General features: G+C 40.3%; 3 protein-coding genes across 7 annotated transcripts in view; all 3 read right to left on the bottom strand.

The window, feature by feature from the left end:
• LOC103141750 (voltage-gated potassium channel subunit beta-2) overlaps positions 1-11,916 on the bottom strand; it is a 25,832-nt gene extending 13,916 nt beyond the window's left edge. Inside the window, exon 1 of one of the 2 annotated variants that reach the window (XM_016674367.1) lies at positions 11,321-11,916. In XM_016674367.1, the coding sequence (XP_016529853.1) occupies positions 11,321-11,616 (296 nt within the window). In that variant the 5' untranslated portion in view covers positions 11,617-11,916. Of the gene's footprint in view, positions 1-6,029; positions 7,684-11,320 lie in introns of those variants that run through there. The other variant, XM_016674365.1, reaches the window with a different exon arrangement.
• A 16,442-nt stretch (positions 11,917-28,358) lies between these two features.
• On the bottom strand, positions 28,359-91,411 carry ephb4a (eph receptor B4a). The gene is made up of 17 exons (XM_007557484.2): positions 90,493-91,411; positions 50,309-50,379; positions 47,527-47,814; positions 45,076-45,466; positions 42,091-42,243; positions 38,677-39,012; positions 38,437-38,561; positions 37,436-37,601; positions 37,032-37,131; positions 34,510-34,574; positions 34,259-34,372; positions 33,639-33,886; positions 33,332-33,547; positions 33,062-33,211; positions 31,907-32,100; positions 29,675-29,833; positions 28,359-29,561 (listed from the first exon to the last, which is right to left on the bottom strand). The coding sequence occupies exons 1-17, from the start codon at positions 90,578-90,580 to the stop codon at positions 29,453-29,455; spliced, it is 2,973 nt and encodes a 990-aa protein (XP_007557546.1). The 5' UTR covers positions 90,581-91,411; the 3' UTR covers positions 28,359-29,452.
• Positions 91,412-103,265: 11,854 nt separating this feature from the next.
• The window catches only part of dlg4a (discs, large homolog 4a (Drosophila)), a 79,189-nt gene continuing 74,203 nt past the window's right edge, over positions 103,266-108,251 (bottom strand). For all 4 annotated transcript variants that reach the window (XM_016674324.1, XM_016674323.1, XM_016674331.1 and 1 more), the window contains 3 exons: positions 107,514-107,626; positions 107,332-107,423; positions 103,266-106,674 (listed from right to left, as the gene is read on the bottom strand). In XM_016674324.1, coding sequence (XP_016529810.1) covers positions 106,568-106,674; positions 107,332-107,423; positions 107,514-107,626 — 312 coding nt within the window. In that variant the 3' untranslated portion in view covers positions 103,266-106,567. The remainder of the gene's footprint in view (positions 106,675-107,331; positions 107,424-107,513; positions 107,627-108,251) is intronic.

Raw genomic sequence — 108,251 nt, 5'->3', positions numbered from 1 at the left:
TTAATGTAGGTTGTACAGTAACATTACAAGAAGATTTAATGAAATATAGACCAAAGGAAGTACAAATAAATGATGTATCACTGCAGTATTTACTACATTTTAAATATCTGGCAGCCATATTGGATTCTGAGGTGAGAATAATGACTCTCTAACCTGGAGTTATGACTTCAGGAGTCCTTCCTGTTTACTTTTCCAACCTTGAACGATTAAATTTTCATCCTTCAGCTTAAGAAGCAGATGTGAACTTTTTAAAACATCTTTATGAAACAGACAGCAGTCACCTACAACATGTTCAAGGTTAAGCTGATAAATAAAACGTTAATCTTCATTCCTACATCTATGAGCCCATCCGGACTCAGAGGAACACATCCATGTCTGACTTTGACAAAAACGCTAATTCAGTGGAAGTGATGAGTATATTCTGGCTCTGATTATGATGGTGGCGGTCCAGAGCAGCCCTGCTGACGACTGCAGCCATCAGCAGTTAATTATTGACGAATCCATCCCTCGTCAAACAACGCTGACCCAGAGGTCGCCTCGCATTTTGAGGGGATTAAGTTATCTGCTTTTATGTACTTCTTCAAGTACACAAGCTGTTAAGCACAAGTAATTAAACTACAGTTCAGGTAAATGATTTAAAATTAGAAATTTCAGGATTGAGATTAGGATTTAACTGCAGGTGACAAAATAAGTGGGCAGAAAAAAAAAAAAAGAAGAAAAAACCGTCTCATAAGTCGGGTCCTTTTTTGATCACGTGCCAGGCTGAAATGAAGCAAGTGAAGATACAGTGGGGGCTTCGCCTGAGACATGCTGGCCCTCATGGTGAGTCACTAATCTGTTCATCCAACTGGAAACTCGGCTACAAAAACCCAGAGACTGGAAGAGAGAGGAGAGCTGAAGGTCAGAGCTCCAGCAGCTGCACTCTGTGATCTGTGAGCCACACGAAGCATTTGTTTCCCTCTGATTATTAATCACTGGAACAATGCAAGGCCAGATTGCTTAATTACAATTTAATTTATAATGATGATGATGACGTCTACTATATGAAATGAATGTTTTTTTTTTTTTGGTTGTTTTTTTTTAAACAAGTGCTTGGGATTTATTAGGTTACAATCAGGGCTTGTAAGTAAATGTAAGTAAATGAGTCTTGCTTGAACTGTGTGTACAATCACTTAAAAAAAAACACTTTTACTTATATGTGTTGCCATATATATTGTAACGGTTCATATTATGACTAATACTAACAGTTCACATGTACTTTATGCAATGCAAGCGACATTTCAGTAGACACTTCTAATGAAAATTGATCAAATTTTACTTTAGTGGTGATCTACTGCCAGATGACACTGAATATATAAAGGTGAAATAGATGAGATATTGTAACCTTTGTAAAATTTAACTATCATGCAGTAAACACAAACTTCTATTGTTTTCAACATTTAACTTTTCAAATAAAAATGTGGTGTGTGTGCATGTATTCAACCCTAAATTTAAAAAAATGACTTCAGAAATGACCTAAATTCAGAAGCTTATACATTTCACCAGTGGATAATTTGATCTCAGCACCTGCAGCTTTTCTGTGTAGACTTCAGAGGTTTGTAAGACTCCATTACCGTCATGAAACCCAAGTAATAAAGTTATGGCCTAATTAGTTGTGCATTTCCACAGACACTGGAGACATGTAATTGAAGGTGCTCCAGTCAGATATGACATGATAATTCAACTTTTTTTTTACCTACATCCGATATGCTTTGTGGTAGGAAAGTAGCATTGCACTTCACCCACCTCATTGTGACACACGGCGGTGGTAGAATCATGCTGTGGAGATGGATCTCCTCAAATTTGATGAGAAATACCTGGCAGAAACTTGGCAGAGGTTTTTAGAGACTTTGTAGTAAGATTTGAAGCTGGATGTGTTTGTGAGTGAAGCTAGTAGAAGTCTATCACTTCCTTTAAATGTCACGTTTTTATGAACAGAACCTCTCATTTTAACCCAAAAGACTTGGAGCTGTGATAACACCACAACGTGGTGAATGAAAATACGCAGCGACATTTTAATCCACTGCTTAGTGTTTGTTTGGTCTGATCATAAAAAGTTCAAGTAAAAACCGCTGAGGCCATAACCTGATAAAATGTGAAAAGTTCCAGGGTTATGAAGAAGCCTTTTCCCAAGGAACCGGAGGTTAAAATGTCAGAACGTGTTACATTGTGATAGACCACTTGGAGGCAGATTATTCAAAAATACTAAAATATTCATTTGAGAAACTGTGAGCAAATGTTGCTGGACGGAAGGCAAAGACCTCACACTTCAACGCAGCAGGAGGATGTCCGTCTGTCTGCCTGCCTTTAATCTTTCCTGATGTTCTGAAGTTCTTTCAAACATTATTTACGCTTGAATTGTGTTTGACTTTTGCTTTTTCTTTGCGTGGTGCAATGTTGAATGCTTCGCTACTCACATAAACTCTGTGTTTTTCTCCTGCAGTAATGTAAAGGCATGCAGATGACTGCTGCTGTGACGATTTGCCCGGCAGCCATGAACTCACCAACATCTGTTTGGAACCGCGGCACAACAGGCTATTCTGCATATCGGCAATTTACAGACAGAGGAAAAAAAACGTTAAAACAGGTATTACTAGCAGAAGTGAGCAACAAACGTTTTTTTCCCAAAAAATTTAAATTAAAGGTTTTGCAAAAAATGCTGGAAAGAGTTGATATCTTACTGGATATCTAAAATCTAGAGATTAAAGCTGATGCCATATCAAAACCAACTCGAATCTGTATACCATAGACATTAACAGTTTGTACTACCTTACAAACCTTTAAAAAACATGTCATGGAAATGGAAATAATCTCCAAAAAGCCCAAAACCTTTGTGGTTGTAACGAGGTAAAATGTGAAAAAGTTTAAGAGTTATGAACATGTCTTCAAACCACTGCTGTATGTGAAAAAAAATAAGGTCTACATAGCCCAGTTTCCCTGTGAGGAATCTGACTCAAGAACATCACAAGAAGACTTGAGCACACAGAAACACCAGAATGCCGGATTTCTCAGTAAGAAAGCTGGAGTCAAGGGCTTCAGGGAGTCATGGGAGTTACGGCCAGACAGCAGGGCCCGTCGTCTGTCACCTGCCGGTGAGTGACGAGTAGCGAGTTTAATCAGATGTAGGAAGTGGCTTAGAAAACATGTAGGCAAACAGGGCGAGTGGAGGCAAAGATGTGAGCCATCTGGAAAATGGGATTAGATCAAAATTCACTACCAACTGTTCACTTCTGCTCTCGTGCAGCACTCATTTGGCTTCAATCAGTGTCATGCTAGGCTGCCCTCCCAGATCAGCTCAGAAATAAACTGTCTCATCTGAGCAGTGCGCGGACATGTTTGGGCGCTCTTTGTCGGGGAGATTTTAATATCCACCTCATCTAGAATACAGCCGGATGATGCCGGAGTTAAGACCGGGCTCAGTAGCACAGAGGGCTGATAAGAACGACAGCCACGCTCACTGATTAGAGAGAATAAGAGAGGGAAAAAAAAAACTAAAGGCAGTGCCTGGGGAGTTGCCAATGGCAACCCTAGCTGTCCATATGCTGTATAGACTTATTGTGCCGCTGCGCTCCCTATTAGTGACACTCCTTTGAAGAAAGCAGAATAATCTGACGACATCAGAAGTGCGAGTGCAGTTCTAAAAAGGACGAGCCGCTAAAGGAGACATCCCGGTTTTGTTTTGAGCCTCATTCCCTTTTTAAGCATCCAATTAAATGAACCAAATTGCCTGAAGAGAATGGCAGGAATTCAATCAACCTGATTACTAGAAAAACAGGTCATTAAAACTCTCCTCCGAGTTCCTGGCTGTTCCAGTCAAACTAAACGAAACACATGAACTGGGTTCTGTATCAAACTGCATGCTTGGGGTTTTTTGGTACGACTGGGTCTCACAGCCCTTTAAGAATCCCCCTGAGCGTCAAAGCTGCATGAGCTGCTGTTCTTATCGCGGCGAAGGCTCAAATCCGTCAAACCGAACCGAATCAGACACCAACAAGGCTTTCCGTGCTGGTTTATCTCGTCAAAATTTTGTTCCTCCTTCGTGACTCAGAGCTGGATTCTGCAACTAAGGTTTTCCGTCGCTCAGTTGAAATGTTGTTTTATGGGAAAGGAATGCTTTCAAAGCTGAGTGACCCGGAGAGATGCTGCAGAAAGCTGTTACTGCTGTAAGGATTTGTATTAATCTGCAGCAAGAGGCCAGGGCGGGATCTGCATTAAGTCAAGAGGGCTGTTTGCTGTGGATTATGCTTTTACGTCCATCAGCATAAGCATTTCTAGGTTTTCATGTCATATTTTAACGCTAAGAGAAAGTGCCCACTCTGAGAGCTGCTTCTCATCCAGCTAATGGATGCATGTAGGTGGCGCTTGCAGGTAATCAGAGGCAAATTGGTTACATTTCACCTCATGCTCACCTGAGCAAAAAGACCGATCGAAATGGAGACAGAAAGGCTTGAGCTTATCACCTGTAAGTGTGATTTGGTTGGAGCAGGGTCTAAAAAATGTCTTAAATGAAAAATAATTTGATTTTTAGACTTTTAAATATCTTAAATATGCTCTGACCTTTTTATGCCATGTTTTATGTTGTCTTTTATTGGGATTTAGACTATTAATCCGATTGGTTTTGGAGTTTCTTTGTTTTGTTTTTGGGAGAAATACTTTGGTAGGATTCTTTCATTGTGTGAGTTTTGTATTTGGACATTATTATGTCGCTTACTAATCTAGGAAACAGTAAATAGCCCTACAGGAAGCAATTTATAATCAGGCAGGCAGCACCAAGACAAAGTGAAAAAAATCTCCTCCTCCTACCAAAACTGATTTATTGTAGTTTATTTTAGGAAATCAAATCAAATTTGTCTTTATGCAAACTGCTTTGTCATGGGAAATTAGTATTTTTGTTCAGGTTTGGTTTAAACAACCATACCCACTTGCAAAAATAGCCAACTGAGTCAGTTTGGAAGTGGAGGACAAGGACAATTTAAACAACATTTATGATTGGTTTGTAGCCAAAAGGTCCCACAATCCATAAACAAGAGTGTGGAGTTATTTGGTCTTTAAATTGTTTTGCGATTATGTGCGTGGACGGATGTTTGCTCTGTGTGTCTCTTTGTTGCCTGGTGATTGACTGGTGACCTTTCCAGGGTGTCCCTCACTTCACAACCTCGAGCTTGGTGTCTGAAAGCTTTTTCGATTTCACAAAATGGCCACATATTTTGATAGAAAAAAGGCAAAGTGACCAAAAATGGTTGCCTTACAGCTTACGAAGCAGAGCAATACAGAATCAACCAGTATAAACAAAGTAAAATAGACGTAACTTGGCTGAGAAAAAACTGGCATCCCTTCCTGTCAACTCTTGTGAAGGTGTCAGTAGTTATTATTCAGATATGAACACCAGTCAAAACACCAAAGATAGTCATACAGTTTCACAACAGTACCATTCTGATGATACTTCTTGGGAAGCAAAGGGTCTGTTGCTCACAATTCTTTTACTGAAAAATGTATACATGATAACTATATATTTAGGCTGCTTTAGCAGACTGGGTTTGGTCAGGAGAGTCGACGTGTAAGAGAAAGTACTGATGGATGGACTCACAGATGGTATTCAAGCATTAAGTGATGTGGCTTCCCCTTGGATAAGTAAATGGTCTGTATGGCACTTTATCAAGCCCAGAGGACTTGAAAGTACTTTAGACGACATTCTGTCATTCACCAATTCACACGCCGATGGTGGCAAGCTACTGGTTAGTAGCCATAGCTACCATCTGACAGAGGTGGAATTGAACCAGTAACCCGCCAATTTAGAGTTGTACTCTTACCACCATTGCCATCATCGTAGTAATCAACGACTGCCCACAGAAGGAAGATATTAAGATATTCTGAGTGGTGGCAATTATAGTTCTTTAAGAAAAATGGGAAGTACTGTCAGGTCAAAGTTAATCTGTAATCGCTTCCTCTGTGTCCAGCCCCCTGCCTCTGCTCCTGTGGCCCGTACTTACCTGTACTTCATGTTGGTGTGCCGCCCGATGGCCTCCTTCATGTGGGCATGGCCCTGTGGAGTCTGCCGGGACCCAGGGCCCTCCCTGTTCTTCACCGAGCCTTGGGAGACGTAGTTACCGTTACCCCCCTGTCCACCACCACCTCCTCCGCTGCTACCTCCTCCCGATCCACTGCCGCCACCTCCTCCTCCTCCACCTCCTCCACCAACTCCTCCGCTGCTTCCTCCTGGAGGTGGGGCGGTGCGAAGGCCACAGAGCCGGTCCTCACTGCGGCTCTTCAGGTTGTGCTCAGTGCATGCGAAGGAGACCTGCATCCTGACCTCTGCTCTGTCCTGCACCGACAGTCAGAGACGTGGAGGGGGGGGCCTTTTTTTGTTGTTGTTGTTTGTTGGAGGAGCGGAGTAAAAGGCCAGTAATATCTACAAACCACTGGTTCTGTTGTGGCAGCGCAGAGATGCTCATACAAAGGGCTCAGACAGGGCAGGTCAGAGATTTTGGCAGGGAGCTGGTGCAAGCAGGCAAGAGTCCAGCCTCTAACATGACACACACCGAGTTACCGTCTGCTCTGTCTCCTTTCTGTTGATGCAGAGCTGGCAAAGGGGGGCTCTGAGAGCTTTCACACGCACAAGATGCATCGGGGCTGCCCTCCAACAACCATCAGGAGGGGGTTGTAATCTCTCAAAAGTCTTCAGACGAATGTGGGGATGTGGCGGCTCCCAGGAAGCCCCTGCGCTGTGCTGTGATGGATGCCCTTCCCCACATACATGCACCGGCTCCTTCGGCTTGTGTTGGGTGATACAGCACTTGCCAGCTTGCTGTTTTTCTCTTCAGCTAAGGCTACTTGAGTCTGTCTTGAGCTGAGGAGCTGCGGCAGCAGGAGAGACACAATCACAGCCACTGGCATCCTCACTCCAAGCGTCAAAAAAAGGCATCTTTGTTTTTTTTTTATTGTTGTCACTGTAATTAACGTGGAGCTGGGGGGGGACAAAAAAAAAGAGACTTTAGTGGCTCCAATTTACATCGCGAAGGAGGAGAGTCCCGTACAGGATTCACACATTCAAAGCCCGCCGATGCAGCATCATCCTCATCCTCACCATCCTCATCATCACCATCGCTTCACGCAGAACCAAATTGATGCAAGGAAAGGAAATCGGCAGCGAAATTCAGCGGCGTTACCTTTAGCGCATCAAGTTGCTCATATACCGGCAGCAGCGGCTGCTGTGGGGGGTTCCTGCGTGGCGGCAGAATCTCACGGCGCACGGATGAGAAAAAAATGCCGGCATACTGGCCTCTCTCTCCCTCCCCACCAACACCTCCTCCAAAATAAAAAATCAGCTGCAGCAGGCGGGTTTTTTTTTTTTAAGGCGTCGATCCCGCCTGTCGACTCTCCTTCAGTTTTCTTCTCAGAATTTTTTTTTTTTTCTCCGTTTGCAGAAGCGCCAAAATGTTCACGACACAGAAGCAGTGTGATGGTGTGGTGGGTAACTCTGTGCGTGCCGTGTGTGTTGCTCTCTCTCAGTCTCTGTCTCTCCTCCCGGGTGGACTCTCTACATTTTTCATCACAGTCTGTGTTGCTACTGCTGTGACAACACTTCTTTCTTCACATCTTGGAGCCAAATTAATGGTTCCCAACCGTGTGCGTCTCCCCACCCCTACAAAATCCGTCACATTCACTCCCAAAGGACCTGACATGGCATTAGTTATTCTGTTTTTACCTCCTTTTTTTTTTTGCTCTCCTCCTGGTTTTTCCACACGTGGCTCCCTGTTTTTAATTTTTCTGCCACACCCATGCTCTAAAGCAAAACAGCAGGAAGATTATTGAATTCAAAGAAATAATCTTGTTATAGTGGAAAAATTAAATGTAAGAAAAAACAAGACCTTGTTTTGATTAGTCGAGTAAAAATTGATCAATTAAAAATGTATTGTTTTTAACAATTTTTTTCCCCCAATTCATTTCATAACTACTGCCACTCCTACAGTTCATATTTTCCGATAACATTTTAAAGGCTTGGAGTAAACTTCTCTACAGATAGAAGATGTCCAAAATGAGGTCTGCAGGCCATTTGTGGTACATGGAATGATTTTTTTTTTTTTGGAGGCAGCTACCACAGTTCGAAAATTACGTAAATTTTTTTCTCTAGGAAGTTATCCTACTGCAGTAGAAGCTAAGTTTTTAAAGGCTCTACACGTCTTTATTTGAAGTGCATTGTCTAAGCTTCACATATCACTTTGTGTTACTGTATGTGTCATCAAATTAATCTCAAACCGAAGGGTTATTAGCTGCCCAGGGAGAGGAAGTAGTCCCTCTGAGGCTGTGTTTAAAGCCTTGGCTGCTAAGTCCTTGGGGGAAAATGTAAATCCTGCATTCATTAGTTCCTACATTCATGTTTTAAATCAGTTTGTAGCCCCAGAGCAGATTGTGAGGCACTGAGCAGTCAGCTGGATGTAGGACGCTGATCGACTCATTTGAGGACGAGTAGAAGCTGGGATGGCCAGGTTTCCAAGTGTGCAGACCTCATATTATGATGGTTTTAGAAAAAGTTGTGTCTGTTCAAAGGTCAAATAATCGCCTGCAACCTTCATCATCACTTTGTTTCTTCCTTCCATCACTTCATGCAGCAATAACAACGTCTCCATTTCCAACAGGGCTGATTTGAGGAGCATCTCACAACAAATTATAATTAATTCACAACGTTTCACCCAAAGTATGAAAAGTGCTCAATAAATAAAGTTTGATTGATTGATCGTTTGAATATCGGGATTTCTTTATGCCCTTTTGGTCCATTTTAAGGTTGTGGATCTGCAGAGAAAATATATTTGACATGCACTAATAGTCTGTGAAAAAACATTTCATACATAGATCTGCATTATCTGTATGCAGAAAAATGCATGGCTTACAGCAGGGGTGTCAACTTCTTTTTCATTTAGAGCCACAGCAAAACGGTGAATGTCCTCAAAGAGTCAGTTGTGGCAAAATGTACAAATAAAACTACCTAAACTGTTAAAATAATGCATATAGTTCACAAAATAGAAATATTATAGCTTTCTATGTATTCAATGAGTACTTAAAATATTTATTAATTGCTGTAATTTGGCAATATACAAGTAAAAACTGATTTGATTTGATTTGACAGATGAAATATTTACCCACACAACTGTTATCTTGAAGTTCTATTTATGTTTTTAAAGGACCATATAAACAGCTGTGGTGGACCAGTTTCGGCCCACGGGCCCTGAGTTTGACACATGCGGTGGTGGAGTGTTTCGTAATGTGGACAAATGTGTGTTATTAATGCATGTATCCAGGCTGTCTCAGCATCAGTGCTCATTACAAAGGTGTCTCTTTTTTAGCTGTTATTCTCCAGGAACTTCAAAGTCTCAACGAGAGATGAAAGGCCGACCTGGAAGGCGAGGCTGTTTCTCATTCGCAGGCGGACACAACCTGCACCAATCAAATGCTCCAGCTCTGTTTTTCATTTAAGGGTTGATGGCCTCTGATTAAAAATAGAAATTGTGTGACATGTGAGACAAATTTCCTGATGAGCGACATTTTGTGCGGCTTTTCTGATCTGCCTCAAAAATAAATCGCAACTTTTAAGCCTCTCTAGTGATCATTAACTGATCCATACAGTCAGAAATGACAGTAAAAAATGCTTTATAGTCATAAAAATGTCCAACTTTCAAAGATGAAATGATGCATTAAGACTTGTTACTGTTGGTTAAAAATGTAGGTTTCCTGAATTGACTCTTACCAGAGAGGATAATAATCAGTATCTGTCTTGCGGTTTTCTTTAAAAACGACTCACCTTTCTGTCAAGTTATGATTCAGTGCAGAAATAAAAACGATTCCATACTATTTGATGCCTCATCCATCCTGAATAACCTGAAAACAAATATGAAAAATATAAGGGATGGTTGCTTATATTAAAGATATAAAATTAATTGTTCCCCTGTGTGTTGTCAACCATGGCTAACACTGCCACCTAGAGGCGACATGAAAGGCTTCCAAGTGTTTCTGCCATATACTGTTAACTCTGAAACTCAAAGGATGGGGACCTTGGAGGCCTCTTCCTCAGATATTTATTTTACTTTAATGGGATTTTCTCCAATTGTCCAACACAAAGCAGTGCATAATTCTGAAACAGAAGGGAACTGATTTACGCAACTAAAAAAAATGTAGTCGGATTTGTGTTCAGTCCTCCTTTATGCTGAAATCCTGAAATTAAATCTCGTGCAACATATTACCTTTGCCCAATTTAAAGCATAGTAGAGGCAGCATCATGCTTTGGGGAGGTTTTTGTTCAAGTGGGGAACAGGGAAGCTAGTCAGAGGCAATAGGAGGAGGATGGAGGTAAATACTGAGAAAGACTTGAGACCTGGAGGTGGAGGTACACCTCCATCCAGAGATTATTAGTCAGAATGGCCCGGTCAAAGTACAGGCTCAAATTTAATTGGAAATTTGGAGCAACATCGATGCTAACAGCTACTCTCCATCTGAGTTAGAATAAAAGAATAAAATAGAAACAGACCTGAGAAATTCAGGTGTAACAACAGAAACAGATTTAAAGTTTCCCACAAAAAGTCCTTAAAGTATTAAAAACAGTATATAAAAAAACAAGATTAACAATAGCAGCGATATGCCGTACAAGACTACACTGTAGAATAGTGTAGAGTTATGAGCAATTCAGTGTCCAAATGTGCAAAATTGTTAGAGACATGCCTCAAAAGACTTGTAGATGTAATTGCACTGACTTGACAAAATGGGGAAACATTTTTGCAGGATGTGAACACTTTTGCAAGGCAATGTAAGCAAAACACACCAGAGAGGTAACATACGCCCTGCTGCCGTGGATCTGTGTCCTCTAATCTTGTTTTTCATTCCAGAGCGACACAGAACTGCAGGCTTTCACATCCCATTTAATCTGAACACTTTAAACGGAAAGAGCCACGTAACGAACTAATCCCCGTCTGCCGCTGTCCAACGCACGCATCATTAACAATGAACTTCTGCACCGATGATATTGACCCCACGAGGCCGTCGTTGGAGGTCAAAATTAGACATTGACTCATGCGCGAGTCCCATTAGTGATCCACAGCAGCCAGAGTCTTCTGTGGTTCCAGCCGCATTTACTCAGCGGCCTCTCTGCTCTTAAGCCACATCAAACATTTCTTTCTAGGTCACCAATGGAGAGAGAGAGAGAGAGAGAGAGAGAGAGAGAGAAATCTGCAAATATAGTTGTTGTTTTTTTCACTCACTACAACATTGATGTCTCAGTACTTGTCCCTCTCACCTGTATGGCATAGCCGAGCGCTCGGCCTCACACTCAGCCAGGGACAGGCCACACTCCCTGAGGAACAGCTCCAGTCGCCGTCGCTCCACCAGCCGGTGGGCTGCCTCCAGGATCTGGGACGCCAAGGCCTCCGACTCGCTCTTCTGCTCTGGGGTCTTGCTGCTCCTGGTTCCGGTCTTGGCGACGATGCTCGTTGAGGAAGCGGACGCCTTGGGCTTCTTGCTGATGCCGTAGAGGTCCTCCACGGAGTATTTCCCCCCTTTGCCTCCTCCGCTGGCACCGCGGCTGGCGAACATCGTTAATCCGGATCCGGGCTTCCTGAGTCGGACTGATTAAAACTGCTCTTCAGCCTCTGCTCTGCTCACTTTTTTACCTGCTTCCATCGTCTACCTCTGAGTTTGAAAAGAAAACAACAAGGCAGTGCTATTTTTGAGAGACTCTCGGAGATCTGAAACGTCCGGCCCGAGGAAGTCTGGCGTCAAAACTGCTAAAAAAACCAAGATCTTAAAGCTCTTGGAATATGTCAAAACGCAATGATTCCTCCTTTGTGGAGTTTATATCCAAAATAAACCAAAGCCAGTCCTGAAAAGTGTCAGGCAGCGGCAAACAGCCACAAAGAACAACTCCTGCTGATTTGAGCTTTTCTGAGTAAAATGAAGGGGGACGTAATCAGGATCTTTCTCTCTTTATCTCTCATAGGAGGGACATTGAAGGGATTTGTGAGCTTACATTTGTTCAGATTAAGAGCGCCTGGGTGTATCTGTTTTTCTGTGGCTACTGTAAAATCAGATGGAGGCTGGGAGGGCCCGGCTCTCTGACCTTTGCTGCGGATATGAAACGCTGAGATTTTTCTCCTCTCTCTCTCTCTTTTTTTTTTTTTTTTGCATACACTATCACTTAATCTGCCAGTGTCATCACAGCCAACGCTTCATGCTGCCAGCAAAGCCTAGTGGACGTGGCATCCTCTCAAATGCCGGGTTATGGGACTTGAGGCCAGTGGAAACCCGCGTGAAACTCAAACCTCACACTGACTTTAAAGGACTGCAGAACGTGAGACGCTTTCACTGCTAGAGGGCAGAGAGGAATTTCAGATTTCAAAGCGTCCTGTTCGGAGGAGAGGATCTGGCTCAGCAAAATTAAAGAGAATAAAAATAATGACAAACAACAGTCAGAAAGAGGGAGGCGTATGGTAACGCACATGCACATCACTTTTTTCACATCGCTTTGAATGCCTTCGCTGAACTTTAGACTCAGTCAAAACAGGCCTTCTTCCAAAGAGGGGAAAAAGATAATGGAAAAGATCTTTTTCATGTTGTTATTGTCCCATATGTTTATATGAAAGCTGCTATGAAATGTGAAAAGCTAGAGAGAAAATTTTATATAGGTAGATGTTCTCAGTTTGCTTAGAAATCCTTCAAGATGATCCACAATGAAGCATAAATATCCATATTGACTATTAATGTGTGAAAGCAGGACATATTTGAAATGGTGCATGATATTTAAATATTTCAAAGGGAAAACGGTTGCAGTCTTCAGAGTTATCATGGTAAAAAAAAAATCTGTTGAAACAATTAAAACCAAGAGGAGTTTCTGTCATCTACCAACAGATGGTTTAAAGAGAGAAGTAGAATCCGTTTATCTCGAGTTGTTTAACGTTTGCCTCTGATTGGCTGATCGTGCCTTCCTGATGACTCCTCTTCCGGATGCGCATCCATCAGAGGAAGTGTCGCTCAGATTCGGACAACACTTCAGAATCAACTCTGCCAGAGTGAGAAATGACAAACCACACCTTCAAGATTCATTTGTGATAAATCTTCTTGGTTTGCATTGTGTGCTAAACAACATCCTTCTATTTTTGTAAAATTACAGCAAGATTATAAGAACAAAAATTTTATAAACTTTAAAACAATCCAGCATGATTCGTCACGGGCGTAGTGGAGGCGATGCAGAGGCCATCGTCTTCGTCACAGTTATCCCGAGTCCGTTTCCCATCCTCGGGACTCTTGGCGCATATTTCTCCACTTCCTGTTAGAATAAATGGGAAAAAGCCACCAGTGGCAGCCAAAAGCAGATTATTATTAAAAAATAACAAAAAAACAAAGATAATAATGTGGCTTAATCGTGCTACACAATTAAACAAACAAAGCATCTCAAAATTGATTCTGCATGTCACAATTTAAATGGCATTTTGAATAATTATAATAGCAGCTCTAGTCCTGCTCACTGTCTTTGTTGGGTATGGCTGGCAGATAATATGGATAATATAGTGTTTTATTCATTACATTTTCCCCCCCATAGAAAAACAAGAAGTCATGCAGAGCAAAAAAGAAATGATGCTATTGCAACTAAAAGTCAAAATAAATGTATATCTCATGTCTAAATTTTTCATTGCCTTTCTTCTACCTCATAAGCATCGCAAAACATAACAATTTTTGTTCAGCTCTAAAAACACCAAGCTGCCATCATCTGCTGTTCTATCAATCATAAACCATTAAGTTACAATCAGGACTTCACGGACGAATAAAAGTGCATCAGTGCACTGATGTTGGGCTCGTCAACAGTCTGATGGTCCAATCATTTCTCTGATTAAATGTCTCTGCTCCTTCATGTTCGACCCATCAGGCTCTGCACTTCAGAGCTGCAGTCATTCATCCTCCCCCCTGCCCCCCCCCAATGCTGCAGTGGCTTTTAGAGACAGAGATCATCTGGGATTAAGCTGCTATAATCACTCTTTCAATTGACCACAGTCCCACAGGCAGCTGGCGGAGGTCAGTCCTGATCTTCCCACTGTAAATTACCGACGCGCGCCGCGTCGCCAGGCTCAGGGTGAACGCGTAGAGGTCTCCGTCCGCTCTGAGTGGTGGATTATTCTGATGAGAGGGGAGAAGGTGGTAAAGAATATGTACGTTTGGATTTCTGTGGGCACTCCCGGTGTCCGCATTGTGTAACTGCTGGATATCTGCGCTGTTTTTAGTCATTTGTTGTGTAACGGCACAAAGATAGACACAGTTAAGTCCGGCAGTATAGTAACTCACAGGTGGAGAACACAGTCCTGTACATACTGTACGGTGATGAGTGGGTGGTGTTCTCCACTGTGTTCGCTGCAGATGCAGAGATTCCCTCCCTCTTTAAATCACAAACGTGCTCACCTTGTTTTCATTGCCACCAACCAAACAGCGAGCTCTCGTCTCTTCAATTACGAAACGTCACTGACAGATCGAGTCCGTCCAAAATAAACCAGTTAATCTGTCTTTTTTATTTACCAGTAGAGTCTTTGAGTTCAAGTTAGAAAACAAGCACAGACATGATTTCATTTAGAATAAAAAAAAAAAAAAACGTGCTTTGTTGTCTGCAAAAGTGAAAAATAAAGAAATAACCTTTCAAATACGGCAAAATGTCTACAAATACCATCAGTGAGGTAAAAGTAACACATTTATGTACATTTTGCACACTAAACAGCACAAATAAAATATAAGCAGTGCAAATATAGCATAGAGAAAATTATTTGTAAATATGTATCAGTTCATGGCCTGTGAAGTGTGATGGCAGTGGGAAAGTAAGAGTTCTTAGTTATTCTGCATATTCCTCTGAAATGCAGACATTTAGTGACATCAGTGGGACTTTTATCGTGATTTTCCCGACCACAACTAATGAGCTCGTTACTTCAGACTGTGTTCAGAACTGAACAAGCCTTTTGGACGAGAGTCTCCAAGAAACAAGAGAACAAGCCCAGTTTTCCTCTTCTTCGGTAATGCTTCCTTTGTCTTTTGCATCTGTTTTAGCAACACAAGTCATCAGCATAGTCTTACTAAATCTTCTCAAATGAAATATATTTTGTAATCTAACACTCCGGTACTTTGGAAGTAATTAGTAGTGCTACAATTTGATGCCTTCCATACATTAAAAATGGTATAACTTTATGTATTATCGTACCAACTCAATAAAATCAGAGGTGAAAACATTGCTGGAGTCTGACACAGTTTGAAAAAGTTTGGATTTTGATAATCAGCACTTTACATGTTTGGATCAGAATGAAAAAATAAAAAATAAAGATGAGAGATGATAGGCTTTCAGGGTCAGAGGAAAAGTACCTTCATAAAGCTATTGTTGAGATATTGACCTTTGACCGCTGGTAATGCAGTCAGGGGCACATTGTTCTTAGATTTCAGCAGTGGTTTATAAAAACCTATCCATCTGTCAGCCTCAGAATAAATAGCAGATCCATGTAATAAGGTTGGGACTTCAATTCAGCGTAGCAGCCCTTTCATCTCAACCTCCTGCACACATGCTGAGTATTAAATGACGTTACAGTGAACATCGTTGCTACAGCAGGCTTTGGTAGTGTTTGGAGAAAAAAAATTTAAAAAATTTCATCTTGAAGTTTTCTTAAAAAAAAAAAAAAAAAGTTGGTCAATTTCTTCAAGAGATCATTAAAAAAAACTCCAGAAATAAAACAAAACAAAACAAACAAAAAAAAACAAAACAGCAAACTTGCTCTTAGAAGGCTGTATCTTTTCAAACTTCAAACTTCACCATCCAAAGATAATGGAACATTTGTATTGAAAAACATTGAGTTCTGCTTCATTGAGCCGCAGCTCAAAGATGGACCCGTGGAAAAACAAAACAGCTCAGCTTAAGTTTGACAAATCAAAAATTTAATTTCCTGTGTCTTGTGCAGTGAAGGACAGAGGGGCCATCTGGCTCGTTACCCATAAACCCTCAGCACCTCTGACAGAGGGGGTATTAGTGCAAATGACACCAGCACCTCCGCACATCTGTGAAGGCTGCATCATTGCTGCATTTTTGTTTTGTTTTCATAGGGAAGGAGTCGACCTTCACTGCCAAACCGTCCTCAGAGCACATATCACTTTTACATGCAGCTCTGTGAAAAAGTAGTGATGCCTCTTGAATTTTCTGCATTTGGTCACATTGCAAAATCATAATTCAGTGTATTTTATTGGGATTTAATTTGACAAAACAACTCAAAGTACATAATTGTGCAGTGGCTACAAAAGGAGACATAGTTTTCTCTTAAAAATAAAAAAAATCGAAAAGAAAAAAAAGCAAAATTCTCTAAATACAATTCTGTGCGACTATTTGCTTCCAGACCTCAGTTCTAAAACAACTTCCCAAGCTTTTAGTATTTCTGTTCAATCCATAATTTATTAAAGGAGTATGGCAATAATGATAATTCTTACTTTTGTTGTTTTCTCCTAGCCGACATATTGCTCGCTTTTTAAGATTCAGATGCAGTGACGCTATTAAACTTTTTCAGGTGTTTATTTTCTTTTCACTGTTGGTGCCACAGTCTGACCACAAGGAGGCGCCAAAAAAAAAAAAAAAAAAAAAAGAACAGGTGAAAAAAAAAAGATCCAAAGTTAGCATGCGGTGTGAAATCCAAGCGTTTAACACAATTTTCTGTTCGGAAATGAACAAAATACACGTAGAAATTAAAATGTTAAACGTGTCAGCCTGAAACTGTGGAGCATAGCGGCTTCGCGTCGTTCATGTCGGCAGAATGGACGGATAGATATCTGCAATGTGTTTGACCTGTTTACAGATGAGAGCTGCGCACCGCCGTGTCACGCTGTCTGTCCGCCCAGACTGTGGCGCAGGCGGCACACGGTAGTTTTTGGAGAGCTCAGTGTGAACAGGCTGTGCTGGAGAAAGACACTCAGCCACCAAAACGGGCTGATTTTTGTAGGCGTGAAACAAGCTGGTTGCTGCAGAGAGATTTTCTGATTGTTATTCGGGCCGATAATGGATCACAAAACGGTCATCAATTCTTGGAACTGCTGATTTTTTTTATTTATTTTTTTTTTCAGTCTCGGTAGCGACAAAAGATATGAGAAGATGTGTTTAATGCGTTATGCTGCCCTCCTCCCCCCCCAACTTTACCAAACCCAAAGGCTGCTCTCAAAATACACGAGTGTTTGCTGATGGACGGGGCACTTTCTGACCGCTAGAGGGAGCTCTTAACCCAGTGGAGTGAGTTTTGTGCCTCTGCGGGTTTGTGTTTGTGTAAATTCTTCAGTTCAGGGTGTAAAATACACCAATTTCACTGTGCCTGCTGGTCAGTGCTGTTTTATCCAGGTACACAGCCACATATTGTGGTGCACATTCAACATTATATTTATTTATATCTCTGATCACGGAGCTGCATTCACCAACTCACACACTTTGTGCTGTTTTTAAGCTTGTTGTATTGTGTCCAGATGCTGTTAAATCATAACCATATGCTCCCTTCCTCAAATTTCCAAGTGGGCAACAATCACTTAAACATGACACACACATACACACACACACGCATACACACGCACTCACATTCAGAAACAAGCCTTCATGCCCTGCAGATTTCCAGAATGTGAGCGTTTTAAAACACGCTTGTTCGCAGGGTCAGCTCTAAACGTGAGCGGTCATGTTTTTACAGTATAAACAACAGCTCTGATGGACTGTCGCTCCAAAAACTGGCTGAAACGTCGTGTGCAGGGCCACATGAGGGGAAAAAATAAAGGAGGTGGAGGGGGTGGATGCTCTTTAATCTTTTGTCCTGCTGTGTGGGGAGATGCATTTATCCAACTTTTCATTTAAGTGCAAAATATGTCCTCTGCACAGTGGGGCCCACATGTGGAGAGTGTTTATTTGGATTTTAGGCCTGTAAACTTCTGTGAAAACAGCACATTAGGGCGACCGGTTGCCAAAACTGTAATTATGATGTAAAGAAAAGCAGAGGCATCCAGTCAAGGTAAATAACGACGACCACAATACAAATATGAAGCACTGTAATCATGGAAAACACAGCAAAGAGGCAGGGAAAAAAATGATGGATTTTATTGCAGTACAACGAAAAAAAAACAAGTCTTTGATGTTGTTTAGCAGCTTCTCTAAATTTCTGAAAGTTCAACAAACTCGAGATCAAACCCTGGTGGTCAGCATGAAAGAGGCTGCTTCCCTAATGACGAGGTGGCTTTTGGTGGACACGCATTTCCATTTTATCCCCCCTCCTCCCCGTCTCCTCTCCAGAGGACGGTAAAGATTTATTCTGGTGCAGCTCGGCAATGTGGAGGAGTGGAGTTAAAAGGTGAGGCCTTCTCTAAGAGGTTGAGCACAACACTGGAGGAATAAACCCATCCATCTCAGCTTGCCTCGACAAGTTCACACAGGCGATCAATCACGCTGATCAGAAACATCTCAGACATGAGACGCTTGCCACTTCTGATCATGGCCTTTGTGTGAACCTTCCTCTCCTTCACACACAAATCCTTCTTCCCCGCACGATGCCTCACCGCCTCCCTCTTTTAGAGCAATCTGATAGTTTCTCCCTACTTTTAATTCCCTGCCAGCGTAGCGGCCTTTGATGCATGTGGATAAAGTTTCAGAATATGGGGTAATTCACATGGAAAGGATATAAAGAGGGAAGATTACTCTTCTTTCATTTCTCGACGCCAGGCTGGGAGCACGGCTTTGCAGAGGGGAAAACAAAAGAGTGCCACAGGCGAGATGGATGGCTGCTGAAAGCTAAGACAGAGCAAGAACCTGTCGGCACCTTCAGACGGGCCATTTGCACGTCCTGGAGGTGTTAATGTCCGCATTCAGATTCTCAGGTTCTCACTGTGACATATCCATCAAACATCTGATCCTTTCAGAGAAGTCTGATGATGGAAACGTACAATGGCTTGTAAAAGTATTCATATTTGAAAAATAACAATAAATAAATAAACTTTTATCACATTGCAACCAAAACAATGTCAGTATAATTTGTTTTTATATTGCAGACTAAAACAAATGCAGTAAATAATAGGTGGATTTCAGAAGTACTTACAAATCCAATATGAAAAGTCTCTCAATTTTGTCAAACTCCCCTTTACTCTGATACCCCCTAAAAGTTCAGTGCATCTAATAGAAGAAGATAAGGTTTTTGTTTTATTTTATTTGATGGAAGTACGGGACAGTCCTGGAAGGCAAACTGTGAAAGACTACAGAAGACTCAGGTAGAGTTTCACCTTCTAACTTTACTGCGCTTCGGGTATTTTTATGGTGAAGAACGAGCCAAAAAAAAATAAAAAAAATATGGTGAGTAGATTTTGAAATCTGGTTTTGAGAAAAGACCTGCAGCTGTAATTGAAGTGAAAGGCGGCTCTCCTAATACATGCTACACTTTTCAGATTTTCATCAAACAAACAGCTTTGTTTCTGTCCATTTCACATTTATGATGAAATGCCATGAGGTTACTGTTACAATGCAATAAAATGGGAAATTGTGCAGATGGCAAATAACAGCTAACATACATACAATTGTTGGCTTTTAGTTTTGTTTACTAATAAACTATTTTACTTTTGCAATAATTAGGAAAAATGGAGAGGAAAAAACTGCAAGCAAATCACATCTGGGTTGCTGAGAATAGTAAATAAGGTGGAAACAAAAACACAAAGCATCAACGCCCCGAATCACGAAGAGACTCAGCTAAAAAAAAAAAGTCACCCTGACGGCATATTAACATGAGAAAGTTCACATGCAGTCACGTTTACCACTTAATTTTTCCCCGTTTTCAGGAACTCAGGACAAACCTCATGGATCATCATAACGGAAACAGTTTTCTGTTTTGTGTTACGTGAAATTCCACCTCATTAACAACACGGGGGTTCGCTTTTAGGTGACGTTGCTGCTAAAAAAAAAATGAGGCAAGGGTGACAGGTCTGGAGTGCAAGCAGGCCAGTTCATCCTGAATGTATCCTTCAGTATTAATGGAGGCTCCATATAGATGTGGAAATTACCCACACCACTAATGCAACCATAAATCAGCTTCAAAACGAGGTCAGCTCCGCAGAGGATGGAGGCCTTCCTGGATCCTTTTGTAGTTCTGAGCTTTAACTTTTTTATTTTTGGACAAACTGTGTTCACTCAGACTGATCTACATAATGTATGTGCTCCTGAGTCCATGCAAAGGTTGTTTTTTTTCCCCCTTAAATACTAAAATGTATGTGATTTTAATGCAAAGCAGCCCTCTGGCCCATGTTAAGGCACATATTGAATTTCATAATTTTCTAGTTCACAGGAAAAAAGTAAGAAAAGCTTCTTGCTTCTTATATTTGAGTAACTTTAATCTTTACAGCATGTTTTTTTTTTTTAAATCTATAACAACACCAGGTTTAGCATAGAGTCAGCCTCTGATGAACAACGTTATGTGGGATTATAACACATTAAACCGAGTCATTAAATCCAAATCTACTGCTTTAAAATCAAATAGATGATGCCCTGCGGCTGCTGATCATTAAATGCTTCTGATGAGCAAACCATTAGCAAGTGCAACCAGCCTTACAGGAGTGGCATTGTCTTGTTTGTTGCTTCGTTGCCACAATTCTAGAAAAACTGCAACTAATAGGCAAGTAATAGGCTATTTCCAAAGAAGCAGAACAAGAAACAAACAACAAAAACTTATTTCTAAAACCTTGCGGACTTCAATGAGCATGATTGCTGTCGAAGTTAAGTTAACACAACTAAGAAGGACTCAATTTTCACTCAGAGATCTGCGTGAACTGAGCAAAGACTTTTGGAATAAAGTCATTTGGATGGAGTCGACTAAATTTGAAACCTTTTAGGAAAGTTTATAATAGAAACTCGGCTCCGCTAAAAATCCAAACACAGCAGCTAAGAGTCAATTTGGCCGTCTGCCTGCACATGTCCCCCATTTACCCACTACTTACAAATTTGTTTCTCTTATCTCGTACTATGTACTTACAGTATTTTAATGAAAGATGGGGTAAAATGTCTTATAATAATCATAATTATAAATGAATCAATAAGTTGTCTACTTTTTCTTAAACATTTCACATTAAACCTTTTTCATTTGATTGTGGTTCTGATCCCGGTTTGAGCGACAGATTATCACCATTCATCAAACTAAAATAACTATGGTGAACCTCTGGCTGGTAGAAATAAACCATAAGATCCATGCAACCACGCTTTCTTACAGTAGATGATAAACGAGCAGCTTCCATGTTTGAAATGTTCCCAAGACGACTTTTCGCAGTTTGTTTCAGAAACTTTTTTCTTATAGATGGTTTCTCTATATATTTTTGAAAAGTGAGGAATGAAACAAGTGAGACTATAGAGGCTTAAAACAGTAAAATAACCAGCAACTTAACAGGAAATACATCCGAAACCCAACATTTATATACTGCATAAAAAGACAGACAACCTCTTTCTTTTTCTCTCAAGTTGAAATTAAATCAGATTTTTATGTTTTAGGTCAGTTAGGCTTACCAAGATCATTTCTGTCTGCTAAATGCCAGAGTCATAAGAAAGATAATTTTTTTTAAGACTCGTGTAAAAATGTTCCTTAAATTCAAGCAGTTCAAATAAAAACTTGATGTCTGTTTTGCAGAGACCACCAGACGCTCCTGAAGCTAAACACCCCCACATCATGCTGCTGCCACCTCTGTGCATCACAGCTTACAGTTTGACCATAAGCTGCTTCAAAAGCTTCTTCCATATTCCTCTAAATGTAACAACGGTCGTCACGGCTAAACAATTTCACCAGACCGCAAGACATTTTTTTTTTTTTTTTTTTTTAAAAAGAAACATTCCCTGGCTTTTCATGTGGCATTCCAGTCCCAAGTCGTACATGTTCTCCTTTGAGATGCAGAATCTGTCTTCCCACTAGTTGTTGTGATGGCTGGAAGTTCCCATGATGAAATTAAACCAAAGGATGAACCAGAAGATACACGTTTTCTTGACATCTTGATTTCTTTTACTTTTTCAGAAATGCCACATAAGGAAGTAATGTTTTTTTAAGGGCTTCCCTAAAATACTTCCACAGGTGTGACGCCAATAAATTCAGATGTTTCGAAGCTTACAAAGCCATGACATCACCAGCCGAGCTTTCCTCGATTGTTTAAAGGTGCCGTATTCACAGTTTATACAAACTTCTGACATTCCTCTCTCAGCACAAAGACTTCACTCCAGCTAAAAAGCACACTGGTTGGCGATGTGAGCCCGCTCTGCAGTCTGTCTCGCAGCCATTTTGAGCGGTCCAGAAACTCCTCTGTGTAAAGAAGTATTCTCAAGTCAAATGTGAGGCCATGTGTGTAAAAAGCTGAAATCAGTAGAACAGAACGGGGTCAAAGTGTAGCTCTGGCCCCAGTCTAAGTCCAGACCTCCAACCAGTTAGTGGTGGGAAGGCAAAAAAACAAACAGGACACAAGTCAGGTCGAAAAAGAAGAGTGGGCCAAAATTCCCCCGCAATCATGTGGTTGTTTCGGAGCATCATGTGGCGAGCTCGGCCTTTTCACACAGCCTTCCTCCACTTTATTTTAATCTTTTTGTTGTTGTTTTAAAAAAAAGACAACACATTGTGACATGTTGCTCTTCCGCTGAAGTTGTATTTACTGGCAAGGATCAGGGAGTTTTAACTGTGGGAATTGGCAACAAAACTTCTTTCCTTATGGCCTCCATATACAACACACCGTTTAAAACTTTTTAGTGGTGTTAATCCAGAAACTTTTTAATTAACTGAGCTTCAATAGACAGATAGAAAGGGAGACAGACTGCAGTATTTGAATACAGCAGTGTTAGGCGCTTGGACAGCCGGGCTTTGTTGACGCTGATTAAGTGAACTGGGTCCATGATGAAAAACTCCAGACTATTTCCACATTTAAGTGCACTGCAGCCTGAAAGGAAGATTAAAGTCCTAACACTTCTATTTGACCAGGTGGGTCAGCTGTGAAACAATTCATATTTACAACTTTGGCCTGGCACAACCTCCTGCAAAGTCAACAGACTTGCGGCGGGAGCAGCTAGGAGTGCAACTTTCTCAGTGATGGGATTTAATATGAAACAGAGCGGGAGCGCTCTGCTGAGCAGTGTGCCTTCCATCTTTCAGCACAATCACGCTGCGTACACAAGTGAAAAATAATCTTAGCGAGGCTGTTTGGTGGATTTGCTCGGAAATACCGGGCCATTCTGATGAAACTGTCTGTGAGTCATCTCTGGGAGAAAAATCTGGAGGAGTCAACGCGGCGCAGGAATCTAAAAACTAAATTTTCCATCTTCAAGCTTGCTGCAGCTGGGAGAATCAAAGCAATGCTGGCAATCATATAAAAAGGGAGAGAGAGAGAGAGACTGGTGGAAGACGAAATTAATCAGAGGTTGGAAGTGACGGCAAGTATTTCATCAGAAATGCTTTTTTGGCCAAAGGGGAGACGGGGGTTTGCTTGAAACTAATTTAGATGACGAACCGTTTGACCAAAGAGGAAAGTCAAAGTTCCTGAATGTTTGGGCTTAACTGTGAAGAATGGGAAGTAGTGATTTCTACGGGGATACAAAATGAACAAAAATGTTTCAGGTCAGCTGGTTAAAATACTCGTAATGTTAAAGAAGCAAAACACTAACAGAGAAGATCTTTAAATACTCAAACAGAGCCTAAAGCATTAATACACTTTGAAAAAGCCTAAAGCAGAGCTGGGTCATAAAACTATATCCAAAGTCTTGAACATTGAGTGAGGACTGTCCAGTCCTTTCTCAGAGTATTGGTGCAACTGCAAACCAAAGAAGACGTCGATGCCCGTCAATTAGAGAAGCAACCAAGTATCCCATGATGACCCAGGAAGGGCTGCAGAGATCCGTGGTTCAGATGGTAGAATCATTCGACAAGGCAACCTTTGACCTCACAGCGCAAAACCCTCAAAGAAACATTTACACTGTTGAATTTTGAAAGAAAATCAAAAGAATACCTGGAGCCACAAGCCATGTACGAAACACGGCGAGGAGAGAGGAGGTCAGATGAGAACAAAACTCAGCTTTTGGAAACACCTCAAAAGACCTCCAGCTGTACCTACAAAGTACTAAATCAGGATGGTAAAAACATAAGCAGGCATACCCTTTCAGATATTTATTTCTAAAACACTTTGAAGACAAAGCATCTTTCTGCCATCGCCAAACCCGCGAGCAAAAAATCCCAGTAAATCACACTGAAGTTTATCACTGTTCCATAATAAAATGTGGAAAGTTGCAGAGGTATTAACAATCTTGCAATGCACTGTTTGTTCCCCTGCTGCTTACCGCTGCAGAGAGTGAAACCATTTCAACTCATCTTCCTTCCATCCACCCCACCGTCTCGCCCTCATGTACCTGTCCCTCTGGTTTACCCCCACCTATCTCAGCCATCTCTCTCACACACAACCTCTCCACACTTGAATGCACAGAGGAATGTGAGGGGAATGACACAATCCACCAAAAAACAGAAAAAAAGAGAGAGAGAAAACGGGGGTGGAGGGAGGCTGGGGAGGTTGCTGGCCTGGTCTGCTCTCTGCCTAAAAGCAGCCCTAATGAATGGCCATTCAGATGTGCACACAAAGCCGATGCTAGGTTTGTACTATACTGAGGTCAGGGGTCACTCAAAGCACCGACAGAAGTAGAAACTACAGATGAATGCAAGTCTGTCTTTAGAGAAAAATAAAAAAAAGAGGGTGAGAGAGATTTATGCACACCAAAGCACTATGCAGTAAAAAAAAAAGAAAAAGTGCTTCCAGGAACAGTTACTCATCATTATTTCTCCATGCTTATGCAGGTCAAATGTTTACAGGGGCATATGAGGGCAACAAAACAGGAGAAATGAGTCAGCAACACAAAAATAATCAAGGGATAATAATCAATGAAGCCCAACATTTTTAGCAGGCCTGTCAGCTTAGCCTGGGTATGGTAGCTTTAAAGATAAAAAAAAAGGGGGAGAAGGGAAACAAAGTGTGTGTGAGAGACAGTTTAAGCTTATTCTGCGCTATAAGCTGCTCTCAGCCCAAGGCACAAGAGAAGAAAAGAACATCTCTCCATGATTAAAAGGGCTGAGGACCAGGAAGGGAAACAGAGGAGAGGACAAGCTTCAGGGCCTCAGGGGTAAAGGTTCGCTGCACAAACAGACAAAACGCTGCGAGAAAGTTAAGCCGGGACATGCAGAGGGAGGGAGACTCAACTCAAGACCTCGCCGTCTCTTGTTTCTCGTTATTAAAAATGGGAACGACAGGATAGACGAAAGACAGGTCTGTTACATGAGCCAGAGAGAAAACAAAAAAGAAGAAAAGAAAAAAGTTTGATTTTTTTTTTTTCCTTCAGTGATCTCAGCTTTATTTAACCGGAGAGAGAGAGAGAGAGAGAGAGAGAGAAAAAATCCCAAAGAGGAACAATTTATTTCTCTTACATCCACTGGCTGTGGAAATAAAAGCACACTGGAGAGTACAGCCGCCCAGACACACTCAGAAAGATGGAGCTCTTTGCTGTGTGCTGATTTTCCTCTGAATTCAGGTCAGAGGTATCATGGGTCACTGGAACAAAAAACAGCCTGTTATCAGACCGGAGACAGGTAAAAATCACGGATTTTCAGTTCAGGTCCACAGGGATCCCCGTGACGTTCACACAATGTCATCCGTGCTCCTGTATGCAGTTTTAAGGCTTCACTAGCTGTGGGGATGACTTCAGAGGCAGCTGAAATGAACAATGAGTATTACAAATACTACAATATGACACTGCCTTACTGCACTCATGGTAAAATGATATTACCTTATCCAGACTTTATTGTCTGCAGAAATATTTCAAGTATCACTGCTTGTAATAGTGATGCAAAAGAGAAAAGGTTCAGCTTTTAGAAACCTTTGTTGAAGTAAAGCTAAGATTTTTCTTTTCTTTTTTTTTTTTTTGCAGAAGCCCATTTTTATGAGGTTCTTGTTTATATTGTGTTTTGGAATGTTTTACAAGATAAATTGAACTTTCAGCTTAATAAAACCCATAAAGTAGATGCAGCAGAAATGACCAGACAGTACAGCTGCACAATATATTGCAACATCTCTAAAACCCAAGATATCAATATTGCAAAGAATTGCTCGAACCGCCATAGCCTAAGCGTTAGATAATGATGTTAGTGCCATGCATTAAGGCTCTGTTTGCCAGAGATATATGTGGAATATTTCTTGTTGACTGCAGTAAAAAATGTTCCTGGAGGTCGTTAAGATGTTCTGGTAAAATCACTAAGAAACTTAAACCAAACAGGGAGAAGAAGTAGAATGAAGTAAATTTTTCTGTAAACCCATGTGGATGAGATAAAAATATTAAACTACATTTTCCCCATGTGCTGATCAGATATGAGGATTGGTACCATTTTAGAACCCAAATACTAGCATATTACAAACAAAAAAAATGCAAAGGAGTAAAATGGCAAAGGGGTAAAAAACTATGTAGGTTTTATAAGCCAACATAAAATTAGCTTAAATATAACATTTGATCATTTTTATGACCACTTGTTTTCATTTTGCCTGAATATAATTAACTGCAATCACAACTAAACTCACATGGCATGACTTAAGTAAATTGGTGCGAAATGGGTTGTTTACAGGACTGAAATGAAAATAGTAAAGGAAAAAATGGAAATAGATGGGTCTTGATGCAAAAAGGGAGAACAAAATGACCAGTAACTAGAAGATAAATGTCAGAAAATATATAATCAAGCTAAACTGTATATGCATTACATGGTTGAATTACACGTTACCCTTCTGAGCAATGAAATGTGACCTTTAATGAAATGGACAAATGTTTCTAAAATACCTACAAAATTCTTAAAAATCTGTCAAACATTTAAACCTCATGTTCTTAGCTGGTTCTTTCCAAATACATCATCAAGTATTGGAATTGAATGTTTAAAGGATTTCTGACTAATTTAAAATTAAACCAAGCTGTCCTCCGTCCTGTTTCTTTCTTTTTTTGTTGTTGCAAACCCTGCTCTCCCCCTAACAATTGGCGAAGTCTTCTCTTTACACAGGGTAAATTATTCACGACTTAAATGTCAAAAGGGTCAGCAAAACCCTTCAAGAGCTGCAGCTAAAGGAAGCCGGGTGGGGTTGGGGGATTAAATGGAGCTGTTAGCATTCCTCCTGCTAACATTGTTCAAATTCCACATGGAAACTTGAAGGTGACAAGCTAGCAGTTAGCCTGCTAGCTAAGTAAAAGAGATACGAAAATAAAATATGGGCATTGCTTAAAATGAACAAATGCTGGTTAGCAACTGTTTACGCAGTCTCTGGGAAAACCAAAGTAAAGAAGGAAAAAAAGGACAAAACCAAAGAAAGAACCAAGGGAAGGATACAAGGCAGGAAGGAAGAGAAGAAAATAGAAGGAAGCAGGGTACGAAGAAAAGGGAACAAGGAAGAACGCAAGGAAAAATAAATAATAAACGAAGGACACCAAGAAGGAAAGTATTTAGGAAGGAAGGAAACTGAGACAGAGAAGGGCAAAGCGTCCTGGAGAAAATTAAAATCTAATTTCATACTTTTCTAGACTTCACAGAAACTCTCGAGTTTATGCTTGCCATTTAAAAACTATCTATGTGGTATAAAGATTAAAAATATTTTACCAGCACCGAGGACAGAAATAACACTATACTTAAATGTGAAGTGAAATTAATTTCTAAATATAAAGCGACACAGTCGTAACGATACCTAAAGCTAACAAGAGTCACAGCAAAGTCATCTTATATTTTTTAGTAATTTTTGTCACAATTACATGATGAAATTAATTTATTTCTTTTATTTTCGTCAAACCTTAGGAGAGCGCTTTAACTGTGATTGTTCTGCACTACGTTCACCATTTCGCTTTTGATGGATGGGCTGTGATTGTGATGTAGATAAACTCACCTCGAGATGTCCAGCTATCGGTTGCTATAGCGATGTTTTCTGCCTACTTCAGCATCTGAACAACTTGCAGTGTTTATATATTGTTTATGTCTTGTCTGCCACTCTGTTGCCATTCATCATTCCTACTGGAAACCAAAAATGCTGCCAAAGAAATGATTTAAGAGTAGTTGTTAGGGTATCTTACAAATTCATCAGGCGAAGTCATGCTAACTGTAACTAGCTAGCGCTCGTGAGATTAGCGGTTACATCGCTACTGGTTAGCATTTAACATGGAAACGTAGTGCAGCTATTTGTTAGCTTGCTAGCTTATTTTCAAGCAGGAGTTTCAGCTTCAAGGTATATATATATAAAAAAGACACACTGAATCCCACAGGAAAGATATCTGCTTTATAAAACAGTCATTTAAGACCACATATAGACATATAAATGGCACTGGAAGATGATGGAGAATACAGAATAAGAGTATTAAAAATGTACATTATCACTAATATCGATTAAAAACATGTTTTGAGGCCAGATAACATGGAAAATCCAATTCTACAGTGTTCTCTGGTCTCTGAGTCCACTTGGTCCTTGTTCTGGCTGATTAGAACAAAAATGAGCTGCCAGCAGAAAACATCCAACAGAAACACAGCCCAGGATAAACGCATCAAATCGCACAAGATTACAAATCACTTTGAAATGACAAAAGTGCTGAAATGTCTCTTTTGTGCCTCATTTTTCCTCTTGTATTTTTTTTGTAGTGGGCGAAGGGGGAGCCAGACTTGAGGAAGATGAGGCTTCTGATTACAGGCATCTACAGCGTTCCTTGAAGTCTGTATTACACATCACACCTGAGTAAAGACGAGGTCGTTCTGAAATATAATGGAAGCAAACTATTCCCGTAATTAGAATGTGCAGTACTGACACGGAAGGTGATCCAGAAGGATTAATAAAAAGACAGCCAGAATCAAACAAAAACGTTCTCATTCCCAATCATGAAAGCAACCTGGAAACAAAGGATCATTTTTAGATTAGCAGTTTTTTTTGTCTCCTTTGGTTAAAAGTGAAACCTTTTGGGGGAGCAACAATATAAGGAAATTACACTTTGAGAATGAAACTTTAGAAACTGTGTAAACACTGGTTTGTCGCTCATCATGGTTTGGCAGATGCACTTGGTTCTATACTTGCTAGATGTAAAAATACTGACTGCAAACTTTTAAAAATCTGACAGAGAAAGTCAAGATGACTTTACCACCTGGTTACTCCAGGTGACTGGTTCAAGTCTCACTCGTCATCTTTATCTGCTGTTTTTTTTTCCTCTTCTTTTTTGTTCTTTTCCCTGGTTGTGAATACAATCTTCCGCCTTCCTCAGTTTGTGTTCAAAGTGGGTCACAGGAAAGGATCCAGAGTGCTTTAGGACACGGCGGCACACACCTGTGCGCTGTGTTCACGTCCAGGATGAACAAGGGTAGAGCAGCTAGAATGTCACAGTTGCTGTGCTCTTGTTTTGCAAGGTCATTGTCTGAATGCTAGAGAGGATTTTCCTCTGATGTCCAGCTAAAGTCACACCCATGTGCAGCAGATCCCTGAAACAGACAGAAAAAGCAGGATGGTAAAGGCCTTTGAAGCACCTGAAGACACTTCCAAACAAAATTAAGAGCTACATTAGACGAGTCAGTTGGGAATAGAAGAAACTAACTGTGCAGTGATTTGGGCCAGCTGATCTACTGAGTTGAAGCCAGCCTGCAGGAAGCTGTCCTCATAGCGCTCCATCTTGATAGCCCTTAGCCAGTCGCCGACTGAAGAACATGGCGAGAGAGCCAAAGGTGCGCGCTGGTCCAGCAGGGGGTAGGACGGCCTGCAGGGGGGGGTGGAGAAAGCCGACAAACAAAAGAATGACTTACATTCACTGTCACCAAAACAGCGGCGAGGAGCTTCCCCGCGTCCTGCAGCAATGTTGGGCTGATGGGGAGAGGCATAATCTGGGGCGCGCTGACTGACGGCTACAAACAATGGGATTTGTCAGGGGTGGAGCGTCTTCAGCGGTATGTAACCAGCTGACAGGCGGAATGCGAAGGAAGGGAAATGGGCACAGTAAGTGGCTGACAGTTCACAGCAGGACTCTGAGGTGGCATCTCGGAGCGGGCAGTGGGAGGGTAATGGCTGTCCTGCTACTGTCAGGACTTTGAACTGACCCCAGAAAGAGACATTGGCAGCCCTTTCAATCAGGGAATACACATGCTGCTGACTTTATCTGTGTGTTACGGCGACAGTCAGTCAATCAGAAACAGATCAGTCCGCCTCTCTGTCGATGCCATTAAGATGTATGTACTGTGATGGTTTTAAACTAGCTAATTTAGAGTGTTTAGCATATGGAGAAGTTTAGTTTTATCCTATGTTTTATAAAGGTTTTGAGCAAATGTTCAACAAAAATCTACTAAATGTCTTCCAAAGTTTCTTTCTGGACTTTATTGTTACTAATTTTCAGACCAGCCGTTGTGTCTGACAACAGCAGCATGTAGGAACCAGTTTAATCCAAGAGATTAAAAAAGTAACATTTTATTTCTTTCCATTTTAGCTTGAGGTTTGTTGAGATTCACATTGTTGATGCATAAATACTTTTTTATGTCTGTCTGTGTTAAATGACTGATTTTACAAAATGTAAACAAGACAAATGGAAACTATGTTTTCGTCTGACAGTAAAGTGCCTCTATATTCAATTAAAAATAGATTCCTTGCCAAGTCATTTTTCTGTAGATACAGCAGCACTCCATCTTTTGAATTTAGGAGTTTTTTATGCCTAAGTGATTCAAAGGTCAGAGTTAAGCAGCGTAGAAAACAAAAACATCAGCAGAAACGGCAGCTAAAATCCAAAGAAAAACAAACGAAAAAGATGTGAAGATTACGACATGTCTGGAGAATAAAGTTTAAGAGAAAAATGCAATCTATGAAGAAACTAGCATCCTTCCAAAACTGCTTTTTGATCATTCGCTTCTAAATAACGTCACATTACAGAGAACCAACATAGGAAACGGCTGCTCTTTCAAGACCTGTAATTTTTGAAGCAGGTTTAATGATTTAACCCATGAAAGAGCAAGACAATTATTTTAAAGGTCACCTATGAACTCCATTTTTAAGACCTAGCATAATCTCTTTTTCATGACTAGCTTAGCTCCATTAGCAATTCAGAACCTTCTCCGTGAAAAGGACAGACTTTTATTTTGATGATCATATGTGAGCTTTTTTGAAAGGGCATTGTTACATGACCAGATGCTTTTATTTTGAGCCGTCTATTACGACACAGAATCATGCCCAAGGTACAGTAGTTCAATGCAACTCATGAAATATTAAAGCTTTATGGTGAAAGGCCAACATAATTCCTTAGCTTGATTAGTAATATTGAATCTTTATTTTTTAATGAACAGTTAAGGTTTTTTTTTTTATTTGAAAAGGCCAACATAATTCCTTTTCCATGTTTGCTTTCCTTTAGCAATGTGAAAAACTGCAATGACAAACAGAACCTTGGCATAAATTCAATGTTGATGCTGTAATGTATTGTTCTAAAACACAGGGCTGCACAATGTAAAATAAGTGTGACAAAATATGCAAACGTCATCAGTGCTTGAGTTTCCAAATTTAGTTTGTTTTCATTTAGGTGTCATGGCAGAATTTTACAGGTTCACTGCAGCATGAAAGACGCTTTGACCTCTTTGTGCATGAAACCAAACAGATTTGTGTCAAACAGAGGAGAGGTTGCTGCTTGACCATAGCTGAAGCCAAAATAGTAAGGAGAGCTTTCAGCGTAGTTTTCTCCAAACCAAGCCACAGACAAAAACAATGACTCATCATCACATCTACAAAAAAAATGTCTTGGATCACCGACCAACGGAAAAATGCAACATTTTCTAAAGCTGCGTGTTTTCACTCTTACCCTCCTGCCTCTTGAGCGACTATTTTCAGCGAGGCCGGGTTGCGGATGAGTTTGTCCAGAGCGCTGACGAGGTCTGCGAAGCGGGGACGCGCCGAGCGGTCCTTCTGCCAGCAGTCCAGCATCAGCTGGTGCAGGTGGGAGGGGCAGTCGGGCGGCGGGGGCAGCCGGTAGTCTTGCTCGATGGCATTGATTACCTGACAATGGGAGACAAACGGCTGCTGTTCAAACAAAGTGTTTCGACTAAATGATGTTTGGATCGATTCGGAGATGCAAGGAGTTTAGTGAGGGCGCAAACACGGCGTATATAATTAGCAACATGATGGCTAGAATTCAGTTTTTAATACCCAGGTAGTGACGTGAATAATTCAAACTAATTCAGAAACTGATTATTACAACTGGCTCCATGTGGCGATAAATAGATTTTATCGCTTAATCAAATTTTGGGGTTTTGAAGATTTAATTTTTTGAATATTTGGGGGGGCTTTGTCACCAGTTTATAAGCTGCTCACAGTGATGTCAGCACTCCGTGGGCCGCCATCTTGTTTGACAAGCTTCCGTTTGCTTGGACTTTTGAATTTTTTACTGTTTTAAATTACAAGAATAAAGTTGTAATATTAGGACAATAAAGTAGAAATTTTATGAGAACTTCAACACAAAAAAATTGCAAAAAAAAAAAAAAAAAAAAGTCAATAACAAATGTTGAATATCTTGTGAATTTATCCTTTGGTATAAAATTTAGAGGTAATATTTAGTAGAAGTAATAGATCAGCATCAAATTATTAGAAGTAGACTTTGTCCAAACACATTGTGAAGAAAAAACAAACATGCACACATCAGATCCTGATAACTACGTTTTTTTCTCCTCATAATTTTATGTTATTTCTTGTAAAATTGCATCTTATCTGCTAATATTTTGACTGTATTTTTGTAATTAAGCAGAAATTTTCATATACTCCATCGTTCAACCACAGAAGGGATGATTTAAATAAAAGTGCCTTTTTTGAAAAATATTTCTGTAATTTCTTTTTAAGAAAAGAAAGTAAGCAAAAAAAACCCTCCAAAATCACTTAAAATTGGAAATCGGATGTGATATAAAAAAAAAAAAAAATCTGAGATTTTACTTTCAGGCCAAATCGCCTTTTTGCTGAAACTTACATCCTGGTTACTCATGTCCCAGTACGGTCTCTCTCCAAAAGACATGACCTCCCACATAACGATGCCGTAGCTCCACACGTCTGAGGCAGAGGTAAACTTTCTGAAGGCTATCGCCTCAGGTGCTGTCCAGCGGATGGGAATCTTGCCTCCCTGCATTAAAAAAAAAAAGCAAACAATTAAGTCTAAAAATCGTCACGTACACACACCGAGACGTTCCCCGGCAAACAGAACTGTGAGTAATGAGTAAATCAGTGCTGGCTGCCGCCTCACCAGAGAGCTGGTGTAAGTCGGGTCGGAGGAGTTCTCCTGCAGGAAGCGTGACAAGCCAAAGTCGGACACCTTGCACACCAGGTTGCTGTTGATCAGGATGTTGCGGGCAGCCAAGTCTCTGTGGACGTAGCTCATCTCTGCCAGGTACTTCATGCCCGAGGCGATGCCGCGCAGCATCCCCACTAGCTGGATGGGAGTGAACTGGCTGTCGTTGAGCTGCGGGGGAGGACAGAGATGCTTTAGACGTGACGCCGTGTGGACGCGTCGGCCCGGGAGACGGCGTGACGGCGCCTGTTGTCGCACTGACCCGCAGGAAGGAGTCCAGCGCGCCGTTCTCCATGAACTCGGTGAGGATCATCACCGGGCAGCTGGCTGTTATGATGCCCTCCAGGTGGATGATGTTGGGGTGCTGGAACTGCCCCATGATGGACGCCTCGGACAGGAAGTCCCTCCTCTGCTTCTCGGTGTAGCCGCCTTTCAGGGTCTTGATCGCCACGTAGTTTTCTTTTTTCCCTGGGATTTTCAGCCGTCCTCGACACACCTCCCCGAACTCGCCTGCAGACACGTAGACGGAGCATTAGAGAGGCTGTTTTCCACATTATGAGCATCAGCGCTTTATCTAGCCAATGTAAAGCTCGCTCGCAGCAAGCGGTGTCCTTTTGCTTAAATGAGGGCCAATAATGTTGGCCACATATTTATCAGTTAATTGCTTTATTGGTGCAACTATATTGAATTTGGTCTTTAAAAAAAAGGAGCCCAGACAATGCCTATGAATCAATTTTAAAGGCTAAATTAGATAAAGACTAATAATACTCTTTTTAAAGTGGACGATCAGGCAAAAGAAAAGCCACAAACCAAATGAATTCACAGAAAGGTAACTAGGTTTACACATGTAGTAACAGTGGGAAAAGCCTGAGTGGAGCGTACCGGCGCCGATAACCTCCTCTATCTTGACAAAGGAAACATCGATTTCCTTGGCAAACTCTCGCACCGCCTCATTAGGGTCCTCATAGGTGAAGGGGTCGATGTAAACCTTGACCCCTGCGAGAGGCAGACAAACAGAGTCGTGGGAAAGGAAAGGAAAGAAATGTTCAAGAACTATGAGCAGCAAAGAGCCCATCATTAGGAACGGTTTCTCTGACGTGAACAGGTTATAAATCAGCCGAGGTCCGGCTTACCTTGGCCAATGAGGTACTGGCTGTTTTTGTCGCTCAGCTCGGGATCTTTCACTCGGCTGTGTCGGCTGCAGCGGGAAACAGAACAGCATAAATGTAACAAGATTATGGCACAAGCATAGTTTCCCAAAGAATAAATAAGTATTTAAAGTATTTAAAGACTTTTTGAAGCTATTGTTGTTGGGATTATTTCAGTAGATGCTAACGGATCAAAAGTGGAGCTAAGAACACCAAAGTTAACAGCAAAAGCTCCTTATAAAAGTTTAACTTTTCACCCTTTGTCATGTTTTCTTACAACTACAACTCACAGCATTTTACTGGGATTTTGTGTGTACAAAGAAGTGAATAATATGGGAAAAATTATGTATTTTTTTTAAATGTTTCATAAAAATAAAAATCTGAAATGTGTGGCATACATTTGTAGTCAGTATCCACAAGTTCTGCATATCTAGAGATTGAAATTTCTCCCCGTTATTCTTTGCAGAATATCACAAGACCAATTAGACCAATTAGGATATATTCCCGTCTTTGAAGAGTAAATAAAGCCCCACATTATGATGCTGCCATCGCCGTGTTTCAGGATGCTGAGTACAGGTTGACTCATCATCTATATTTTAGAGATTGGCCAGTTTAATTTTGGTTTCATCCGACCGCAGCACTTTTTCAGTCCATTAACTGTCACCACAAAAACATTTACATGAATTTCAGCGGGTCCACGAGGACACCGGTTGTCCATGACGGCTGAGCGCTTTTAAACGTGTTTGTCGTGTCACATCTGGCAGACTTCTAACGGTACGCTTTTATAGGAGATGACTATCTGCAGATTCTCCTATCTGAGATGAGGATCGCTGCAGCTCTGCTGTGGGACTTTGATGTTTGGGAGATTGTTTTATAATAAGAGCCCGCATTAAACTTCTCCACAGCTTTCCGCCTGAACTGTCTGATGTGTTCGTTCATCTTCATGACCTTGATATTTATGTAAAAAAATAAATTACCCAAAGACGGACTTCATGTTGTAAATAGGAGCTTTGAGAATGCACTGGGTTTCATTTAGGGGCATCGTTACCAGGCCTGTCACAATAAGCAATAAATCTATTAAACACTAAGAAATTAAAACAACTTCAGTAATTTCCATTTGCGTGATTTTGTGTTTTTCTCTTTTCCGTCTTTCTACCAAAAACTGGAAAAAAGTTTTACTTGCATAACTCATTGCATTAGTTGTTTTATTTATTTATTTTGGATATTTAAAATGTTTCCCAGTTCCAGTGTTAAATGTTCAGTAGAATTTAAAGTTTAGTGATCTTTGAGAAAGTGTTTTTGCATTATAATGCCACTGCATTAATTGAAAATGGGCTCAAAACAACAACAATATTGTTGTTTATTGTGATAACTTCTGGAGCGATTTGGACGACCTAATCATTACAAATTCATGTCACATCATTTTATCTGTACATATTTTTTGTATCTTTTTCCTTATATTTAACAATTACATGCCACTTTAGTTTGGTCCATCACATAAAATCTTGATGAAACAGTTTCTTATGCTGTGATAAAACACATACTCTTTAACAAGAACAGTGTAAATAAAACCACATCCCTCCAGGTAAAAAGAGCTGCGTTAAAAAAAAAAACACCTCCATCAATTACACTTTGTGTATTCTTTGATACAACAACTGGCCCCGTTTGAAAGGCCTTCGCCTGGCCTCAACAATCCTCGGAAACCTTAAAGGCACAATACAAGATGACTTGTTGTCCGAGCCGACCCCTGCGGTCCCGCTCTTTGACACAAGCGGCTCCATTAGGATTCCGGCGGCGCGGACTCATCCCTACAAGACTGTAACGAGCCTGTGGCTCCTGGATCACCACCTTCCACCGCTCCTGTCTCCCTCTCTCTCTTTCTTTCCCACTTCAAAAGCCTAAAATAGCAGTACAGCACCACCCTCAGTTTGAGGCAGATCTGGGCCTCAGTAGCTGGTTTGAGTGTGTGCATGTGTGTGTGTGAATGTGCCACAAGGTCACAGCTATTGTTCTCCTGTCCTGTGGAAACAGGGCTGGGACGCCTGCATCCTGTCTTTCCCTGCCCTCTACCTCTACCGTCATCTCTATCCCTTAACCAGATCTATGCACTTTCTCTCTTGCTCCCCCCTCCACGATGGCATCCAACACTATTTACTCAAACAATGAAGCCTCAGGAAAACGTTCTAATGAGCAGGATAGCTTTTAGCTGCGTAAGCGAAAGAAATCACAAACGCTGCTTTGTGTCTGCACCGTTTCACAGACGTCGAAAAAAGAAGAAAAAAAAGTGAGGATAGCACAGAGCAAATCTATGGTTGATAAGATACAATAGGTATAAACAAAAGAACAAAGTGGTGCCAAACTGTAAAATGGGGGTCATGGTTGTTTTAGGTTTTCGATTTCCCCAGTCCTTTTCTTTCACATTTCCTGTTGTTTTAGCAGGGAGTTTTTTTTCCCCATGCAAATTTGTCTTCTTCTCAGCCTCTTTTCCTTTCTCCCCTTGTTCTCACCGTAGGCAGAAGACGGCTAAGACGACAAAAATGACAAGCAGCAGCATCCCGACTGCGATAAGGATGCCAGGCACCAAGAACTGGGAGGCAGAGTCATATCCTGAAAGTGGGGGGGAAAAAAAGAAAGAAAAAAAGAGACATTTACTCAGAAAGTTATGGGTGCAAAAGCCAAACCACAGAGTTTACCCCGGTGTAGCAAATGGGACATTACAAGAATCTGTGTTAATAACAGGCGTGATACTAGGACACTATCTCACAGGCCATGACTGCATAGCAAACACAGTTCAGGGATTGAGAATGCTGATAAGAAATAGTTTTTTTTTTTTTAAAACTCAGTGGAAATGGAAAAAAAAGAAGTGAGAGGAATTGTTTTTTTTCTGCAAGAGCAAACAAGAACATTTTACCATCAGGCAGGGTGCGGAAGACGACTGCAGGACTGAAGCTGCCGTAGCCAGCCTGGGTGCGCGCCCGGACCTGCACTTCATACTGAGTGGCCCTGCGGAGGTCTGTCAGCACAGCCTGGTTTCTCTTCGTCTCTGTGTATGAGCACGGATTTTCACTGCGCCTCTCCTGCCAAAGAAAACCCAAGTAAGCTGGACGAGAACAAAGTATGAATATGGAGTAAAATGTGAAAAAAGAAAAAAATAGCGAGGTCAAGCCAAGAAGACTTCTAAAAAAGTAATCTGCTGGCATCTTGATACGTTTAATGAAACTGGCTTGAAGTAACCCTGGATTTTCTTACTCTTCAATGATGGCACGTTAAAATAGTCTTAACCTGGGGATGTTAAACAAGTTGAGGTTCTGATCTCAGCTGCAGTTCTGTCCAGGTTGCAAATGAACAGTTTCTGTCCTTTTTGTCACACAGGAACTCATTCATCCAGCAGTATTCTTCATTACCTGTTTAAGGTTTGGGGTTCAATTTCTATGAGGGTTTGAGGTTTGCAGGGGGCCACTGATGGAGGATTAGTAGCTGGGGAGAGCCTCAGGGTTTGGATTTAGGCCTCATGTTGTTTGCATTGTTTTCACTGGGATCAACCAATCAGAAAACACCTCCCATTGCTTCGCTGGGAATCTTTTCGCCCATTTAGTTCAGTTTCTAAAATAGCTTCAGGAAATCAGCAGATAAGAATTTTGTAGAATATTCCAATGATGATATCCAGACATTCCTAATTTCTATAATGTTCAAGTTTTCTTTAAATTTGTCTGTACAGAACTTTGGAGTAACTTCGCTTGGTTTTAATGAAACCAACAAGCTTCATTAACAATTTAAAACTTCCTGGTTATTCTTATGACCCAGCAGATCAGGGCTCAGTTCATTAAAAGAGCTGCAGAAGAGTCTAACCACGAGCGAACTAAATAAATGACTGAACCTGAATGGCCACTCGCCGGTTAAGGCAGTGTTTACCTTCTCGCAGTAGCGCAGCTGATACATCAGCACGTTGTAGTGCGGCTGATCTGGGACCGACCACTGCAGAGTCAGACTGCTCTCTGTGGAGTCACTCTTCCGAATCGCAGACACAAGCGATGGCACTGCACAGATAGCAGCAGGATTATAGATATCGACCAAAATACAGACTATTTAAACCCTTCTTTCTCTGTCTCTCTCTCTTTTTTCTTTTTTAACTTCAGTGCTTTTGTCTCTCACCTTCATGGTTGGTGGTGATATTGATGCTCTCGCCAGCAGGCTCCTTGGTGCTGAGCGGAGACACCCCGTTGAGCGCCAGGACGGTGAAGGTGTACGTCGTGTGAGGCAGCAGACCCCACACCTCCACCCTGCGACCCTGCAGGCCTTCGTGAGCCGGACGGTAGCTGACGTTGTCTCCGCAGGGGAGACAGGTTCCCCTGGGTGACCTGCATACAGAGCACCTGACGGAGTAGCTCAGGTCCTCTCTGTAGCCTCTGTCCAGAGGCTCGTTCCACTCCAGCGTGAGCGTGGTGTCGTTGATCTGGGGGATGACGCTGCGAGGAGCCGACGGAGGCTCTACAGGAGCAAAAAATGTATAGAAATGAGCAATTTTGCTAATTGGCTTTTTATTTATTGAGAGATAGGATTGACTAATTGCTGCTTCTGAAGTCGGAGTTGCATATTTACCACTCTGAGAAGAAGAAGAAAAAAAGGCCAATTTATTCCTTTTTGACAATATTTCTAATGTCATAATTGATCACTTATTTATAATCACCTTGCAAAAGCATTCATGCCTTTTAAACCTTTTCACATTTTGTCATGTCACAACCACAGACTTCAGTTCAAGTTATGGGAATTTTATGTGACAGACAAACTCAGAGTTGTGCATGACTGAAGCAGAAGGAAATATCTTAATATTAAAAATAAAAATGTGTGGTCTGCATTTGGATTCAGTCCTCTGAGTCGATACTTTGCAGAAGCAATGTTTGCTGCCATTACAGCTGCAACCATTTAGTGTAGGTTAGGTGAATGATCATGTCCTGCTGGGTTTTTCTATTTCAACAGTGAGATTTTAGGGTCTTGAAATATCGTTTTGATTTAAACATAATTTTATCTCTGACCTGTCTGCTTGGTTCTTTGGACCTTATGCTGTTTACTGATGCTGTCTAACAAACCTCTGAGGCCTTCCCAGAACAGCTGCATTTATACTGAGATTAAATCAGTCGATTGGACTCTGAAGTTAGTTGGTTGAATTATATTTTATTCGGAAACTATGCAGACCTTGTACCATTTCCTTCCGCTTCACATTTAAGCACAACTTTGTGTTGGCATGGGATATATGTAATATATACGCCTGAAATGCAGATAATTTCTGGTTGTAATGTTACAAAATGTGGAAAAGTTTAAAGCATATGAACACTTTTGGATGTCACTGTTCACCATCATATAAAAATGAAGCATTGTGACTGTTCATTTGGCTCTCAATAACAAATCTTTGCAAAACACAAGTAGTTATTCTGCATGCTGAATTGTTTTACAAAAAGGTCAAAATCATATTTAATTTTAAAGTGCCACTCAATGCCAGTGAAACAACAGGAGTGCACTCATGTCCTCTGCTCACATCTTTCTCGTGACCCACACAGGCCACTTGTTTACATTTTTTTTTGCGTTAAAAGCTGGCAACATTTTCATTCAGTCACGAAGCAGAACAATACTCTTGCAGTGACTTTGCATCACAGCGGGAGCGTGTTTTGCAGAACTCAACTGGTGCAATTAGGTTCGTCTGAGGCGCGGCGATAATGATCGCCGTCTGAAAATTGTAAGGAGATAGCTACTGCCTCAAGCCAAGCATAACTTAAACAGAGAGACCACTCAGGCTCTGTGAATCAGTATCACTTCCTGCCAAAGAGACAGAGCTTTGTCACCGAGTCTGCGGGTGATTTCAGCGCTAATAGTGCTCTTCATTAAAAACCAAAGTGGGACAACATCACACCCAATAAGGGATTGTAGGAACTTGGAATACATTCGATTGACACATTTCTTCATATTTGGCAATTGTTTTCATGAAAGACTGTAAAACAAAACTAAACATTTGTCAACCAAACAATCAGACAAGGACTAATCTGAGGATATAAACAATTAATTTTTAACTGATAATTTGAAATAATGAGGGAATAAAGATGTTCGACCAACTATGTCCAATGAGGAAAACGTAATTCTCTTCCTTTTTGCTAAATGATCAATTATCCTTGATTACCTTCAACCTTTGGTTGAATTTTTATATTCAGGTCTGATCACTGGCAGAGGTTTAGAATAAAGAAATCATTAAAATAAAACATTGTTTGAAACAGGAACTAGATTAAAAGATGTCAAATACCAAAACATCAAGCCCCGATCTAAAGAAATTCAGTAACAAAAGAGAAACTACATCATTAAATATTTACCAATCTGGGGGAAAAAAAATGTTTAAAATAATTTTTTCTAACAGTCTGGGATTGCAGTGGACCACAGTAAGAGCCATTATGCACAAATGGAGAAAACATGGAGCAGGGAGGGAAAAACCAATCTGCTGCTGATCCAGGATGAACCCAGTACGGCGCCTAAAGCTCTGGAGACTCTCTTACCTTAGTTAAGGTAAACACAATAAAGGCATCAAAGGCAGAGTCAGATGGTAAAAATCACTGCTGACCCAAAAAAAAAAAAAAAAAGAAAGAGAAAAAAACATCTTGATGATATCCAAAAAATATTCTGGAAATGACGAACAGAAGTATAAGCATCGTAAAAGGTTTACTTGTTGCCACAACCAGTAGTCGGGGTTACGGGACAGTTCCTCTTCCCCACAGGACCAGATTGGTTTGGATGGCTTTTTCTCCCGTTTGAAAACTGCAATTTGTATTTACTCAGCTTACCTTTGATAATAAAATCTGATGGTATGAAACGCTTTAGGGTAATGAAGCAAAAACAAAAGAAATCTGCAGGGGGAAGAGGAGGAAAATACTTTTCTACAGCACTGTATTTGTAATGACTGGCTAGGAATTTAGCATACAAATTAAAAAATATGTAATAAAGATTTGCAGGCAATCAAGTGAAAAAAAATAGAATATATTATAAACAGCTAAATGAAACGATAAATAAGTGAGATAAGGGCTTTTGTAATTAAATTTATCGCTGCTGGTGTAAAAATTAGTGTGTACTTATTTGGTGGGAATTTACGTCACACCTGCAGAAAACAGAGCGAGTCAAAAACGTGACACTCATTTCTCTCCCACATCCTCTTCACGGTCATCTCCACACAGTGCACCTAATTACTAAAAGTGCTTCCCATTCACACATCCGAAACCTGTCTGAATTGAAATTCCTGAATCGACATGGAGGTGTCACTTCAGACTATCAGTACCTCACTTAAGCAGAAAAACCTCAACCCCCAGCCGCCTGTCACAAAAGACATGCATCTCAAAGCCCACTGAGAAGCTTAGGGAAGGCTGGCTGAAGAAAACCAGAGAAAAGAGGGAAATAACACCAGAGGTGTCAAAAAAAAAAACAAAGTGAGGACGGGCAGGGGAAGTTAAACGGCGAGAACAAGGGAGTAGACGACGCGGTTGCTTAGCACCGACACCACAGCGGTGGATTAACGACTGATTAATGTGGACTTACTGGAGCAAGGGCTTTCTGCAGGGTCGGACTCCGCACGTAGGTATCCGGAGCGACACGCACACGTCGCCGACCCCCCGTTGGGGGCCTGGCTGTATTCTGGACAGTCTCTGCAGCGTCCCTCTGTGCCCGACTTGAACTGACCCACGGGACAGGCTGAAGATGACAGAGTGGGAGATTAAATGAGAAGAGATTATAAATTTTTCCTCCACCAACTTCAGACACGACTTTCATCATCAAAGTGCATTATGCAAAATTGTCACATTCGCCGTGTCCTCGACGGACCTCGGTCAAACTCAATTTGCCAACACATCCGTTATTTTTTTCTCCTCCCACTGTACCCACGGTGGCAGATGGTTTCAGATTGATAGACAATTGTGTAATGAGAGTCATAAATTGAAACAATCACCATAATGAGGCTGATGCTAATAGTCAATTTAGTGCAAATAACCTGTCTGTCTGTGACATCTGCCCATCACCGGCTTTACCTGGTCTGTGTTCCAATAATGACGCCACATATTTTTAGAGTCTTTGTGAGAGCAAAGAGAAAAACAACACCACCTGTGTTTACTGATTCTCATATTGTTGAGTCTGTTTTTTTTTTACGTAAATAAAAAACTATTCTGTACTCCTGAAAGTAAAACATAAAAACAGAACTGAGCCAAGTCGATTGTGTCAAAGAAACTGAACCTAAGATTAGTGGAGGTGCCAGCTCTCGCCGTTTATCCAAGTGGGCTTTTCCAACAATGAATGCGTGGAAGGAGGGATGGATGGATGTCCCTACATGTAGCATCTTACTTTTAGGAATCTATTGCATAGACAATAAGAAAAATAAGATTTCCTTTTCTGTTCTTTTCAAAACGCCGCAGAAAAACTGTGAGTTTGAACCGCGTCGGGTTCAGCGGGCTAACGGAGCTTCGGCCAGCATGTGAATGAGGCGGTCACCGTGACGCCACATGCGGTCACGGTGTTTACACTCAGAGTGGCAGCTCAAGTACAGAAGATTTAAAACAATAAACGTTCACACCAATTATAACACTGTTTCCGGTGAGAAGTGACGCGACTCCCGGGGTCGACGGGCCTCTGACTGACATTCTGCCGCAGGAACTTTCCCACATGTGAGAACAATTTTTAGCGTGTGAGAATGCAGCGACTCGGAGAGTTAACGTATTCAGTTAAAACTGTTCTAACACCAGTGTGCAGCCAAAAGGACTAGAATAAAAAATTTGTTGACTGACATTGTTTAGGAAAGACTAACTTTAGCAATGTATGTTTGTTGACTGAATGTATGTGTCAAGTTAGCAGAGAAGGTTGACTCCTTGCAAAACTTAATCAGAAGAAAATAGTTTTAAATGAAAATATGAGCACAGCAGCAAATAACAGCAGTAAATAATTATTTACTTCTTTCAAAACTAGACCTTTAGGAATTGATTTACTTGCTTCCGACGCATTTAGCTCAAATTCCCTACGACGCTGTTCCCGTTATTCATTTCTCTTCCTTCTGACATATAAACTTTTGGTGTATTGTTAAAGGTGTAGCATTAGGAAAAGGCTGAAGGCAGAAATTGTGGACTGTAGGAACGTAGCTCTAACGGTAGAGTGGGTCGTGTCACGTCGATGTTTTAGGTGGAAAAAAGCTGCATTTGATCAAATACTTGAAAAATGACACTGATTTTATACAGCCCATAAAAAAAGCATTAACAGCTGAAGCTTTTGGTGTACATCATGCCGTGTGACATGTTTAAAGTCTGAATGGTGTTTCCAGCTCAAAGTGGTGGGGGAGGGGAAAAAAGAGCAAAAGGCAGAGGTTTCATCTCATGAAAGAGGTGAACATTTTTGATTTCTGCAAGGATAAAATAGCAGAAGGATTGAAGAATCAGTTAGAGGACATAACGTTTATTGAAAAAGTGTGTGCAGCTGGTGGATTTCAACAGAGTGAGGATTTTCAATCCGGTTATTTGCACTGTGGCATGGCTACGCCAGCCTTTAGGGCCGCGTAACGGTCCGAAGAAGTCGTATAAAAACACGGTTAAAGGCTCACTCCCACGACAAAGCTTAAACATTCTGCTCAAGCTTCCTGATAACGCTAAATCATTTTGACGGCATTCCGAAGTTCTGGAGGTTGAATTGAGCCTGAATCTATACGTATTGTCCCAGGAACAGCGAAACGATTATGATTTCAAAGCTAGGTGTCAATTTCATTTTGAGAAAATGACCCGCGTATGAAGCAAATTAACTGTCCAATCTCTCCGTGGAGGCAATTTCCTTTTATGGCCTAGTGAGTGTTTTTCCCTCACAGCTTTCCTCTGTGACAGAATGCTGCAAATGGCACTTCACCAGAAACATAATGTTAGAAGTTATTCCTTTTTTTTTAATGAAATCATTATACCTCCCACAGAGATCAAGCCGAATCCTGCTTTCACAAGCATGCAGCAAGAAGCACGCTTTTCTGGAGAAAATGCGCCGCTCCTTCTTGTGCTTCTTTGTTCGTCGCGCTGCGCGTTTGTCCGCGGCGGTGGGATGTGCTAAGCGCGCACGTCGGGAGTGTTTGCGTACGAGGCATGTTAATTGGACTCATTAGACGGAGGCTGCTGCACAGCTCCTCAGAGAATTACTCTGCTTCTTCCTTCTTTTCTTGTGTGCTTTGCTTTGATGTTCTCAAACTGATACAATCTTTACCCGGAGCGCCACCTTCACGTGTCGCCTCCCCCGCCCCCGACTTCTGAGCTCCTCATGAGCTCCTTCTATTGTGAGCTGAACCCAGAGCTGCCGCAGCAGGACACCTTTGACCCTGCTCTTCCTTTTCAGAGATGAGTGAAGCTCAAGTCGACCTTTCCCACTGTCCCCACAGTGTCATGGTCGTTGCCCTGCCTCATTAGCTTCCTTCGTCTTTTACTTCCTCTCAAACATGTATGCGCCCCCCGCCCCCCGTTTTGTCTGCCAGAATATGCATGTTTGTTTTTTTGTTTTTTTTATCTGGCGTCTCACCTGCGCAGCGGGTCTGCATCTCCACCGGCTCAAATCCAGGTAGACAAGCGCAGGAAGTTGTCGGCTGCCCCACCCACTGGCCGTCTTCGCCGCAGAACAGCTTAGGGGGTCGGGGCCGGGGCCCCTGCAGGGAGGCGTGCTCCACGCACGAACCCTGCGCCTCCTGCACTAAATAACGGGGGACTGTCTCCAGGAAAGACGAGAGCATGCTGACGAGGGGAGGACACTTCTTGAAGAACACCCTGACAGAAAGCAGAGCCATGCAGGCGCCCTGAGACTGAAAGGCCAAGTAGAAGCCCCTCTTGGTTAGCGGGCCCAGCCTCAGGGTCTTCACGTTGAATTTCCGCTCCCCGCCCTTCCTCAGGAGAAAGTCTGCAGCCACTGTGTCCACCTAAGGCAGGAAGAAGGAGAAAAGATATTACGTAAGGGCCGGATTCCAGAGAACGGAGCTGAAAAACCAGCCACTGGTAACTTCGCACGTGTCAGACTGTTTAGCCGATTAAACAGACGTCGTAAATCATTCAAAAGCCCGAAGATTTTCCCAAACAGACCACAGAGATTTTAGACTGATTCATAGCCCTCCTGGCAACCGTACATGTTACAATACACTTTGAGGCCGAATCTGCAGACTTGGAAGTAATTAATCATAATTAATATGTCATCAGAAACATGGCAAAGTTTGTGGAAGGTTCAAGGAGTAAAAATACTTTTGAGTAAGACTGTAGATGTTTGAAAAAATAGGGAAGATAGGAAACAGATTCAACACGGAGACAAGGAGGGACTTAAAACAGTGCTTGTTTCCTTAGGGCCATGACCTAGTTTGGACAAGGAATAAGAGTGACCACATGTCTAAAGAAATGAATTATGTAAGTACAGGAAGTTTCTTTTATTTCCACAAACTGGTGCATGCCCTGTAAAATAAACAAAACTAAGCCAAATGGATACAGAAACAAAAGGAATTTGTCTAAGAACGTGTTTTTCTGACAATAAAAAGCAATCATTTATAATACGCACACTGCGTATTACTCAAGAAAAAATAAAAGGATACAAAAACACAAAGAAATGTATAAATCATCAGCTGTCCAGAGTTGGAAACATTTTTGTCCATGAAGATTTAAGAGTAAAAACAAACCATTATATTCTTTAAGCCTCTTTATTTTATTTTTTACTCTGTTAGGATAATAGCTAACATTATGCAACTGAGTCACCGAGTTGTTGTTAACACCTCATTGCCTGGCTTCGTGTTTGTTATATTAAGCTTCAAGCACAACTTGTTGCGAGACTGGGAAATGCTCTTAGTGATTTAATAGCGATCAATAATTCCTGTCTTCTGCTTGTGAACGTCAAGCATTCGTGTATATGCTTTTAAAATATAAAACTTTTTATGGATTGGCTGGCAAGCTAAAAGATGCTAAAGTCCTCCGCTGGTGCTTGGTAATAAAAGCCAGTTAAACAAACTGCTGTGGGCTTCATTGATTCCACAAATTAATATGATTGGATCTCAAGAAAACACAGGAATGGCGTGTTTAAATTATTATTAGTTAAAACGTGCATCTCCGGGATGTAATGAGATTTTGAACCACAAAAAGGGAGCCACTCCTTTGTACTGCCGCAACATGCTAACTAAGGCTGAAAAGTCAATGATCCAATCAGCTGAAGGAACTTAGAAACAGAACATTCTGGCCATTGGCATTAAACAAGCACCTAATTCTAACGTGTTATATTATCATAATGATGCTTCTTTTAGTTTGTAAATTGTGACCGTGGTGCACACTTTGGAGGGTCCAACGTTGGTGCCAAACTAAAGGCCTACTTCAAAGTTTTAAAAAAACTTGACTGATTGTTTGGCACATTCAGCTTCAGAGCTCAGAGCTGGGAATGATTTGGTTCCTGTTTTACTGCCAACTTCTAGTAATAAGAGCCAATCCCAGTGTATTTCTTTCCACTTTCTGCGATCAAACTCTAAATCACCATAGAGGATGAACAGTACCATTCTTCTGGTCTAATAAGATCTAATATGCGAGAAGTGATAATAAACGGTTTCTGTCTACAACTTTCATGGGATTTTATAAGTGTGGCAGCCATATTGGATGCTGGATTAGCATCCAATATGGCTGTCTTTCAGACAGTGAAAGACCTGTGGCTTTCACTGTCTGAACTGCTCTTATCTTCCCACTGGGAGTTAAGAAAAAGTGTCAAAGGAATCCTCACATTTATCATCCAAGTTCAAAATCTAAATCGTCGAGTCAAGCTGGATGTTTGTTATCCTACAATGAATGATTAAAAAACACATTTTTGAAATAAATAAAACCTTCATATTAGTTGAGAAATACCATTACCAGTTCAAACCTGGATTGAGTTATTCTACCCTGACCACAGATTTTTCAAAAACGCTTTTCTACAAGAAAACAGGAATTTCTAAGTTTTCTGAAAATGAAACTGTGTGCGTACCTTAGTGTAAGGGTTCTCCATCCAGGGCGGGTACGTGGCCGTGGCCTCGTTGGAGTCCGCCTGGTAGTAGTAAAGGTTAAAAGTTTCTTTGCAGCTGCGGTGGTGCGTGCTCCTGGACGAACACTCCATCATGGTGAAACGCAGCTCCACGTAAACCTGAGAGGCGCTTCGTCTCTGGATGAAGCCGCTGCGCAGCCACTGGCTGGACGAGCTTTCCAGCTGGCAGATCTGAAAGGTCCTCACGCTGTTGTTCTCCTCATCCAAACCGCTCACTTCCTCCCACTGAGACTGAAGAGAACAAAAGGTTGTCAAACACAGTGTTAGAAAAAATAAAATAAAATAATAAAAAAAAACATGCTCTGACCCAGAAAACCAGTGAGCAGGTTTAAAAAAAAAAAAGAAAAAAAAGTGGTGTTTACATAACTGGTCATAATAAAATCTACACTAATCCAAGTCAGGCTGCACATCTTTTCTGGCTCCTCTGTGCTACACCTGCCGGAGACCTGAGGGAAAAATCTGGCCTGCTGTGGATGTTGATGCAGCCTAAATTTGAAATTGGGTTGTTAAATCATTCTTCCCACTGAGCTGCATCGCAGCTTGTGGGAATCCAAGTCTCACTTGTCAAACAAGGCACACTGCTTCCCGTAGCATCCAAGACAGAGATTTCACACCGCAAACACATTTATAGACTAAAACATAATCACGAGTGTGTAACAGGCAAAACCTCTCCTCAGAAGTCTTCATTTGTTCGGGAGCCAGCCACAACGGCGAAATGCTTTAATGTTTGACTTCTGAGACAACAGCAAACATGTTCACCATCGCCGCGTTCCCAGGAGCGCAAATCAAGAAAGAAATTAACATACTTGAGGCGAAATTTAGCAGATTTGCTTAAACGCGAGGCTCAGAAATTCGGTTATGTAAATATGTAAATCTTTAAAAATCCATTTGCACATGATTTGCGGAGGGAGGCAGAATGTTGGTCTGAATGAGAGGAAAGCACTCACAGGCAGGTCTAAACCACTTAAAGGAAGAAACTCCCTCCAGATCAAAAAAAAAAAAAAAAAAAAAAGCCTAAACACTGTAGGAAATATAGTCATGCAAAAAAATTAAGACTGCTAGCCAATTTTAAAATGTCTTTAGAGAGTAACATAACCAAACAATTTAAACTAAAAGGAAAGATCTGTTTATTATGAAGTGTAGTTAAAAGAGGCGATTTTTAGACAGGAAAAAATGAGAACAGCCCCACAATTTAGGCTTGAAATGGCTGAAAATCACACACATCAAGAGCACATAATGAGCGCTGCTCAGCATTTTGAAGGGAGTTTGCTTAGACGTTTAGTAAGGTGAGTTCCTAAATTTAAGGTGACAGTGAGCACAACGCAGAGACTTAACGAGCTGTTCGAGGCCGCAGGAAAGAAGATTGTAGCAACTTATGTCTTGTAAGGGATTTAAAGAGGTCTCAAAAGTGACTGGAAATTACCTTTTTTATTTTATGGAAAATGGTCGACAAAATACCGGTTTAGTAAAGCATGTAGGTGGAAGTGTCATGGTTTGAGGGGTGCAGCAAGACAAGATTCACCAGGAACCCTGCTGTGCTTGTTGAGATTATCTGGAAAATATTGAACGGTGCAATGTGACAATGACTGAAAATATATTTAACTGCACCAAGCAACGGCTGAGAAATAAGAAATGGAAAGTTCTGGATTGAGAAAATATCCAAATCTTGATCTGGATACATGAAACATGCTGTATCTGAAAGAAACTCTTTAAGGTAAAACAAATAAAACAATTGTTTAGACATTACTGTGTGATCTTTTTCTAACTAATTAATTAATGTCCTCACTGACTATGTGTCATGCAGTGACAGAGTTCAGACGTATTTTAGAAGACTACAGAGTTAAACAGTGGATTTATACTGATAATATGATTAAAACTACTTTTTCCATGAAGTCGTTGCACGGGAGATTCGCTTGAATCTAATCGAATTTCTCTGGTATCACTTTTCAAATAAAGCAACAGAAAACATATAACAGGAATGGAATTATGTCTCCATCTGCTACATTGAAGAGTATCCTCTTCCTTTTCCTTTAATACTAAAAATAAAGAGCCATATGGTAACCCTCTGATGCCCACACCCTTTGATGCAGACAACATGTGGCATATCTCTGGCTCCTGTTTGTCATTACTACCTAAATCACTGTTTTGTCGTCTTTAATGCTGATGTAACCTTAAAAAAAACCGAACAGAAAGCTGCCACGTCTCTGTCAACATGAGGCTTTTTGATGAGCCGCTTCACATGATAATAACTGTGTGAACTATTTGGAGGTTGTCAGCATGTTGTTGGTTTCCGTCTCAATCAAAAGAACAGGCTTACCCCGTCTTCCATCCCCCCCCCACATCCACCAGCATAAATCTGACTGGTTTTCTTCAGAGGCATCAACGAGTCGAGCAGTTATGGCCACAGACGCTGCTGGCAAGCGAACCGCTGCAACCACTCTTCAACTGATCGAATTACAAATATGTCTTTTTCTGGCGGGGGGATCCAAAACTGTGGGCAGCCAGTCACTGCGACTCCAAGGTTGATGGGATATATCAAAGCATCTGCTTTTCATATACTGAAACGGCACATTCAGACTGATGTTTCCTTTAGTCTGTCAGTGGCTGCACAAGGAATTTGTTTATGACCGAAAGTAACAAAGAAACCGCTGGAGGCCGAAGATCCGCACTCACCGCTGGGGTCGTGTTGAAATGTACATAGCAGGGCGACGGCGGGGTTACATACCTCGGATTTGTCTTGGGAGAAGATGGTCCATTTGAGATCCGACGTCTCGCTCTTGGTGTTCATCAGGACCTCTGCGAAAAGACGAAAGAAAATAAAAACCCCACAAAACTATAAGCAGCGTGAAATGTACAAATGACACGTATAAAACTGATTTACATGCAGAGAAACAAATCAAAACGACAGAGGGAACATATTTCAAGTCCCAAGTTCTCTGCCAAGTACGAGCCGCGGCTTATACTAGGATTAGGGCGGAAGATGGAGTTTCACCAGTCAATTACATCAACACAACATTCCCACTAGCCTCAAAATTGTCTTTACTCTAATGTTTGTTTTTATTCCCCTACGTCCCCCTCTGTTCCCAGCGGCCTGCTGTGCCTGTGGTCACGCTGAACCCGGAGTGAGGAGCCTGCGTTTCTCCGTGGAAAGCACACACACACACGCGCACACACACACACGTACCGAGATTTAAGCCCTTCCGGTCACAATCTGTGATTACAATGGGATTGATTTTTTTTGGTTTGCTTTTGAGAGGCATGCAGCCAAGTCCCAAACAGTCTGTGCTGCTCTGCAAAGATTCAGTATCCCAATAAAACCCGAGACCTGAACCGCCTGTAACGCGAGCCACGCGCTCGGTTCTTCTCATCTGTTTTCCTCCCGGCCGTGTCGGCACACCCGGACTGGTATTTACACTGATGGGGAGAGGTTTCTGTCACACGCTGGCTTTTAGGACCTTACCTGTTCTCCGAGGGAGCCTATTTCATAGGCCGGGGCAGTTTGCTTTTAACCAATAAACAAGATTTAATGCGCTTCTGATCAAGGAGAGCACCTCCATGAAAATTGATTCTGGGGGAGCTGCAGGTTTATCATTGAGGTTATTAGGGTTCTGTGTTGAATTAGGTTACGTATATATGGCCCGATAGTGAAGTCGGCATCTCATAACCCCACAAAACAACGCTCAGCACAGAGACACTCCTATAAAACACTAAATCTACCTCTGTATTTAAAAAAAACTGTTTTATTGATATACTATCTCAGTTTTGGCTTCTAATGTCACATTAAACATGTAGGAAACCTAAACTCAACAACACCTTTTGGTTTTTTGCTTCTTTAATAAAAAAACATTCTAATTTGTAAAGAAATAGCTTTCGGCTCTTCCTTACAGTGCTGTTCATTTATTTTCAAAACGACAGATTAAACAATATTAAAAAAAGGGAATCATTAGTTGCAGCCTACAGTATAGAAAATGACTTGCAAGTGAAATATTTTTCATGCCACATTCACAGACGGATGGCTGCGACTTCCAGTGTGATAAACTCTGCTGCCAAAGTCATTAATGCCTGCATAGTGTATTAAGCCGAGGATACACCAAGAGCGCACAGTACTTGAGAATATTTTGCACAACTATTCTCACCTAAAACCATTAGTAGCACTTCATAAAAATAACAGCAGCACACATACCGCAACTTTGTGGTGCTTTGTGAAGTAGGAGGAAGCCTTAGTCAGCACTTAAACCTTTACCCCAAATAAAATACGCTGGAAGCATGATAAGTAGATAATAATAATTAAAAAAAAAAAAAAAAGCAGAAAATGACCTTTCACTCAGATAAATTTGTCAGTTGCCGTTGGATCAAGACAGATGCTGTTTCAAGCTGATAATTAAAATAAAATAACTGTCATTTAATTATCAGGCTCCAATATCAAGGAGTTTGCATGCGTGGCTGGAGAACAGTGCCTTCGGCGTTGGACTCGACCAAACATAAAGGCGTATTCAGATTCTGGAGTTCTGGCTAAACACAGAAACACATCCAGGCCTCTCTTTCACTTTTCTCATCCTTCAAGGCAATGATAATGCGTCATTAAAAATGAATCAATACACCAAATAAAGCCGTCTTGCACAGCAGCAACTGAACTATTTCCCAGGAAAAAGAGCAGTGTATTAAGCAGACAATAGGTAATGTCAGCCATAAATACTTTTCAATTTCACTGTTTTTCCACACTTGTTTTATTGCGCCCCTGACAATTATCGACACCTCTGATATAGATGTGTGAAAAGCCCTGAAATAAATTCATCTTTTACAACATCTCACACTGAGAAATGAAGATAACCAAACCATAAATTTGACAGCCTTTATTTGGTGGGGGGGGGAATACATACAGTGAAATGTTTGTTTTACACAACGAGTGCTGCTGTAATCGGTGGAACCTCTACGAATTCATGTAAGATGACTCATTTCTGAACTAAACTTTATTTTTGTAAGCCAAGGTTCTTTTTTGTTTTTTTGTTTTAAATCCATGACTTCCTGTTAGAGCTGCACACGAAGCATTTAAGTGAGACAAAAATCTGTAAACGTGGCAAATACACAGTGTTGTGTCACAAAAACAAATATTGCTTTAGAATAAAACTTAATTACCTAGATGGCCCACTATAATAATTATGTTAGGAACTGCAAGCGCACTGCCAAGCTGTAAGCAATAGTTGACTTTAATCTGATTTTTAAATATAAATGTGGCATTTATTCAGGCTAGCACTGAACACAGTGGACATACACATAAGTAGCAATCCCAACAAAACTGAGCATTTTGGGGTTTTACAATCTATTAAGAGTTTATTATCTTTATCACAGAATGAAGAAAATTTCCACGATAAAGATAAACGATTACCCATCAACACAATTTGGTAGCATCGTGTTTTCCTATTATTATGCAGTCAAACGTCCAAGTTTTACGTGACAGAGTTCAATTTTCTCTTACACTCTTTAAAGTGTGGAAGACTGAGAAAGGCAGGTAAACAAGATGCATGCAGTGCTGGTCTTTATGAGTCAGGAAATGGCATGAATAAAATTGCTACCTGCTTGAATTTGCCAAACAAGGCTGGACAAATACCCAGGTACATCTTCCTCCCACACACAGTTGGGAAAACAGAAGAGAGATCCCAAAGAAAATCCGAAAAGCTGTTCTCTCTCTGCAGCAGACTAACATTTTAAAATCACAAAGACTCCATACACACAATTTAATTTAGGTCTATGCACGTCTTTACCAGGCGTGTCAATAACGGTGAAGGACACGGGAAATGATTATTTAATCCTGACAGTAAATCACAATTGTACTTGTTCTGGTGTCATGCATTTTTCACAACAAGACTTCAAAAATAGAGGCAATCCATCTCTATACTCCTCTCTCCCCACCGCACGCAGCCTGCATTACGTACATCCAGCTCTCTGCATTCCACCTCAGTGACATTTTTCCATCCACACCAGTTAACCGGGCTGTCTCAGGTACCCTGCGAACGAAAGCAATGACACAGAGTCGCTAATCATGCTTACAGGGCTGCATATGCTGCAGGTCTGTCATAGAATCACACCACGGGGTAAAAGGCTACATGAGATTGGACTCTAATCACTGATTCTTCCTTCTGTAATACCTGCTTCTTTCGTTTCCCTCGCTGTGTGTGTTGGTTTTTACGAACGAACAGCAACATGCATGCCTTAAAGCCTCTTTTCTACAAAACCACAGAAGCCCAACTACTTTAAAACAGCCACAGAAGAGGAAGAAAGGCGAGTCTGCAGAAAGCAGAGAGAACGACGGCGAGGTGGGTAAAGAGGATAATTGGGTGACAGATTTCAGTTCGGTGTTTTCCTTGCATATACTCTACTTTGAGGTCTCTACTGCATACTTATAAAAAAAACAACAAAACACTACACTTCACCACCTCAAACCTCACTGGGCGGACACCCCTTGACTCTGTCTTTGGATGCACACCTGCCTCGGTGTTCATTAGGGGGTGGAAAAGAAACAACCCACCCCGCAGGTACAGTAATCACTGTTTATCACTGCTCTATCATTAAGCTTTATGAGGCAGGATGCGTGAGCGCGAGTGTTTCTATGAGACAGCCAGGGCTTCTATTATGTGCTTGCACGGCCATGCCTTTCACTGGAGCAAACACGGCGTTAAGCCCTGGTAAGAGGAAGCCGGCTTTTCCCCCCGCATTCTTTCGACTGTGGCGGCCACCCACTGCCGGAAAACTGCCCCGGGTGCAAGAAAACGTTGGAACAATGGAAACTCGTCATCTGGCCGCATTTAACACCCAAAACAAGCGATTGTACAGTAATTACAGGACAACTGTCAACATTAAGAGACACTCGAGAAGTCTAAACTGATGCAGGCGCAAGCGGGGAGACTACGTCGGAGCTTTGAATTACAATGGTGGAAAACTATTACATGTGGGCCCAAGCCAATTTTTCTTCAATAGAGGAGAAACTGAGAAGCTGGTGGGTTTGATATCACAGCTGGCAGTGATAGCTTTATTTTAATTATGCAAAAACAAAGAGAAATCGTATTGGGTTTTCATTACAAGACAAGAATATAAAAAGTACATTCCCCTTAGAATCAAAACAAGACAACCTGAGTTCTGCACTTTTCAGATAAGTTCATTTACTATGGAAAAAGCTAGCTAAACCACCAGGGGTTTTAAATGTTAAATGGACTGTTAAAATGCTGGTTAGTGACCACTCAGAGCTTTACACCAGAGCCACATTAACCATTGCCATTAAGGTTAATCGGTGTCTCTAAATTGTTTTTAGGTGTGAGTGCATGCTTGGTTTGTCTCCGTGTTGCCTGTGACGGACTGGCGACCTGCACAGGGCGTACCCCGCCTCTCGCCTGATGACCGCTGGAGATACACGCCAGATGCCTACAAGTGGTTTTCGATGAACACAGGTGAAGCAAAACAAAAATAAAAAGTGTGAGTTAAATGGCACCGGATACACAGGATTTCTTGAAGTTGATTAATGAAGTTCTGCAACATTACAAACATGTAATTCGCCATTGTTGCTGTTATGTATAACGTGTTTGGGGTTATATGTCGGGTTAGAGGTTGGACTAATCAGCCAGTGTTTTCACAAGGGACGGATTTGCATCGTCCAGATGAATATGCTAGGGAACTACTTTTTACTCTGGAATCCGTTTAATAAAGAAAATAACGTTCTGTATCACATACACTGTTGTTTGTGTGTGGATGTGAGGCATAAACAGTCATTAACTTTCCTGGTTTAGTTAAAAACAACATTCCCATGTGAACAGGGCTTCAGTCTTTCACAAACGTACACCAACCAGAAAGAATATTTTTCTAAAAGTTGTAGATGAGCAAATTGTTTTTTGGCAAACGATTAGGGCATTATGGGTGTCGCTTTCAGAGAGTGTTCATGCTTCATGCTGTCAGACAGGTTCTACTGTAGTGATGTTTTTTTACAAGTCTGCATAGTAGGGAAGGGCCAGTCACTAGTGTCAGTTTTGATAATGTTAAAACATTCAAAATTTTCTATCAAACCATTCTTACAGTTTAAAATACCATTAATAAAATATTTACTGTTATTTAGGTAATACTTGTTTAAAAGAGAAGTTACCATAGAGGTGCAAACTACACACTAGCTAACCAAGCTAATAGTGACTCTATAAACACATGGGAAGAAATAATAATATTGTGTGCAATAAGAACATTTATTTAACATTGTTTGATGATTATGTTATGCATTTCTTTGGGTATTAATCGGTATGTACAATTGTCATTTAAGGTTGGACTTTGTATCAAAACCAGTTTCTGACTTAGACATGAATCTTTAGTGTCTTGAGATGTAAAAAAAAAAAAAAAAAAGACATCACCAAGAAACAGATCTGTAAATCACTTCCATGACTGCCAGTAATACGGTCTGGTGATACTGGGTTAATCACAGGTATATAAATTTATATTTAAACACACAATGAGGTTGGTTTGGATAGCTGTATTAAAAAACTAAATCATAATTTAAAAATTGATTAGCACATTTACTTGGAGTGTCTCGTCTGGTGTTAAAATGTTCTTGTTGATTTGAAACAGTGAAGTGTGATTAAAAAAGAAAAAAAAGCAAAAACAGAAGAAATCTGTGAGAAGGAATTCCCCCAGCACCGAAGACGCAGTAAACAAATCTCTTCAGAAATGCAAAACCTGACCCATTTGACATGAAACTCTTCTTTTAATAACATCTACTGTTCTTAACTTGCATGTTAATTTCTTCTTGACATGCCTTCTCCCTGCCCGTTTTCCACTCTCTGTGTCTCTGGAGTGTGATAGGGAAATTATAGGCCTACGAACATTTGGCCTGCTTCAGCTACAATTAGACCTCATTTTAATTAAAGAAACACAGTGCCAATTACCCTCATGCACCTATAGAGAAACAGAGACGGGGGGGATAATGACAAGGAGGAATTCGAGAAGGGAAAAAGATGTCAGAGGACTTGAAAAAAACAGGGGGAATGTTTAAAAATATTGATGAGCTGCAGTGGGTTTTAACAATATTACTCTCGACATCGAGAATGGCCGGCTAATGGAGAGCCAGGCTGCTACCACGTACGTCTGAACACCTTGTACTTTCCTTTCATTTTACATTTACCCAGAAAACGTGTGACTGACAGAAGCTTTTGTGCCATTTCTGCCCACAAATGACCATAATCAATACAAGGCACACACAGGGAAAGGCTGATGAAATACGAATCCGAGGATCATATTTGCGTCCATAACATTTTTTTTGTGCTCTCACCACTGCCGCCTGAACAAAACATACAAGAGAAAAACTTATTAGCAACGATTACCGTTTTTGTTTTGATATTAACACCGTATGTATTTTGATATGTCTGCTGTTCTTCAAAGAAGGCAATGGAAATCAACACGCAGGGAAGCAGAGACGGAATATAAAACAGCAACCATTATCGGCATGCAAACTGGCTCAGCGTGAATTCTCTGGTGGATTACCTGCTGTGTTCACACATGGGATTGACTAGAAACTACCTGAACTTTACACTTCAAAGGTAAACCTCGAACTGATACAGGCATTTGCATTCTGCAACACAGGCCTTTCTATGAAATGTCTAGAAAATGTTTGGAAAACTGCTTCCTCGACTACAACCTGCAGCTTAGCTTAGCTTTTGAAAACATATGGAAATGTTAAAAGTGTCCACCTATATCACGTTCTCATGGTGTGACAAGCTTTAGTTAAAAACACCACAGTTTTTAAGGTATCACGGTAATGGCACAATGTTTTAAATAATGTAAAAACAGAAAACCAAAATGCTGTAGGAATACGTTAATAAACGGATTACTACTAGAGGTGCGCAGGGATGTACTGGTGATTGGAAATGAGTGATTTTGAAGTTGATGGGATCTGAAAAACAACAATTCAGATCATTTTTTTTCTGTGAGAGAGCACGACTTTCAGAGCATAACAGGAAGGCTGAAGTATATTAGTGAGCATTTTTAGAGTCTACATTTCTAATTTAACTGAGTTAAGGATTTGAACTATTACAGCAAAGTTGATCTTTTAATCCTTTTGGACTTTTAAGATAAATAAAACATGCACAACTTGGAGATATGTGTAGCCTTTTGGATGTCTGAGGTAATGTACGGCTCTACATCCTCTGGTAAACACACAGGGAGACTGCTGTTTTCCTAAAACTAGCTGTGGCATCTGCTAAAATAGAAGTCAGTTAAAATGTCAACCCTGCAATCATTTTGACTTTCTTTAAAGCAAAGCTGTGGCTTTGTTTTTAGCAGCTGATCTCTCACACAGTGTGCCATCACCTCTGCTACTAATGAGATTAGGTCACAGTAGGAGGGCTGAAAATATATATTTTCAAAGTTGTTCTAATATAGTCCTTAAAGAAAATTAATTAGATTTTGATATATAGCCTTAAGCATAAAATATGGAACAAACGCCTGCTGAGTGTAAAAGTAGTTTCTCAGAGGCACAGAATAAAATAGCTTTTATTTTGGCCATTTTTGAACTGCGCTTTACAGAGTTATAACAGATTTAACAGGCGGGTAGACACTGCAAAACAGAGCTTGATGGTTGTGTTTTTTAAGAAGCACTTGAAATGTTTACAGAGAACTAAAATAGTCTTGCTTGTAAGTGGGAGAAGTATAACAAGTGTAGGACACCTAAATGGAGCAGCAACAGCTGGGGGAAGGGCAGCGGCGCTTTTCTTAAAACTGGACTAAATTCTGCCACTTGCAACTCATTGTAAGGATTTTAAAGCAGAATACCATGATGGAAATGTTTGGTGGCTTTGAATACCTTTCAAAAAACCTTGTGTAACATGATTCTGGCAACTAGATGACCTTGGGTCCACATTTTAAAAGGATTTTTCCTACTTGCATTGCAAAAAACTTGTTATTCCCTTTACATGTGTTTTATATTTCAATTCGTTGATATATGTCCTCACATACGTTGCATCAGGTCAGTGATCGAATGCCTCAAGTTACCATATTAATTCGTAATGTCTCGATTTATCCTCCAGCTATAACTCAGACTCCCCTGTTCATCTGGGATTCCTGCTAACAAATCTAACTCTCCAATGCTTTAAAATACAACATGTATCTATCTTCCAGTACCTTACGCAGTTTTGACAGCTCTATGTTTTTATGTTGAATAGACTGTACTTCAATAATTCAGGGTTTTGGGAAATGCTCTGATCTGCTTTCTCGTCAAGACTTAGGGCTAGGTTACGCTTTCCCAGCACTCCAAATCCAGACGTCAATTTAGGACACACCAGATATCAGATCTGCATGGAGGTGGAGCGTACAGTCGGCGTTCACAGCGAGGGGCCCGCTTTCAATGGAAGACATTGAAATATTGATTAAGATGGGGACGATGGCGCCCGATTTCAGACAGTCTCTCTCCAGGTGCACATTGACAGTTTGCACTCAGTAAGTTACATCAAAAGTCCCACACATTGTTGAGCTACAAATAAATAAAGAATGGTGAGTGCAGCTGCTCTCTCTTGGTGAGTAAGTCTGAGTTTTTGGAGAGATGCGGGTGTAGTGAAGGATTGCTGGTTCTGTAAAGACAGAGATAATGATTGACACAGACACTCTGCTTTAAGGATTTAAGTGAAGAAGCTTATTGAATCTAACCAACCTCCCCACAAGCGTGTCAGATGAACTAAATCCATCCTAGGAAAGGAATATTTATACTTTTATCAAGCCTGCACAGTAAAATTAGCTCAGGAGTTAGTAGATTCTTCCGATATTGCCAACCGTGTGCTGCAAAACACTCTAAGATAATCTTAATTTTTGAGCATTCAGCGCAAATGAAAAGAAAAAGTGATTTCCGTAATGGGCTTGCTCTTCAGTGTTGTGCACAAAAAGAAATACTGAGGAGCTACAGAGCTGAATGTGTGAGTACAATCTGTGTTTGTGCGTCTTTGACAGAGTTGTGTCTAGGGAGATTAGACCTCGGCTTCCCGTAGTTCCTGTCCCCTTCCTGTCTCCTGGTCTGGTGGGGGCCGGCCGCCAGCACACACATCTTTCACATGCACAGTAGCAAGCGGGACATGGACTCCCTCCCCGTCTGCTGCATGACAAAAAGCCTCTTGTGGGTACATGTGGATGGCCTTAGCTACTGTAAGTGTAGGTCTTGGAAAAGTGAGATCAAAGGAATGAGGGTGTGATGAGAAAGAGGTGTTAATGTTTGACACGTCGTGCTTTTCTGGTCTGTAGGGACTCATTTAAAAAAGGGCTGTGGTTTGCATCTTTCCCAGGACAGGATGTGGCTTGGTTAGGGAGGATGCTTCACACTCAACAGAGCTAACAGATGCCTCTAAAGACAATGGAGACCCGGTCTGTGATCCTTGACCTCTAAATAGCCCCTTTTTGAGATCATCCTTTTGTTTATTACATTTCGACCAATTGAAAGGTCCAGGCATGAACGGGGATTTACATCTACCCACTAATATTACAACCATGCTCAGGAGTTATTAATAAACCAGTAACCACTATAAACAGTAAGAGGTAATGCTGGATTGTAGAGCACATACGTATTACTAAGCAAAGACAGCAGCAGCAGCTGTTCTGTCTGCAGGTGCGCACAGAAGTGAGAAATCAGATGATACTACAATGCCCATCTAATATCAGAAATATGTGGATCGGCAAAATCCGATGCACAATAACATGCTAAGGATGGCGCACATAAACTCTGGGTTGAATTTGAAACACTAAATGCATTTGGACAGCGAGTCTACAAGAGCATCACAACACAGAACCCACTGGGGAAATCAACACAACCAAAAGTTACAGGTTGCAAGTCTCTGCCACTTAAATCTGCAATCGTAGCAATATAAGCTGAATGCTCACATGGTATTCAGCCTTGACGTGTACTGCCTTGATATGAAAACATGAAGGATGCAGAATGTTGACCTCATGATGATGTGCTTGTTGTGCGACTAGAATGGGAAAAAAGGCTAATATTGGAAGAACAAAGGTGCATTTCCATGGCTGGAACATTCTCGAAGAACAACGGTTGCTTTACCGATGTCATTTCCATTGCAGGAACTAGCAGGGTTAAGTCAGACTGGCAGGGCGGAAAGTTACCCCAGAAGGAGGTAGCGCTTTTTGAATGTGACCTGAACCAAAAGCGGAGTTTCATAATGGAGAGCGTTGGCCATTTCTTGGTGCATTTTGTTTCACTCATCATCAACAGTGGGTATTTTCACTGTAATTATGAAACAGGAGTGATATTTTTGGTTTGCAAGTTCAACATGTCACCCTAATCACTTGGGTTTAACGTGACAGTGTTTTCCGCTGATCACATTCACTAGTTAGCTAATCTTGGTGGAAACTAAAAAAATAATTTAGATGTTGAGTTCTGGTTTGAGCCTTTTTAAACCTGTAATGTTCAAACTTGAGTGATTTAAATTCAGTTTCAGTGTGTAAGAGTTGGGAAATTACCATAAAGGTTATGACACGGGGTGTCCTTTCGCTTCAAAGGCGTGTAAACATGGAAGTTGATCCCAACTCCCAGATGGGGAGGGAAGCTGTGTACCACAGTTGACAGTGCATGTCAGAGCAGAAACACCAAGCATGAAATCCATGAAATTGTCTGTGGACCTCAGAGACGGGATGGTCTTGAGGCCCAAATCTGTCGAAAGATACAGAAATATTTCTGCTGCTTTGAAGGTCTGAGTGAGCTCAGGGTTCTCCATCATTGGTTTGGAACCAACGGGACTCTTTCTAGAGCTGGTGGCCCGTCTAAACTGAGTGATCAGAAAAGGGAATGGCTTTAGTCAGGGTGGTGATCAAGAACCTGATGGTCACCCTGTCAGAGCTCCAGCAATCTTCTGTGGATAGAGGAGAAGCTTCCAGAAGGATAACCGTCTCTAGATGACAGACTAGTCAGAATAAAGGAAAAGACAAATGGAGTAATGAACAGAAACATCCTGGATGAAAACTTGCTCCTCAGTCCTCTGACTTCAGACCGGGGTGACGGTTCATTCTTCAGCAGGACAACGACTCAAAAAACATGGTCAAGATCTCAAAGGAGTAGCTTCACAAGTTCTGAAGTGGCCAAAACCAGAAAGAACATAAAACAAGAAGATTCCAGAAAAAATGTTCTGGGTAACACATGTTTTGATAATGTTAGGTATTTATAGTACAAAGTAAATTTTCTTTAAAAGGTCTCAACCGGGAGAACTTATGGTAGTTCATCCTTTTCGTCTTTCACAGCTACAGAGAAAAATCCCAGCAAAACAGCTTTCATTCGGGTTTATTTTTTTCCTAAAAATGTTTTAATTTCCCATAGTGACAAGCAAAGATTTACTAATAGATTGTCTGAGGTATTGGCACACAAAACAATTTGAGATGAATAAATGCTAGAGCCATCCACGATGTATTTACATTGCCTTTTAATTAACAGTGGAAAACTGGAGGGGAAAGCTGCTGCATTATTCAAGTCACATCGGACCAAAGTGAATATCAGCTTCTTATTACAGACATATAAAAAGTTTTGACCTTGCCATAAAACGAGAAATTAAGGTTAAGAGGCTTCAAGTCTCCTTATGAGACTTCAACTTGGTTCCCTGCCGATTTATATTGCCGCGACCAATAATGAGTTTTGACCTGTGGTGTCAGCTGCTGAACCGCATTTGTGCATCATGGAAAAGCAAAAGCAAAAATGTATTATAAGCAGAAAGGAAATAATTAGAGAATGAAATGTTCATCTTTTTAGATGAATCAGGAATTTAACTTTTGGGCTTTAAACCCACTGTATCTGTCTCCTACATCGTGATTAGTTAAATGAATTTGCCTTACAGTGAATTTGTGCTTCTTTGGAATATTGATCGGCTACTGAGAGAATTTAGTTCCTGCTGCTTTCAATTATGAAATCCCTTTGTCAACTCTTCTTCAAAAGCAGCTAAACTGAACTCAGGGCCTTCTTGAGGACATGCCTGCAGGCTGCAACAGCTCATGGATACAAAATCCTAAGATGTGAAAAACAACTGAATTTCAATTTTACTTTTTAAATTAATTTAGATTTTCTACAATTACTTTTTAAATTCACATTCAAAATACACTACCAAATAAGCAGAGAGCTCTCTTGGGATATTGACTAATTTAATGTCCTGGTGTGAAATGAATCGGTGTCCAATCTGCCCATTGGTTTGCCCAAAAGTACCGATTTTAAAATCCAATGTAGCTTAAAAACTCAATTCAACAAGAAATAACACAATAAGAAAGTTTTATAAAATTACCAATTCCTTTTTCAGTTTTTATTTTTTGTTTGTTAGGGGGCAAAAAAGTGACTGTAACTAACAGGTAAGGCACAAAGAAGTTAGCAGATGAAGGAATTGGATGATTTTCAGGTTGGCTTTCAATGATAGGCAACCAGCAGGTTGAAAATTCAACAATTTAATCTTTTTTTCTGATCAGTGATTGCGTTACACCTGTGCTACAAGGTCATGGCAACAGTAAAACTCTAGTTTGTAGCTGTGAAAGAAAGAGCAAGACTTTCAGAAAGTTACAGAAAGGCTGGGAGTAACAGTAACACAAAACATATCACTTCCCGTTTCTGTTCCTCAAGGCTCTTGTCACATCAAGTTTAAAATATAAACGTTCCTTGCAATTGCTTTAGTCACAATTTCAAGCAATCTCACACACAAAGTGCGATGCTGGCATTTTAACTCCAATGACTCTTTCGTCTCCTCGCATAGCAGAAGTTCTTCAAATGTGTCCTGTAATCCCCCAAAGGTAAGGTTTCACTCAAGCAATTTCCAAGGACCAGGGCAGGTCAAAGCTCTAAACTGGTTCTATAAAAACAAGGTCTGATCTGGCCGGTCTGGTTTTAAAGCTAGCTCTGGGTCTCATCATTACGTCACTAAAAACGTCTCCTTGAGTAACTGCTTGATCCTCCCTGGGATGATTTCTGGAGAGGATCAGAGTGAAGGTATTCGTCTCATCATGCCTGTTAACAGACGCCATAGTGTTGTCAACTTCATTTATGAAGGCTGTTTTAAATCAAAGTTGGTATTTGGGAACGCTCCATCCAAACCTGCATGTCTGATAGCAATGCAAATGGGATCTATACACACACACACACACACACACACACACACACACACACGTCTCGCATGTTTAATTAACATCACTTTGTGGTATGAAGGGACCCAATAGTGTTTATGACCAGGGTCGCAAAGACACTTTAAGATTCAAACAGCACTCTGCTTTATTTTACATGACAGGCAGCATGAACAGAAACAGCAGAAGAAGAGACATCAAGCTCGTCTTCTTCTATTATTAAGTTAAAGCTCAATGTTTTAACTATTGTTGTCCCATATAGAGTGGATTAGAAGTAAATCTAACTCAAGAGTTTTAAAGATGATGCTCACAACACCTGAATTAGTGGTTGGTCTACTGACTAAAACACTCATTTCAGACCCAGTGTTTGTAGTGGAAGAAACAGAAAGAACTTGTTCTAAGCGAGTTATAGCAGCACCAGCGTAGGACTGGAACAAGCTTGTTGGGAACAGAACCAGAGTCAGGCAACGTTTGAGAGAATATTTACACACAACATCTCTGAATGACACGCCCAACTTATCAACACCCCTGCAGAAAGTCAGAAAACAGTGGTACAGTGCAAAATGCAACTAATTAAGTAAGTTCCTGTACAAACCACCAAAAGCTCTAAACTAATCCCGTACAGGGTTTCCCCCAGAAAACTTGCTCAGGGCGCAAAGACAGTCATGTTAAAATGTTTAAAGTTGGGAGGAAGTTTGAAAATTTCACCTGATGCGTTACTGGAAGACTGGAAGATTAATACCTAAACAGCAGCTATAAAGTCTTAAAAAAAAGGCAATAATAATAAAAAAATTAAATAAAATAAAAAAGCAAAGCTTAGCCTGGTGGGGGCGCAAGTAAATACACTTACGTGTAAGTAAATAAGTATAATACACTGTGGGAAACCCTGCCACATGTTATAAAAAATCATGTGGTTGGAGTTTACAGCACCTCTGACTTCAACACTACTTAGCTTCGGAGGCTGTTTTCCGACTTAATTTAGAGAATGAATAAACAAAACATATTTGGGAAACAAAACAAGGAACCTCATTTGCCAAAAAGATTTTTTACATTCTAAAAATGTTAAGTGTTAAAGGCAGCATGTAGCAAACTGCAGAGTTAAATTGAAGTGTAAATGTTAGCATCATTTCATACAGCTACCTACTCTTTTGAGTTATAAAAACTTATTTCAAAACAAAACCACACCAGAAAAATAAAATCCGCTTAATTATAATCCAACATACTCATTTCTGAAACATTTATATTTTTAGTCTAAATCTCTAAATTTGCTTTAAATAGTCTGTTGAAAGATGAATCTACAACCATTAGTTATCAAAATGTCACTGTTCTAATGCATGTAGTCTCATAAGAACGACTCTAAAGAAAAGTGCAATTTTCTTGGGTTTCAGTGTGGCAACAGGACACCTAAATAATGTATAGCTGATATCTGAACTAAGGCTGCTTGCTTCTCAGAAACATTGTTTGAAGACATCTACAGCTAACAAAAAATAGAAATCTAAATATTTTACACCACTGTTACTTCACTGTCTGACTTTAAATCAGACTAATCTCTTCCTGTGTTAAGTCAGTAAGGGTTTTGTCTATTTGCTAAATGGTAGAATAATAAAATATTATTTTTCTACTTTCTTCAAATTCAAAATTTCACATAAAATCTTTTGGTATTTGGTGGAAATCCCTTTCAAATCGTATGAGTTAGTTCAAACATTCTGGATTTCTCTCCACAAGCTTCTCACAGCAGCTCAAACTGGTGCAAAACTGGTGCAACTGGGTTAGTTTATTTAGGCCGCTTTGTTGGCACACACCTTCTCAGCTCTGAATTAGGCCAAACATTGTGGACGTATCCCTGAGTGCCTTTGCAAACTGTGATCTAGCTTTTTATTTTGCTGTTGAGATTGGCTTCTTCCACGCTCAGTGGCATTTCAGCCCAGGGGGTTCAGGACTCTCTTAGCAGCTCCAGCGTCTCCAGAAAATCATTAGGTTTTGTTCAGGAATTATTCTGGGGTTGACACAGTTTACCAAAAACACTCATCCCAAAAACACTTGGGCAAAATTGATTAAAGCCACAATGCTGAATTAGAAGAAATGCATTTTATAAATCATAGTTATTCTGGCATTTAGCATATTTAAACTATGGTAACTGGCCTAAAACAAGAAAGGTTTATTCTGATTTAATGTTAAACAATGGAGAAAAAGTTTGTGTTTCCTATGCTGCGTTTATATTTTGTGCTTTAACTCAATGTCTGAAAGCATTGGCTCTCTACACAATGTTTCTGTGCACTCAGGTTGTGAGAAATGTTGCTGGTGTCAACAAGTTTAACATTTTGACATAGAGCTGGAAACTGGGGGTGGGAGAGAAGCTACTTTGCAGTAATTATGTAAGTAGGTTATTTAGTGATTCAGAAATTTAATAAGAAAGTTTGACATTCAAGACTTTTCCATACATAATATACAATTCAGTTTCAAAATGTTCATTACCTTTTAATTAAGTTAATCAGAAACTACATAGACGTGTACTCTAATCTGTGTTTGGTGAATAAACAAGCATATTGGTCAAAAATGTAATTTCTTGTCAGAAAAGAAAATTAGCAGGAGCCATGTTTTCAACTTTTCAAATTAAATTAACAAACTGTGCTTAATAAACATAAAGATATGCCACAATAGTATAAATGTGGCTCTATGTGCTTTCTTTAATGTTTTTTTAAACTTGACATTAAACATATTTTTCAAACCAAAATGAATCCAGGCGTTACCTTGTTCCAACTAATTATTTTATAGAACAGAAAACACAAGCAATGACGGATGTCAACACGGATGCCTCACTTTTAAAAAAAAGAAACTTGGTGTTTTCTTCTCATATGAAAGTATACATTATTTTCTTAGACCTTGACATCTCAACATGTAAAAACAAATCTATTAGTGAACAGTTTTAAAGGCCAGTCGTGTCCCCCTCTCTTCTGTACACTTAAATCCCAGTTTGCTAAACAACAGCATCTCTAAACGCTGTTCATGAGCTCAACTCATCGATTTATCATCCACACAACATTGTTACATGACAGAAAATTAAACCGTCCTGGAGAGATTTCACACATATGCCAGGACAGAAATCATCAGTAATTGCATTGGCTTCGTCTTTCTTCAGTGCCAAATCCTCTCAAAACAAATTTGATGTCTTAATAAGAACATTTCACTATCTTCTATACCTCGGAGCAATCAAAGATCATTGAGGCACTCTATAAACTGGAAAAGCCAAAGTTAAGTCATCCTTCTTTACAGAAAGCTTGAAGGCAGAGGCAATAAAAGAAAATGCAGGTTATGCGCCTGTTTTCAGACACTTTCTCAGTCTGAAGAGGATATTTATCCACTTGTCTTCTTCCATCAGGAAGGTTGAGGTCTGGGTTAGTCATAAAACCGGACCCCCTGCCGAGCAAACACTTTGGAGTCACACAGTGCTAAAATCTGGGATGATCTTCCTACCCAGCAGGAAAGTCTTCCAACCTTGTCTTCCCTGGGTCTTTTAATAATTAGAACAGACACCTGGCCAGCTAAACTATGGCTCAATTAGAATTTACAATGGAAAATGTTGACAGAATAAAAAACGAGACGTGGCGTGTTCCATTTAAAAATTGTCTTGCTAGAAAATGCATGCAGTGCCTTGCACAATATGCGTTTTTTTTCCACATTTCGTCACAATACAAGCACAAACTTCAATTAATTTTATTAAAACTTAATGCGACACACCATCAGTTATAGTTCTGGCTTTACATTTATGGTTGTTGCAGTCTCTAACAGGGTTGCTTCCAGGACTGGGCTCCATTTACTCTACCCACATTCCCATCAACTCTGACCAGCTTCCCTGACCCTAAGAGAAACATCTGCACAGCATGATACTGCCACCACCATTTTTCAGCAAGACAGTTATTAGTTCAGAGTGATGTCTTGCCACATGTTTGCTGTGGCCTCTGTACGCCTTCTGGCAGAATGCAAACGTTACCTCCCACAGTTTTCGTTCAGCAGCAATAAATCGCATTCTGAAGGTAATTGATTTAGCTGGATGCTATTAAAAGGAATCTGTGTAAAAGGCGAAGAAAACAAATGCATGACCCAGTTTTCTCATTTTTATTTTGTAAAAAGTGGTGCAAGCTTTTCCTTCCACCTTACATTCCCGCGCGATGTTGTGTTGGTTTATGAAATAAAATCCAACAAAATCAAAAAAAAGGCACCGCAGCATCACACAAACTCACATTGACTCCCGAACATACGAAGCAACAGTCATGCTTATGCACTTCCGATCTGCAATTTACTCTGGGGTACAAAAGCAAATGAAAACACACACCCAGAGCTTTCAGTGACTAATCTGCAGTGGGAGGTGGACGGCTTGAAGTCGGTGCAGACTCCAGCTAAATAAACCATCTAAGGATTGACACATCTAAGTAAAGACACGAGAGGACCGACTCTGTGCAAGAATTTCCCCTGCTTTTTTCTGTGGCAGCACACTGCTTTATATTCAACAGACAACATACACGCTGAGAGCTAATTCTCCTCATCGGTCCACGCGTTGCTTCTACAATCCTGCAATTGCGTGTCTGTGTGGCGGTGACCGATATATCTAGAATATAGATAAACTCATTGTCGGACGTGAAGCCGCCTGCAAGAGAACAAAGAGCATAATTTTGCCTTCAGAGCCCCGACGTATTTGCTTTTCAGCGGGTGGTTGGATTTAGTAGTTCACAAATGGTTTGAATGTCTGCATCTCACTTTGTCCAATCTTAGAATGAAAAGGAAGTTGTTGACTTTAGATAGCAATCTCTTGGTGATCTAAAAGGCTTGGTGGAAAGAAAAAAGGAGAGCAATATACAGCAAGCTGCCAAAAAGAAGGTGTTTAATGCTGCTTTAATTGAAGTGGCCCGCTCCATTTTGGAGCTCTTAGCTGTGTGCAAGCTGCAGGAAGGCAGTCGGCGCTCGGGAATGTCTCTGTCATGCCGTTTATAGCCGAGCCCGTGTGGCTCAGACCGGTGTGTGAACGCAGGCCCTGGGAGACATCCTCAAGGTGAGAGGAGATGCAAATATGCACGGATTCTCCAGACTGATGTTGAAACCGAATGAATTGCAGTTTTAACATAAAAACGGCCATATCAAAAGCGAGATGTAGGTCAGCTGATGACGCGTGGAGGAAAAAATATTCCCAGACCCCAAATCAAGCCTGCTGATGGCGAACACTTCCAGCTGAGAGATTTTTTTTTTTTGCATAAAGCCTCACACACCAGCCTCGTCGTTTGTGCGGATTTCATTTTATTTTTTAATGTAGCAACAAATAGAAATCATCAGGCATACCACAACAATAGCTAACGGGGAAAAAAGGAAAAAACTCACAAAGGGTGTTTCACCCACCCCCCCACACCAACACAATGTTCGGCGTGCCTCTGATAACAGCAGCGATGTGTGTGGAAGATAAATGAGGAAGATGGACCTGAGATAAATGCATTCCTCTCTGTTGTTGTCTCCTAATTAAAGGCCTTTTTAGCCCCTTTATTACATTGTGGCTCATCTATCTGGCTCACAGTGCGCCCTTCTAAAGACTGCAAATCGACGGCATGCACGTTTCGCTCGTTAATCTGCGTGCTGATGTGCACATGCGTGCAACCTTCGCACCCTCTGCCCATTTCATTCACTCGTGCCGGTCTCCCCGTTTCTCCTTGACTCACTTCAAAGAGGACCCCCTCGCTCCCTCCCCAAACCCTCTNGGAATGTTTAAAAATATTGATGAGCTGCAGTGGGTTTTAACAATATTACTCTCGACATCGAGAATGGCCGGCTAATGGAGAGCCAGGCTGCTACCACGTACGTCTGAACACCTTGTACTTTCCTTTCATTTTACATTTACCCAGAAAACGTGTGACTGACAGAAGCTTTTGTGCCATTTCTGCCCACAAATGACCATAATCAATACAAGGCACACACAGGGAAAGGCTGATGAAATACGAATCCGAGGATCATATTTGCGTCCATAACATTTTTTTTGTGCTCTCACCACTGCCGCCTGAACAAAACATACAAGAGAAAAACTTATTAGCAACGATTACCGTTTTTGTTTTGATATTAACACCGTATGTATTTTGATATGTCTGCTGTTCTTCAAAGAAGGCAATGGAAATCAACACGCAGGGAAGCAGAGACGGAATATAAAACAGCAACCATTATCGGCATGCAAACTGGCTCAGCGTGAATTCTCTGGTGGATTACCTGCTGTGTTCACACATGGGATTGACTAGAAACTACCTGAACTTTACACTTCAAAGGTAAACCTCGAACTGATACAGGCATTTGCATTCTGCAACACAGGCCTTTCTATGAAATGTCTAGAAAATGTTTGGAAAACTGCTTCCTCGACTACAACCTGCAGCTTAGCTTAGCTTTTGAAAACATATGGAAATGTTAAAAGTGTCCACCTATATCACGTTCTCATGGTGTGACAAGCTTTAGTTAAAAACACCACACTTTTTAAGGTATCACGGTAATGGCACAATGTTTTAAATAATGTAAAAACAGAAAACCAAAATGCTGTAGGAATACGTTAATAAACGGATTACTACTACAGGTGCGCAGGCATGTACTGGTGATTGGAAATGAGTGATTTTGAAGTTGATGGGATCTGAAAAACAACAATTCAGATCATTTTTTTTCTGTGAGAGAGCACGACTTTCAGAGCATAACAGGAAGGCTGAAGTATATTAGTGAGCATTTTTAGAGTCTACATTTCTAATTTAACTGAGTTAAGGATTTGAACTATTACAGCAAAGTTGATCTTTTAATACTTTTGGACTTTTAAGATAAATAAAACATGCACAACTTGGAGATATGTGTAGCCTTTTGGATGTCTGAGGTAATGTACGGCTCTACATTCTCTAGTAAACACACAGGGAGACTGCTGTTTTCCTAAAACTAGCTGTGGCATCTGCTAAAATAGAAGTCAGTTAAAATGTCAACCCTGCAATCATTTTGACTTTCTTTAAAGCAAAGCTGTGGCTTTGTTTTTAGCAGCTGATCTCTCACACAGTGTGCCATCACCTCTGCTACTAATGAGATTAGGTCACAGTAGGAGGGCTGAAAATATATATTTTCAAAGTTGTTCTAATATAGTCCTTAAAGAAAATTAATTAGATTTTGATATATAGCCTTAAGCATAAAATATGGAACAAACGCCTGCTGAGTGTAAAAGTGGTTTCTCAGAGGCACAGAATAAAATAGCTTTTATTTTGGCCATTTTTGAACTGCGCTTTACAGAGTTATAACAGATTTAACAGGCGGGTAGACACTGCAAAACAGAGCTTGATGGTTGTGTTTTTTAAGAGGCACTTGAAATGTTTACAGAGAACTAAAATAGTCTTGCTTGTAAGTGGGAGAAGTATAACAAGTGTAGGACACCTAAATGGAGCAGCAACAGCTGGGGGAAGGGCAGCGGCGCTTTTCTTAAAACTGGACTAAATTCTGCCACTTGCAACTCATTGTAAGGATTTTAAAGCAGAATACCATGATGGAAATGTTTGGTGGTTTTAAATACCTTTCAAAAAACCTTGTGTAACATGATTCTGGCAACTAGATGACCTTGGGTCCACATTTTAAAAGGATTTTTCCTACTTGCATTGCAAAAAACTTGTTATTCCCTTTACATGTGTTTTATATTTCAATTCGTTGATATATGTCCTCACATACGTTGCATCAGGTCAGTGATCGAATGCCTCAAGTTACCATATTAATTCGTAATGTCTCGATTTATCCTCCAGCTATAACTCAGACTCCCCTGTTCATCTGGGATTCCTGCTAACAAATCTAACTCTCCAATGCTTTAAAATACAACATGTATCTATCTTCCAGTACCTTACGCAGTTTTGACAGCTCTATGTTTTTATGTTGAATAGACTGTACTTCAATAATTCAGGGTTTTGGGAAATGCTCTGATCTGCTTTCTCGTCAAGACTTAGGGCTAGGTTACGCTTTCCCAGCACTCCAAATCCAGACGTCAATTTAGGACACACCAGATATCAGATCTGCATGGAGGTGGAGCGTACAGTCGGCGTTCACAGCGAGGGGCCCGCTTTCAATGGAAGACATTGAAATATTGATTAAGATGGGGACGATGGCGCCCGATTTCAGACAGTCTCTCTCCAGGTGCACATTGACAGTTTGCACTCAGTAAGTTACATCAAAAGTCCCACACATTGTTGAGCTACAAATAAATAAAGAATGGTGAGTGCAGCTGCTCTCTCTTGGTGAGTAAGTCTGAGTTTTTGGAGAGATGCGGGTGTAGTGAAGGATTGCTGGTTCTGTAAAGACAGAGATAATGATTGACACAGACACTCTGCTTTAAGGATTTAAGTGAAGAAGCTTATTGAATCTAACCAACCTCCCCACAAGCGTGTCAGATGAACTAAATCCATCCTAGGAAAGGAATATTTATACTTTTATCAAGCCTGCACAGTAAAATTAGCTCAGGAGTTAGTAGATTCTTCCGATATTGCCAACCGTGTGCTGCAAAACACTCTAAGATAATCTTAATTTTTGAGCATTCAGCGCAAATGAAAAGAAAAAGTGATTTCCGTAATGGGCTTGCTCTTCAGTGTTGTGCACAAAAAGAAATACTGAGGAGCTACAGAGCTGAATGTGTGAGTACAATCTGTGTTTGTGCGTCTTTGACAGAGTTGTGTCTAGGGAGATTAGACCTCGGCTTCCCGTAGTTCCTGTCCCCTTCCTGTCTCCTGGTCTGGTGGGGGCCGGCCGCCAGCACACACATCTTTCACATGCACAGTAGCAAGCGGGACATGGACTCCCTCCCCGTCTGCTGCATGACAAAAAGCCTCTTGTGGGTACATGTGGATGGCCTTAGCTACTGTAAGTGTAGGTCTTGGAAAAGTGAGATCAAAGGAATGAGGGTGTGATGAGAAAGAGGTGTTAATGTTTGACACGTCGTGCTTTTCTGGTCTGTAGGGACTCATTTAAAAAAGGGCTGTGGTTTGCATCTTTCCCAGGACAGGATGTGGCTTGGTTAGGGAGGATGCTTCACACTCAACAGAGCTAACAGATGCCTCTAAAGACAATGGAGACCCGGTCTGTGATCCTTGACCTCTAAATAGCCCCTTTTTGAGATCATCCTTTTGTTTATTACATTTCGACCAATTGAAAGGTCCAGGCATGAACGGGGATTTACATCTACCCACTAATATTACAACCATGCTCAGGAGTTATTAATAAACCAGTAACCACTATAAACAGTAAGAGGTAATGCTGGATTGTAGAGCACATACGTATTACTAAGCAAAGACAGCAGCAGCAGCTGTTCTGTCTGCAGGTGCGCACAGAAGTGAGAAATCAGATGATACTACAATGCCCATCTAATATCAGAAATATGTGGATCGGCAAAATCCGATGCACAATAACATGCTAAGGATGGCGCACATAAACTCTGGGTTGAATTTGAAACACTAAATGCATTTGGACAGCGAGTCTACAAGAGCATCACAACACAGAACCCACTGGGGAAATCAACACAACCAAAAGTTACAGGTTGCAAGTCTCTGCCACTTAAATCTGCAATCGTAGCAATATAAGCTGAATGCTCACATGGTATTCAGCCTTGACGTGTACTGCCTTGATATGAAAACATGAAGGATGCAGAATGTTGACCTCATGATGATGTGCTTGTTGTGCGACTAGAATGGGAAAAAAGGCTAATATTGGAAGAACAAAGGTGCATTTCCATGGCTGGAACATTCTCGAAGAACAACGGTTGCTTTACCGATGTCATTTCCATTGCAGGAACTAGCAGGGTTAAGTCAGACTGGCAGGGCGGAAAGTTACCCCAGAAGGAGGTAGCGCTTTTTGAATGTGACCTGAACCAAAAGCGGAGTTTCATAATGGAGAGCGTTGGCCATTTCTTGGTGCATTTTGTTTCACTCATCATCAACAGTGGGTATTTTCACTGTAATTATGAAACAGGAGTGATATTTTTGGTTTGCAAGTTCAACATGTCACCCTAATCACTTGGGTTTAACGTGACAGTGTTTTCCGCTGATCACATTCACTAGTTAGCTAATCTTGGTGGAAACTAAAAAAATAATTTAGATGTTGAGTTCTGGTTTGAGCCTTTTTAAACCTGTAATGTTCAAACTTGAGTGATTTAAATTCAGTTTCAGTGTGTAAGAGTTGGGAAATTACCATAAAGGTTATGACACGGGGTGTCCTTTCGCTTCAAAGGCGTGTAAACATGGAAGTTGATCCCAACTCCCAGATGGGGAGGGAAGCTGTGTACCACAGTTGACAGTGCATGTCAGAGCAGAAACACCAAGCATGAAATCCATGAAATTGTCTGTGGACCTCAGAGACGGGATGGTCTTGAGGCCCAAATCTGTCGAAAGATACAGAAATATTTCTGCTGCTTTGAAGGTCTGAGTGAGCTCAGGGTTCTCCATCATTGGTTTGGAACCAACGGGACTCTTTCTAGAGCTGGTGGCCCGTCTAAACTGAGTGATCAGAAAAGGGAATGGCTTTAGTCAGGGTGGTGATCAAGAACCTGATGGTCACCCTGTCAGAGCTCCAGCAATCTTCTGTGGATAGAGGAGAAGCTTCCAGAAGGATAACCGTCTCTAGATGACAGACTAGTCAGAATAAAGGAAAAGACAAATGGAGTAATGAACAGAAACATCCTGGATGAAAACTTGCTCCTCAGTCCTCTGACTTCAGACCGGGGTGACGGTTCATTCTTCAGCAGGACAACGACTCAAAAAACATTGTCAAGATCTCAAAGGAGTAGCTTCACAAGTTCTGAAGTGGCCAAAACCAGAAAGAACATAAAACAAGAAGATTCCAGAAAAAATGTTCTGGGTAACACATGTTTTGATAATGTTAGGTATTTATAGTACAAAGTAAATTTTCTTTAAAAGGTCTCAACCGGGAGAACTTATGGTAGTTCATCCTTTTCGTCTTTCACAGCTACAGAGAAAAATCCCAGCAAAACAGCTTTCATTCGGGTTTATTTTTTTCCTAAAAATGTTTTAATTTCCCATAGTGACAAGCAAAGATTTACTAATAGATTGTCTGAGGTATTGGCACACAAAACAATTTGAGATGAATAAATGCTAGAGCCATCCACGATGTATTTACATTGCCTTTTAATTAACAGTGGAAAACTGGAGGGGAAAGCTGCTGCATTATTCAAGTCACATCGGACCAAAGTGAATATCAGCTTCTTATTACAGACATATAAAAAGTTTTGACCTTGCCATAAAACGAGAAATTAAGGTTAAGAGGCTTCAAGTCTCCTTATGAGACTTCAACTTGGTTCCCTGCCGATTTATATTGCCGCGACCAATAATGAGTTTTGACCTGTGGTGTCAGCTGCTGAACCGCATTTGTGCATCATGGAAAAGCAAAAGCAAAAATGTATTATAAGCAGAAAGGAAATAATTAGAGAATGAAATGTTCATCTTTTTAGATGAATCAGGAATTTAACTTTTGGGCTTTAAACCCACTGTATCTGTCTCCTACATCGTGATTAGTTAAATGAATTTGCCTTACAGTGAATTTGTGCTTCTTTGGAATATTGATCGGCTACTGAGAGAATTTAGTTCCTGCTGCTTTCAATTATGAAATCCCTTTGTCAACTCTTCTTCAAAAGCAGCTAAACTGAACTCAGGGCCTTCTTGAGGACATGCCTGCAGGCTGCAACAGCTCATGGATACAAAATCCTAAGATGTGAAAAACAACTGAATTTCAATTTTACTTTTTAAATTAATTTAGATTTTCTACAATTACTTTTTAAATTCACATTCAAAATACACTACCAAATAAGCAGAGAGCTCTCTTGGGATATTGACTAATTTAATGTCCTGGTGTGAAATGAATCGGTGTCCAATCTGCCCATTGGTTTGCCCAAAAGTACCGATTTTAAAATCCAATGTAGCTTAAAAACTCAATTCAACAAGAAATAACACAATAAGAAAGTTTTATAAAATTACCAATTCCTTTTTCAGTTTTTATTTTTTGTTTGTTAGGGGGCAAAAAAGTGACTGTAACTAACAGGTAAGGCACAAAGAAGTTAGCAGATGAAGGAATTGGATGATTTTCAGGTTGGCTTTCAATGATAGGCAACCAGCAGGTTGAAAATTCAACAATTTAATCTTTTTTTCTGATCAGTGATTGCGTTACACCTGTGCTACAAGGTCATGGCAACAGTAAAACTCTAGTTTGTAGCTGTGAAAGAAAGAGCAAGACTTTCAGAAAGTTACAGAAAGGCTGGGAGTAACAGTAACACAAAACATATCACTTCCCGTTTCTGTTCCTCAAGGCTCTTGTCACATCAAGTTTAAAATATAAACGTTCCTTGCAATTGCTTTAGTCACAATTTCAAGCAATCTCACACACAAAGTGCGATGCTGGCATTTTAACTCCAATGACTCTTTCGTCTCCTCGCATAGCAGAAGTTCTTCAAATGTGTCCTGTAATCCCCCAAAGGTAAGGTTTCACTCAAGCAATTTCCAAGGACCAGGGCAGGTCAAAGCTCTAAACTGGTTCTATAAAAACAAGGTCTGATCTGGCCGGTCTGGTTTTAAAGCTAGCTCTGGGTCTCATCATTACGTCACTAAAAACGTCTCCTTGAGTAACTGCTTGATCCTCCCTGGGATGATTTCTGGAGAGGATCAGAGTGAAGGTATTCGTCTCATCATGCCTGTTAACAGACGCCATAGTGTTGTCAACTTCATTTATGAAGGCTGTTTTAAATCAAAGTTGGTATTTGGGAACGCTCCATCCAAACCTGCATGTCTGATAGCAATGCAAATGGGATCTATACACACACACACACACACACACACACACACACACACACGTCTCGCATGTTTAATTAACATCACTTTGTGGTATGAAGGGACCCAATAGTGTTTATGACCAGGGTCGCAAAGACACTTTAAGATTCAAACAGCACTCTGCTTTATTTTACATGACAGGCAGCATGAACAGAAACAGCAGAAGAAGAGACATCAAGCTCGTCTTCTTCTATTATTAAGTTAAAGCTCAATGTTTTAACTATTGTTGTCCCATATAGAGTGGATTAGAAGTAAATCTAACTCAAGAGTTTTAAAGATGATGCTCACAACACCTGAATTAGTGGTTGGTCTACTGACTAAAACACTCATTTCAGACCCAGTGTTTGTAGTGGAAGAAACAGAAAGAACTTGTTCTAAGCGAGTTATAGCAGCACCAGCGTAGGACTGGAACAAGCTTGTTGGGAACAGAACCAGAGTCAGGCAACGTTTGAGAGAATATTTACACACAACATCTCTGAATGACACGCCCAACTTATCAACACCCCTGCAGAAAGTCAGAAAACAGTGGTACAGTGCAAAATGCAACTAATTAAGTAAGTTCCTGTACAAACCACCAAAAGCTCTAAACTAATCCCGTACAGGGTTTCCCCCAGAAAACTTGCTCAGGGCGCAAAGACAGTCATGTTAAAATGTTTAAAGTTGGGAGGAAGTTTGAAAATTTCACCTGATGCGTTACTGGAAGACTGGAAGATTAATACCTAAACAGCAGCTATAAAGTCTTAAAAAAAAGGCAATAATAATAAAAAAATTAAATAAAATAAAAAAGCAAAGCTTAGCCTGGTGGGGGCGCAAGTAAATACACTTACGTGTAAGTAAATAAGTATAATACACTGTGGGAAACCCTGCCACATGTTATAAAAAATCATGTGGTTGGAGTTTACAGCACCTCTGACTTCAACACTACTTAGCTTCGGAGGCTGTTTTCCGACTTAATTTAGAGAATGAATAAACAAAACATATTTGGGAAACAAAACAAGGAACCTCATTTGCCAAAAAGATTTTTTACATTCTAAAAATGTTAAGTGTTAAAGGCAGCATGTAGCAAACTGCAGAGTTAAATTGAAGTGTAAATGTTAGCATCATTTCATACAGCTACCTACTCTTTTGAGTTATAAAAACTTATTTCAAAACAAAACCACACCAGAAAAATAAAATCCGCTTAATTATAATCCAACATACTCATTTCTGAAACATTTATATTTTTAGTCTAAATCTCTAAATTTGCTTTAAATAGTCTGTTGAAAGATGAATCTACAACCATTAGTTATCAAAATGTCACTGTTCTAATGCATGTAGTCTCATAAGAACGACTCTAAAGAAAAGTGCAATTTTCTTGGGTTTCAGTGTGGCAACAGGACACCTAAATAATGTATAGCTGATATCTGAACTAAGGCTGCTTGCTTCTCAGAAACATTGTTTGAAGACATCTACAGCTAACAAAAAATAGAAATCTAAATATTTTACACCACTGTTACTTCACTGTCTGACTTTAAATCAGACTAATCTCTTCCTGTGTTAAGTCAGTAAGGGTTTTGTCTATTTGCTAAATGGTAGAATAATAAAATATTATTTTTCTACTTTCTTCAAATTCAAAATTTCACATAAAATCTTTTGGTATTTGGTGGAAATCCCTTTCAAATCGTATGAGTTAGTTCAAACATTCTGGATTTCTCTCCACAAGCTTCTCACAGCAGCTCAAACTGGTGCAAAACTGGTGCAACTGGGTTAGTTTATTTAGGCCGCTTTGTTGGCACACACCTTCTCAGCTCTGAATTAGGCCAAACATTGTGGACGTATCCCTGAGTGCCTTTGCAAACTGTGATCTAGCTTTTTATTTTGCTGTTGAGATTGGCTTCTTCCACGCTCAGTGGCATTTCAGCCCAGGGGGTTCAGGACTCTCTTAGCAGCTCCAGCGTCTCCAGAAAATCATTAGGTTTTGTTCAGGAATTATTCTGGGGTTGACACAGTTTACCAAAAACACTCATCCCAAAAACACTTGGGCAAAATTGATTAAAGCCACAATGCTGAATTAGAAGAAATGCATTTTATAAATCATAGTTATTCTGGCATTTAGCATATTTAAACTATGGTAACTGGCCTAAAACAAGAAAGGTTTATTCTGATTTAATGTTAAACAATGGAGAAAAAGTTTGTGTTTCCTATGCTGCGTTTATATTTTGTGCTTTAACTCAATGTCTGAAAGCATTGGCTCTCTACACAATGTTTCTGTGCACTCAGGTTGTGAGAAATGTTGCTGGTGTCAACAAGTTTAACATTTTGACATAGAGCTGGAAACTGGGGGTGGGAGAGAAGCTACTTTGCAGTAATTATGTAAGTAGGTTATTTAGTGATTCAGAAATTTAATAAGAAAGTTTGACATTCAAGACTTTTCCATACATAATATACAATTCAGTTTCAAAATGTTCATTACCTTTTAATTAAGTTAATCAGAAACTACATAGACGTGTACTCTAATCTGTGTTTGGTGAATAAACAAGCATATTGGTCAAAAATGTAATTTCTTGTCAGAAAAGAAAATTAGCAGGAGCCATGTTTTCAACTTTTCAAATTAAATTAACAAACTGTGCTTAATAAACATAAAGATATGCCACAATAGTATAAATGTGGCTCTATGTGCTTTCTTTAATGTTTTTTTAAACTTGACATTAAACATATTTTTCAAACCAAAATGAATCCAGGCGTTACCTTGTTCCAACTAATTATTTTATAGAACAGAAAACACAAGCAATGACGGATGTCAACACGGATGCCTCACTTTTAAAAAAAAGAAACTTGGTGTTTTCTTCTCATATGAAAGTATACATTATTTTCTTAGACCTTGACATCTCAACATGTAAAAACAAATCTATTAGTGAACAGTTTTAAAGGCCAGTCGTGTCCCCCTCTCTTCTGTACACTTAAATCCCAGTTTGCTAAACAACAGCATCTCTAAACGCTGTTCATGAGCTCAACTCATCGATTTATCATCCACACAACATTGTTACATGACAGAAAATTAAACCGTCCTGGAGAGATTTCACACATATGCCAGGACAGAAATCATCAGTAATTGCATTGGCTTCGTCTTTCTTCAGTGCCAAATCCTCTCAAAACAAATTTGATGTCTTAATAAGAACATTTCACTATCTTCTATACCTCGGAGCAATCAAAGATCATTGAGGCACTCTATAAACTGGAAAAGCCAAAGTTAAGTCATCCTTCTTTACAGAAAGCTTGAAGGCAGAGGCAATAAAAGAAAATGCAGGTTATGCGCCTGTTTTCAGACACTTTCTCAGTCTGAAGAGGATATTTATCCACTTGTCTTCTTCCATCAGGAAGGTTGAGGTCTGGGTTAGTCATAAAACCGGACCCCCTGCCGAGCAAACACTTTGGAGTCACACAGTGCTAAAATCTGGGATGATCTTCCTACCCAGCAGGAAAGTCTTCCAACCTTGTCTTCCCTGGGTCTTTTAATAATTAGAACAGACACCTGGCCAGCTAAACTATGGCTCAATTAGAATTTACAATGGAAAATGTTGACAGAATAAAAAACGAGACGTGGCGTGTTCCATTTAAAAATTGTCTTGCTAGAAAATGCATGCAGTGCCTTGCACAATATGCGTTTTTTTTCCACATTTCGTCACAATACAAGCACAAACTTCAATTAATTTTATTAAAACTTAATGCGACACACCATCAGTTATAGTTCTGGCTTTACATTTATGGTTGTTGCAGTCTCTAACAGGGTTGCTTCCAGGACTGGGCTCCATTTACTCTACCCACATTCCCATCAACTCTGACCAGCTTCCCTGACCCTAAGAGAAACATCTGCACAGCATGATACTGCCACCACCATTTTTCAGCAAGACAGTTATTAGTTCAGAGTGATGTCTGCCACATGTTTGCTGTGGCCTCTGTACGCCTTCTGGCAGAATGCAAACGTTACCTCCCACAGTTTTCGTTCAGCAGCAATAAATCGCATTCTGAAGGTAATTGATTTAGCTGGATGCTATTAAAAGGAATCTGTGTAAAAGGCGAAGAAAACAAATGCATGACCCAGTTTTCTCATTTTTATTTTGTAAAAAGTGGTGCAAGCTTTTCCTTCCACCTTACATTCCCGCGCGATGTTGTGTTGGTTTATGAAATAAAATCCAACAAAATCAAAAAAAAGGCACCGCAGCATCACACAAACTCACATTGACTCCCGAACATACGAAGCAACAGTCATGCTTATGCACTTCCGATCTGCAATTTACTCTGGGGTACAAAAGCAAATGAAAACACACACCCAGAGCTTTCAGTGACTAATCTGCAGTGGGAGGTGGACGGCTTGAAGTCGGTGCAGACTACAGCTAAATAAACCATCTAAGGATTGACACATCTAAGTAAAGACACGAGAGGACCGACTCTGTGCAAGAATTTCCCCTGCTTTATTCTGTGGCAGCACACTGCTTTATATTCAACAGACAACATACATGCTGAGAGCTAATTCTCCTCATCGGTCCACGCGTTGCTTCTACAATCCTGCAATTGCGTGTCTGTGTGGCGGTGACCGATATATCTAGAATATAGATAAACTCATTGTCGGATGTGAAGCCGCCTGCAAGAGAACAAAGAGCATAATTTTGCCTTCAGAGCCCCGACGTATTTGCTTTTCAGCGGGTGGTTGGATTTAGTAGTTCACAAATGGTTTGAATGTCTGCATCTCACGTTGTCCAATCTTAGAATGAAAAGGAAGTTGTTGACTTTAGATAGCAATCTCTTGGTGATCTAAAAGGCTTGGTGGAAAGAAAAAAGGAGAGCAATATACAGCAAGCTGCCAAAAAGAAGGTGTTTAATGCTGCTTTAATTGAAGTGGCCCGCTCCATTTTGGAGCTCTTAGCTGTGTGCAAGCTGCAGGAAGGCAGTCGGCGCTCGGGAATGTCTCTGTCATGCCGTTTATAGCCGAGCCCGTGTGGCTCAGACCGGTGTGTGAACGCAGGCCCTGGGAGACATCCTCAAGGTGAGAGGAGATGCAAATATGCACGGATTCTCCAGACTGATGTTGAAACCGAATGAATTGCAGTTTTAACATAAAAACGGCCATATCAAAAGCGAGATGTAGGTCAGCTGATGACGCGTGGAGGAAAAAATATTCCCAGACCCCAAATCAAGCCTGCTGATGGCGAACACTTCCAGCTGAGAGAATTTTTTTTTTTTTTTTGAATAAAGCCTCGCACACCAGCCTCGTCGTTTGTGCGGATTTCATTTTATTTTTGAATGTAGCAACAAATAGAAATCATCAGGCATACCACAACAATAGCTAACGGGGAAAAAAGGAAAAAACTCACAAAGGGTGTTTCACCCACCCCCCCACACCAACACAATGTTCGGCGTGCCTCTGATAACAGCAGCGATGTGTGTGGAAGATAAATGAGGAAGATGGACCTGAGATAAATGCATTCCTCTCTGTTGTTGTCTCCTAATTAAAGGCCTTTTTAGCCCCTTTATTACATTGTGGCTCATCTATCTGGCTCACAGTGCGCCCTTCTAAAGACTGCAAATCGACGGCATGCACGTTTCGCTCGTTAATCTGCGTGCTGATGTGCACATGCGTGCAACCTTCGCACCCTCTGCCCATTTCATTCACTCGTGCCGGTCTCCCCGTTTCTCCTTGACTCACTTCAAAGAGGACCCCCTCGCTCCCTCCCCAAACCCTCTGAAAGTGCCATTCTCCTTGGTGCTTATGGCTGATAGGCTGTGGCCTCATTCCCTCACCACTGCAGCCTGTCCCCATTGTGTCCCGCTCTCAGAGAGGAGCGTGTGGGTGGAAGACAGACTGGCTCTCCAAAGTGAGTGCCTGACATGAATGTATGGGCTCGGGGTGTATCCTCTCACCAAGTCGAGCTATCATCCACCTGCAACTCCCAGCTGCCACATGCATCCCCTCTCAGAGGGGGAGAGAGAGGGAGAGAGAGACACGGGCTGAGAGTACTTGTGGCACTCGGATGCCTGTTTAACTCTTGAGGAAGCTAATCATCGGATTGAGGTGCTGAGGATGATAGGGCTACAGGCTTTCAGAAGTGGGAGAGAGAGAGGGGGGGAGGGTGCTTTAAATGCAAATCCCTTTCTTATAAAAATCGGTTCCATTTAAAAGGATTTCTGGGAAACGATCCACATTTCCATGGTAGGGGAGACAGTCAGCAAGAGAAAACAGAATAGCACCAGTCAAACATCAAGGAGACCAAGGACGTGGAAAGAGTAGCAAATGAAAAGGGGTACACGTCTGTGAAAGAAAGGATTGAGGCTAAAGTAAGGCCCTTTAGATAAAAGCTCTCTTTTCTGCATCTGTGGCGCTAAGTGAGGTTTAGTTTGCACCGATCAGCAGCGTAGCGTCTTCGTGTTGGCCGCGTGACGACGGTGTCGGGAGGTGAAAAGATAAACGGAAGAGTGATGTTGAGAAACAACATCTGCGAATCCGGATTTAGATGATAAACCTCACCTAAAACTGTCACGTTCACGCTCGCCCTGCACGGTTTCCATCTGGAGCGCTCCTCCAGTGCATCGGGTCTTTGTTGCGTTACGGCATTTTACTGGAGCTGGCATTAAGCTGCGCATTTCCCTGCTTACACCAGGCACATTTGGAACAGTTTCTGGAGCGCCAAGGGAAACCAGATACTTTCTCAGGATGAATTTACGAGCAAGCAGATGCTGAATAAAAAAATCAAGCTATGGCATGTTGGTTCAGTGAAATTCAAAAACAATATCTGTCAAGAAGCCACTGCGAGCATGAAGACACGTTGCAACAAGAGACGGTCTAATTAGAGTTTTGTGATGGATCTCTGCTCGACTTGATCCAAAATGATTTTGGCAAACACTGATTCCTCTTTAAAAGTTAGAATGTGCAAAGAACCCACCACTTTTGGTTTTTTGTCCTTCACAAAATAGTTCTTCCAAATGTTCCCACCAGACGAGATCATTAATGATTATTTCTAATTAGAAGCAGAGGCAACGTCACGCCATACGGCAGTCATATTTAATAAATCTAAATAGTACTGAAAACTTATTTCAGTAGCTCACTTCATATGGTGAAACACATTAAATATATTAAAACCACAAAGACTTATGTTTTCAAACATTAATTTATGTTAGTTATGATAATTGTTTGCTTAAAGCTAATGAAAATATGACATTCAAGATTAACATAATACACCAGACCAACAAAAAACCTTTTAAAGCAGAAAAGCTGGCTTCACAATAAAAGTATGTTTAATACATGCATTAAGCTTGTTAGGTACTTTTAAAGAGATAAATTGGACTCATTGGGTCACATACTCTAACTTGTCGAACATGAATGTATTGTGTATAACTATATTCTTATTTTACGCCAAAGACTGTTAATATCAGCCTGACCTGGTATTACTTCTGCCTGGTCTGTTCACTGATAGGAAAAACGTGGTGAATGCAGTTATCCAGTTGCAGAAATGCAGAAATCCAGTTGCCTGCGGATTTCTCTTTGCTTTTGGTTTGAGGTAAAAAAATAAAAAAATAAATAAAAAAACATTTTGCAGAGTTGGGCTTAGTACTTAATGTTTTGAAATTTTAGCAGTACATGTACAGTTTATAGAATTTCTCACTTTTGAACTTCCTATGGAATTGATATTAAAATAATGGGGAATAAAACTCTAGACTGATCTTAGAAAGGGATTCTGATAAAGACACGCGCTTCCATGCATAAATGAGGATAATATTGAAATCCCTTCCTTCTCTGTTTGATTTTTAAACTGCTACAATACAACAACTGTGAAACAGTTTCTTTTAGTGAGTTTTTAATGTAATTGTTGAATTAAAACTGAATTAAGCCTAGATGCTATTCAGCAACGAAAACAAGATTCAGCCAATCCAGAAATCTGTGTTGGCCAGTCGGGGCCTGTTTGATCCATCTCTAGCAAAAATGTAGGCAAAAAGCACTAAATTCCTTATGGACAATAAGCCTTATGGGTCAATAAAAGCTGTCCATTAACAATGTGTTAACATACCAAAACACAATTTGGTAAATTTATGTATGAAACCTATGTCTTGGTTTCCCTTTAGTCCACCAGTTGAGAGCTGTGTGAGCTCATTGTTCACAATGAGACTGCACATGCGCCTTTTCAGGAGCCAAACAAAACGTGTTAATGCCACCTCCTTTGTGCGTGTGGCTGCTTTGGTCTAAGTAAGAGTAATGTGGAGCAGAGCGCTACAGCTGTGCAAAGAGTAAATGTAACAGGATGACATTTCACCTCTCCATCCATCCATCAGCAGCATCTTAAAAAATGCTGCGGATGTCTCTCATCACTGCGTCGTGACGGGTCTTAGCTAAACAAATTTTGCTGGCAGCTGCAACTCTCTCCTTGCATAGAAAATAAAAAGATGACCTGAAGACTGATGGGTTTAGCAGCTGCAGGGCATAATCCAAGCTATCGATGTGTGAAGAAAGGATTTGCATTCAGAAGTACAAACACTAAAACGCCAGACTTACAGGTGGACATTGACCCAGATAAAGAACCTTGAGCAAAATACAATGGTTACTGCAAAAAATAGCACAACTAAAATGATTTATTTGCTTTTATTTATAAAAACAGAAAAGCAACTTTTTTTTTTCCCTCTTCTTTTGACTATTATTAGGATGCATCGATGCTGGTAACAGCACGATGTGTGTACTAGTATTCAGAAAAGATCTCTGATACTACAGAACCCGATGCTGGAATGATGTTAGTGTCGTTTCCCCTCTAGCAAACAGTATTATTTTGTCTCTAACCCAGCATAAACTGAATAGGAGCCAAATAAAACGAAGAACACGACGACGTACGGCAACTGAGATGAACAAACCGCTTAGCGGCAGCGTGACGGCTAGTAGAGGAGGAGCCATGTTGGTGGTATGGAGGTATAACTGCAAATTATGTTCAGCAAAGTTGACAAGAGAAAAGACAAAACCATTCACTTCCAATATAAGTAATTGGATAGAAAGTCTAAAAGAAACCAACATGACGTCGAGTTCAAGCAGTTTTCTCACTGGAGCGGGAAACGGCAACATCCAACTTTGAATGAAACTCTAAAGAAAACAAGAGGCAGTAAAAATCACAGAGGCTCTGACCCGACACACTGCTCTTAACCAGACATTATCCAGGGTTGATGTCACATTAGCTGCCGCCACATTACAGACAACCTTCAACAAAGACGAAGTTGGCTTCTGATTGCAGTTTCCAATTTAGGAAATGGTTAAAGGGCGATTTCAACATTTTTTTGTTTTTTACCTGCTCTTGCTTAAAAACTAAAATACCTAGCCGCTTCAAACTAGAGCAGATTATTCTACACTAACAGCAGAATATCTAAAATCAAGTGTGTTAAACATTTATTAATAAAACAGATAAGTGATAAATAATAGAAAATAAATAATTTAATAGTTAATTGTAAGGAGCATAATGACATTTTTTAGATTTTGTTTGTTGTTGTTTTTCTGAATGCAAAGATAAGTTGTAGGCTTGTATCCACATGTTCAGCAAATATAGTTTCAAAAGTGTTCGGAAAAGAAAACAAAGTCTTGTGTTTCTTATCAGTTTAACTTTTCCGTAAGAACGAGAAGAAAAAGTTAAAGCTATTAGAGAAAAAAATGCCACAATGCCATTATTCCACGACGCTGTCCAAATTGTTTTCATTTGTTTGCAGATGAAAGAGCTCTTTAATTACTTAATTATAGTTTAATGGCACCCCACAGGAGAACTGCAGCAGTGAGGTAGAGAATAGAAAACAATCATTTGCATTTTGTTTTTTTCCCCCTGATTTTCTGGTTGTTTAGATAAAATCTGCTCTGAATAAATGCACAAACTGCAGAGAGGCACGGCTTTCTACGAACCTGTTACACCCAGACAGCTAAGCAAATGACCGATTTGACATGGGCTCACAAAAGCAACTTGGAGCCACGTGAATTTGATAGCACAGATTACTTTTGATGACAGTGCTGGTGTCGTAAAAGTCTGAATAGTTGGGAGAGACTGCAGTGCTTGTGCCACTGGCTGCATTCTGAAAAACGGCATGAACGAGATGAAACTCACAAGATGAGGTCTTTAGGTTAAGTTTGATCTTTAGAGCCAACATCCATAAAGTCAAACATTATTTAAAATTGTAGTAAGTCTACATTAGTGGCACAAATTATTAATGGTGGTTAAAAAGAATATGCAGTTTTACTTCAGTGTGCTGGTTATAGTATTCTTTGCATTATACATTTTTTATATGCACAGTGAAGCAGAGAAAAGTCTGGTTTTCAAGTGTGTGCGCGCGCGATGGTGAAATGTGTGGACCCGATACAATTTTCCACCCAAAGCGCCTTATTAATTTCCAGCCAAAGTAATTATCTGATCAAGAGGTCTGTGTTTTAATCTTCATAGAGACAGAAGCGTGAGAGATCCAAGCAATGAACAAGCAAGCGGTGTGTGTAAGTGACTAATTTATCCTTTAGTTGGAAAAGGAGGAGAGATTTGGCAGCTGAGAGCTTCATCTGCCCTCCCATCAGTTCATTACAGAATTCCCTAATAGGTGGAGAACAAGTGGGGGGAGAGTGATCCTGAGTGCGCCGACTGAGGAGTGGGACGCGGACCAAGACACGAAAACCAGACATCTTGTTCACACTTGGCAAAACGCAGATGTTCTGGAGTCAGTCGACTAGGTGCTCCGACTCCTTGGCTGCCATCTAAATCCCTGTTTTCCACTTAAGGCTGCACCTGTTAGGAACAACCGGCTTATGATCGTTGAAAGAAAGGGGAAATAGATTAGCTGGGACAATTTGTGATTTTCTAACAGCTCGTATTCTTTAGAGATGCAGCGAGAAATTGGCTCGGAATCGGATGAGGTGCTTTCAGCTGGTGGGAGCACAACAACAGAACAAAAAACAAAACAAACACATATAATAAGCAGTAAAAAAAACCCCCAGGCATTACTTAAAAATATTTTTATATCTTTCTGCTTCCAGTTGGTAGCAAACAAACTCCAAAAAGCGAGCAGAAAACCATCTTCTTTGACAAAAATACTGTATTTTGGGGCTTTAATTAATGCAGGAAGATATTTTTTTTTTTTTAACTTTTGGCAGTTTAATTTAACTAGAAACATTTTATTGTTTAAGCCACTCAATTTCAAATTTATGCAACAAGTACAAATAGTTATTGTTTGTTACTTTTGAAGAAATACAAATAGGCTAAAATCAATTTAAGCCTACTGGTTGTAAATTTCTCATCTCTAGTATCTGACAAAGAATTCACACAAATGCCTCAGGTTAAGCATTTTTGTCTCACACCAAATGAACAAAACCTCAAAGCTACAACTCTGATCTGAAGTTGCAGAGCCTCCAGCTCCAGCTTTAGAAGAAGCCCCCCTAACAACCTGTATTCCAGATTTAAGAAAACTGACCAAAATTAAGTGTCTGGGAAAATCCCGAGCTTCTCTCTAGGACTACAAAGTCAACAAGTCTTCCCCGCAAGAATTCAGCCTCGGTAATTTAACTCGCTTCTCTCGTGGGTGTGTATGCACACATCCTAAAAGACACACTTAATGAAGCCAGTGGTAATGCCTCATGTGCTGCCTGTTTATACAGCGCACAGCAGCAGAAAAAAAACAAAATGCGAGTCTGAGAAAGAGGAAAGGTCTGAATCCTCCTAACCAGACGCAGCTGACAGATTTGTGTTCCTGCCACACAAGATGTGAAGTCATGCATGTTCACTGTGTTCCTGTTTACAGTAACTTTTTGAGTGGAAGGGTTGAACATTCATTGTTTTCATGGAAAATGTTTCTTTTTTTTTCAGCAAATGAAAAAGCTTCCTTGAGGAGGGAAATCACCACAGAAATGTATGCTATAGGTAACATCTAAGGCTGATCATGTTACGTCTTCTGCAACCTAAGCAATGGGGATGAAAATCTACACACAAGACAAAAACAAAATTATAAACTGGAATTCCCATGTGAAGAACCATAAGTAGCTCACACAGCAGTAGGTTTTCTATAAAAAAAAGAAAAAACACTGCAGCTACAAAAAAAAACCCAGCAGTGGTTATCTGATCTGCAGTAAACACAGACCTATTATTTCCAAAAGATCATTTCATATCAAAGGTTTTCGCAGACAGGTGATCCTGCTGCATCCTTAACAGACTCCAGGCAGGTTTCTACTCACTCCAACGCACAGATGTGGAGAAACTGAGCTATTAACAAAACGAAGCAAAACCAAACGGCAGATAAAAATTGATTCCTGAGACTATGCCAAACGGTTTACTCTCAGGCTCATACGATAGCATTCGACACAAAGCATGATCCCACCAGTCTTGATGTCCGTTACAGGTACTCACCTATCCACTCTCATGTTAGGCAAATTATCCGATAACTGCCACCAACATGACTACACCTCCGCGTATACCCCAGACCAACCGAAAATTTTATTTCCTCCAGTGTAATTAGAAATGCTTCACGAAACTGATCCGAGACAATTTCTCTGTTAATGTCAAGGCAGCTTTCAAGAAATGAATATAAATTACAAGGCAAACTGCACATTTGATACAGAGGGTTGGATGTTTTACTGCTTGCCGCAGCACTCTGCACTGGCCCAATAAACATCTCACCAGGCCAATATTTGCCCCTGAATGTTTTAGTATTGATTTTAGGGTATGACTGGTTAATATTCCCACAGGAAGTGGAATTGGATCCAGTTTAAGTGGACTCAGAAAGGCCCTTTGTGTTACATTTAAAAAGGGGTAAAAAACCAAGCATTTCTGGCTTCGGTGCTAACTGGTATAAAACATATAATCCACCTTGTGAAGTTTATAGCCAGATATTTATGACACACCTGTGTCCTTTTACATTGAGATTTTGGTAAATTACTTTTGCGTTGTAACCGCTACATGCCCATAAATCCTATGGTAGCCTCAGCTCTTTCTTTACTGGACCTTTCAGTATAAAAATGGCAGCATTTTAAACAGGAATTGGCTGTTATATGTAACAAGGTATACTGAGATTTTATTTATTTATTTTTCTTTAATTTACTGTTTCAAAACCACAAAGATTTCCTGTCTACCCCTTTCCTTTCTACCAAGTCCCTGTTGGAAAAGTGTGAGAGTTCTCTAAGGCAGCACAGAGCACAGAGTTGCCCCTTCCCAACCTGTTGCTATGCAGTGGATGAAAATAAATGGTTTGAACTCATAATTTAGAACATAAACCAAAATAAAAACACTTGCTAACATGTTACTATGAGAGAGAATGGAGCTGCTTTTTTTTTAGCCAATTATTGGATATGTCCTTATGCTAGCAGCTGCCCAAGCCCTCAAAAAGAGCTTTCTTTTTTCTTGTAACTGATTGGGTTTTTTTAAGCAATTTCTAATTGTAATGTAAATATACACTGACTATCATGTTTTCTATATTTTTTCGTTAATATTTGAAATTTTGGCATGACTGACACAACCAAATTTGATTCACTTATTTGCTTTATTGCCAAAGAAATCTTATTTACTGTGTATATTTTTGGGGGGAAGGGCAGGAAAAATTAATGAAATTGGCAAATAATGCAAGAAACATGAACACAGCTCAGACTTTGTTGATTCGGTTTAACTTTAAGAAAAAGAGTGTTAAGAAGCACACACTTGGTTTTATTTCAGAGCTTTTTTAGTGTTCGAACTTTTTTGCTAGTAATATAAATACACAAAGCGCTCCTCGTCGCCCTCTGCTGGTCGGGAGGGCCTTAAGCAGCTGATTACTTGGCTCATATCATTTGTAGGTGCTGGTGGTGATACTACGAGATTGCGGTATTTTTTACTTAAGATTTTCACACAGCATAATCGTTTTATGACGCATAATCTTCAGATTTAAAAAAATAAATAATAATAATAATAATAATAATAATAATAATAATAATAATAATAATTAAAAAAAACAGACTCACCTTCTTCTGCATCAGCCAGTCGAGCCAAGTCCAGGAATAAGATGCACCCCAGCAGCAGCAGCAACATTTTCCTTAATATCACCTCCATAGTGTTGAAGCCGAGTGGTAAAAAATGAATGGACGTGGGTTAAAATCCCAGCGGCACTGGCAGATCGGCTGTGATCGCAAACCAGTCTGCATTTAAATCGGACTCCTGATTAGAAAAAATCATCAGACGGTGCAGCTAAAAGAATAAACCCTGGACCAAATGAAGCTGATTAAAAACCCTTTCTGGATGTAGTTACTTTATTAGGAGCTACACGCTGAAAAGTTGACTAACTTTGTGTTGCAGTGTAGGTCGTAAAGCGTTGTAACTGTACTCCTACCTCAGTCCCTCTGTCAACACACGGTGAAAAACTTGACTGTCGGCATTAATAAGCTCTTTGTGCTCCACACGACTTCCCCACAAAAATCTGCCCCTCAGCCCAATGACCGAGCAGCCCGACTCCGCAACCAGGGGACATCAATGCAGGGTCTGATAGTTGCAGAGGTTAGTTTCAGTCGCCTTACTGGCTATTCCGCATCTTCTGGAGAAGAAAAAAAAAGTCCAGAAAAGTGAGTGTTTTTTCTTCTAAATGCTCCCTTAAACACCAGAATTGCTGTCTTCGGTAGAGAGAAGAAAAAAAATCAAAAGGAGAGAGGTGGGGGGATTTACAGCGCGACAGGTTTAGCCTGGCCTAGTTTTAAACAGAAAATTAAACAAGAAGCGACGGAAAACGTCTGGTTTCATCAAAAATCAAGTCAGCGAAAAGGCTACACTGCAGCGAGACTAAAAAGTTTTATGCTGAAGTAGCTCGTAGGACGGGGAGCTTTAAGCTGGTCACCGAGGACAACATCTCCGCATCAAACCTCCAGTCGAATGGCATCAGTTAGCCCCTCCCACCCTGGTTTCCATAACAGCAAGACTCACAAGCTCGCGACATGACGCTCCGTTTCCGTCTGGCTACTTCAAAATAAAACGCGGAAATGTTAAACGTTCCAAGGACTGACGGAACTATTCATTTCATACCCACTGAATTTAGCATTTTTAACATTTGACGTTGTAACAGGGTAATCTAATGTGTAACCGGACATATTCTAAAAATAATATGGCAGAAACGACTGTGTTGAAGCTTATTCTTCCCTTTGTGGTCGCTGTATTTTAAAATTTGGGTTCTACAGCAGTGTGTTGGCCGATCATTCTGTCTGTTTCAGGCATATTATTTTAAGCTAAATGCATATTTATTAACCAATTAATTAATTAATTACTTAGTCACTTTATGATAAACACTGCATTTTGGCCATAAGGTACACGTCTACACTAATGAAATAGCTGGAAACACAATCACTTCTTGGCAAATGCAAATTTGCATTTTTAGTCATTTCAAGGTAGAATGCAAAATAACTGACGGCCTCTATTACGTGAAATATAACTTACCGGAATAAAAATGATAATAAAAAAAAGACACAACTTTATTAAAAGCCATAGGACAATGAACATCCAGTTTAGTATTATGGTATAAAATGTAATAAATGTGAAATGACAAATAAATGCCCAAAAGAACCTGAGAAAGGATACACTATATCTTGGCAGGAAATAATTGCACATCAACTGATAAAATCTTTATAAATTATTTGAGTCTATGACTTATAAAGATAATGTCATATTAATATAGTTTATTGTGCTTTACAATAAAGTAACAATGCACAACCACTCACATCCCTGTACTGTGTTTTAAGGCTTTGCAAGAATTATGGAAAGATTTTTCCCCCATTTTAAAATTTGATCTAAGTAAATCATCTCAAGGACCTTATGGTCCAGCATGAAGCCTCAACTTTGAGAAGAACTGATATAGATGTTTACAAATCTGAAAGTGTGTATTTAATATAAGAGGTCAGTGTGGACATCAATAGATTTGTTGAATTTTGGGAATGCATTGCACTGATGGTTGTATCACTTGGGAAGCTGTGTTGTCTTTTTATTTTAAAATAGTGACGTTGGCACTTTCCTTTCCACATCAAAACAAACTACTTTACTAGTTGCCTTGTAGAGGCGCTTTCCCTTGTTATTAAATGCTGAGCTTTTATTTTGAGATAGATTACAGTTTCCGGTGTCGCTTCACGTTTTTCCACGTAACTTGACTTCAAAACGCTAAACGTCCTAGTGCAAGCAGAGGCATGCAGTTTGAATAAACTGCAATGATAAAACATTACTTAAGAATATCTCTCATAGAAGTTATTACTTGGCAATAGCCTCCAAATTGAGCAATTCACGGGAAGAGAGTAAACAGCACTGAAAGGCTCGCTGGTTTTAAAGACGCTGGTAATATAAGTTTATGCAGCATGAAATTTAAGGACCAGATTAATGCTTCAGTCCGATTTTGTAGATTTTTCATGACTTATGTTGAAGTCAAAGGCATCCCAACGCAACATTATTTTATAGTCTTATCTTTATGCATTGCTGTTCGTTTAGAGGTTCATATGTTCATCGCATCTTTCAGGAAAAAGTGAATATTCTCTTGCAGCAGTTTCTCTGAACAAGGTACATTTTAATGACAGCCATGACATTACTGATTCATTGCATCAGACTTGCAGCACAGCTTATTTTCTCTTATTTAATTAATGACTGTTTTCCTTTGGGAGCTGAATGAAATCCCTTTTTTGAAGAAAATCGGAACGAGACGGCAGAATAAATAGGAGGAAATGCTAATTTTAAGTCTAAATGACAAAATGTAAATAAGACATTTGCAATTCAAGTTGCCCAACAAGGCCGAGCCGATGTCTAATTTTGGTGAATCAAGACCAGTAGCTCTCCCGTCTTTCACAGAAAAGAAGGGTTTGCTGTGTTTATTTTGCTGTCTCAGTATAGAGTTTATTGATTTAAACTGTATTAACTTTAATTTTCTTTTAGTTCCGTTATCAGTGCAGCTGACAGCCTTGATCCTCTTGTTTTGCACATTCAGGAAAGGAAGAATATGATGAAACATCAAACTGACTGAAGAGGAGTCGGAAGAATGGGACTTCTTTGCTCATATGCAAGGTAAACAGATTGCTATGATTTTGCTTATTTTGTCCACATGGAATAGATATGAATACACAAACCGTCAGAGCACTGTAAATTAAATTAGTTTAAGATTATTTCAGTCACTGAACTCTGTAATCTTTACCTGCAGCTTTGGATGAAATAAATTTTACTTCCAACTTTCAGCTCTGAGATTCTGTTGTGTGAAGTTCAAAAGAAAATATTTACAAAGCAGATAAAAGTGAGATATGCCTTTAAAATATTTGGCTGTTCTTATGAAAACTAAAGTTTAAAAAAAACAAAAAAAACTTGTGGATTTCATATTGACCCACGAGGAGAAAAAAAAAGTTCTTCCATTGGATTGTGCACATTGTGGTACCTATTTGTAGGGTTGGGGATAAGCCAAGGTTGTCAGGCAACTCAGTTTTAAACTTGTTTTATTTCCAAAGCGAAGAGCTGGCAGTGAAACAAACACATCACAATACATTATGAGATCTAGTTGTGAAACTTTTTAACCTCATGTGCCCTCCAAATGCAAACTTTTATCATCATCTTTTACAGCTTTTTACAAGAGAAGAAATTCAAGTTCAGCTGATGACTTCATTCAGTTGATGGTGCTTCATAAAAAAATATTCCTTTCTAGTGACACAGCCTGATTAGTTTGAGCATGTTTTAAACATGCACTCTGGTTTTATTTACAAGTTGGCATTTTTAAAGTTGAAACTGGAAAATCTCTAAATTGGAAAACAAAATAAAGTGGAAAATCTTCATTTTCCTCTTTATTTCAACTCAATAACCCAAATTTTACAACCAGATTCATGATTAACAGCAGATAAGAACTTAACCAGAAAACGTTTATGGTTTTAAGCAGTGCGATGATGGTTTTAATTACTTACACTGAAACACTTTTAAGATATTGAATTTGACTCAATATTTAAAATTTGCATGACAAGAATCAGGTTGAAGGAGGTTATGGCTCCTTCTCAGTTGGCACCTATGAAAACAAGCAGTTAAATGGATAACAAGCTTTAACTAACAATTTCAAATGAGTTGAAACATTTGCTGTGCGGATGACTTGCAGTACCTTTGTCTCATCCACTTCAGAGTGTTTCGGCTAAATGATTCCCCAAAGCCTGAGCAAATTTTAGAGGTTCCAGAAGACCCTCTTATTGACTTCAGAGATAGAAAGTTCACTGTGCACTTTTTAAATTGAAACATGTTTTTAGATTGTTCCTAGTGTTGGGGAATAACTCTTGTCGGGGTGTTTGAGTAATTTTGTAAATGTTTTTCAGTGCATAAATGCTTTTTTTTTTAAGCCTGTTTCATGGTGGGTCTGTTGATCTGGGGCTGAGGTTGGTTTTAAGAGGCTGCCAGTTAAAAGCCTTGTGAGCTGCTGCAGATACCTCATGTGACCTGCAGAATATGTTTTATATGGCCTGTTTGTGCACCTGTTCAGCGTCGCTAAATAAACACTCAGTTTGTCCGCACCTTATCTTTCTCAAGCCTTCCTCTGCTCCTTATCTTCCTGCCTAATCCAGCCGCTAAAGGCTTTTCTAACAAGCAGAAAATAATATCTTCAAGCACAACTCTGGGTGTCCTTTGGGCCTATATTAACTCAGTGCCAGGTGATATCAAAATAAACAGCAGGAAGATCAGAAATAGCAAGCTCATCTTTTTATTAATGGTGAAGCACGTTGTGTTAAAAACATCCTTGTCTTAAATTTTCAACAAACCAACAAAACAGGGAGAGTGGAGCTCGTAAAGTTTCCATTGGTGCTTTTGACGCCATGACCTTCTGATAATAGTGCTTCTTCAGGCCCTGATCCAACTTGCTTTTAAGAAAGAACCATTTTTTTCTTAGACAAAAGCCAGAGCTTGCAGTGGTGGAAACATTAAGAGTTAAGCGAGCACAAAAAATGTAGCATAGGAAACAGAGGGTAAGGTGGGGTGCAGCTGGCTATACACTGGCTTTTCCAGGGTATAGCCTGCATTTCCCATCTCCATCACATTAATTACTGTGGCAGTCCCCAGCTCCTCTGTTATCTGCAAACTGGTAGAGAGGCAACAGAAAATGGATGGATAGCTTGGTAAATTTCATTTATTGCAAACCACATATTTAGATGTTGGCTAATCCAGGTTATCAACTCTTTCTTGGGTGGCTTTAACAGGGGTCATTTGTCACTGTAGCCATTTTTTTTTTTTTGTTGTTGTTGTTGTTGAAAACCTGCAGGTTCACTCCAGGACTAGTTTAGCAAACAATAAAGAAAAATGGGATTGTTTTCAATCTGCTGGTTTTCAAAGTCAGCAAAAATGATTTACATGTTTGCCAATCGTTCAAAATCTTTCTTCAGAAAAAGATATGGAGTCTATCGTTTACAATCGGGGAAGAAACCACCTTAAAATTAAACGCTTTAATTTTCACTGGCAAACTGTTAGCTTGTTTGGTTTGTGTTTTCTTAGGGAACTGTTTGGTCCGCCTGGTTCATCACAAATCACCCTGTAATCAATGCCCCACCCCGTCCTACCTGGGTTTGATTATGTTGCACAGAGAGGTGGCTCTCTGCATGTACCAGAATTAGGCCACCGGGTGTCGATCCTTAACAACCTTACCTCATAGTCAAAGGGAGATAATGGTGTATGGCAGGTAATGAGCAGAGGATGCTATTTCTCAAGCCGGCAGCAGCCAGTTCAAACACACATCTCCAGGATCCCCAGTGATCTCTCACGCACCAGCACCAAATTCTTCTGTTTGCTTTTGGGCTTTTGTATGCCATTTCCATGAGGACAAAAGTAATATTTCAAACTCCAGAGACTGCACATTCCTGAAGGTCATCACTATGCCAATTCCGGGATTATTATTCCATCACCTTCAGAAAATTAATACATCCGTTTGCTCCGGATGACATTGCAAGCAGTCACTGGTTAAGCTCTCATTTTGCAAATGCAGCTTGTGAAGTGACACCTCGAGGTTCAACATTGCAGAGATTCTCGGCGTCGTGTGAATCCCACTGCGCCGGCTGGATTACATTTACATTTACAATTACGATTCTGATTTTTTTTTTTTTTTTTTTGATTAAACGAAACACACCTGAAGGAAGGAGTGAGGTAACTCTCCTTTTGAAGCCGCTGTGACAGCGGTGGAATGGTCACGGTTTTGTTTCATCAGGCGTGTGAGACACGATCTCTTTTGTGTCACCTAACAAAGTGCCACATCTTTTGCAGTGCGACTCCCTTCCACAACATTGCCTTTCAACAAAGCTTTAAGCGTCGGAGGAAAGTTGAGAAACCCATTAGATTTAACCACAGGAGTGCGTGTTATCTGGTCGTGAGAATTTAAGAAGGCGGCGGTTTTCAAAAGCCGTGCAAAGTGACATCTCCACGGCAGAATCCTGCGCCACACCCCGCCGAGCGCCAATCTGAGGACCAATCTGAGGACCAATCTGAGGACCAATCTGAGGACCAATCTTCACGCAGACGCGGGCGATGTGGATAAAGAGCGGGAATGCAGCCAAAGTGATGCCTTACTTATGCAACACAACAGAGCAGAAGTTATCTTGTAGAACAGTTTGATGAGAACCCGATAGAGCAAAACAAGAGGAAGAATAATAAGAGAGACAAAACCACTGCTGGGTGAGGCAAAGTAGAAAAGATGAAGGTGGTTAGGATCTGTGTTTGATCCTGCTCTTCGGGCTCGCAGCTGTCATGTTGTAATTAAAGGTAACAAATGAAGTTGACAGCACTCTGTTGTCAGTGCACTTGGTAGCGTGAGAGAAGTGTCTCGGAGGAATTAGTCTGTGGCTAACAAAATAAATTATGTGAGGTTTCTGAAGCTCCTGGGTAGAAAAAAAACTGCCTGCTGGGGAGTCGTCTGGTTTCAGGAAGAATGAAATCTCTCACAGACAACACATGCAAAATCTAATGCAATAAAAAGGTTTATTAATTATAATATATATATATATATATATATATATATATATATATATATATATATATATATATATATATATATATATATAGGTAAAACCTTTTGCTCTGCCCTCCTAATAAATACTGCGACCGCAAATTCATAAGCCCATGAGAGATTCCTCACTGAATTCAGAGCTAAGCTAAAGGCTGAAAAAAAAATACCTCAGCTCTCAGTCTGCTGATAATGCTGGCTTTGAGGTTTCTGAGTGCTTATGCTATGCCGAGATGCCTCGCTGGTTTTACCCACACGGAGGCACACAGAAGTTCAGAAATTCTGAGGTTACTTTGAAATAAGTCTCGACTGAGTCTTCTCTGCAGTTTTCACATGGCATGCATGCCTGCTGCTCTTTCATCCGAATCCACCTCTGTCACCGCAGCCTGGACCACGGCGGCAAACAAAAAGATGCTTTGCTGCAGCATCAGCCTGCTGAACAATGAATTTTTGTCGTGTTACAACCAGAAACCTCAGTGTGTTTCATAGGGATTTAATGAGGTAGACCAACACAAAGAAGCGGATAAATACGAAGCGAAAAGAAAAGGGTACATTGTTTTCCATTTTCTTTTTTGAAAACTATGGAGAGTAATTCCTATTCTTTTCCCTCTCCCCAAAACGCCGAAATAAAATCCAAGGCAAGCACTGTTTAAATACAGCAAACACAGTCCATCTGTACATAATTTAGTCTTGGTATAAATTTGACTGTTTGGTGGAGACTTCAAATGTTTGTTGGAGAACGTCGGTGAACAAACAGCCTCGTTACGACAAAGAAAAACAGCAGACAAGTCAGAGACAAAGCTGTGGAGACGCTTAAAGCAGGTTTAAGTAATAAAACAACATCCAAAGCTCTCAACACCTGTCTGATCACTGTTTCATCATCTTCTGAATTCAGAGAGGATTACACAACTGGAAACATGCCAGGATGTTGGTAACTGTTGAGGAGCTGCAGCGATCCACAGCTCAGGTGGCAGAATCCTGCGGCATTACAGCTATTTGTCATGCACACCACAAGTCACATTTAATATATAAAGGAGTGATGAAAATAAAACTATTGTCGAAGGAAATATGTTATTAATCATGTAACAGAAAAAAAAAAGATCAAAACCTTTAGAATTTTTGGCCTTAAAGCAAAATGTGTTGGAAAATCCATATGGTGAAGTATGGTGGGGTCAGCATCATGCTGTGGGGACAGAGAAACTAGTTTAACGGAAAATGGACAAATACAAGGTGATGCTGGGAGAAAAACCTCATGATCGCTGGAAAACCTTAAAGCAGGACAATGACACATTCAGCAGGAGCTACTGTAACAGATTGAAAAATATGCATGTTTTACAAAGGTCTAGTTAAAGTCCAGACCAAACTCAATTCAGAAATTGAGTTTGCTTAGAAATTATAATTTACTCGAGTTTTAAGTCCAACATGAGTGACATTGAGCTGCTTTGCAAAGGAAAATAGACAAAAGTGTTAGTCTTTAGACAGACAGAACTGCAGGAAAAGCAGAGTTTTAAAGGATTGACTACTAAATACAACCACATGCTAATTTTTTTTTTTAAAAGAAAACCACAGTTTTTTATTTGCACTAAGTGTTGTTGTTGTTTTTTTTTTTTAAATTCAAATAAAAAAAAAAAAAACGTCTTGCAAAATGTGAAAGCTTTAAGTAATATGAATTATTTTGCAACATTCCTGAAGGCTAAAGTTGGGGAAATGATACTCTGAAAGAAAAAGGCTGTGATTGTGTGCAGAATCAACTGCAGTTCAACAAGAAAATCACCTTGATGCCATCCAGTAAGACTCCAGTGTTTGACAAATTAATCTCACTCCGTCACCTCATTTCGTCTCTCGTGGAGTGAAATCTGAAGCTAATCACATGCATAATTGAATTATTCCACGAGTGTTTACCGCAAATTCCTCTTTAGCACGATATGGCACTGAGACAAAACGCTCGAGCGTTTGAGCATGTGTGCAGTGAAAAACGTTTCAAGGTTTTCAAATCGCACACCATTTAATAATTAAAGAGGAATTTTCTCATTCTAATTTTGAAGCAAGGATATTGCTTTGGCCATTTTTCCAATAATCCATCTGTGAAGCATCTGTCTTCCTCAAGAGTCCAACTGCACATTCCTCTGCCAGCCTGTGGGTAGACCTGGTACACGGACGGAGACATAATGACTGATTGGGGGATAACAAAATCATGTGGGTGGGAGGAACCCAATAGCGGGAGAGCTTTACTAGTTTGAAGCTTCAGATCCCGTTTATGGCCCGTGATGGATGTTTCCCACTCTTCCTCTCTCGCTCTCTATGTCACTGTCAGACGGTATAATGCATCAGGGAGAAGACTCGCAGAGATGGATGAGAGAAGCAGCTCCGTCTCCACACAGGATTGTTTGTTTACATCCACAGAAATTTTATTTCAACTCTGAACCTGCAGCTCCGGTCGGATGTTTACATGCACTCGTCATCAGCGTGACTATCGAACCAGTTTTGGGGATTTGGGAAAGATTGGCGCACAAGTTTGAATTTCTTAATAATATCTCGAATCTCTACAGGCTCAACATTTGCCTCTTTTGACCTTTTGAAAAACATCCTTTAGGATCAGCCCCTGTGCTTCTTGAAGCATTTTGTTAACTTGTCTGTTCAGAAATTGTAACGTTTTAATTGAGAAAATCAGAGAAACAACATAAAGTTAAAAGCAACACGCTTCCACCACCGTGCTTCAAAGTTGCTCCGCTTCTTTTCTTACCTCGACTCATCCAGACGTTCTGCTGATTGTTGTCAGAAGTTGTGAAATCTTCCAGCGCATAAACACACTGACGTCAAAACTGGGCTTGGGAAGGAAAAAGCTGGAGAAAATTAAGATTCCTGAATGGCTCTGACCTAAACCTAATTAAAAAATTTAGGGAGTTTGCTCAGGAGCATTTGTGCCAGCAAACCAACCAATTTAAATCAGCTCTGCCAATTCTGCAAAGGAAGAGCAGCCAGGACTTCACCAGAAGCTTGTTAACGGCTCCAGAAATAAGATGATTATTCTTCAACAAGCTAAAGGATTTTTATCAAGACATCAGGGAACATATTAAATTCTGAATTGTGCAACCGATTCTCATCTTAAAAATCTCTGCAAGAGATTCACTTCCCGGTGAAAAAAACCCAAACATTCGTCTAAATGCCTCGTTAAAAACCCCGAATGACTGTTTACCTTTGAGTGAAACTGACTGACTGTGGAAGCAACGTGAACTATTTCAAACTAAATAAGTTTTATCTGCCAAGTTCTTCAAAGTCTTTAGAAACCAAGAAAAGTTCATTGGCATTATGAGTCAGTAACAAAGAGTTGGTTCTTCTCCTCTCTTCTTTCTCAGCTGAATGATTGATTTTGGCTGCAGGATCATGCATGCACAATCTTGAGTGTGTGAACATTCTCAGATATCCAGACATTGATGCCCTTCAGCAGAACATGTGATCAGACTGAGGGATGTTCATGAATATATGCTTCCCAGAGAGAAGTTTTTTTGTTGTTTTTTTTCCCATTGAGGGGAATGAGGTTGGGGTGGTAGCGAAGCCGTCATCCAAGAAAAACAGAAAAACACACAAAGCAAGTCTGTGCAGATGCAGCGAGTGGCGCTTGTATAAGAGGCTAAACGTAGAGGACGAGCGCCCCCCTCTGGTTGTCCTGCTAATCTCCACCTGTGGAACTGCAAGGGACCATTTACACAAACCAGAAAGAACAAGAAGGCATCCGAGTCCGAGTGTTCAGAAAGCATTTTTAAATCCATTTTTATTATTTTATAGCTAATTTACAACAAGCGCTTCACTGAACTGGAACATTTTATTTTGCTTCATAATGTCATTATTGAATATATTCTTCTGCATCAGTTGTAACTTTGTAATCAGTCTTTTCTGTAAAAATTCATATACTTTATAAGGAATATCACACTATGATACGGATGGCTGAGAGAGAGAGAGAGAGAGAGAGAGAGAGTGAGAGAGAGAGAGATATTAAGAAATACATTGAAACCCTCAAAGAAAGAAACTGAAAACATATTATTCAATCAATGAGTGAGTGTTCTGTGAATGTAGTAAATGTAAATGCATGTGTGGACATGCTGAGATTGTGTGTGTGTGTGTGTGTGTGTGTGTGTATAAATATGTGTGTTTTTTCCCACCCAGAGTGTGTAAATGCAGTTAAACTGGGCCCGTGGCTCCCATGGAGGGTTCTCGTACTTGGTCTCGTTTAGGATAGTGATCGCCGAGAGCCACGCGGAAAAACCAAACATTATTTGTATTTACAGCGTTTTGCATCCAAGACCCAAGAGCTTTCTCAATGTGGGGCCGGGGGAGACCAAAAAAAAAAAAAAATAAGAAAGAAAAATACAAAAATATACAGACTCGATATGGAGCTTTAGTGACGGTTCTTAATAAATAAATCAGATGCATCTCAATAAACCAGAATATCATCGAAAAGTTGTTTTTTTTTCTTTTCAGAAATTCAATTTAAAAACTTGAACCTCATTAAATAGTTGGCTTCTGAACACATTGATTTATTTCTATTTTTTTCTTCATTAATTCTGATGACTATGGCTTACAGCTAACAAATATGCAGAATTCAATTTCCCAGAGTTATAGTTAAGCTATTACATAAAACTAATAGAACATTTTACATCCAGGATTGATAACATACTGAAAAGTAACTCCATGTAGGCCTGTCACAATAATCAATAAATCTATTAATCGCATGATAAATTAAAATAAAATAAACTCAATCATTTCCATTTGCATGATTTATCGTTTATTTCTTTTTTCTCTCTCTCTTTCTCAAAAACTGGATGATAAAAGTCTTCAGTTTGGTGCTTTGGTCTCAACCAGGACAATTTTGTTTACAAAGACTTCAAAATTAATTATATTTGTTGCTTTGTTTATTTATTTTGGATATTTAACATGTCTTCTAGTTCCAGTGTTAATGTGCTCTTGCATTATTATTTTGCCATTATATTGCTTAGAAATGGTCTCAAAACAATAATATTATCGTTTATCGCAATAACTTCTGGAACAATTTATTATCCAGCAAAATGTGTCATTGTGACAGGCCTATTGTATGGTATATGTGCACTGAATACTTGATTTGGGCTTCTTTTGCATGAAGCTGCATCGTATCGATACGCTGCTGCATGGAAGCTCACAGATTATCTACTGGATTCAAATTTATAAACCTGTTTTTTTTTATACTGGTACTTTTAACAAACTGGGCAAAAAAAAAAAAAAGAAAAAAAATCTGCACACCAAGGAAATATTCTGATACTGATATTGTTTCCATTGCAGGACAGGCTTGGCACGAGGAATGTGACATCTGCAGCTCGTCTCCTGGACTGGTCACTGTGAATACTGACTCCCTTCACTGTCACCGTGTGTTTCTTCCACCAAACTTTCCATTATTTTGCCTGTACTCTGTGAACACGCTTCTTTTTCTTCTTCTTCTTCTTCTTCTTCTTCTTCATTAGTTAATGAATTCACTGGTTTGTAACAGTCAAATCTTTTGCAAGCCATAACCATAAGATTAATAGAAATAAAAGTTTGAAATATATCAGTGTGTGCAGCGAACCATGTTGATTACAGAAGTAAAGTGACTTTTGATTATAATCTTTTTTGTTTTTTTCCAGATTTATTTACATGCACCTGTAAACCAAAACCCCCAAAACTGCCATTCATTAAAAAAAAAAAAAAAAAAAAAACTCAGCAGATCCACTTTGTGCTGAAACAAACAAACAAACAAAAAAAACAACAATAAATATGAATGGTTATTTCCATCAATACTTCCATATTACCTCTTATAATTCAGAACATATAATACAAACACATGCTCTTAAAACTCTCCGTCTCGTTTCGTTTCTCCTCCAGTCACTGCTTCTGTCCTGCTGACATGTCCAGCGTTTAACAGCCATCAGTGCAAACTTCATAGACACTCTTGTTAATCATACACACAGAACCGTCTTCATTGCATAACATCGTAGCAGTATTGCACTACATCTTCACGTGTGTGTCTCACCCTCTCACGCACGCACCCACAAGCTCACGCCACTCATTTATGTTTTATACATCACAACCACCATAGGCTGGATTCCTTTTATAGCATTATCTATATTGTATACATATAGATATGTATGTTCCTGCAACAAACACACACATTCAGTCACACAGAGACACACAGCTGCATTGCACATGTTTTTCAATTAGTTCTTTTTTTTGTTTTTTGACATTTTCCGCCCCCTCCCCCAAATATTACCGTTTCATATTTATGTCAGGTTTGCTTTACATCAGCTTGAAATGGTTCATTTTTTATATATCAGTGTAGCTTTTTGCTTAACAACAATAAAATGAGAATATGGGGGCAAACCCAACAACCAAAATACTATTTTACCCAAAGAAATCAATGAAATATTATTTGGAAATGTTGATTATTCTTTACAGACTTAGTCCTGTTAGAAATTGTCATAAAAAAGATATATATTTATATATATATTTATATATAGAGGCCATTTCTTTTTTATAGTCTTTAAACATGACTTATAGTTAATTTGTATGGACTCGAGAAGGAGAAAGAAGCAGAGAAAAGTGGAAGAGAGAGAATAAAAGAAGACCTATTCCTCCTCACACACACACAGAGGAGTTTCCACACATGCACAGCTGTGCAGAGACGCTCACGGATACAGACTCACGCGCAATGGCTTACGCTGCGGCCACTGGAAACAGTGTGCGTGTCTGCGCGTTGAAAGGGGATCTCCTGGAAGAGTGACCGGCAAGGTGAAGCCGAGAGCTCTGCTGTTTGTGCCTGGAGAGATAACATTCATCCTGGATTCTGACTAGCAGGTCAGAACAGCTGCAGAGGGGTGTTGCCAGGTTCACAGCTGAGGGTCCAACTCCACGTGTGTGTGAGGGTCGCCGGATGGGGGTGCGAGGTTTGTACGCGTGTGTGTGTGTGTGTTTTGCGTGCGGGTGCGTGAGAAGCCAAACCGTGTCGGATTATCAGTTTCCGCTCAGGGCCAGCCTCTCGTCTCCTTACTCCTCTTCTTTTATAAGACATGCTAAAACCCTCCTTCGCAATAAAGAGGCAGAGAAGAAGAACATACAGTGCCTTGCAAAAGGATCCATTTATCTCAAGCTTTGCCAACGTTTTGTCATGCCGCAACCGCAAAACTTCAAACGCTGGAGTGTTACGAGCCAGACCAGCGGAAAGTGGGGCATATTTATTTAAATATGTCATTAAATATTTATTTCAAAAATATTTAATGACTAAAAATCTGAAAAAAGCGGTGCATCTTTATATTTAGACCCCTATTAAGAAGTGATAAGAATTCTTAGATAAAAAAGCTGAAATAACTTTGTGAAACTACACATCAGACTGAGAAGAGCGTCCACACACAGTCACAGAGTGGTGGCAGCATCATATTGTGGGGATGTTTTTCTTCAGCAGGGACACAAAAGCTGGTCAAATCTGATGGATAAATGGAGATAAGCGCAGGATTATCCTGGGAACAATCCACCGGGGGGGAGAGATTCGTCTCCGAGAAAAGACTTTAAACATATAGCCGGAGCTGCGGAGGAACAGCAGCGATCAAAGAATAATAATGTGCCTGAATGTCCCAGTCAAAGGCCAGAACTAAACCCAATAAGACACAGTATCCATCCAGAGTAAGATATAGTCGCTTACCCCCATCAGTGTGTGAATAGATGGGTAAAGCGCCTTGTACTCTCCCAGACTAGATAAAGCCCTTTTAGCTTTTGTATTTTTAAAGAGTTTCTACCAAGAACTGACTCCAGGGAGTTGAATGCAAAAGCAAAACAACATTTTTTAAATTATATTTGTAAAATAACTTTGGAAAGCACAAATCCTCATCCGTTCACTTAACAATTACGGACAATATTCTGTTCACTTATCACAAATCCTACAAGGCTGTGGCTTGAACATGACAAAACGTGAGAAAGCTCAAATATTTTCGCAAGATACTGTACCTTTTAGCCGTTCTTTTGTTTTTCCCTATTTTTTCTGAGATTTTTTTTTTCTTTCCTCTGTTTTTCTCTGATAACTCCATCAGTGAAGATGCATGCTTCAGCTTATAATGAGTTTTTAATCGAACTTAACTGCAACGCCTCGAAAATCTGCCTCACAATATTTAAAATGGGCAACAGAAGAAATGTTTGTCTTGGTTACAGAGATGTTGTTTCAAGTGTGCACCAAGAACCAAGAAGAGGTTGACAAAAAGTGCTGAGAAAAGACTCCTGGTCAAGGGAGCGGGCCTCGCTAGAATCTGAAGTATTCTCCAAAGACGCTAGGAGGTCGTTTAAAAAAAAAGAAGAAAAAAAAGAGAGATGCTAAAAGGCTCTTTTGTTAGCATCTCCATCCCGGGGATCACCGTCACGTAGAAGTGCCTAGTGTGGGGCAGGAGACTTGAGATAGGCAGAGAAGTTGAGGTCTACCCTCTGCTTTACTCCAAAGTCTACTCAGACACATCTACACTCTTTTGAGATCCACAGAACATGGACCGCAGCTCACACACAGGATCAAAATGCAGTTAAAATCTGCCTGAAGTGGCCGTCTGCATGTGGATTTTCAATGGCCGAAACATTAAACTGGATTTTTTTTGTTGAATGCGAGTTCATTTTTGGCCAATTTCGTCTGGTGAAGCCACTGTTTAAATCCAGCGCTCATTTTAATGCTAAATACCAACTGATCCTAAATGGTAAAGTAAAATTACACTAAAATCTTTTCTCCCGATCTCGTTCAGTTGAACTCACAACATAAGCTTGTTCGCCTTGTTTTTTGTTTTTGTTTTTTTTCTTAAAAAAAGTCTCCTTTTTGGTATCCTTACTTGCCTCGCGGTGTCGTTTTCCCGTGCTTTCCCGCTCGTTGCAGGCGTTTAGTCTCTCTGTGTCGTTAAGCGGCGGTCGCCTAAGCACGGACTTCGCTGGAGGACGGGAGGACGGACGGGAAGGCAGGCGAGGCTGGCTCGGCTGTGACGGGTGAATGGCGGCGGCGGTCTGTGGCTGTGAGGGTCGGGAGGCGAGGGCGGGTCGGGTCGGTCGCAGCATCACAGCCTCTCCCGAGTGGGGATCCAGATGTAAGGCCCCGATTGCTCTTCGATCACTGTCTTTACTTTGTGATAAACCTCTTCAAAGCTCTCCCCTTCCACGACGGCTGCCACCGGAAAGCAGAGAGGAGGCGAGAAAATGTTGAAAACGAGACTTAATGCACAGGACACTGTAAGAACTGCGTCGTATTTTAACCTAAAAAAACACACACATCCGGAAAATGACTCTCACTCTTTGTGATTGGTTGTAAATCACGGGTGGCACCAGATTTGAGAAGAAACCTGGCATCCGCGCTCCGACTACTGGGGAGATTTGCCCTAAATGTGTCTGTGAAATGTTAAAACGCTCTGAGCCCTCCCAAAAGGCACCAGGAGGGCTCAAAGCATTTAACTCACTCGGTTAAACAGAAGCAGCTTATCACTGTGAAGGCAGTGTACGTGGCCATTGCAATGTGTTGGCCTTTAAATGGTGAGGAAAAAATGTAGAAAAATCGATTAAAAACGGATAAGAGAATGTTTTACTAGCACATCCATCCATTTATTAGGCGAGGATAGATCACCATTTCATCCTAGGACAAACAACCGTGGACACAGTCACACCTGAGGGCAATTTAGAGAACCAATTAAAATAAAAACTGCATCTTTGGATTGTGGCAAAAAGCTGGAGCACTTGGCAGGAGCACGGGGAGAACATGGAGGAACTCAGGCTAATAATAAACTGAGACAAAAGGTATTTTTACCCAGCATATGTCTGCTGCGTTTACCTGAGAAGCACTCGATGAAGTCCTGTTCTAGTTTGAGGGCTCGGTCCATTGCTTTCCTGGCCTGCTCCTCCGTCAGCCGGGTGTTGATTTCTCTGGTGATGCCATATGCAGAAGCTTTCATCACACACCGTTTTCTGTTTGCGGCGATAACTGCTAAAGGAATCTCTTTTAAAGATACGTACAAAACGTTCTCCAGTGACTTGGGCCGGACAAAGATTGCGATGGGGTGAAGTTGAGCAGCTTGTAGTCTACGCACAGCGTTAGCCGAAACATCCAGGATGCAGTGCTTTCCCTGCTGCTCGGGGAAAAGATAAAAAAAATAAAAATAAAACAAACATTGACATGAACTGCTTTGGGCCATGAAAGGAAGGAATCTGCTAACTGGTTGGACGATAAGATGCTGGAGGCTGATTGTAGTTAGTGACGTATTTTTCTCGTGCAGTAAGGACGCCACGTCCCACAAAACAGCGCATTGCATATATAGAACAACTTAACTCAATTCACTGATGTACAGAGGAGAGAAATACGTGGTTTTCAAAAGGAGAATTTGGGGTTTTTGCATATTTTATAGAATCATTTAGTTGAAGTTTTAGTTCTGCCAGCTTCCAGAACTACAGGCTGAAGATTTTGACTGTTCCTTGCTAAACAGCTGCAGTGCCTGCAAAAGGTAATTTTCAAGTGCATTTGCGGATAGATAATTGGATCTATGTGTATGAATTACAGTATTATATTATATTGTATTGTTGTTGTATTATTTTCTCTGCACTCAATTATAGATTATTTTTAGATTAACATATTTGCATGTGCATGTTTATTCATTATTTATTTATATTCAGTCATATTGAATGACTTGCATCATTCTTACACACACACACACGCACACGCACACGCACACACACACACACACACACACACACACA

The sequence above is a fragment of the Poecilia formosa genome, unplaced genomic scaffold (genome assembly GCF_000485575.1).
Source record: "Poecilia formosa unplaced genomic scaffold, Poecilia_formosa-5.1.2 Scaffold3, whole genome shotgun sequence".
In the NCBI taxonomy this organism is placed as follows: domain Eukaryota; kingdom Metazoa; phylum Chordata; class Actinopteri; order Cyprinodontiformes; family Poeciliidae; genus Poecilia; species Poecilia formosa.
This window is presented reverse-complemented; position numbering and strand designations above follow the sequence as displayed.

Excerpts from the sequence above, each read along its gene's own strand:
- ephb4a (XM_007557484.2), bottom strand. The coding sequence starts at position 90,580 with ATGGAGGTGATATTAAGGAAAATGTTGCTGCTGCTGCTGGGGTGCATC. Across the intron at positions 33,887-34,258 it reads AGAGGAGGTTATCGGCGCCG|GCGAGTTCGGGGAGGTGTGT; the intron begins GTACGCTCCACT and ends ACGTGTCTGCAG. Across the intron at positions 29,562-29,674 it reads CTGGCCCAAATCACTGCACA|GGATCTGCTGCACATGGGTG; the intron begins GTTAGTTTCTTC and ends TGTCTGTTTCAG.